The sequence below is a fragment of the Medicago truncatula genome, chromosome 1, assembly GCF_003473485.1.
Source record: "Medicago truncatula cultivar Jemalong A17 chromosome 1, MtrunA17r5.0-ANR, whole genome shotgun sequence".
NCBI classification, from domain to species: domain Eukaryota; kingdom Viridiplantae; phylum Streptophyta; class Magnoliopsida; order Fabales; family Fabaceae; genus Medicago; species Medicago truncatula.
The window spans coordinates 22,892,130-23,036,308 of record NC_053042.1 but is presented as its reverse complement, the minus strand read 5'-3'; the positions used below and the strand labels follow the sequence as shown (position 1 = coordinate 23,036,308).

The following is a 144,179-nucleotide window of genomic DNA, read 5'->3' as shown; positions in this document are numbered from 1 at the left end:
GCACGAAACAACATCTTAGAGGTGCATTCTCTTTCGTCACACTCATCTTATACAAGGTAATTCGATGTGAGAATTTATATAGTTGATTTTGCAAAATACATGTTGTGCTCTCTTCATTCTTTTGAGTTTTCAAACAGACTTGCAAACCTTTACCCTAAGTATACGACACTTCAATTCCAACATCTTTAGCAAACTAACAACAATTAAACTTAAATTCGCACAAGACAAAGACACTACATAATAATGATGCTACCTAATCTCGATCTTCTGGCGAAATCAAACTGTTGAGAATATCTTCAGGCGATCTCAACAACGTGACAAACATATTGATCCATGGGAACATGTTGTGCTGCCAAAAAATCGAGAACATGCTCCTCACATCGTCGTCGTTCTTTAACTCTAGCCGATTGAACGTTATTCTCCCGTTGTCCAACGTTAGACGTGCATACCAAATCTATTCAACCCTCCGCGTGTCTCCTAGGTTGAGTCCTTGGTTGATTTCATCCAGTTGATCCTTGAGACCTTTTAACATGACATTAATGTACCGAACCTTGAACATCTATGGATTTCTACCGTTGAAGCGTACGCAAACACTTAACAAATTGGTCATTGTTTCAAATCTACACCATAAAAAATTAAACAATAAATGGAAAACTCATTCAAACATTTCATTGAACACTTGGAGTGTTAATTATACATAAACCCTAAAACTCATTACTGCAACATAAACATACAAACATCTAAACAAATAAGCAATATAAGTCATTTACGTGTAACACTGTATCATTTCTTGCAGAAATAATCAAAATTTAAACAAAACCCTAAAACTAAAAAAATCTAATGTAAAAGAAAAAAATCTAATATAAACATGCAAATATCTAAACAATTAAACAATACACGTCATTTACATGTAACATTGTATCATTTCTTGCAAAAAAAATCAAAATTTAAACAAAACCCTAAAACTAAAAAAAATTTAATTTAAGAGAAAAAATCTAACATATCAAAAGGTTAATGGTGTTTGATTATGAAAACTTACTTGTTATTGGAGTGTTGTTGATTTGAAGTTGAAGGAATTTTGGATCTGGGTGATTTGAGAGAGATTTTTGAGATTTTAGATGGGAAATGAGGTTCTGCATGCCTTTAAAATAGGACGCAGTGTGACTTAACTCACGCAAATTTAACACCAGCGTTAGTTAACTCATGCAGGAGCATTTTGGTCTTTTCAGTTGGGAGCGAGTAAAAAGTGTTGGGTAAAGAGCAAAATCCTAAAGTTAATAGTCAAAGACCGTTTTGAATAACGGAGCAAAAGTTGAGGGAGCAAAATGTTGATTTTTCGAGTTATGAGAGCAAAATAAAAATTGTAAATTAGTTAGAAGACTATTGGATCAATTAAGCTTTTTTTGTCTAGTAGCCTAATGATCAAAACTCACACAATTAAATATGGAGAAGTGGGATGTATGAGGTTCGAACCACAGCCTCTACATAAATTATACAATATCTCTACCAACTGAGTTCAGCTAACGAGACAATTAAACCTAAACTTATTTCACAAAGAAAGGGATTCTCATCATTCATTGAATCGAAAAAAAAAAATAATGACTTGTTAACCACGCCCGTGAAAAGGTGGTTAGTACGTACCTTACCACACACCAAGTTTAACTGGCATCGCAAGTCATCTCTACTATGAAGCATTTGGACAATTCAGGTGTGAAGCTCACATCAAAACCCCCACAAATTAACACCATTTCAAACTTCCATCTCACCACCATTTGTTACATTATTCATTTTTATAAATACATTCGTTTTTTAAATAGAAAAATGATATTTATACAATCATTTTGTGATAATTTTTGAGATAATTTTCTCTCTCATATTTACATTGTATTTTTTATTTTCTCTATGTTTTGGTTTTTATGTTAATACTAACATTTCTTTTTATATATTTGATTGTCATCAAAATGGTTGATTGAATAATATAACTCTTTTAAATATAGGACCTAAAAAACACAAAAAATTAAAATTGGTTGTTGTATTAATTTTATTCACAACTGCAATTGTTTTACGAATTTAAGAAGAAAAAAAATAGTTAATATTCTTTTTTGAGAAAAAAATAATATTTTATTATAGATTATTTATTATATATTGTTGAAAAGGATATTCGTAAGTCCTTTTAAGCTTAGTTCAGTTGGTTGGGACAATGCATAAAATATGCAAAGGTCCGGGGTTCAAACCCCAACCACTACAAAAAAAAAAAGATATTCGTAAAGAAATAATTAATACACTTTAAAATTTAAAAAAAGATTTTATAAAAATGAAAAGAAAAAACAACTTAAAAGACTAGAAATAATTAATACACTTTAAAATTTAAAAAAAGATTTTATAAAAATGGAAAGAAAAAACAACTTAAAATGAGTTAAAATCATCTCAATTTTTAATATAAATAGAGGATTTTATTTAAGGATATATATAAAAAAAAAGTAAACACAAAAAATACGTAGCTGATCTTACAACTTAATAAATCTCACAATCATTAATTATTTTATAACCTTTCTAAATTTCATTTTGCATATCTAATAAATTACTCTCTCTTTCCTTAAATACTAGCATCCATATGAGTAAAATATTATCCGCAAATATAAACTCCTATTTAAGTGATTAGATATATTTATTACTTCTTTTTCAAATAATCTTCAATTAATAATATACAAAAAAGAAAATGAATGATATTAGAAATGGTTAAATATATTTTTGATCCCAACACTTTTTGTTTTAATCCCTCTAAAAAATTTCTTCAACTTTTAGTCCCTATAAAATTTTCAATCACTACCTTTGGTTCCTATTTTAAAGTAAATTTTTGTATTTTTCATGAAATTGTGCGGAAATGTGTAGAATATTGTAAAAATCTCTAAAAAAAAATTATAATTTTTAAACAAAATATAAATTAAATATGAATTTTTAACCATAAAAAATATAACAATTCATATTTAATTCATGTTTTGTTAAAAATTCTTTTTTTAAAGAGTTTCTTAGAATATTATAAAATTTTTTGTAAACTTTTATTCAAAAATATGAATTCTAAGTATGAGTTTATTTTAAAAGAGGGACCAAAAATGTAGTTTAAAATTTTTTAGGAACTAAAAGTTAGAGAATTTCTTTAGAAGGACTAAAACGAAAAATTAACATATTTATAGAAACCAAAAACATATTTAACCCTATTAAAAATACATTCACACCGATTCTCGTGAGCTTAGCTCAATTGTTAGGGATATCGCATTTTATATGCAGGGGTCGGGTTCGAACACCTGACACTCCACTTCTCCATAATTAAATTATGTGAGCTCTACCACTAGGTTACTTGACAAAAAAAAAAAAACATTTACACCGTCCTCATGAACTTAACTCAATTGATATAAACAATAAATAATATATGCAGGTTCAGAGTTCAAACTCCCATAACCCATAAAATACATTCATACATTACCTTAACAACAACAATTAATACAATAATGTGAAAGACCACCTAATAAGGTGTGAGATAACAAGTGGAAGATTCCACCACACCACACCAAACTAGTTGAAGTTGTATTGAAGCTTAAGGAACCGACACACCCAATCAAGTAACCTCAACCTTACACAAAACTACTTACACTGTTTCTGTCTCTCTGTCTGTGTGGTTTATGTTTTTTTTTCAACACTTGAACTGGTGTTTCAACTCAACTTAAGTCAATCTAATAATCTAAAGTATCAAAAACACACACCAATACTGTTTTTCTTCAATGTTGGTCCAAGAGCATTCTTCAGCTCAAAAACCATCAAATCCAAATCCAAATCCAAAACCTTATTTGAAAAAAAGTGATCTTCCTACAAACCGTTTTACTCATACAAAGAACCTCGACTTCTCCGTATGGGTATCCGAAAATCTTTACAAAATTGTTTCCGTCATTCTTCTCGTCGTAACCGTCGCAGCACTTTTCTTCTTACGTAACGTCGGCGACACCGCCGCTTTACTTTGTTTCGAGAACAAAGCGCGTGATCTCGAGAAGATCGAGTATCCACGCGTCGATTGGAACAAGATAACACCAATCGCCGATAGAAATTCGCGGTACGCGAATTTCTTATCGGAGAAATGGATCGTGGTTTCGGTTTCGGGTTACCCGAGTGATGAGTTGAAGAAATTGGTGAAGGTGAAGGGTTGGCAGGTTGTGGCGATTGGTGATTCAAGAACTCCGGCGGATTGGAGTTTGAAAGGTTGTATCTTTTTGTCTTTGGATGAACAAGCGAATTTGGGGTTTAGGGTTGTTGATTATTTGCCTTATGATTCTTATGTTAGGAAAATTGTTGGGTATTTGTTTGCAATTCAACATGGTGCTAAGAAGATTTTTGATGCTGATGATAGAGGGGAAGTGATTGATGGGGATTTGGGGAAACATTTTGATGTTGAATTGGTTGGTGAAGGTGCTAGGCAAGAGGTTTTGTTGCAGTATAGTCATGATAACCCTAATAGGACTGTTGTTAATCCGTATGTTCATTTTGGGCAAAGATCGGTTTGGCCGAGAGGTTTGCCGTTGGAAAATGTGGGTGAGATTGGGCATGAAGAGTTTTACACTCAGGTGTTTGGTGGGAAACAGTTTATTCAGCAGGGGATTTCGAATGGATTGCCTGATGTTGATTCTGTGTTTTATTTTACGAGGAAATCGGGTTTGGAACCGTTTGATATTCGATTTGATAAGCATGCGCCGAAGGTTGCATTGCCTCAAGGTGTGATGATGCCCGTTAATTCTTTTAATACGATGTATCATTCGCCTGCTTTTTGGGCTTTGATGCTTCCGGTTTCGGTTAGTAGGATGGCTTCTGATGTTTTGAGAGGTTATTGGGGACAGAGGCTTCTTTGGGAAGTTGGTGGTTATGTTGCGGTTTATCCACCTACTGTTCATAGATATGATAGGGTTGAGGCTTATCCCTTTTCGGAGGAGAAAGATCTTCATGTGAATGTTGGTCGTTTGATTAAGTATTTGGTTCTGTGGAGATCGGATAAGCATAGATTGTTTGAGAAGATCTTGGATTTGAGCTATGCAATGGCAGAGGAGGGTTTTTGGACTGACAAGGATGTGAAACTTACTGCCGCTTGGCTTCAGGATTTGTTAGCTGTTGGTTATCAGCAGCCAAGGTTAATGTCTTTGGAACTCGGTCGTCCGAGAGCAAACATTGGTGACGGTGACCAGAGGGAGTTTATCCCACAAAAGTTGCCTTCTGTTCATCTTGGGGTTGAAGAAACAGGAACTGTGAATTATGAGATTGCTAATTTAATCAGATGGAGAAAAACTTTCGGGAATGTTGTGCTCATCATGCATTGCAGCGGGCCTGTTGAACGCACGGCCCTTGAATGGAGGTTGCTTTATGGGAGAATATTCAGAAGTGTAGTTATTTTGTCGGAAAAGAAGGACGTAGATCTTGTTGTACAAGAGGTCCATTTGGACCAAGCATACAAGTAAGCCCTGTTTTATTTTGCATACAACTATGGCATATGACTGACTGTTATTTTATGACTAAGCTGTCTATTAGTGATGGTTGTCAATATGGTTTAAAAATTGCGGTCTATGGCGGTTACAATGCCATTGCAGAGACATAAAAATCCTTTATTTTGCAGCCAAAATTGCAGTTGTGGACCACAATTTAAAACCATGATTCCATCCACATGAATCTAAAACTGAACTTGGGCCCTTCACAATTTGGTATCAAATGTTTATAAATAGGCAATAGAAGACTGAGGTTTGAAGAATAAAATAAGAATTTGTCGAGTAACTGCTTTGTGCTGTTAGATGTCTTATTATGTAACATTCAGAATCTGATAAAATATTTGTGTTAAGCTGATGTGAAATGTGAATTGTGCTTAGACGCGAAAGAAATGCAACTGCCATCACTTTAACCATGCTAACATTAATATATGAGAATTGGATGACATACAGCATGACTCCACCAATGGAAACTTTGGAAGAGCAGTATTAGAAAGAAATGTTACCTATTTTTACCGTTAAGCATTTATTTCTAATCTTAATAAACTTTTTGATTGATCATGAAAGGATTTGGAATAGAGATGGATTACTAATTATACGATAAATATGAAAGTAGAGTTTAGATGGATCTTGATTAGAAATAAATCAGGAAAGGGGATTGTAGAGGGAAGGAAATAAGTCCTTATTGAAGTACTAGTGTATTGTGAATTGTGATGATTACTACTATTTTTTCCTACTGGATATAATTTTAATTTTTTTTTCATTTCCTGTTTCCAGGTACCTGCCAAAAATATTTGATCAATTTAGCAGTGCAGAAGGATTTTTATTCCTGCAGGATAATACAATTCTTAACTATTGGAACTTACTACAAGCGGATAAAACCAAACTGTGGATCACTAATAAGGTAGTTTTGAATATGTTATTGTGTTTCTGTTGACTCAAAGTAGTGGATACTTAGCTCCTGTTTGGTTTTTAAAAACGTTTTTTTTTCTTCCACTTTCTGTTTTAATTTGCAATCACAGAATTACCTTCTTACTTTCATTTTGTCTTTAATGAAAGCAATGTGAACACAGATAATGAAATCAGAAAATATTTTATCAACCCAAACAAGCCCAGTTCTTGTGTTTGCATGATAGATGCTCCCCCTCCTCCTCATACAAAATCCTCAACAGCACTGTCAAAAAAAGCCTCGGATACAAAATCATCATCATCCAATCATATGTTATGTAAAAAAGAGTTTGGCCTCTAAGTTGTTAATATAATGTTCAATTTTATTTTTATTTTTTTCACTAAATCATGTTTGCACTCAATAGATGATAGTGTAAAAACATTGTGCACCTGACCCTCATTATTTGATCAAAGTCAAACCCCTGTTTTTATGTTCTTCTTTTATACTACCTTTGTCCCTAAATGAGCACTATTTCAAATTACGCATGAGCACTATTTCAAATTACTAGACATGTTTGTTATATTTTTCCAAATAAGCCCCTAATGATTATTATTAAGTGTCTGGAAATATGAAAATCAGACCAGACTTAAATACATTCATATACGCAAGGGTATTTTAGGAACAACCATACATAAAATGAAAACATTAAATACACAAAATCTTCTTAAGATATGTGCAAATTATAAAGGGTCCTTAGAAAAAGGACGGAAGAAGTGTGTATAAAAAGGGATAGGGGTAGTACCATTTTTGAAAGACAGCATTAACTCTTAAAACTCCACTAGCTTTCATTTTCCCTCTCTGACGGATTCATTGGGATCCAGGTACCCGAGTCTTGGTCTTCTGTTTTAACTGGGGACAACAATGCCGACTGGTTATCTCAACAAGCAAGCATGGTACAAAAGGTTGTTAGCATGATGCCAGCTCACTTTCAAGTCAATTACAAAGACACAAGTAACAATGACAAGAACCTCTTGTTATGCAGTTCTGAGATATTCTATGTTCCTCAGCGCTTGATCAGCGATTTCGTTGAGCTTGTTAACCTAGTAGACAATCTAGAGATCCATCAGAAGGTTGCAATTCCTATGTTCTTTGTCTCAATGGATTCTACACAGAATTTTGATCCTGTTCTTGATAAAACAATCTACAAGCAAGCTCCTCCAACTAATTCATCGACTCTTTATTCGGCTAAAGTCCCTGCTGTTCATCCATGGAGTGTATCAAGTGAGCAAGAATTTATTAAGCTTATCAGAATAATGGCTGAAGGGGATCCACTCCTAATGGAATTGGTTTGAAAGGTAGAAACTGTTTCTTAATACTAGCTCAGGAAAGACAACCAAGAAACATGTAATACACTTGGATAAATCTTCTACACGGCCTCTTCTCAATCAAAAATAGTGTTGCAGTCTTTTTAATTTTTGTTTTTATCTTCTAAAATTTGTAGGGTGGTTTTTTAACCCCTTTTTTTTTTTTTACCCCTTTATTGTATATTTGGTCCACAGAGAAAATGAATTAATGTTTTTTCCTTTCGTTTTTGTGAAAATATGAAACAGAAATGTATTTGTAATGAATATTGCAATTCAAGCTCTCCATTGAGAGATTCTTTTTACGGTGCTTTCCCCTTTTATTCAGTTTATTTCTGCATGAAGAACATCTTATAGGGAAACATTGATTGTAGCAACAATCTTGTTACTTCAGTGAGTTCCAAGAATGTGAAGATTGATAGACCCATAAATTATTCCATCATTTTGTTACTCACCACCTTTTTTTTTTCTTCAATTATAGAAGTAGCATACACACAAATGCTTATACAATGAGCACTTATATTCAGTAAATGCTGATTAGGTTTCTATTGCTGTTTATATATATTATTATCAAATTTATTTTTGCACAATGTGATTGATTCAAGAGATTAAAGAGTTTCATTCAAGTTCAATTCGACCGGGATTATCCAAATTCAAAACCTATTGCATTATTAAGGTATTTTTTTGCCTAAATACCAGTGACAAGACAAAAACAAAATTCATTTGCACACTATTATATATAAGATGAAATCTATATATAATGGAACCATATCTTTATATTTAAAATTGGAAGATATATTGGCTAAGTTTGTTTGGCATTTGCAACTGCACATAAAGGAGCATAGTCCCTGAAAGTCAACAAAAATTACAACAGGGAAAAAGGGGAAAGGAGATACAAATTACATCAACAATGATGCCATTGGCAACATCCATCAATTCAAGGTGGTAACCAAGTTTCAGAGAAATAAGGTACAGTTAAGTTCTCTATATATTCATCTCAATTATGAGTGCATACTTCAACGATCAATGCCTTCAATTTTATCTTCCACTTCTGAGTACAACTGCCTCAACTTCTCAATGTTTTCTTCTTCAGTTTCCCAATATCCGCGTCCATTGGCTTCCAAGAATGTTTGCACCAGCTTCCTGAAGGAGTTAGGATTTGTGCTCATCAGCTTCTTCAACATTTCCTCGTCTTGAATGAATGTTGTGTTGGCTTCTTCATACACCCAATTGTCAACTTGTCCAGAAGTTGCACTCCATCCAACTGTGTTAGTAAGCCTCTTCTCGATCTCCCGAACACCCTCGTAACCACTTGATAACATGCCTTCATACCATTTGGGGTTCAACAGCTTGGTTCTTGCATCAAGTCGAACTGTCTCTGAAAGGGTGCGTACCTGAAAGGAATGATATCTCCATAAGGTCAAATGAAAAAACTACTAACAAGTGACAACCAGAACACAGAGTCTATGTAGGTGATTTTGATAGATAATATTGAGAAAGATCAAAATCCTAATAAGGATGTCACTTGTGTAGATTCATCTTTAGTTCATAAAGTGTCAGCTCATTAGTAAGAGTTTGACATTGCAAAACCTTAGGGGTGAAATTCAAATCTCCTCGGGGATGGTTATAAAATGACCATTAGTGTCACTTTAATTAATAATAATTTCTCTCTTCCCAATTTTTTTTCTAAGAAAACGAAGTTTGAAAATAGTACATTCATATAACAACTTTAACCTGGGCATTGGCAGTGGTGGTATCAGCAATATATGCACTTGGCTTCTTCCCATCTTTCCTTAAATTTTGAACAAGGTTAGTGGGGTCTGAATCAAAGTAATGACTGACATCAGTGAGGGAGATTTCCGATGAGTCAAGGTTTTGGAACGTGGCGTCTGCCGTGCTGAGAGCCATCTCAAAGACTTGTCTTTTTTCAGTCATGCCTGCACCAGGAGCATCACAATCAAAAGCAAAAGACTTTCTGCTAAGGTACATGTCTTGGAGCTGCTTCTCATCATTCCATGAAGAATTCTCCACAGCCAGGTTTATGTTTGAGGAGTAGGATCCTGAGGCATTGGAGAAGATCCTTGTTGCGGCTTCTCGAACTTCAACCCCTAGGGCTTCAGCTTGTTCCATTGCATGCTTCCTTACATAGTTCATCTCTGCTGGTTCGTCTAATTCGGCAACCATCTTCACTGCTCGATCCAGAAGATTCATCTGAAGAAGAAAAGAATAAAAATATGAGCAAAGCAACAGACAGATATGAAAATCCTGGAGTAATAAGGTAAAAGAGAGTTTTATGCAAAAAAATAACCTGAACAATCATTAGTTTCTCGCGAAGAAATCAACAATTTTTGTTTTTGTTAGAGGTTAAGTATGGACAGACTATTTGAGTTTATGTAACCTTTTTAAACAATAACAGAATAGTACTCCAAACAACGGTGTGATAACTGATACCTGATTGATGAAAAGGTCTCTGAATACTCCAGAGCAATTAACGACGACGTCAACCCTAGGCCTTCCAAGCTCTTCAAGGCTTACAGGTTCTACACGGTTGACCCTTCCGAGGTTATCAGCTATCGGATTTACACCAATCATCCACAGAACCTGAGCAAGGGATTCTCCATATGTCTTAATATTATCTGTTCCCCACAGTACAAGGGCAACTGTCTCAGGATACTTTCCTCCATTATCAATTTTTTGCCTTTCAAGCAATCTCTCTACCACTATTTTGGCACTCTCCATTGCTGCTGTAGTAGGAATAGATTGTGGATCCAGGGCATGAATATTCTTTCCTGTTGGTAAAACTTTAGGGTTTCTGATCGGGTCGCCTCCAGGTCCTGGCTCTACAAATTTACCTTCCAAGGCTTGTTTTAAACTTCCCACTTCATTATCAGCTACAATTAACCTCAAACATTCTCCCAAGTATTCAAACAAAATTCTGAGCTTTTCCCTATCACCTCGGTAAAATTTTGTGTCCGACAAGTACTGAATCCATGGTTCGTTTATGCCGAATCCAAGGATGGAGGTAAGTTTATTAGATACATCTACAACTTGACCCTTACTATTAGTAGTACGCTCCACAAAGGAAGTAATTGCTCCGCGTGATGCTTCGGTTATTTGCCGAAGAAGCTCTACATCCTTTAATACTCCTTTGTCACTGCTTCTATAAATTTCCTCTATGTTTCTTCCTACACTCTGAGCTAGTATAGAAGGGAGGGAGGAAATACCTTCTTCCACACGATCAAGTGCAGCTATGTTCACCAATGTAGCAACTGCTTCCATGGCTGTGGGTGGCTCACCAATGACATGGAGTCCACAAGGCAACAGGCGGGACTCAATCTCCATGATCTTAGCATACACCTTCCCAACAACAAGATCTCGCTCTTTAGTTGGAAGCTCCACACCCTCCTCTGGCAAATCCACATCCTTGTCGAGATTGCATTGTTTAGCCGTGCTAATGATTGAACTCACAATTTGTTGACCGCGGCCAGTGTCCTTGAGTGACTGATACGACGAGATGAGTTCACTTAACTGCTTAAGACCCTTGTACAGTCCTGCATTTTCGGCTGGAGGAGTAAGATAGCTTATGGTATTTGCGTAGCTCCTGCGTTTGGCTATGGTAGCCTCTGAAGGGTTGTTTGCAGCATAGTAATAGACATTTGGAATATTCCCGATCAGACTGTCAGGGTAACATACATCACTCATCCCTACCTGCTTTCCAGGCATGAATTCAAGGGAACCGTGTGTGCCGAAATGAAGAACAGCATCAGCTTTGAAAATTTTCTCGACAAAAGAGTAATATGCTGCAAAACCATGATGAGGGCTTGCAGATTTGGAGAAAAGTAACCGCATAGGATCACCTTCGTAGCCAAATGTAGGTTGAACACCTATGAATACATTACCATATTGCTTACCATATACCAACAGATTCTCTCCATCCGCATTCAGATTCCCAGGAGGCTTTCCCCAATTTTCTTCTAATGCTGTGGCATAGGGAGTGAGAGCTTGGTATTCACGGACGTTCATTTTGTAAGCAATGTTGAGATTTGGGCTGCTGAATTGCGCTTCTTTGTCATGTAATATATCTTCAATCAATGCTTCTGAAGTCTCGGGAAGACCTTCAACATTGTAACCATCACTTTGAAGTTCTTTTAGAACAGAGAAAATGGAGGAGAAAACGTTTAGGTACGCAGCGGTTCCTACATTTCCTTTGTCTGGCGGGAAACTGAAGACAGTGATTGCTAGTTTCTTGTCTTCCTGTATCAAGATAATTTCAACACATAAGTGAAACTTCTCAGAAAGCAGATGAGAATGTACAGTAAATTCACATGAAGACAACCCTAAGGTTTTACTACATTGGAAAAACATGTAGTACAGGTGAAGCTGTATAATGAGAAATAGAGAACAAGATGATTTTTAGACATTGGTGAGACAAACCTATGAATTTACATGAAAGATGAATAAAAGAGTAAGCATATAATGAATATTGATTTTGTCCCACAATATAAAATGTCAACAAAATATTTTGCTGTTCTTAATCTGGACAAAAGAAACGAGGTTATTCTTTTTGTTATGCAGGTGTGCATGAACAACTAAGACTTCTCACAAATATATGCTTCCATTCAGCTCAAAGTCAATATCAAATTATCACTTTTACTTTTAACTTTCATTTTGCTGCAAAGAAAAAAGATTATGAAATATAGTTCCAAAGAACAGAGTTCACCACCTAGAGATTACTTATAGTATCATTTGCAGTTTGAGTAAATATCACATAAGAAAACTTCGGAAATTGTTTCCTAATTCTACTTGAAATCGGCTTTTAATAAAAGAATAGGAACAAACAAAGAATTTCCAATATCAGATATCTGCTTCAATCTTTGTTAGATTATTTTCCTACAACCTTAAGAGATAATCTTGCAGGCTATGTTAAGATTTTACTTGAACCAAAATGTGACTTCAAAACGCGAAATATGGTAAGTACCTTTGTTTTTCTTTTCAACTCAGCCCATCTGATTGCCCTGGTGCAAAGCTGCTCCACTCTCTTGTGAAGAGCATGAGATTTTCCTTAATAAACATTAGTGAATTTTGTCAAACAAGCAAGCAAGAATGAATGAAGAGAAGAGAAAAAAGGACATATAAACTACTACCCTTGTTCACATAAACAACTTAATTAAGCACTTATCAAATAAGCATTTATTGATTTTTGAAAGAATAAAATAAGCATTAATCATTTCTATAACAAGATAAAATAAAGTCAAACTGTTTGCCTATAAGTTATAAGTTGCTTTTATAAGTTATTCAGGAGAGCTCATATGAGCTGAATATAGCTTATTAACATTTCATAAGCTGTTTCAATAAGCTCTCCAAAACAGTCTCAGAAGTGTTAATGTCAGTTGATAAACTCAATGTCAATCTAAACAGACCCTAAGAGTATTTGCAAGGACAATGCTTAATAGGGTATAAGGTAAAAGGATATTATAGAACTAACTTATCATCACAAAAGGTTAGAAAAAGAGTGATTGTTTTACCTGTTTTGGGATCCCGACCAGCGAAAACTATTGGCTCCATTCCTCCATCTAGCTCTGGCAATGCAACTTGAAGAGCAACTTGAATTGGATGCAAACCCAAAGTACTATTCAACCACTCTTCAGTTGTCTGGAAAACCAGTGGCAAAGCAACAATATAAGGAACATCAAGCTTCATCAAAGCTTCAATAGCCCTTGGATGATCCTGCCTAGCAGGCCCTCCAACAAGAGCAAATCCAGTGAGAGATATCACAGAATTCACAAATGGTTTCTTAGTAATAGGATCAATGAAGAACTTCTCAACCGGCCCCGAAAAATCTAACCCTCCGGCGAAAATTGGAATAACCTTAGCACCTTTAGCCTCAAGTTCCATAATCACAGCAACGTAATGACCATCATCACCAGTAACAATATGACTCCTTTGCAAAACCAAACCAACAACAGGTGCATTTGAACTCTTTAGTTTCTCATTAGCATCCCTTCTGGTTCCATACCAATTCAAATACTCTTTGACATCATCATACATACAAGGTGCTAAAGGGTGCCAAATTCCATTATCTAAAAACAAAACAGGATCAGAATACTCCATCTTTGTACCTTTCAATGCTGGAACATAAGAACCAGAAATCATCTTCAAAAAATTCTGCAAATTATCAGGTGACCCACCAAGCCAAAACTGTAGACTCAATATATAAAGCCTAGCATCTTGAGCTTTATCACTTGGTAAATACTTCAAAACCTTAGGCAAAGTCCTCACAAGCTTCAACATGCTATCAGCAAAACCAGCTGAAGAAGTATTCTTCTTCTTGAAAAGCTGAAAAAAAGGACTTTTAGATTGTCCAAGTTGTGACATACTAAAAGAGCCCAATTTGTTCAACCTCATCACCTCAGGCATTGATGGAAACACCAAAACTGCATCCATCCTGTCCCTTTCTTTCTCAACAGCAGCTTTCACTTTCAGTGCTAGCTCCTCAACAAAAATCAATGAACCAATGAAGATATTAGCATCTTCTAAATCCTTGCAGAATGTTTCGTACGTTGATTTGTCGCGAAGCTCCTCGACTAAATAACCGACAACCTCAAAAGAAGCATCATTCTGATTGCTGTTGAGTTCTCTAACAGCTGCTGAGACTGATGATTGGTACTGAGCTTCAAGAACAACATACACAATTTTCACTGTTGGTAAGTTTTGCTTGTTTTCTGGTACTATTCTACGAACTTCTTGAGTTGTTTGAGTGAACAAACCATTACCAATTGCATTGCATTTCAATCTAAAGGAAGCTTTTGAGTTACCATAGTAATTGGTTTTCTTAGGAAGGAATGAATGAAGAAAAAGATGCCTTTGAGCAACTGAAGAAAGTTGATCAACTTTAGAATTTGGTAGAGTAAATGGTGTTGATAAAAATGAAGCCATTGATCATCAACCCAAATTTTAGACTAAAAAAAAAGATTAAAAATCTTATCTTTTTACAATAAAGAGAAAGTTTTGGTTATGATGGAAAGATGGTATTTGAGGAATTTGTACACTTTTCCTTTGTTCTTTCAAATTTGTTTAACCAAAGTTGAGTTGTGTTTCTCAACTCAACTCAACTTAGTTGAAAGTGTGTGTTTTTTTTCTTCTTGTTCTTCTATGGAGTTGAGTTTTTATTTGGAGGGTATGAGAGAGAAAAATAGTTTCTTCCAATGAAAACGGTTTCTATGGTTAGTGGTGAAAGTTTGGCCCACGTGGCAAAATGTAGTCATTGGAATCAATTATGAATAGTTTTTTGAGGTTAAAGAGAGTGTGTCCTAGTGAATGTGTGTGTGTGTCACACTCTCTCCCTTTCACTCTATAGATTTGTTATGTATCTCTCTATCTATAGAGATGAAGTTTCTTGAATTTTGATTGGTGGGATTAGATTTCACAAATGTAGATGACGATGAGAGAGAAAGTGTATGATTTTAATGGTATATGGTGTGACATGGAGAGGTTTTTTATTTGCTTTTTGAATATGTGTATCAGATTGAAAAGGGGGGTGTGATATTTTATTTTGTACCAATTTTGTACTAGTGTTACGTTTTCAATTTACTTGCCACAAGTTACATTACCATATGGGAGGGACCCTTTAATGAGTGTTGTTGTTCACACATTTGGTTTGGCTGAGAAACACGAATAATTTATTCAAATATCCTTTGGCAGTTAACTGCCGAGGGGCATTTGAATAATTTAATCGTGTTTCTCGGCTAAATCAAATGTGTCAACAGCAATACTCCCTTTAAATTGCTTGTATTTTGTTTAACTTTGTCTTTTTTCCTTTTTGAAAAATGTTAAATTGTGAGTTTTATTTTATTAATTTCTAGAATAATCATGTATGGAAGAGTCTTTTGGTAGTGATACCGAAGGATTGAGAAAGTTTAATATAGTCATTACCCATCAAAAAGATTTAGGCATAAATTAGTCAAATTAATTAATATTATTTTATTTTATTTTTATTTAAATTTTTATTAATTAAGTTTAATATAGTCATTTAAGGTTGTGTTCAGCTAAGACTTTCTTCTGAAGGATCGTAGAATTTTTTAATTTTTAATTTTTTAAGGGAGAAGGATTATAGAATTAGATAGTTCTACTTCATAAAAAAAAAAAAAAAAAAATTATAGTTCTAAACTAGTTTATAATCTAAATCATCTTGTCACAGTCTATTAAGAAAACAATTTTTATCCACCCCTTCATTTCATATTGTTTGTTCTTAAAAAATAACTTATATCAAAAATAGTTTTATCTTTTTAATATAATAATAACTTTTTCCTGTCAAATAAATAGCGTGCATAACTATTAAATCAATATAATATGAGTTTTTATAATTACACCCTGTTTAATCTTGGTTGCACCCTAAAGTGACAAAATTACCCTTCCATAAAATTTAATTTTCAAAAAGCATTTTCCTTTTTTCTTGGTTACACTCTAAAATCCCTCTTCAGTTTAAGTAGGTCATGTAAACTGAGTTTAAGTGTACATACTTAAACTCAGTTTAAGTAGGTCATGTAAACCGAGCGTAAGTGTGCATTTAAAAGTTCAACCTTGTTCAATGATTCTACGTAATCTCACTTTAAGTATGTACATGTAAACTTATTTTAAGTAGGTCATGTAAACTAAGTTTAAGTGTACATACTTAAACTCAGTTTAAGTAGGTCATAAAAACACGTAATCTACTTAAGCTTAGTTTACATGACCTACTTAAACTGAGTTTACATGACCTACTTAAACTGAGTTTAAGTATACATCTAAAAGTTCAATCTTGTTCAATGATTATACGTAATATCAGTTTAAGTATGTACATGTAAACTTAGTTTAAGTAGGTCATGTAAACTGAGTTTAAGTGTAACGTCCTAGTCGTTATTTTAATTATTTTGGATTTATGTGGAGTCTTTTATGATTTTAAAATGATATTTGTGGATTTTATGGTGTGTTATATTTTATTATATAGTTTATTTTAATAATAATTAGAATTAGTGAGAATTAGTATTAAATTGGAGTTTTGGGGGTTATGTTAGAATTTATTAGAATTAAGGGGGAGTAAATAAAATAAAGAGAAGTTAAGAAAGGAGTTAAGAAAGAAAGAGTCAGAATACGTTTTACGTGAAAAACTGTCAGTTTTGGGAGAAAAGGAGAGAAGAGCAAGGAGAGCCAAGTTTGCCAATTGATGTGCATTTCTTTCTGCAATTCTAAGGTAAGGGTGAGGTTTACCGCAATTGTATAGATTCTGAATTCTGATTTTGATTTTAACAGGTTTGTGAAAGAGTTGGGAAAAATTAGGTTTTTGTTAAATTAATGGGTTTTGAGAGTAGGGATTGCTACATTGATGTTAGAAATGGGTTATGAATGCATATAACCTTTCATTGCATATCTGTAAACTGATTGGGGAGTGAAATTGAGAAAATTGGGATTTTGGGTAAAATTCTGGATTCTGGTCGTCTGATATTCATCAATCGCCTAGGCGAGTAGACCTTCCCGCCTCGCGAGTGATCAATCTTCATGGCTCGCCTCGCGAGCAAAACCACTCGCCACGGCGAGTAAGCACCTGAGAGATCATGATTTTGAAATGTTGTTATAAGCTGTAAAATGGATAGTTTTAAGTACCTAGATGATTTTAGAGAGGACTGGAGCAAGTTTTAGATTAAAAAGATGAATAGGGAGCTTAGAATTGATGATTTAGTGAGATAAATGTCAAAACTCCCGAGAGCACCATATTTTCGTTCGCCTCGAACTCGCCACGGCGAGAGCCCCTTTCCTTGAGTTCGCCATAGCGAGTAGGAGTACTCGCGAGGCGAGTTGCCCAGACTTTGAGTTGTTGGTTCTGTTTGTTGATGGTTGATTTATCTTGATGTTTAAGCATGGCTATTATAATGGTATATTTTTCTGGGATGTTTAAATTGATTATAATGAATTGATGTTGGCTGGAATGTATGCTTTCATTTCATTAAGTCATACATGAATGTTGTATTTTGGAGTGGTGAGTCATATACATATATATGCATAGGTTGAGTTGTATGTAGATATACACAAGTGGCTCAGTTGCATAAGCATAAAAGTGGGAGAGCTTCGGCTCTGGAACGCCTTGTCGTTCAAAGCAGTGGAGCACTAGTTGCTCAAAGCGGTGTTTAGCGGTGAGGACTTATGTCCTGAAAAATGAATGCTTTAACCATTCTACAGCGGTGAGGGTTTCATCCCTGATTATGGTACCACATGCATGGGTGTTGTTAGAGGAGTCGTAGTGGAGTGGTGGTGTGTTGCATGAGTCGTTGTGTTGGTTTTTAATTACCATTTGTTGTTGACATTGATAAATGATGATATTTATATATGATGATGAATTATTATGATAGGGTGTTAGATTCAAATTGATGCATTCTTTATCTATATCATTGTTGTGAATCTCACCCCTTCTGCTTGAAAATGTTGCCCTTTCTATGGGTAACTTGCAGGTGATCCTGAGTAGTTGGTGGTGGCTCAAGTGTCTAGGGCTCTGATACATTTGGGATGGGTTTACTTAATTATGTTTCATTCCTTATGTATCATATTCTGATTGTTGATGATGTAGCCTTTTGTTATGAGATTCTATGTTGTTAAGGCTTTTATGCCAAGAATTTATTATGGAGGTTTAAACAGTTGTCGATGTTGTTTTGATGAGAATATTCCGCTGCAGATTTAATGATAATTTTGAAGGATGTTTAATTAAATATATTTTTATATTCTATTTAAGAAAATTTTGAAAATGTGATGTGACATGCCCGTTTGGGTTTTACTCTGATGTTGAATTATTATTATTTAATTGATTTTGGGAAACGGGGTGTTACATTAAGTGTACATACTTAAACTCAGTTTAAGTAGGTTATGTAAACTAAGTTTAAATAGATTAGGTAAACTATGTTTACATGAACCTACTTAAACTGAATTTAAGTTAACCTCAACAATGTAAAACTGAAACTGTTGTATAGTGCACTTTAACAAGAAGAAGAAAATTGAAACCAGCGCTATTGAAAAAGAAGAAAAAATTCACTTATTTATATGCAATCGAGTATGAATGAAAGATGTTTTGATTCACTATTTAATCTTCCATAGAGATTAATTGAACATCAGGATTGTTTGATGGTTGGTAGGTGAGAGAGAGTGAAATTTTAGAGTGACAATGAATGAAATTAAGATTTTAAGAAAATTTATATAAAAGGACAATTTTGATATTATCAAAACTTTTTAAAAAAAACTAGATGTAACCAGAAATATATAGGGTGTGAATAGAAAAACTCTTATAATATTAACCTTTTCCCCATGTAGAATTGAAACATAAAGTAAACATTTGTTTCAGTTTTTTTTTTTAAGGGAAATTCAGATATTTTTCTTTTGTTAATGTGATATGTGTGGTGGTAGTATAACCATTAAATAAGCTCTAAACTTCTAAGCTTTATCAAGTATCAACTAAGGTTCTGTTTGGTAAAAATAACATTCATATTTAAAACATATGTATTTTACTTTATAATATAATAAATGATTAAGGGTAAAAAAATGAAATTTAGTTAGAATAACAAGGGTAAAACTGGAATTAAAAGTGAGAAGCTATAAGCTCAAACGCTACTTTGAATAACTTCTGAAAAATAGCTTATAAGCTCGTGAAATAAGTTATAAGCTCATGGTGAAAAAGTGTTACCAAACAGAACTTTTTTTGTCAAACGAACTTATAAGTTATAAGCTCATTTTCTGATCTTACCAAACAGACCCTAAGGCTCCATCTACCATGTGCGGCTTTATTAGGTCTCGCACCGTGCGAGAGGCATGAATAAGTTTTTTTTTTTTGTTTGAGGGAAGGCTTGAACGGTTTTAATGTAAAGGTGAAATGACTTGGTAGAATGATATTCTTTATTTATTATCATTGTTGAAAATCATGGTTTCGCATGGTTGCTAACTTACCCTAAAACTATAGTAATAGACATTGCAGTTTCTTTTAAAAAATGGAGAGATCTCTACTTTTGATCATTCAAGCTTTCTCCATGCTCTTGAATATATTAATGACTTTTGGAGCTCCCAAATTAAGGATATGGCTGTAACTGCCACTATTAATGTTACCTAAATCAATTGGACGTGCAAGAACTCTTAATTTTTAGAACAAATGATTTTGTTTGCCAAAGATAATGATTTACTCGACCATATCCCTGACGGTCTACTCACGTCTCTTTTTATGAAAAAATTCTTTGTTCTCGATGATTATAGTGGAATTTCGTGGAACATTTTTAGATGGGTGTTTTCGTAATTGAACCAAAATATTTGAAAAACCTAGGAAAATGTGAATACGATGGAAACAATAATAGATTGTTTGGTTAAATAAATAAATGGTTACTCTAAATATATCAACATTTGATTTTAGTCCTAAAATATTTCTTAGGTTTTTGGTCCCTCTAAAAAATTTCATCCATGGAATTAATCCTTACTTTTTAGTCAACTCATATCTAACATCATATTTTTTAATGAAATTTTTCATAACTGGATTGTATATTATGACAATCTCTTTTAAAAAAATTAGAATTTTTTGTGTTTTTTATTCTACAAAATTCATATTAAATTCATGTTTTGTTAAAAAATTCTAATATTTTTTGAAAAATATTGTCATAACTTTATACCCGTTTCAAGAAAATTTCATTAAATTTTTTTGTTATTGTTTGTTGGTATTGTTTAAAATATAAAAAAAAAAATAATAATAATAATAAGACGAGCAGCTAGCACGTTTACACCAGATATGCACTTGAGTAACAACAATTCACTTAAGAATCATTCTCCATTTTAAAGTGGAGTCGCTAGAGGGGTGTGCAAAAATGTGGTTAGCTGAATTGTATCCATAAACTGAATCAAAGTGGACCATAAGAAAACTGCACCATATTAAATGGTTTATGAACTGAACCATAAATTTAAGACTTAAATATTTATTTCATCCTTGCAATTAGGGGTCGTTTAAAAATTGGTCCCTGTATTCATTAATCCTTGCATTTTGCCCCTGCAAAATTTAATCATTTAAAATTCCGTCCCCCGGCCCAATTAATCACTGCCATGTCAGCTAATCAGTTTGACTCAACACATTTTGGCTTGAACAGACGAAAATACCCCTGAAGATCTTAGCCAAACGCAAAATGACACATTTACCCTTTGATCTTCATCTCTACCACAATCCAACAATTCATCTTTTAAACCCAGATTTTTTTTTTAAAACTTCAATGAATAAATATACAACAAAACTCAAACAAATCCAGCCTTAATAACAAACCACAACCATTAAACTATGAGAAACAAGCTAGCAATAGGACTACACATGATATCACAACAAAGAAACAACACTCCTAGAAAACAAAGTAAAACAAAGCTACCCTTTGGCCAACAATCTCTACAGGGACGAGACCCTACACAAAACCAACACACTGAATAAAACAGGAAAGACACAAGGAGGAGAAATGATGTTGTCTCACATGGTAAAGCAACAAAACATCGTCTTCATCTTTCAAACGTAAATTTCAATTTTGATTCCATCTTCATCTTCATTTTCAATTAAACGCAGATTTGATTTCATCAAAATCTCTCTCACACTGTCCATTCTTACCTTCAATCGTTCCAGATCCGCTTATGGGTTTTTCAAAATTTGTTCCCTCGCTTATGGGTTCATTTGTTTCTCCCTTCTTCCAATGTTTTGGATGTTTGAGCCATTGAAATCTTGAGCCAATGTTTCGGATGTTTGAGAAAATGAATGTTTAATGAGTTTAAATTAAAATGGGGGATTAGGGTCACAAAGAACATTGAATGCAATGATGAAGAAGAACGAAGAGAGCATGGAAAGAAACCATTTTTTCTCAATTTTTTTCCCACGACAATTTTCTCTCAATATTTCGGTAAAGAATATTGAAATAGAGAACGATTTTGATTTTTAAGATGTTAAATTTGCCGTTTATGTATTTTTAGATTTGAGTTTTGTTGAATTTGAGGGCTGGGTTTCACAGGTTGTTCATGATGGAGGGTTGGTTTCACGGTTTGTTCATGGTGGTGAAGAATCTCAGCTTCATGTGATATTCAAGCCTTAGAGATGAAGATTAAGGGTAAATGTTTCATTTTGCATTTGGCTAAGACCCTCAGGGGTATTTTCGTCTGTTCAAGCCAAAATCTGTTGAGTCAGACTGCCACGTCAGTTAATCTGTGACGTGTCGGTAATTAACTGGGCTCAGGGACCAATTTTTAAATGATTAAACTTTGAGAGGTTAGTTTGCAAGGATTAGTAAATACAGGGACCAATTTTAAAACGACCCCTAATTGCAAGGATGAAATACATATTTAGGGTCCGTTTGGATTAGCTTATTTTAGAGCTTATATAAAACAGCTTATGCAAATAAATAAGTTTTTATGTATTATTTATAATTTTTTAAAGTAGTTTATGAAAAAACAGTTTATGAAGATACAATTTTCGTTAGTGAGAGCTTATAAATTAAAATAAAAACTTATTTATTTACATAAGCTATTTTCCATAAGCTCAAAATAAGCCCAAACCAAACGGGGCCTTAAGCCTAAATTTAAAAACAATTTAGTTCAAGTTTAAAACCGGTTCAGAATCAGTTTAATATATTTTTTTAGTGCACTTTTTTTCTTCAGATTTTTATATTAATTTTTAATTAAATAATTTAATATGAAAATAATTTAAATGAATAATATAATAATTATAAAACAACTTATTACGATCTCTTTTTTAAAAAACAGCTTATTCGAAACAGCTTATTTATGGAAAACAACTTATTATGATCTCTTTTTCAAAAACAGTTTATTCAAAACAACTTATTTATGAAAAACAACTTATTAGGATCTCTTTTTCAAAAACAGCTTATTTGAAATAACTTATTTATGAAAAACAGTTTATTATGATATCTTTTTAAATAACAGCTTATTTGAAACAACTTATTTATGAAAAACAGCTTACTAGTAGAAACCCTTTGTATTCTCCTGAGAAAAATAAAACGGAGCTTAGATTTACTTTACCTACCTGCACCCGAAAACCAAAAAACACATTTTACCCTTTCAATTTAATGACACTATTTAGTATTTAATCAACATCTTTCAATAAAAAAAGATGGTAACTGGAACATGCACAAACACAATTAGTATAGATCACTATATGATATATATCCGAGAATAATTCCTCAAGTTGATTTTCCTTTATCACCACACCATGTTTCCGGTTAAACAATGCATCTTTGACAGAACAGGTGCTAACATCGACAATAGCATCTGAACTAAATATGTTAAAGTATTCATTTAGGTTGTGCACTGTTCCATCTGGAGAGATGAAGATACATTGACGGTAAAAGTTCAATAAAATCAAACGTATTGGCTCATCTAGTGAATGTTGCAATATGTTCCCTATCAAAATAATCAAATAATCACAACTTGATTCAATGTTTTTTATACTTGTACTCTTGTAGCAGTGCTAACTAAAATTACTTGATATCTCTCTCCAAATCACATCAGTAATTTCAATATGTCTATGTCCATTCACTACTTGAAACTTCACAAATTACACTCATTCTGCAACTCTGGCCGTTAATAATTAATAGTATTATTATTCAACTATTATATTTGCTCCGGTCTGATTTATAAGGTCCGATCCAAAAAAACGACCCAAATATAAATGCGACATGTGGCTCTATTTTGTCTTTTAGCAACGGCCAAAATTTCAACCTATTTCTTGTTTTTACCTCTTTGCCCTTCAGTAAAATGGCTAGCCAAAATACTCTCTCTATTGCCTATTACACAAACACCCCTAGATCAATTTCTCTCTCGTGGGTCGGTTTAAGAAAATTAAAAAATTTCTCTCTTGTGTCTATTACACAAACACCCCTAGATGAATTCATCCATTCCTTTCCCTCGAGTTCTACATTGTTCCACCTTCTCGTATCACTGTTCATCGTCGCTGCAATCTAGCAACTGTAACTGTTCATCGTAGTCTACACGAGTTCCACAACAGATTCTCCAAAACCATTCCACAGCTGTTTCTCAAAGACCACTGTCAACCATCATTCATTCAGCTTCTATCTTGATTTACATTATCCATCAGTGAGGTATGTATGTCCTCTTTCAAACTCATTATTGTTTCACGATTTAAGTTATACTATTTACTTAGAATAAGAAAGAAAGTTGTCGCAGATAAGTTTGCAGTGTTATTTATAAGTTAAATAATTTTTAGAATAAACCGTCGATTTAGTACCTTAACTATTAGGATCAGATAAAAGGAAGGACTTAATTGAGGAGTGAGTTGATAGTTGTTTTAGATAGTTAAATCATAGTTTATTTGATTGTCGTTTCAAAACCTAACGGCTATGTTCTGGTTTGGGATTTTATGCTTTGATTTATGGATTATAATGGTTAAGCTTAAGCAGCCTCTGGCGTTGGGTTTATTTACAAAATATTTTTTTCCAATAACTTATTGGGTATATGCTTAGTTTACTTCCAAATGGATGCAGAAAGTCGAACCGAACATAACTTGTTCGGGGGGAAACACATAACCGAATTGACTGATGATGATATAGCAAAAGGTGACTCGTGGTCTGCCATGCGTAAATTTCAAGATAGAGGAAACAAAGACCCTATGTTTTTCTCAAAGTTTATGTACAAATTTATATGAGATAAATGGTTTTGTCGTGAAATACGCCCCGTCCATTCATGGGACCCTGCCACAAGTGGTAAAATGTACATCAACTAGTTTATTAGAGAGATGGGCTAAACTGACGTTAAGTGGAATTGGAAAAAAGGGTATGGTTGGAGGATATAATTGATCGTCGTAGTTCCACCAAATTTGGGGTATACTTACACAAGTGCAATGATTTTGGTTTTATGCATAGGGGACTGGATAGAATGTTTGGCTGCGACGGTCAACCGGAAGGGATGTATGTCAAGTTCTATTACGTGGGCATCAACAGATTTATCAATTATCATATCCTATGTTGGTAACCCTTGTAATTTCATCAAGATGTTCTCTTAATTTGATTTTGTTGTTGGTGTAGAATCTTCCGGCAAAGTTTGTCCGTCAGGTCGGTTTCAAAGAAGATCAGACTCGTATTATAGTAGAAGGGAGCGAGGGAGACGTATTTGAATGCGGTCTAAGATTGTCAAAGGGCTCAAAGGAATTATTCATAGTAGGTAGATGGAATGAATTCTGCTTGATGAATAGGCGGAAACCTAGCACCGAGGCGAGGATGTCGGTTGATCCTGCCGATTGTTCTAGTATTTACATCCAAGTCTTAAGAACCCCTGAATGAATCGACGTTTTCGCATTATTATGTCAAGTGTATCATGTTTGAAGATTTAATATTTGAATTGTGTTTGTTGGTACGTTTGATTATAGTTTTGTTAATGATGTTATTTCAATTTCCTAAAGTCAAATGTTGAGACTTGTATGTCCATGACATAGCTTTTTCACATGACCCTCTCGCATGACCATTTTATGTTTTAAGTCCATATTCACAACATTGACTTGTAATGTTATGATTTAGTTTTTCTTAACAAGTTAAATAGAAGCAAACGTTTGCCTCCTTTGGATTACAGGAGTTATTTGACAACCAATTTTCAATATCATTTCATTACTTAAGTTGTAATCACAATTCATGACCTGTTGCATGGGATACAACATTGCCAAATTATGTAATCCTAAATGTTATGGTTTAATGAATAACACACTTAATAGGTTTGGTAAATGATTATGTTATGATTTACAAGTTTATGTACATATTTATATTTATGTGAGATGCAGGGTTTTGTTGTAAAATACGCGTCATCCATTCATGGGACCCTGCTGTAAAAGTGGTAAAATGTACATCAACTAGTTTATTAGAGAGAGGGGATAAACTGACAGTAAGTGGTAAAAATAAAAAATATACGGACTACTCTTATAGTAATCGGTGAAATATTTAAAGAAGTCACTAAAAATAAATTAAAATATGCAAAGGTTTCATCCCATAATGAACAAAGTGGCTTCATTTATAAAGGAACGCAAAAGCTATAAGAGCAAAATAAATTATAATGTATTAATAATCATGGAAATTACAAGATAATAATGTTATTGCCGGTAAATAATTGGTTCAAGATCCACCCTTTCATGTCTTTTGATATATCTGTATGATCCTTTCAAACCTTTTGATAAAGTCTTATGATCTTCACTACTTGCCTCTATTATTTCATTCCTTCTTTTAAGGGGTTATGTTACAAAATTACAACATGCTCGCCAAACCCCGCTGGATTACCATCTTCAACTTCATACTCCTCTTCGACACGTTTACGAAGTAACTTCCCATCCACTCCGACTGAGGTGGATATCTTCCTTAGCCGTGCAGCAGAAGCTCTTCTCCCCCTCCATTCAGCCATTAATGTCATCCTTACTATGATTCAAGAGAAATTAGGATGCCATGACTGGTACAAACTATGAACAACAAACACGAAATGTTGCAGACACATGCACGTTGAAGCAAACCAAAGCATGAAAAAGAAGGGAGTGTGAGGAAGAAAGAAGATAAATGGAGTGAGCCAAAATTTCTTAGGGACAACTATTTGTTAAACAAATTGTTCAACAAAATGCCACAGATCAGAAGTTTGAATTAGACGATCAAAGAGAGACGACTGGGGGTGTTGTTAAGTTGAGAAGAGTATTTGAAGCCTGAACCACGCCTGAAAAGCTATGACATAGATTGACAGGACGAATGCCTTCAGTTTAGCACCTCACTCTATTCAATAAATGTTTTGGAAAATACAAACTCCATAAATAATTGTCATGGTTATATTATGGAACAACAATTGTAAATGCTACCCTACTTCGTATGGATCAAAGTTTATGTATATATTTATGAGATAAATGGTTTTGTCGTGAAACACGCCCCTATAAATATTATCTTTATTTTGTATTTTGCTTTCCTATATTAATTGCCCGTAGAGGTCAGACAATTCTCCAATTCTCCAAGATGGGACGCCCATTATTCTAGGGAACTGGTAGGAGCATTCGACGATGTCGTCAACCTTCAAATCAGCCCCTAAAATGAGTATGAGCATTATGATATGTTGAATTTGATAAAACACCCCTTCAAGAAGCCGGTCATCCCGATGGGACACCCGTCATTCAAGGGAACAAAATTCAACGGACTACACACTTTGAGATCCAAAAAAAAAGAGTCAACTGTCAAATCAGCCCCTCAATCCGGTAGGAGCATTCAACGATGTTGAATTCGATAAAACTCCATTGAATTGCATTAACTAGCCGGTAGTCCCATCGTGATTACCAGTGTCATGGTTGACATCAATCGAATATTTTCATTAGCCAAAACGTGCTTGTCATAGTTTAACTCATTGTATATCAACATATTGCATGCCTGATGGATTGAAATGCATTGCAGCTTATGCGGGGTAACGGTCAATAAAGACCTTTGACATCAAAGAAAGACACAAAAATTTCATATCGACTTTGTCCGGATTTTAAAATTCAGAAAGCACTAATAATCTAGTTCGGAAAATAAAATCCAATCCAGAGTTATTTTTGAAATTTTTGCAGGACGCCTGAGAAGGCAGCAGGGTGGGAAAAATAATAGTCTAAATATTTTGCTATCACTTCTTTGAATGAACTTTTACAAAACCAATTTAGTTAAAATAGAGTTGGAAGTGTATTGAAGTGACTTGTTAATAAAAATGTTAAAATTGTAACTTAGTCTTGAAAAAAAATATTAAAATAAAGGAAAATATTAAGAAGCATTTTTAAAGGTATTGTTTCATCATCTAAAATTAGTACTTCCTATATCCCATATTAAGTGACATAGTTTACTTTGTTACACATAACAATGCATATGTTTTATCTTTAATATCTTCAATTGTCTATTATAAAAAATTATAAAAATTTAATATTTTAAAAATATTCATCGAGACGAATTTAAAATATCTTATATGATATTATTTATCTTTATATATTAGTAGAAAAATATGATCAAGATATGTTAAGTCCATAATGCGCATTGTCAAATATGTCATCTATTCGAGACGGAATAATATCTACATTAAAATTTGTGTAGTTTATACTCCCTCCGTCCCAAATTGTATGTCGCTTTAGTGAAAAAAATTGTCCCAAATTATATGTCGCTTTAAAATACCAATGCAACATTAATGTTACTTTTCCTATTATAACCTTAGTTATTTATTACTCTCTTTTCTTTCAATTCTTTCATTTATCTTTCCCATATTATTTACTAAGAACAATTTTATAAAACAACTCATAATATCTCTTTTCCACACAATATTAATTGCATTTCTTAATATGTGTGAAATGCCCAAAACGTCATACAATTTAAGACGGAGGGAGTAACTTTTACAAGTGTTTGACTTATACTTTTATGATAAAATTGTTTTTTAAGTTATTAAAACAATACTCTTAAAACACTTATTAAGAAGACCCAAATATTAACCGGAAAGCCCCTCTCTCATTATTCTGTATTTCTTCCTCGAGATCTTTCCTGTTTTTTAGACCCTCCCTTCAAAAGAGAAATGATATTTGTACATCTATTTTATGACAATTTTTGTACAACTTTATCTCTCATACTCACATTATGTTCTTATTCTCTTTCTTCATTTTTCTCTCTCTATTGTTTTTGACCAATTAAAAGAAAAAAAAAGTAGATTATAACAAAAGTTGTCATCAAATAATTGTTCAAATATCATTACTCCATTCAAAATTCCCAAACAAAAGAGTCTATTATTATTTTTGTTGAGAGAAATAATTTAAAAAAAGAAAAGGAAGAAACATAAGGGCGGTGGCATTATCTAACGTAATTTACTTTTTGACTTAATTTACAACAGAAACAATACAATTGCAATTACAACCTTCTCTCTCTCTCTGTTATCGGTTTCACATTTTTGATTTCTTCTCTCTGTTTCTCATCTCATCATCACCATTTTGATTCATTCTCTGGCTGCAACTCGTTTCTTTCTCTCTGAATTTGTTGCAACTCGAATATATATTGAGAGAAGAGAAAGGGACCACAACCAATTCAAACCTTCTTTCTTCGTCTTCTCTCTATCACAATCTCATCATCATCTCTGAGATCTCAGGTACACTTTCGTCAATTCAGTTATTACTTTCGTCAATGCAATGCAATGCAATTCAATTCAATTTCGTTTCATTTTTGTCATATGATGATGATGATAATGATTTGTAATAATGTTGTTGTAACTGATGTGTTTTTTATGCCTTTTCTTTTTGGTATGGGATCCGTTTTCATTTTCGCGCTTTTCTGCATTTATTGTCATATGATGATTTTCAGATTTTGTTATTTCAAGCTACATTATCAATTTCCGCGCAAAATATTTGAATGAAAGAAAACGGTTATTGTAGATTCATACATGGGGCTGGGGGGATTGAATTTCAAGTGTTAGTCTCTTGGTGGTCCTGGTCGTTAGCATGTTGTTGCTTCTGATGCTCCCTAGACTCGTCAACAAATATAATTTTTCTTTATTGGCAGTTGAGGGCTTGATATTTTAAGCATAATGAAAAGCTGAGGCTGATGAAATATTTTTCTGGCACCTCCCTTAACAGTTGCTAGAACACACCCACTAATTTTTATGTGGGAGTGTTTTAGCAAGCTACACCTTAAGGTGTATTTAACTACTTTTTAGTTATAACTTGCTAAAACACATCTTCCAAAAAAATAAGTGGGTGTATTCTAGCAAATGCCTATAGGAGTTGCTAACATACACCTAGGCATGGCATTGGGGCGGGGTGGGGACGGGTTTTACATTCCCCATCCCCATACCCGATTCTAATATACTTACCCGTTACCCTACCCATATCCAACGGGTATGAAAAATTGAACCCCATCCCCGTCCCCGACTAATCCCCATCCCTCCATTAAATAATTTTTATAATAAAAAATATAAGTTTTTTTGCAACCCCTAGAGAAATGTTGTAATGTATTATCCGACAATATGCTCACTTGAACATTTGTTAGACCAATTGATTTAGTTGCTCCTTTAAATATCAATGATAGTTTTTGTAACACGACAATTATCAAATAAAATAACATGACATATCAATATAAAATAATTTTCTACATTCCGGACGGGTTTGGGTATGAGTTCGGGATGGGTACCTATATACCCGTCCCAAACCCGTGTCTTGAAATCGGGGAAAACCCAAACCCAGTCAAAATGGGGAAAACCCGTCAAAATGGGTTTGGTTCAGGTGGGTAACCACGGATATGGGTTTTGTTGCCTACACCCACTTATTTTTTAAGGTGTGTTTTAGCGACATTCACCTTAAGGTGTATTTAACAACTTTTTAGTTATATCTTTGCTAAAACACACCTTAAAAAAAACTAGTGGGTGTATCGTATCCTAGCAAACCCGGATTTGCTAGAACACACCCACTAATTTTTATGTGGGAGTGTTTTAGCAAGCTATATATATATATATATATATATATATATTTTTATCTGACAAAGACTACTGAAAATGATTTTAATTAATTTACACAAGACATCTCGTGTTAATGAATAAAATGAGAGGCCATACCTTATAATGGAAGATACATTGGATTGAAAAACTTTGTTAGTTGGTTATGTCTAGTTGGGAGATTGAAATATTCATTGAATATGATTAGTACATAAGGGCCTGTTTGGGAGTTTAGGAGGGGATGGTTTTTAGAAAAAGGAGGTGGAAGGAATAGAGGACTAATTCATGTCTTATTTGAAGTTAGTGCAATTCAAGTTTTTAACTCATCCTATCATGTCAGAAAAACTATTTTTCTAGTTTTATTGCTTCCTTACCTGCATTTCTTGGTTTATTTCTGTTAAATATATGGTGATGAAAACTTGTGGATAAGTTAATTTGACTTCTTAGTTTTGACATATTATATTAAAACATGGTTTGAACCTGTGTTTAGATTCTTAAGCTAGCCTTTCCCATGATATACTTTCAAAATCCAGTGTGAATCATCAATAAATGTCTCCATATAAGTTCCCTTTTCTGTTTGTGGTAGCAAGAAGGATTTGTATAAGACCCCACCTAATAAACTGACATCCATCTAATGTGCGAATCTCTGGTGCTTATCCTTGGTGCTTATCCTTGTTGTTGAAGGCTTGACTACCGCCAGATTCCAGATTTAAGGCTATTTTCCTTCCTTCCAAATTATCTCCTAAAAGATCTAAGCATCGCCATATTAGTCCTTCAAAGACATTATCTGCAATTTATTCTTCCAATATACAGAAGTCTCACCAAATTTTGTGTCACCTATTTAGTCCTCTGAATGGGCAAATCTTTGGTAATGAATGTGCATCTTTGAGGGATCAATTTGATGAAAATTTCTTGGAAGTAATAATATGATGAAACTTCAATTTTTGTGTCAAAAACTTTTAGAGGATTAATGTGGCGACACCCTAATCGTTGGAGTGTCAAATTAATAGTTGACTCCTGTTTTAATATATGGTCCTCATACTGAACATAAGCTATTCTGTGCTCCTTTATCAATTCATTTTCCAAATTCATAAATAGGTCATATGTTTGCGGCTTGCACCTAGAACAATATACAAACTACTGGAAACCAATCTAAATTGTTAGTACCTGTAGGTGGAAAGCTAGCTTTTAAGCGATTGTATTCTCTAAAAAATGAGACAAGAAAAACAGTTAACCCGGCTCCTGGTCTTCTCATCCTTAACATGATAATGATAGATATAGAAAATATTTTATGTTTTGGGAAATACTTGCTGCTGGGGCTGTTCTCTACACCTAATTTGATAACTTAAATCATGTAGCCGTGCATTGCATGATATTACATTATTGGAGAGTTTCCTACTACTGCCTTTATCTGCATGATGTTGTATGATTATCTCATGATTTGTTTGTTCTTAAATTTGTATTTCTTAAGAAATGGATTTGGTGTTTGCAGACAGTGTTCGTCGAAAAAGGAGCATTTAGCTATGTCTAACACTTTGAAGGTTTTGGATCCTGCATTCCAGGGAGTGGGTCAGAGATTGTATCCTTTAAGTAATGGGTGATCTATAAAAAATAAGTTTTGGAAATTATATTATAAGTTATTTTTAAATTTTATTCATGAAAAATGTAAAATTTGAAATTAAAATAATTTTTTCTGTCAGAGAATAATCAAACCCATAATGTCATTATGTATAAGCATAATGTCATAACGTAAATGGTTTTATATCTAACTCACCCATTATGCAAGAACCATTTGGGCTTGAAATGTAGAGAGTTCATAGATCCACCTTACTTTTGGTGAAATTTAACTTTTATTTGGATTAATGGGAGACAGGATCAAATTTAGACCAAATAATCATAGATGCTCAAATAACATCTCACGAGCCAAATAACCCAGAAGAAAAGTTGTTGGGTGAATGAACATGAATGGTTAAATATTTGACATTCACATTTCTTATATATTGAATATGCTATATACTTTGAGAGGTTTTAAACTTAACTTGTTGTAGAGGAACTGAAATATGGAGAATTGAGAATTTTCAACCGGTTCCATTGCCCAAATCTGAATATGGGAAATTCTACATGGGGGATTCATATATCATCTTGCAGGTATGAGCTACATCCAATATTACCTTGTAGTACGCAAATCCTAGACTTTAAATGTTCTTATATTAATTATAATTTTTTTTTCTGGAATTAGTAGTCTTTTTCTGTTACTGGATCAGAGAATTCAGGTTCAACAGGGAAAAATAAAGGCGTCTTTATTGAATATCCCCCTCCAAAACCGGATCAAATGTTTGCAGGTCAGGAAGAGGAAGATACGACAGTGTCTTCCCTCACGAAATCCAGAGTCTTGCCTTGCCCATCCAAACATACTAACCAACTGAATTCTCTTACACTCTCTTCTTCTATTTACATTTTACCTCTGCTACAGTAGTTGGAGTGCTAGCAAACTCTTATTACTTCTCTAACCCCTTTTCCTACCAAGGACTCACTCACAGAGGCCAGGCCATTCGACTCTTAGGGTTACTTACAGACATTTCTTGGTGTTATAGAAATTTCATATAGTCTATTCACTATGGTCCAAAATATTTGACTGATTTCAATTTATAATTCTGGGGGATAGTTTCAGTTGGCATGGGGAAAGCTTTTATACAATTCCCTCTTTTGTAAGAATAGAAATATATTCAGAATGAACATAATTTCACTTTCTATGGAATATGTCTTTCACCTTATTTTATGAAAAATTTGATGTTCATTCTTGCAGACAACACAAGGCAAAGGAGCTGCTTATTTTTATGATTTACACTTTTGGATTGGAAAGGATACGAGTCAGGTAAGCTTGGACTTCACTTTCACCCTTGTAATCATATGCTTGAAAAACTGTTATTTTTTTGTCATTCACGTTTTTTCTCAAAGAACTTTGATACGTTAGTCCACCTTTTTATTTTCAAAGGGTTTTATGGTTCCTTGATGATTGGAAATACTTGCTTTAATCCCTTTTTGGCAAAAAGAATAGTCTTGGCTGACCTATTGAGCATTCTTGTAGGATGAGGCAGGAACAGCAGCCATTAAAGCTGTTGAACTTGATGCTGCTCTTGGAGGACGGGCGGTGCAGCACAGAGAGATTCAAGGACATGAATCTGACAATTTTTTGTCATATTTTAGGCCATGTATTATACCATTAGAGGGGGGTGTTGCATCTGGATTTAGAAAACCTGAAGAGGAGGAGTTTGAAACACGCTTGTATGTATGCAGAGGGAAAAGAGTTGTCAGGTTGAAACAGGTAATGTGTTGTCTATTCGTGAACTTCTTTGATTCTGCTTGCATGTAATTTAAAATTATGCTTTGGCAGGTCCCGTTTGCAAGGTCATCATTGAACCATGATGATGTGTTCATTCTTGACACCGACGATAAGATTTATCAATTCAATGGTGCAAATTCCAATATTCAGGAAAGAGCCAAGGCTTTGGAAGTGGTACAGTTTCTGAAAGAAGAATATCATGAAGGGAAATGTGACGTTGCAATTGTTGGTGAGGGCACTTTAGCTATTATATGATTCTGTTATCTTCTTTCAGAGGTGAGTTTGTTTGTTACTTGAAGAAAACTACCCCATATTGCAGATGATGGAAAGTTAGACACTGAGTCAGATTCAGGTGAATTTTGGCTACTCTTTGGTGGTTTTGCTCCCATTGCAAAGAAGGTAATCAGTGAGGATGATATCATTCCAGAGGCAATTCCTGCTCAATTGTATAGGTATGGTGATTTTGTTTCCACTTTTCCTCAGCCTTAAGCTTCCATCTTGTTGTTAATGGGTCTTATAGTTGCTTGATGAAAAGTTATATTGGGGTCCCACTCTCAGTATTGACTTGACAAGAAACCATCACTATATGTATGTTCATCTATGGTCAAATAAGAAACTCCATTCCTTCCTGCCGACACCCGTCAAACAAGAAACTCTTTTGTTGACGGCACCACCCATCAATATTTGTACTGCAATCAGATTTCTCTTCCACCATGGACATTTCATTTGATTACTTGAATAATTTAGAATTAATGACTTGAATGATTTACAACGATGTATGCAAGCTTATATACAAGAGAGAATATCTCAGGAAAGCAAAAAAGGAAACTAAATCAACTATAATAAATAGAGAATAATCAACACTCCCCCTCAAGCTGGACCATATATATCATATGCATCCAGCTTGTTACATATATAATCAATCCGAGGTCCCCGTAGTGGTTTGGTAAAGATATCGGCTAGCTGATCATTGGAGCTCAGAGCTCACTGAAGAGGTTTTAATGATGCCAGAAAGTATCTTCTCTCTGATAAAGTGACAATCAAACTTCTATGTGTTTTGTCCTCTCATGAAAAACTGGATTTGACGAAAGATACAATGCTAATTGATTATCACACTTAAGTTCCATAGGACCTAGTTCACAAAATTTCAACTCCAACAAGTGCTTCAACCATAAAAGTTCACAAGTAGCATATGCCATAGCACGATACTCCGCCTCAGTACTTGACCTTGCAACAACAGTTTGCTTTTTCCATGAAATTAAGTTTCCTCCCATTAGAACACAATAACTTGAAGTAGATCTTCTGTCATTCACATCACCTGCCCAATCTGCATCTGAATATCCAACAATATTGGTATGTCTCTTGAATATGAATATTTCTCATTAATCTTGAAAGGAATGAAAACCAACTATTTATATACATGAGATATGATCTAAATAGGAATGCAATCCTATCATAACTCCTACTGATACTAATAGATCATACTATATTAAATATAATAAATATCAATATCTCAACACTCCCCCTCAAGTTGGAGCATACATATCATATGCATCCATCTTGTCACATATGTAAGTTATCCAAGGACTTCGTAGAGATTTAGTAAAGATATCTGCAACTTGATCCTTAGAATTGACAAATGAGGTTTTGATGACTCCAGAGAGAATCTTTTCCCTAATGAAATGACAGTCAACTTCTATATGCTTTGTTCTCTCGTGAAAAACTGGATTGGAGACGTGTAAAGCTAATTGATTATCACATACGAGTTCCATCTGACCAACCTCACAAAAACTTAATTCTTGCAGTAAATGTTTTAACACATAATTCTACAGCTTGTCTTTCTCATTGCATCGGATCATGGATTTTAGATTCCGGTGCTTCCGATCATGTAGTTGGTAATCCCTCTCTAATCTCTAACTTGTCACCCCCAAATATACCTCACAGTATTACCCTTGCTAATGGTTCTAAGGCACAAGTTACTGGTATTGGTCAGGCTTCACCTCTACCAGTAACTTGTGCCTTAGAACCATTAGCAAGGGTAATACTGTGAGGTATATTTGGAGGTGACAAGTTAGAGATTAGAGAGGGATTACCAACTACATGATCGGAAGCACCGGAATCTAAAATCCATGATCCGATGCAGTGAGAAAGACAAGTTGTAGAATTACCAAAAAGAGCCAAAATGGCCGGAGATAAAATCGGTTGGACAACCATCATACCACTAAACCAAAAACCTTTGAATGACGTCCAAAGACAAATCTGCAGCAACCAAGATGAATCACAACAAAGTGGCAGACTAAAGTGACCAGAGAATGACCCACGAAGCCTCTAAAAAGTGGGACCCAAGTGTTGTTGATGGTCCCAAACAACACAGAACAACAAGGTGAGTCAGATGATGACAGTGGCGATTGAAAGCAGCGGGAAGGCAGCGTGTCGATTGGCGTTTGATGGCGGAAAGCAGATCAGCGCCGTCTGATTCTAATTCCAGAGCGCGTGTCTATGTCGGTGGCTCCGACAACTGTCAGCGGTGGTTGTGCTCTCACAGCTGACTTGAGACCAAATAGACTAAAAAACTAGGGTTAGCCTTGTCGGCAGAACCCAAAGAAAAACCTAGCTCTAGATACCATCTTGAATATGAATATTTCTCATTAATTTTGAAAGGAATGAAAACCAACTATTTATATACATGAGATATGATCTAAATAGGAATGCAATCCTATCATAACTCCTAATGATACTAACAGATCATACTATTTTAAATATAATAAATATCAATATCTCAACAATGTCCTCTGTCTGAATAAACAAGTCCTTTTCCAGGTGACCCTTTAATATACCTCAAGATCCGAACCACGACATTCCAATGGCTATCACAAGGTGAGTTCAAAAATTGACTCACAACACTAACAACAAACAGAATATCTGGTCTAGTCATAGTAAGATAATTCAGCTTCCCAACTAACCTTCTGTATCTGCCTTGGTCAGGATACAAATCTCCTTGATTCTGTAAAAGCTTCACATTGGGGTCCATAGGAGTATCAACTGGTTTACAATCAAGCATCCATGTCTCTTCCAAAATATCAAGAACGTATTTTCTCTAAATAGCACTGCCTTCTTGGGACTAAGCTACTTCAATCCCAAGAAAATAACTCAATAAATCCCAAGAACGTATTGAGGTGATTGTTTTAGACCATACAATGATTTTTGTAACTTGCAAACAAGGCCATACTCCCCCTGAGTAATAAAGCCAGGTGGTTGCTCCATATAAATCTCCTTTTCTAAGTCACCATGCAAGAAATCATTTTTAATATCAAGTTGATACAAAGGCCAATGGTTCATAGCAGCCATTGACAAGAAAAGACGAACAAAAGACGAACAGAGGCCATTTTTGCAACTGGAGAAAAAGTATCACTTTAGTCAAACCCATAAATTTGAATGTATCCTTTTGCTACTAATCGGGCTTTCAAACAATCCACCTGTTCATCAGGGCCTACTTTAATAGCAAAGACCCATCGACAACCAACTTTAGATTTTCCATGAGGAAGTGGAACAAGCTTCCATGTACTACTAGACTCCAAGGTATTCATTTCATCAATTATTGCTTGTCTCCATCCTGGATGAGATAATGCTTCCTTGACGATCTAAGGAATAGAGATAGTTGATGCAACAGACACAAAAGCACGATGCAATGGAGACAGACGATGATAACTCAAGAAATTATAAATAGGATGAGGATTAGAAGTAGACCGATTACCTTTACGAAGAGCAATAGGTAAGTCAGTTGAAGGATCAGGTGGGTCAACATTGGGAGAAAGGATTGGAATAGAACCTGCATCATCAGAAATAGTAGGGGTAGTCTCTTGAACAATAGTAGGGGTGGTCTCTTGAACAATATTGTCAAAATCCATAGAAGCACTTTCTGGAACTGTGGCATGTCGACGTTCATAAGTAGCTCCATAGCGACGAAACACAGGACGACTCTGTGACTGTGGAGGTCTCTGAGTAGGAAAAAACGGTTCAAATAGAGGAATTAGAAACACTTGAGAAGCAGAATCTGTTGTAGTTGGTGTGGCAAAGAAAGGTGTATCCTCAAAGAAAGTAACATCTGCAGACATATAAACGATGTGTAGATGGACAATAACACCGATACCCTTTTTGAACTTTGGAGTACCCCAAAAATACACACTTGACAGCTCGTGGAGACAACTTATCACGACCAGGAGAAAGATCATGAACAAAACAAGTAGAGCCAAAAACCCGAAGTGGGACAGAATACAAGGGGTCCTTAGGAAACGAGAGAATGTGGAATCTCATTATCCAAAACTGATGATGGCATGCGGTTGATCAAATAACAGGCTGTCAGAACCGCATCACCCCAAAATTTTAAAGGTGCATGAGCATTGATCAATAAGGTTCGAGCTGTATCAACTAGATGACGATGTTTCCGCTCAGTTACACCATTTTTTTGCCGTGTGTGCGGACAACTAGACTGATGTGTGATACCATGAGAAATAAAAGAAGAGTTGAATTGTGCAAAAAAGTATTCTTTGGCATTGTCACTTCTCAAAATTTTGATTGTTTTCCCAAATTGAGTCTTTATCTCTAAACAAAAAGTCTTAAATGCACCAAACAATTCTGAACGATCCTTCAATAAGGTTATCCAAGTACATCGCGAGAAATTATCGATAAATGTAACATAATACCTGTATCCTAAATTAGAGGGAACACGGCTAGGACCCCAAATATCAGAATGCACAATATCGAAGGCATGCTTGGATCTTTTATTGACACTATTGTGGAAAGATGTCCGGACATGTTTGCCAAGCTAACACGACTCACAATCAAGAGACTTTAAATCTGAGAGTTGTGGAACCAACACTTTCAACTTATCTAAACTTGGATGACCCAAACGATGATGAATGATATCTGGAGATGCAGAAACATTGCATACAGTTGGTGAAGGTGGTTCAAGGTAATAGAGACCTTGTCGTTTAGAGCCTGCTCCAATTTATAAAGAAAGAACCAGAAGTAAATGTTATGGAACAATCGAGAGAACTAGTAAGCTTACTGATTGAAATCAAATTGAAGGGGCAGCCAGGCACAAATAACACATAATCCAAAGGTAGAGATAGCAGGGGTGACACTTGACCAATACCGGTAACTTGTGCCTTAGAACCATTAGCAAGGGTAATGCTGTGAGGTATTTTAGGAGGTGACAAATTATAAATAAGAGACGGATTACCAACTACATGATCAGAAGCACCCAAATCTAAAATCCATGATCCCATAGAGTGAGATAAGCAAACCGTAGAATTACTGAAATGAGCCAATGTAACCGAAGTTGAAACCTTTTGGGAAGCCATCAAATACACACAACGGAATAAGCAAACTGTAAACAATAGTGATAAATGTGCAGATATGCACAATGGATGCAAAACGCAACAATAATTCACCAAAAAAGGAAGCCAACAACAAGGACACCTCAAAAAGACCTTCTCAACGGGTCAACAGTTGCAGCAACGTGTAAAGAACCTCAAGCACTGCCGCAAACAGGCGTTCAGAGGGCGGTGAGTGACACACACGCCCCGGTTCTTGTAAGGATCATGTATCATGGAAGACTGGAATCCGTGAATGACAGAGGCGGCGCGTGTGAAACTTGATGATGGAGAAACTTCAGACAAGGGCAGATCGGAGGGTCCCGATCACGGTGGTATGGCCGTATCACCGGTGGTGGTTCCGGTAGCAGTCACTCTGACTGCGTTTAAAAACAACAGTTGGTCACCGCTCGCGGCGGCTGAAACCCTAATTCAAAACAGCGGAAGGTACCTAATGATACCAACTTGAATAATTTAGAATTAATGACTTGAACGATTTACAATGATGTATGCAAGCTTATATACAAGAGAGAATATCTCAGGAAAACAAAAAAGGAAACTAAATCAACTATAATAAATAGAGAATAATCAACATCCCCGTGAGCTTAGCTTAGTTGGTAGGGATATTGCATATTATATGCAGGAGCCGGGGTTCGAACCCCGGACACTCCACTTCTCCACAATTAAATTGTGTGAGCTCTAACCACTAGACTACTTGACCCAAAAAAAAAAAAATAGAGAATAATCAACATGATTCTATATCCTTTTCTTTTGTTTCGATTTTTTGTTCTTGAATTCTCTCAATAGCCCTTCTCCAAACCAACAACATCAGAGGTCCTTGAGTCCATTTATTTGCATGTAGTGCCCTATTGCTTCATACACAAACAAGATTTTGTAAGGATCATGTATCATGGAAGACTGGAATCCGTGAATGACAACATTCCTAAACACCCTACAGTTTGAATTTGGAGTTTAAGATTCCAACCAGTAGTGCCGGACCTTTCTTGGAGGCCATTGGTTGACATTCAGTCCCCCTCTAGCACTCCTTACAGTAGAAAATACATCTCCATCCTAATAATTCAAGCACATGCATCCTCACTTGTAGACATGGAAAGTTGAACCTCGTGCCTCTTGTTCCCTCCAAATTTGATGCGTTTTAGTCAACATAGTTCTTCGTTCACGAACTTATCTGTCTTATTAAATATCTCTATCACTATTTCTTCAATGTTTCTGAAATAAGCATCCACCAATAATTGTTGTTCCGCTTCCTCTTCACATTGTTGGCTTAGTTCCTACAAGTTTCTCTATACTACTTGACTACCTCATGTGAACCTCAATTCTCATTCTAATCTTGAAATGCTCTCAAGAAGGAATTTTTATCAGTTGATAAGAACTGATTTATAACAAAATTGTGTTTATTGATTATATCAGTTGCATTCCTGATTTTTTGAGATACCTTGTTGTCTCCAACCCATTCTAAGTTGTTTTCCAAAGCAAAGATATCCCTTAATAATCTTCTTTTCTACTTATTTATATCTTTTTTTTTTTCTTGAAGTCCACTTATTTATATCTTATTATCTCACACACTAACTAACAAACACACTAAGGTGGTTCCCTAGAATTGTCTTACTTTTAATGAAAGATACGATCAACTTTTATTAGGTCAATGCGAGGAGAAGACCAATTGTGATCCACTGAAAAGAATAAAGCCAATGGAAGATAGTTCAATTATTAAAGAGGTTGATCTAATTATATTTCTTCGAGTTTTGCCTTTTGTTTGACCCATGTTGTGACCCCAACTTTTGGGATAAGAGTGGAGTGGTTGTTGTTCTATTATTCCCTTTCTTTATATCATTTGTATGAAAATCTTTTTACAATATGTAATTTGGAGTAGCATTCTTAGCTAATGTTTGTGGTTTGAAATATACATTGGTATATTTTGTGCCTTACAAGCCTGTTTTGTGGGGTCGTGTTACGCCCAAACAAATATTCTAAGATGCTATTAGGTTTCTGCTATCAGGCCACGGTCCAGATGTCCAGTCTAAGGTGCGAGGGGTGTGTGTTAAGAGTCCCACATTGGATGAGAGATGACTTGAACATATAGTTATAAGTGGGGGTAATCGTCACCTTCCAAACCGGTTTTATGGGGTTGTGCTGGCCTAACCTTAAATTCTAAGAATTTGATATGAGGAGATTTTATAATTATGGGCTTTTGTGTTTTTGTAATTTTGTCTGAAGCATGATGTCTTACCTTTGCTAACATAGAATTGGGACACGGTATTTTCTTCTTCAAATCATATTACCACCGCATTCTAATATTCTTTCTATTTTACTGGTTTACCGAAATGAACTCATTAGTAGTTTACGTTTCATAATTTTTTGGATGGGTGCCCTAGGCATTTAGGTTTATTCACGATTTGATCTTGCCATCATGTGTTGATTAGCATGAAGGATGGTTTTTGTTAGATTCAAAGTGGTTTGAATAATGTATTTATTTTTATTATTATTATTATTATTATTATTATTATTATTATTATTATTATTACTATTATTATTATTATTATTATTATTATTATTATTATTATTATTATTATTATTATATTATTGTTAATAATTTGTATTCGGTCTATTAGTCCATTAGTCAGGCCCACTAGGTTTGAATAGCTTATATAAACAAATTAGTGCTTTTACACTATTCATAACCTGAAATATATTATTGGGTTTTCACATGGTATCGAAGTCTATCCTAGATATTATGTTGGACTTCTTGCATCGTCCATACTTCAGGCTCATTGAGTCTGAGCGTGAGAGGGCGTGCTGAAAGTTCCGCCTTCATTGCGGTCCTCCCTTAGCCGTCTAATTGCGGCATTTGAGTTGCCTTCATTGCAGCCTCCAACACCTTCATTGTGTTGGGTGTGTATTTAGTCCCACATTGCCTAGAGATATGACTTGTATAGTGTTTAAAACAATGTAAAAAAACAAAGTGTGTTATCTAGATCTAGGGCTGAAGCTGAGTTCCAGGAAATGTCACAAGGGATAAATAAGTGAACTACTATGGTTGAATATCATCTTGGAAGACTTAGGATAAAGGGAGATGAACCAATGAGGCTATTGTGATGATAAATCTGCTCTTAGCATAGTCCATAATCTAGTGTACCAAGGTAGAAGGAAACATGTTAAAGTTGACAGGAACTTCGCCAAAGAAAAGTTAGATAGTGGTCTATTCTACATTCTCTTTATCTCTTCCCAAGGCAACCTTGTGATGATAAATCTGCTCTTAGCATAGTCCGTAATCTAGTGTACCAAGGTAGAAGGAACATGTTGTGTACCAAGGTCGAAGGAAACATGTTAAAGTTGACAGGAACTTCGTCAAAGAAAAGTTAGATAGTGGTCTAATCTACATTCTCTTTGTCTCTGCCCAAGCCAACCATGCAGATCTTCTAACTAAGGGGTTGAACAACAATAACTTTGAAATGATTGTTTTCAAATTAGTAATGATATATATTCATTTTCATCGACCAACTTGAGAGGAAGTGTTGTTATTAGTTGTAGTAATTTGTATTCGGGCCATTAGTCCATTACTTAGGCCCACTAGGTTAGAATAGCTTATATAAACAAATTTGTGCTTGTACAACATATATAATTTGAAATATATTATTAAGTTTTCACACAGAATTAAATCCTAATATTTATTAATAGGATTAGAATCAGCAAATCATATCAGGGGTCCAAATTAGGGACCTCTTTTTTAGAGGTCCATATTAGGGGCTCCCATCAAGTAGTCTTTCTTATATTAATTATATATATTATTACGAATAGTGGTGAGTGTGGTCTGTATTGGATACATAAATTACAAACATAACATAATATCAGAGCAGGTTCTGATTATGTGACCGATAGAATCTATGCAGCCGTTATTGTCTGCAAAGTGCCACCGCCAGCCATCATCCGAAAAGTTTTCATCAGGTTTTGGTTCAGAGATGCAAGATACCGCTACCCAGCTGCGCTACTTTATGGGGAGACCCACAACCAGCCACCACCACAAACAAGTGTGCCTTCATTTGGTGATCGCAACCTCCATCACCAGAAGCGTAGCTGCTGCTGGAGAATTATACAGTGGCCTATGCCAAACCACCAACACCAGTAGAGGAATCTCCCGATTTTTCCAACCCGAAAGTTTCAGCTTCATCAGACCTGTGATGCGGTCACACTCGCCCTGCCAAGTTGCTGATTTTCCATTGACACCACTGCAGTCAGTCGCGCTTGGATCTGCAACAGGGGACTTCTATGGACAGTTTTCCTGAGATAAGGTTGCCTCCCCCTACCGGTTCTGCATACAACTATGCTTTGGAGTTTCTGAATTGGTTTATATAGTTTACTGTGCAAACAGACATTTCTGGCGCGGAGCTCTTCATGAATCTTCTCGTTTGGTTCTGTTGTGATCTCTTAATAGCTCTTAGTTAGATGTTTCCATCCTGGTGTTCGTATACATTGTGCTTCTTTAGGTACTTCTCTTTCTCGCCAGTATGTTTCTTTTCACATCCATCCAGCTGTTATTCAACCACTGTTCCTTCTCCTGTGAGATCTATGCCCGACAATCACCACAGCCATCTTTGAAATCCTCTGGCTAGCCCAATTGCCTTTGCTACAATCATCTCTGGCCACGCTATTATTTTTGACCTGTTGTCTCTATTTTCTCTACATTACATCCACATGTTGGAAGTGTTAGAGGGGAGTGTTAGAATTGAAGAATCAAATTCTAATATTTATTGTTAGGATTAGAGTTAGAAAATCATATCAATTAGGATTTATTATGTTTATTCTATATGCTATTATAATTAGATATGATATGAGTGTGCATGTTTTAGTCACAGATTAGAAACATAACAGTTTCTAAATGGTCGTTGGCGATATTACATGTTGATAATTAAAACTAAAAATAACTTCATGTGACATATTCCTTGCAGTATCATTGATCGTGAAGTCAAGTCTGAGGAAGGTGAACTTTCTAAGTCCCTGTTGGAGAACAACAAGTGCTATTTGCTGGACTGTGGTGCTGAGGTATTTATCTGGTTTGGCCGGGGAACACAAGTGGAAGAACGGAAAGCAGCTTGCCAAGCTGCTGAGGTAAGTAATTGTAAAATCTAGTTCTTCATGTATTGTTAAAAGATGATTTATTGACTTAACTAATATAATATCTCCAGGAGTTTGTTTCTGGCCAAAATAGGCCAAAATCTACAAGGATAACAAGGATTACTCAAGGTTATGAGACACGTTCATTTAAGTCTAACTTTGATTCTTGGCCATCAGGATCTGCTAGTACTGTTGCCGAGGATGGAAAAGGGAAAGTTACAGGTGGACATTGTTTATTCTCAAGTGTACTTTGATTTGCCTGTGTCTAACAATTTGTACTGATAACTGTGCTACTGTCAGCATTGCTGAAGCAACAAGGGATGGGTGTAAAAGGAATGACAAAAAGTACCCCTGTAAATGAGGAAATTCCACATTTGCTTGAAGAGGGTGGAAAGATGGAGGTACCTTTATAATTTACGTCATAAACATTCCCATATTTAACTAAATTGTCACCAATGAACATGTATATAATTTAACAATTAAAGGCATGGAGAATCGATGGAAGTGACAAGACCTCATTACCGAACGAGGACATTGGTAAATTTCATAGTGGAGATTGTTACATTGTGCTGTACACATACCATTCTGGTGAGAGGAAAGAAGACTACTTCTTGTGCTGCTGGTTTGGCAAAGATAGTATTGAGGTAATATGTTTCCTGCTGATTTGAGCTAAAAATAAATTGTTAGTCTCTTACCACACATAAACCACTCACAGATTATAAACTAATCCTAGAAACTCTAAGATTATTCAAGAAACTATTATAAACTAATCCTAGAAGATAAACTAAGATACTCTAATATAATATGATAAGTATAGTATTTTGAGCTACTATCAATGTATCTCTATAAATCGGGGTTAATGTTTAGTCTTTTGTATCAAGCTACTATCAAATTATTATTAATAATATTCAAACTATTATTATTTAACTTTTCATTTTATCTTATAAAACTCATAACTTCAAGATGGTATTAATGACAGGTTCAATCTTCTGTGACCTGTTCTATAACTATTCCACTATTTGCTAGAATATCATAAAATATCTTATATACTATACTTATATTATATTAGAGTATCGTAGCTTATCTCCTAGGATTAATTTATAATCTTAGAGTTTCTTGAATATATATTAGGATTAGTTTTCATATTATATTATTATTATTTTATTATTATTATTATTATTATTATTATTATTATTTGTTTCATGATTTCCCTATTTATTTAGGATTACGAGTCTATGTATCCCGATAAATAGGATTAGTGCCTAGTATTTTGAATCACTCAATTATCAAGTTACTATCAATAATGTTCAAGCAGTTATTCTCTCCTTTTATCTAAAATCCGTAACTTCAACACAGTATTTAGATCCTGGTTCTATCCTCTGTGACCTGTCTTGTCACCATTCTGTTGTTCTAGTCTATCGCTGTTCACCATCTACACAGTTAAACCAATGTCAATGTTCACCGTCAATACAGTTTTTCTGCCACCATCAACACAACTGCTATGAATACAATTTCTGGTTTGGTTTTGTGCATACTTTTCCTCCAGGTTGTTCGCAGGCATCTTCTTTTTCAATGATTGCTGTTTTGGTTGATCATATGTCCAAGTCACTCTTATTTAGTGCGCTTTCTACCTTGTCCCATATCGGTGTCTAATGGAAGATTATTTAATAAATAGTCTTGGCAATATTAGATCATCTTTTAGGATTAGTTTCCATATTACTATTACAACTGCGACTTCTTTTTACTAATTTTAGGATTGAGTCTATATATCCCTATAAATAGATGTTAGTATTTAGTCTATTGTATCAAGCTACTATCGTTTTATTATCATCTAGATCTTATTTTTCTCTCTCCTCCTTTTATTTTAAACTCAACTTCAATTATATTATAAGCACCGTTGCATCAGGAATATTTGGTCACGTACTGATTTACACAGTTGAAGAAGTGGTTAATGGGTGTAACCATTTAATTATTCCTAAATTTAAAATATTTTTAGCAAAAATAATTTGGGTAATTTCCCGCAACGTAATTATTTACGGGCTAGATTTCACCTTTTAAAATGCGATTTATGATAATTATTACTTACAGTTCAATTTCTTTTTCATCACTATTATTATTATTTTTTTAATTGTTTCTCAGTGGTTGTTATTTTCAAATTGTATTTTTCTATTCATACTTTATGGAGTAGAATATGTTAGTTTTGAAAGCTTTTGACCTCGGTTAAGTTTCTTTTTTAGGAGGACCAAACAGTGGCTATTCGGCTGGCTAATACAATGTCCAACTCTTTGAAGGGTAGACCTGTTCAGGTATTGTAATCTGAAATTTTAGGTGGGGATTGTGCTAGCAAATTGTTTATAACTATTGTTGTTGTTTTCAGGGTCGCATATACGAGGGTAAAGAGTCACCACAATTTGTTGCTCTTTTCCATCCCATGGTAGTTCTTAAGGTATCATGGAGCAAATTTGCGCGTTTTCAGTTACATATCTAGTATAACTCAGTGAAGACACATTACTTGTCCCCATTTTAGGGAGGTTTGAGCACTGGATACAAAAAATTCATAGCTGACAAAGGTTCATCAGATGAGACATACACAGAAGAATCCGTTGCGCTTATCCGAATCACTGGAACTTCCATCCATAACAATAAGGCAGCACAAGTTGATGCAGTAAGTACCATGAGATTATTCATTTTTGATCCCATTAGCATGTTTCTAGGGCTTTATCTTATCTGTAATCCACCATAATTATGTTATTCTTATTCAGGTGCCAACGTCATTGAATTCTTCCGACTGTTTTGTCTTGCAATCGAGCTCTACAGTTTTCACTTGGCATGGGAATAAATGTTCCATCGAACAGCAGCAGCTAGCAGCAAAGGTCGCAGAATTTCTAAGGGTAAGTTCTGTTACCTCCATGTTGTGGACATTCTGCCAAATTATTTGAGCACTGCATTAGGAATTTAATGCAAAACCAAGCCTCAATTTTACTAATTCAAACTCTTTTGAGTGTTAACCGAAAAGAGCATCCTTATTAATTATCATATTATTTAAATTGTATTTATTTTTATTGGTATATTAATTTTATTATTTTCTACCTCAATTTCCAACACAGAAATGTACTTTTGGTAATATATTATTTTATGTACTTTTATGAGGACGTAGAAAATGCCGGACGAGTGGAGAAGAAGCACTTTAATTCCTTTCTATAAGAACAAGGGGGATATACAAAATTGCGCGAATTATAGGGGGGTTAAGCTAATAAGTCATACCATGAAGTTATGGGAAAGGGTGATTGAACGAAGACTAAGAAAGGAGGCTCGAGTTACGGATAACCAATTTGGTTTTATGCCCGCGAGGTTGACTATGGAAGCGACCTACTTACTTCGACGTGTGATGGAGAGATATCGGACGGATAAAAAAGACTTACACTTAGTTTTCATTGATTTGGAGAAAGCGTATGATAGAGTGCCTAGAGAGATTTTGTGGAAAGCCCTGGAGAAGAAAGGGGTTAGGATTGCCTATATTAGAGCTATCAAGGATATGTATGAGGGAGCTTCGACTAGTGTGAGGACGCAGGATGGGTCTACCACAGATTTTCCCATAACAATAGGATTGCACCAAGGGTCAACCTTAAGTCCTTATCTTTTTACTTTAGTTTTGGATGTACTGACGAAACACATTCAAGAGTTAGCACCGAGATGTATGCTTTTTGCAGATGATGTAGTCTTGCTTGGTGAGTCGAGGGAGGAATTGAATGGGAGGCTAGAGACCTGGAGGCAAGCCCTAGAAGCGCATGGTTTTCGCTCGAGTATAAGCAAGACAGAGTATATGGAATGTAACTTCAGCAAAAGGAGAAGTAGGTCTACCCTGGAGGTGAAAGTTGGAGATTATATCATACCCAAGTTACGCGGTTTAAATATCTTGGGTCCATAGTACAAAATGACGGAGAAATAGAAGCAGATGTAAGCCATCTTATTCAAGCAGATGTAAGCCATCTTACTCAAGCAGATGTAAGCCATCTTATTCAAGCTGGGTGGTTGAAATGGAGAAGAGCCTCAGGTGTTTTGCGCGATAAGAAAGTACCACTTAAGTTGAAAGGAAAGTTTTATCGGATAGCAGTCAGGTCGGCGATGTTGGATGGTACGAAATGTTGGGCGGTTAAGAGTCAACATGAGAATCAAGTAAGTGTAGCAGAGATGAGGATGTTGCGTTGGATGAGTGGTAAGACTAGACATAATAGGATTAGGAATGACACCATTAGAGAGAGAGTGGGGTAGCACCTATAGTAAAAAAGTTGGTAGAAAATAGGGTTAGATGGTTTGGGCATGTAGAGAGGAGACCCGTAGATGCCGTCATAAGAAGAGTAGATCAAATGGAGGAGAGTCATGTTAGAAGAGGTAGAGGAAGACCTAGGAAAACTATTAGAGAAACCATTAGAAAGGATTTAGAGGTCAATGAGTTGGATCCAAATTTCGTTTATGTTAGAACACTATGGCGTCATTTGATCCATGTAGTCGACCCACTTAGTGGGATAAGGCTTGGTTGTTGTTGTTTGAACTTTTATCTGTGCCAAATTGGTTACCACAAGATTGATTTGTTCAAACTGAATTGATATGACTATATCCTTCTGGTTAAGCCCAAGTGCCTAACTCGTGGTTTCCTGAGACTGCTTTTTTGAACTTGTGACCTCTGAGCATATTTTTTTAACAAGATAAAATAGTTTTAGTATTGCTGTATGCATTGTTGCTAATGTGATATTTTTCCATGTTCAGCCAGGAGTTGCTTTAAAGCATGCTAAAGAAGGTACAGAAAGCTCAGCTTTCTGGCTTGCATTAGGAGGAAAACAAAACTACACCAGCAAGAAAGTTACTAATGAGGTTGTTAGAGATCCACATCTGTTCACCTTATCATTTTATAAAGGTTATAATTTCTTATCGTGTTACTTCTATATAAAAAAATTAAATGTTATGCTATAGCATGCTTGTTTACTTTATATTTAAGTATACTGACCATTTTTTTTGTTTATTCTTTTGCTCTGTGAATCTATCAGGAAAGTTACATGTGAGTTTGTTGGTACAACTTTTTTATTAACATTTCCTCCTTCTTTAGGAATTTTGTCAGTAGAAGCATTTAGGGCTTCTTTATGTCTTCTAAATCTTTTTTTATATTTTATTCTGCAGGTAGAGGAGGTTTACAACTTCTCCCAAGATGATTTGTTAACAGAGGATATCCTCGTACTCGACACACACGCAGAAGTGTTTGTTTGGATTGGTCAGTGTGTTGACCCTAAAGAAAAGCAAAATGCTTTTGAAATTGGCCAGGTAAGTAAAATTCAATTCTTTTAATTCTCATATTCCTCTCCTACTTGGGTTACTTGATTTATCCTTGAAACTTTACTTCAGAAATACATAGATATGGCTGCATCTCTGGAAGGACTATCTCCACGTGTACCCTTATATAAAGTAACAGAAGGGAACGAACCTTTCTTTTTCACTACATACTTTTCATGGGATTGGGATTATACAAGAGCTAAGGTATGTCCAAAGGAATTAAAATGGCCCTTTTGGTTTGTTCGTTGTTTAAAAATATAATAATAAATCTTCTCGTACTTTTCCTTGTCTTCAACTGTATGTCACAATATTTTGCATTTCTGTGCTGGTTGGTTGTGAGCAGAACATAATTACCATGGCTGTTCAGAATCCCACTAGAATTTTGTCATCACATATAGGTTTCACAAATTCTTATTCTAAATGTTTTAAATGTTGGTCTAAAAAGATTGCTAGTGGTAAAATGATATGATTGTGAGGTTCATGCTTTTGGAACAGGTACTTTAATTTGTTGACTTTACATGGTTTATTTTTCTTATTACTTCAGGTTCATGGGAACTCATTCCAGAAACAGGTGTCTCTACTCTTTGGGATTGGCCATGCTGTGGAGGTATAGTCCTGATTTTTATTTTTGGGAAAACTGAAGCTGTTAAAAAACCTGAAACATGCTAAGTAATTCAGTTAACAGAGAATATAGTTTTATATTTCCAACAAAATCAGCAGTGAAATGTAAATTCTATCATGAGCAATGTCTTTATTTGCTTGATCCAACAACTGTTTCTACTTCATGCCAAGTTGCTTTAGATCCATTCATTTTTTTGTTAGAATTACGAGAGAAGATAAACTGATTGCATTGATCAAGAATCAATTCTACCTGTTACAAGCCACAACTGAATTAAGCCAAAACTTATATTTTGAGATCTATTGATCTGCCAGCTAATGTTACTAAATAACCGTAACTAACTGAATTTCAGTTAGTTACTGAACTAGAAAAGTCTAAAATCAGACTAAAGCTGCAAGTATCACTATACTCTGATACACTTTTTAACCTTGAGAGGTGTGTGTGTGTGTGTGAACCACAGAAGTAATGAGTCACATACTATGAGCTTATATCTGAAAACATCAAAATTAGGGCAAAATAAGCTCTTTTGTGAGGATGCCAGCACATTGCTCCTGTCACTTCACATTCAATCGCGGAGTAGCTAGATAAGAACCTACTTCTCATACGCGGATTTTACCGAGAAGCACCCTTCATCCTCCAACCTCCACCTCCAACCATCTTCCTCAACACCTAGCCGAACGCCCACCAAATCCTCTCTAAGATCATTTAACAATTGTTCCTCCCACACAAATAATCACCACCTCCAATCAAAAGTCCACTCCACCCCGGAAGCAATAGCTCCCCCCACCGCTTGAACACTATCTTCCTTTTGATTAGAGATAGAGAAAAGCCGCGGATATTTAACTCTTCAGGTTATGGCAATGCCAAAAATGAAGTAAACATGATCAGATATCCAGTGTAAATTTCTGTCTCGTTTAAGCACTGCAGTTGATATGGCTAAGCAGAAAAGTTTCAGAATATCATTATTTTAAATTACTTGTAGAAACCTTCCTTTTTCTGTTTATTTAGCTTTGAATTTTAGGTAATTAATTCTAAATAAACATGTAGTTGTGTATGTTACGTGCAATTTCTTTAATGTCTTTAACTGACGTTATCTAGTTTAAATATAACTCTTACCTTCATAGCCCTTCAAATATATACAAAAATGCTAATTTGACAGATACACTGTATGCACTGTTCATCCTTTATAATATTCTAAAGTTTTTACTTAATTAGTTTACACTTTTTAAGTTCAGCCAACAGTATTTCTAAATGTCCATCTTCCAATATTTATTTTCTTTCTCGATATTACATATTGAGTCGTATACGCTTGTGCAGATGCAATACTATCAGTATCAATATGATTTCTGAATTTATATTAGAATAATTGAAATGCTGTCTATGTCTCTACCTGCTAAACAAGGCTCAATTGATTCTGGTGACAGGAAAAATCAAACGGGTCAAGTGGAGGGGGGCCAAGACAAAGGGCAGAAGCTTTGGCTGCTTTAACTTCTGCTTTTAAATCATCGCTTGAGAAAACAACGAGTATGGTATGGTCTCTTCTGTTTTAACACTGAAGTTTTAACATTCCTTTTTGTATGTGAAAGGATCAAAGAGAACAAAGAGTTCATACTCAAGTGACGTTGTTTTATTTAAGAATATTATTGTTGCTGGTTCTGTCTGTGGGATTTGGATCCTCTCATGCCCATTCTGCCTTCTAAGCCATTCACAACCTCTCCTCTTTGTGGATCAATCAATCGTTGGATTGGATTAGGAAAAGGAGAGATGGTTGAACGAAAAGAGGATCCAAATCCTATTATGTGCCGTATTCTTAACTGCTTATTTTTTATTTATTTTTTTCATTTTGTTTTTTTGGTAGACTGGTTTATCTATTTTAACTCGTGATTCAATTATTTCTTTCCACTCTTGCAGTCACAAGAGAGATTGAATGGCTTAAACCATGGAGGACCAAGACAAAGAGCGGAAGCTTTAGCTGCCTTAAACTCTGCATTTAGTTCTTCATCAACGACAAAGAAAGTTACTCCTAGGCCATCTGTAAAAGGTCAAGGATCACAAAGAGCAGCAGCTGTAGCTGCTCTTTCGTCAGTTCTTACTGCTGAGAAGAAGAAACAATCACCTGATACCTCTCCTGTGGCCAGTGACAGTCCTGTTCCAGAGAGTAGCATTTCAGGTAATAACTGCAGTTTTTTTTATCGAAGTTGGATGCTGCATACTCAAATTTCAACCACCGGTCCATATTCTATTTGTTGCAAAAAAAATATACAATGGGTTTCTTATGTTTCTCTTTCTAACAGTCTGTGTAAATCTTTTTTGTGGAATATTATATATGTTAAGTGCTTTGTTGATATTTATTGATTAAATAAATAGTAAATATTATATTTACATTGTAAATATATTTTCCTTATTCTCTAAGTAAATTAGGATAGAATATTATGTAGAATATTTATTTTGTAAATATACATAGCTTAGCCTCCAAGCTACTTAACTCTATATAATAGACATTCCGTAGTGCTATTCAGTCACACGGTTATTTCAGCATATGTCTCTCTTTTCTCTCTCATTCAACATGCTTAATCATAATTACAAGTGTTTAATTATTTCAATGGCTAGTATTTTGTCCATGGTCAAATAAATTACATCAGAGTGGAAACGTGCTAATTTTTGTGGATACCTTTAAAAACCCTGGCCTATTGAGTGCCTTTTGAATTTGAAGAGAAGAAGCATCATGTAATAATCGAATAAACTATAGGCTTTTACTTCCACCTAGAGGAATCTTCATAGTCAATAGGCTGTGCTGCATTAAAAAATGCCTGACTCGTGTTTACACAACCATTTCTGGGTGTATCAGCTTATTTTACCAGTTGGTGTTTTTGCTGCAGAAGCTAAAAGTGAAAGTGAATATTCTGAAGTTGATGAAGCTACAGAAGCCAAGGAAGTGGAAGAAGTTTCTCCTGATTCCGATAGCAATGGGGGTCTGGAATCTGAACAAGAAAATGTGGAGGATGGAGATAATGACCAAAGTAGTCAGAGGACATTCAGTTATGATCAATTAAAGACTACAGCAGGAAAAAATGTGTCTAGAATTGATCTTAAACGGAGAGAGGTTAGTCTTGTTTTGAATTATTACTTACAAGCACCTCCCATAAATTTTCCTGCCCGACTTTATTAAATCTTTTTAACTCTGTTTTGAGGGCTTTCTGTAATTTGCAATCTTTCAAATTGTCATGGAATGCATATGATTTCTTGTCTGGTTTTATGTCAGTATCGTGTAACACTTTTGCATAATCTCCACTTCCTGTTGGTCAGGCCTATCTTTCAGACGAAGATTTTGAAACTGTGTTTGGAATGGTAAAAGAAGCATTTTATAAGTTGCCAAGATGGAAGCGAGATCTGCTGAAAAAGAAATATGAATTGTTCTAGACTTGACATATTGAGTTAACAAATCAGTTTCTTTAGCTTATTGATTACCTTTCCTCGGTAATCTTGAAATGCACTTATCTATTGGATAGTGTGTTTTATCGATAAACCGCTTGGATTCATATGAACAGTGATGCTGCATGGAGAGTGATTTTAGTTTCTCCTTTTAATTGCTGCTACTTCTTGGAATATTTACATCACGGCCGACCCAAGGTAAGGCTGCTAAAGCCCTTGCTTTAGGCCTACCAACATTAAATTATTTTTTATTAGATTTTATAAACAAAAAGGTCTCAAATGTATACAGAAAAAGCCCCATATATAAAAATTTACTTTAAGCCTCACTTGCTACTGAAAATTATTTGGGAACATTGGTTTACATATTGTGGCAATAAAGACACTAGAAACTGGATGGGTCAAAATTCTTTGATTGTAAGTTTGTATACTAAATACGTGGTTTTTCTTTCATTTGGTTAGAAAGGTGGGTGTATATGTATGTATAATATTGCATTTTATGTTATATACTGAATTAAAATATAATGGAAACCCAAAAACGTTGTTATTTATACTTGTGTGAATGTTATGTTATATTATATTATCGTGAACCTGGAATTTTCTATAAAACTTACCATGTACGTTGGATATAGTTGATATATCCAAATCGTTTTCTACAAACCGGTGGTTAATTGATATGTCCATATCAAACTTGTTCTCACTTTGGTAACAGAAAAGCGCATGAGTAAAATAAAAAATAAAAAATAAAACTTCCAATTCATAGTTTGTAGTGTGGTTGTTTACTTGAATGGCATGACACTGTCTACGGTGTGGAACTTTGTTGCTACAACTATTCTATTTTAGCGTTGACAGAGATCAAAATCAAGATCATCATAATCAATTTCGCGGAAGAAGTAGCGTGAGGATTTGATATCAGGATCTTTAGGATTGGGATTAGCTTCGGCTTCTTTGGTGGTGATGTCAGATTTATGGTATGTGTTGGAGAAGAATGTTTGGTGGTTGTTGCGGTGGTGCAGGGTTTTGCAGGGGAGTTTGTTGGCAGTGGGTTGGAGACGTGTGCTGTAAATTCATTTTGAAACAAAACATTCTTAATCTTTCCTCACTTCTAAACCAAATTTTTAAGGTTAAATAATCTCTTACTCATAAAAGCTTAACTGGTTTAGCAACATTTAACTTAGTTTTAACCTAACCTCTTTTGGCGGCAATGGATGTTGGCCGTTGGATGGATCAAAACTTAATCGCAGCCCTTGATCTCAGACCTAAGATTTCCCACCTTAAACTCTTTTACAATCTCTAATGACTTATTTACCCCTAAATTAATCTTTTAATTACCTTGAAATATTGGAATTCGAATTTCCCGTATAATTTCTCTTTTAATGACTATCAATGTGTAATTAATGGTGGATTCTAGGGTGAGGGTCCAATTAAATCCCTCACTGATGGACCACAAAGGAAATACCGTTAGATTAAATGAATGGATCCGATTTGTTAAAAATAATATTAAGAACATTTACATTTGTTCGCGCACAATCTTGTCCCATCTCTTCCCCTCTCCTTCCTTTTGTCAGGCTTCCATCAAATAAGTTTTGGTTCATTTTTCTTATATCGGCGAACCTCTCGCTGTCACCGGAGTGTAGTTCTTTCTCCTTGTTCCATTAATTCTTCTCTCTCTCTCTCTCTCTCTCTCTCTCTCTCTCTCTCTCTCCAATTAGTTATTCTCTTAATTGCTTAAATAAGTTTTGGCATGAAATAAAAAATGAAGACGAAGACTTAATTAATTAGTAGATGATGCACGGCAGTGGCGTGGAATGGAATTAAATTAGCAATATGTATATCTTGACCCTTCTAACAACACCAAACTACCTAATTGAATTCATCCTTTTCTGTACCAAGCAATATTCAACACAAAATTGGAATGCAATATACTACAATTTTCATGAATCAATGGAGTAGGAGGAAAAATTATGCTCAAGTTATGGTGAGAGGTTATCTGATTTGATCAAAATGAAGGGTAGGGTGATGGAAGATCACCGAGTGATAGGAGAAGGACAAGGAGAAGGGATGTGGGACAAACTTGTGTGTGAACAAATATAAGGTTTCAAAGGATGGAAGTTTAATCATTTGGTTGTAGATTATAGGGTTGATTTTCTTTTTTATTTGTATCTAATTGTTAATTGTTGATGCTACTTTCTCAGAGTCCCATTGGAGACTGGAGAGCATGTGTCAACATTCTACGATTTCAAGACGTTCAACATCAACAATATAATTTTTAGTCAAGACAATGTTTTGTATTTGATATAGAATCAAGATGTTAGAGTTTAGATACCTTAGGTTCATTGAATATTTTTAATGAAATGATATGTTAAAAATTAATCTCAATAAATTGATTTAGTCTTTATCTATATTTATTTTATGAACTTTTGTCTTGCACAAATGAAATATCACACATGAGCTCTTATTTGATAAATCCTAATTGATGCTTTTAAACACATCTTCGGACATGTTAAACATCATCCTAAAGGTTGCGTACGATTGCTTCACATCATCTAATTTGGACAAAAAAAAAATTAATTTGGACAAACCTTTTCTTATAAGAAAACATCTTAACTTCATGTTTTACTATGACGGATTTTCACTTAACATAGTTTCTTCAACAGAATGTATCAAAAACTTCGATTAACCATTGATCAATAATCATGGTTTATTTTTTATTTTTTTGACAATATAGGACATAATCTTTTAAGTGTCATTTCATCTCATTTATTTGACAATCAATATATGACTTTTTTTCTCCTTTGATGTGTCAATTAGATAGTTACTATTAAATAATTTTTTTAGGGACTATTAAAAATATTGTTAATTTTGCTATCTACACTGTATTATAAATAACATCCATTTGCAAGCAATTCCACGCACAATTTCAATAAAAAATTGTATTATTTTCAATCTTTTGTCTCAATGTCGTGTGTTTTTTCTTTTTGTTTTCTTTTTTTCTTTCTAAGTTTCACGTATTTGATATAATTAACAAGCCAAAATGAATCATATTAACACGAAAGTTTCATATATTTGTATACTTAATAATTTTATATAGTTCACAAATATTCTTTTTTTCCTTTTATTAAGGATAATAATGATAAAGCAATTTAAGAGTAATTAATATGTCATTTAATTTAAATTAGAATGATTTCATAAAGGTTAAAATATCTCATTTAATTATTTTAGAATGAAAAGACCTCATTGATGGATGAGAAGGAAAAAGAAAACAAATTAAATAATAGTGTTAATTATAACCCTTAATTAAAGGAAACAACTAAACCAAAAAAAGATGGAAACAAATAAATATTGAAGTATATTATATCAAATAAATGAAAGATATTTAAAATTCAAAAAGTTCAATCTTTCTATCCGTATAAAAAAACTAAATTATTTGAATCTTTTAACTTTTTTTTATTAATGTTTTACCTTCATTTCTTTTGAGGTACTATTTAATTTACAAACAAAAAAATTTGTCATTAATTTTGAAATATTATATTTTTATAATTTATAATAATTATATTTTATGCGTCATTTTAATTGGGTTGATCCTATAAATATTAAATTGTGTTGTTTAATAGGCCAGATATTTTTTTTAAAGAGGTCAACCAAAAAATTAAAATGTTCTTTAAATAATATCCTTAATTGTAGCCATTAATTAAACGAAATAAAAATTTAAATTATATTGCAAAGAAAGAATGATGTGCTATCGAAATTCAAATAATTGAGATTACTTTGAAAAAGTTATTGAATCTTTTAAGTTTTTTTAAATAAAAAAAAAACAATAATATTTTTTGTTTTTTGGGAATATTTCATGTATTTGAAAAAATTATCGTTAAATTTTCAAAAAAAAAATCTCTATTTCAAATACTTTAATTTGAATAATTTAACATATTTAATATTTTCTTTTTTTATGATTTTTCTTTTCATTTTAAATTAATGTGGTCATTTAAATTAAAATGATTCTATTAAATATCTCATTTATTGGGTTAGATGAAAAGAAATGTTATTTAAATGATATCATTATATGGTAACATCTTTTGATTAACTATTTTTGCTATTAAAACTAATAATAGCATTCCTAATCAAGGTTAGCTCAACTAATAATGAGTTGACTCAATCTTATGGGCGTGGATTCAATCCCTGCTACTTGCGTGATAATCTCTTTACATGGGATCTCTAGGTAAGTGTTCATTGAGTCATATGACATATCCTGACCTTGACGTGTTCTCCAGAGTGTAACTCACCAAAATATTTTATAATAAAAAAAAAACATAAGTTTGTTCGGCCTATTCTAAATGATTTTTTTTTTAAAGAAATCTTTAAAAACCATAAAACAATATTATAATGAATATGGTTCCTTAATTCAGGTAGGTAATTGAATATGGTTCTTTAAAACCATAAAACAATAATGAATGACTACTTTTTTAAAAATATAAAATAATGAATGATTACTTAAGAAGACATTAGATGCACCTATTTTCAAAAATTTAAAACCATTTAGTAAATGATTATTATATTGTCCGGTGAACATAACTCAGTTGGTAGGACAATGCATTATTATATGCAGAGGTCGGGGTTCGAATCCCGGACACCCTACTTATTCATAAGGTGAATTCTAGCCACTAGGCTACCCGACAAAAAAAAAGATTATAATATTGTCTCGAGTTGGTAGAGACATTGCATAATGTACCCTAAACATTCCACTTATTCTCTAGAAAATATTCTAGAGATAAAAGAGTGATGATTTTGCGAAATGTAGGGAAGACCTTAGAGATAAAAGAGCTCTCACAAATATATTTATATTTACATATCTTTAAGATACTAGCAGAGCTTGAAACTCGGAATCTCTATATTCAAGGTTTGTTCTTTTACTACTAGACTAAACCCTTAGAGTTGGAAAATTGCAATGAACCAAAAAATGGATTTTTATTTCAAATTAATCATGGAAAACGAAATATCCCTTATACCTAAAACATCTTTCATCTTGATTTTTGACTTAAAAAAATGAATGGTTTAATTATTCTTGCTGATTGTCATCACTCCGTAAAACTTATTTTCAAAAAGTTGTTGGTAACTTTATGGTTTTTTTTAAGGAATGGAAAAAATGACACTACATGTTGAACCAAAACCTTAAGTCGTCAGATATATCAGTCATCTCATTTATATTTTGTTCAACAAATACTTTTACATTCAACGTAGAACTTTAACTCACATTTGACATATTAAAATCTCTCCCTTAAGTGTGAGACTCTCTGCGGCTATGATATAGAGACATAGTCAAATAAGGCCAGAATGAAGCACAACATAGCCAAATAACCATATTAGACTAAGAGAAACTGGACAAGTGAGATTAACATCACAACTTCATCCAAATTCTAAAGGCATTTGATATAAAGGTCGCCTCACTTGTATATTTTCCACTCTCTAATATTGCATCAAATCTAGATTTCATAGTAAAAAAGGCCGGTTGACGGTGATTTAATGGATGGAGGTTTATGTTCTTTTAGTTCATGAGAAGTTAGAAAATAAATTAGAAAAGGAAAGAAGATAAAAAATAATTTGAACATAAGAGAAACAATAAGAGGAAAATTTGTACTATTTTTTATCGGTGAGAATATATAATAGTTTGAGTTATCGGTAATTATATAGTTTTGTTGAATAAGTTGAATATTTTTGGGTTATTATTACCAAAAAGTATGACTTCATTAAAAAAAAACATCGCATCATTTTAAAATATCTAATAAACATGTATTTTGTAAAGTCATCATAACTCATTTGTATTTTCCATTGTCACACCCCCCAAAGACTACACGTAAAGGAATTGGAAATAGTAGAGGCTGAATACAAAAATACAATGAAAGGTAATGACATCCAACAACAAAGTTTTTACAGAAAAAAGGTTAATTAAATAAATATTCCATATAAATATGGTTTTTTTTAGTATCTAGAAATAAATCACATTTTTAATTGTTGTAACATTTTACTTTGAACTTTTTATGGACCAAAATTGTTGACGGAAAATTTTATAGTGACTAAAAATGATGACGGAAAAAATTTACAAGGACCAAAATGTGCGACTTATTTTGGTAGGAATTAAAAATGAAATTCTTGATATTTATGGAGACATTTTAGTTAATTAACTCTACAAAAAATAGCAAATGACATCCAAACACCAACAAAATAGTTCATCATAATGTTGAGTCTACAAAGGAAGCCTACAATTGGTTCAAATATTATATTATGTTAATAGCAATCACACAAGTGAGACTGACACCACATCTGCACTTAAAATGTCTAATAGAGTAGTGCTATCAACACTCTCTTTTGAATACTCTCTCCAATACTCACTCTCTTATTGATTTAAATCATTGCAGATCTACACTTTGAAAATAGAACTCTCATAAAGTGGTGAGACATACATTGATTTCATCCAATAAAATAATGAGTGCTAAAGAGAGTGTGCAAAAGTGAGTGTTACTGATGATTCCAATATTCCAAAAATGGTTATTTTTCCTCCAAACTCACGAAATTGCTTTGATAGTTTGAACTTTAAAATTCTTGTGATTCAGAATGCAATAAAACAGAATGAAAAATGGATATTTTGGCTTAAAATGGATAAATGGCAGAATTTTGATCCAAACAGATTTTGTGGATAAAATGGAGAAATGGAATGGAAAGAAAGGGACGCCACACTTTCTAATCCAAGAAAGTGATAAGTCTATGCGATTGAGGATCACCACAAGAAAGGATTCTTGATATTATCAAAATTGGTCCAATCCAGAACCAAAGAGCAATTGCTCAAAAACACACATAGTGTAGTTTTTTTTTTTTCACTCAAAAATAGTCTTGTTTTATTCATAATTTTCTCCCCTTATATATATATATATATATATGAAAGAGGTCACATGCTGCAATACACAGAATATCAAAGAAAATAACTCATGAAAACTGTTAGAATTCAGCCATTATTCTAACATCAATGCCTAGTGCTGAATAATTGCAAAAGTGGTTACAAATTGATTTAGAATGAAATTGTGCAGCCATAATTGATGTTGGGGCGGCTCTCAAGATGCTCAAAACGTGTCCATCTGATTTCCTCAATGAGTGGGCTGAAAGAAAACAATTCATTGTGCTTTAATGTGGCAGCACCACTTCCTTCTTTCCTTTCATGTCATGTGCTATTTTTCTCCCTCCCATTAATGTTCTTGATTTCTTTTCACTATACTTGATTCAGCATATTATTTTCTTTCTAAAATAAAGCAAGCACGCCATTTTAAAGCTTTATTTAAAGCTGTTGAAAGCTTTAAAATGGATAAAACACACTAGAAATTCAAACTTAGTGTTTTTGGCCAGAATTGGTCCCTTACACTTTTATTACAACATAAAAGTAAAAAACATCAAAATGGGCAGCAAGCAAGCCCTCCCTCCATTCCATCGTGGCCCTCATCAGTTACTAACATTCAACATTTATTTTGTCAACTCAGCATAACGCGTCTACAATTTTATAATCTATAAAATAATAAAGATTGACTAAAAAATAGCATAAAACCGAATGTCATCCAAAAACAAAAATTTTAGATAAAAAAAATTAAACAAAGGACATCTAAAAGACTAAAACTAACAAAATAGTTTATCATAATGTTGTTACTTTCAGGTGAGTATAAACTGAGTTGAACAACCACATTACATTAAGAGAACCCATAAAAGAGAAAAGAACACCACATGTTCATTTAAAACCTTAAAACATTATGTATATGAGTCATCTCACTTATATTTTTCTTACCACCTACTCACTCATATATGACAAATTAACTTATCTCTTAAATTTGAGACTCCCTACATCTGTAATGTAATCTGGTAACATAACCAAATAAAGTCATATTGAGTCACAACATGATAAAAAAAGATAGATCGACAGTGATTTTATGAAGTGATGTTTCTATTCCTCTCATTCATGAGTATAATTAAAGAAATTAAAACAGAAAAAAAAGAAGATGAAAATGATATTTTAACTTGAGAGAAATGGTTAGGAAAAAACTAAGGAGTGGGTGCTTTGACCGTGAGAGTATATGAAATATTGTTTGTTGCGGGTAATTTTGAGAGTTTGTTGAAGAATTTGGAATAATTAATATACCACAAATTAGACTCAATTAAAAAATTGCAACACCAATTTAAAATTTCAAATAAGCATGTATTTTGTCAACTTAGCAAAACACATGCATTTTTCCACTGTGAAATTCTACCAAAGACTAAAAGTAAAGGAATTTGAAATAAGGGAGGTTGAATAAAAAAATAGCATGAAAACGAATGATATGCTACCTTGAGCTCTAAGGGATCCTACCTTGAGCTTTATCGCCACATTAGACTAAGAGACGATAGACAAGTGAAATTGATATGCTTTCATCTCGCTTATATGTTCTCCAAAACCTACCCTTCCATCCAAAATAATTTTTTAACTCGCACTTGACACATTTATACCTCTTATTCAAATTTGCAACTCTCTGTGTCCATAATTATATGATATAGTCAAATAAGATCAAAGGAAGATACAATATGTTTAAAAAAGTTCGTTTGTGGTTGTTTCATTGCAAGAGGTGTATGTTCCTTTCTTACATTAGAAGGGGGAAAGGAAATTAGAAGGAAAAACAAGGATACCAAAAAAGAATTTGAATATGAGAGAAGCTAAAGGAAAAAAAAAAGTATTGTGTGTTTTGTTTGTGAGATTATAGGAAATAGTGAGTTGTTGATAAATCTACGAGTTTGTTGAACAAGTTGGAGATTTTTGGGTAATTATTTTACCAAAAAAATTAGATTCAATTAAAAAACGCCACATAATTTTAAATATGTAATAAACATGTATTTATCAACCCAGCATAACACATCTTCAATTTTTCATTATCATTTGTCACCATTAACCAAAAGAAAATAGCATCCAAAAATCACAAGAAAGAGAATAACTTCCAAAAACTAAAATTTAAAATTGAAAAATTAAAGACTTAATTGCAGTTTTAGTCCCCTATTTTCAGTAACTCTTGAAATTGGTTCGTTTGTTTTTAAATTATTCAATTTTGGTCTCTTTCTCCTATTTTAAGACTAAAAAATAGTGATGGACATATTTAAAATGACATGACATACAATCCAATGATGTAAAATGATCAATACCAATGTAATTATCTGAAAACTGTCTATAAGTTTCAATTTTAACATGACATATCACCATCTTTAAATTTAAAATCTAAAAGAGAGACCAAAACTAGGTGATTTTGAAATGGAGGGACAAATTATTTGAGTGAGTGAAAATGAGATGACCAAAGCTACAATTAAGCCAAAATTAAACAAATGACTTCCAAAAACTTAAAAAACAGTACATCTTAATGTTGTGAGTTTTGGTGGATCCTATATTGAGTTTGATCATCACGTTAGATTAAAAGAAACCACACAAATGAGTTTGACACCACATCTTCACCCTAAACCTTAAGTCATTAATATATGGGTTATATCACTTATATGTTGTTCAACATCTATTATTGCATCCAATATGGAACTTTAAATCACACTTGACATGTTAACCTCTTTTTCTTAAGTATGAGACTCTCTGCATCTCTATAATCTACCACCAAGAACTACTATTGTTTCCCCCACAAAGTTGAACCGGGCTATGGTATTGTCGTTGGACCGTACGGAAGAGACAAAGTTGAACCGGGCTATGGTATTAAAGTTTAGATACCTTAGGTTGATTGAATATTTTTAATGAATTGATATGTCAAAAAACTAATCTCAATAAATTGATTTAGTCTTTATCTATATTTATTTTATGAACTTTTGTCTTGCAGAAATGATATATTACACATGAACTCTTATTTGATGAATCATAATTGATGCTTTTAAACACATCTCCGGACATGTTAAACATCATCTTAAAGGTTGCATACAATTGGTTCACATCATCTAATTTGGACAAACCTTTTCTTATAAGAAGACATCTTAACTTCATCATGTTTTACTATGACGGATTTTCACTTAACATAGTTTCTTCAATAGAATGTATCAAAAGCTTCAATCAACCATTGATCATCAATAAGCATGGTTTATTTTTTATTTTTTTTGACAATATAGGACATAATCCTTTAAGTGTCATTTCATCTCATTTATTTGACGATCAATATATGACTTTTTTTCTCCTTTGATTTGTCAATTAGATAGTTACTATTAAATAAATTTTTCAGGGACTATTAAAAATATTGTTAATTTTTCTATTTACACTGTATTATAAATAACATCCATCTGCAAGCAATTTCACTCACAATTTCAATAAAGAGTTGTATTCTTTTCAATCTTTTCTCTCAATGTCATGTCTTTTTTCTTTTTGTTTTCTTTTTTTCCTTCTAAATTTTATGTATTTGGTATTATTAACAAGGCAAAATGAATTATATTAACACGAAAGTTTCATATATTTGTATACTTAATAATTTTATATAGTTCACAAATATTCTTTTTTTCCTTTTATTAAGGATAATAATCATAAAGCAATTTAAGAGTAATTAATATGTCATTTAATTTAAATTAAAATGATTTCATAAAGGTTAACATGTCTCATTTAATTATTTAGAATGAAAAGACCTCATTTGATGGATGAGAAGGAAAAAGAAAACAAATTAAATGATTTTGGAAATTCGGCCCCCAATTTTGTCAGCCCAACTTAACAAATAAAAACTGTTTTTTTTTTAACCATTTTTCATTTTGAACTGGGTTTTGGTGTATGCACGAAAGTTGTAGGTATGTATGTTAGCTTTCTAATGGCTTTGGTCTCACCTCAATAAGACATCCATGATGAAATAAAACCGCAAGTGCACGGTCTTACCGAAGTAGTATTAAAAGAGTATCGTTCCGACAGGGAGTAGTTTAATTCAATTAACCTTTAGAGATGATTAGAAGAGAAGAGAATTGTAAGTTGGGGTTTTTCAAACGGTTGAAAATTAATATAATAAAAAGAGCCTTGGGATCGTTGGTTTCATCTAAATAACAAGTCCTTCTCAAACCAAAACTATAAGCTTATAATGTTATGTTAGACCTAATTTCTCAAGACAGTTTCTCTTATGTTCCTCTAGCAACCAAGCCTATTTCGCTGACTTGATTACTATCAGATTTTGGTTCCTCTAACAACCAAGCCTATTTCACTGACTTGATTGTTATTAGTTCCCTTGAAGATCGAAACTATATGTCTCAAAGATTGCAAAGCCTATTTCGCTGACTTTGCAATCCTTGTCTGAATTCACTTGTTCGAATATCAAAGCTCCACTTTCGTTTTATGAATTGATATTTGGAATAATGGATAAACAATTATCAAACCCTCCACTTTCGTTTCCACAGTTTGATAATGGTTGATCCATGTTAAGACGGTGAATTCAGATAAGAAATTAGGGTTACATAAGATTAAGGCTTAGAGCTTGGTTTGGTTAGGATTATGTCATTTAGACTTATCCAACAATCCCAAGACAAGGAGAAGTCTACTCACTCATGTTCATCGTAGACATGGGGGAGAAAAGAGAAAGCATAAAAGTAAATGACAAGAAAATAAAGGAAAAGAAAAGAACTTTAATTAGAAAAGCAATTGTCACTTATTGAATTCCAAGTAAAGATGAATATTTGTGATGGATGGCTACTCTATTTATAGCATTTGTTCGACTTAAAATCTAAGCTATTACATTCGGGCTAAAAATAGAGTAGCTTAAAATCTAAGCAAAAGTAGCAAAAGTGACTCTGGAGGGTGGCACGGCCGTGCCAAGGCTAGCACGGGCCGTGCCAAGGCTAGCACGGGCCGTGCCAAGCTTCTGACATGGGGGAGACATATTTTTGTCTCTCAATCTTCATATTTTTGCATCCAATCGGCTCCAAGTCCCTTTCTTTTGCTCCAAGACTCAATCCATCCAATATTCATTCCTGAAATAAAATAAAATGCAATTTAAAGTAAACTATCCTAAAAAGGAAATAATACTAACATAAAATAAAATAAAATCTAAATAAAACTAAACTAAAAAGCATATTAAAATAGTCAATAAATGACTCATCAAACTCCCCCACACTTGAATCTTTGCTTGTCCTCAAGCAAAAGGCATAGACATGGCAGCAACAAAAGGATTAATATATGACACTTTAAATAAAAACTTATGTCTCCCTCGAGGTTTCATTTCAACGTACACTAATCACAACTTCAAGTATTCTTTGTAAACTTATTCAACCCAACAACAAATCTTAAGCGAGTGTATGTGTGTGTAGTCCAACCCTTTTCTTGCTCCTGTATAAGATAGATATTTTGAGGAACAGGTTCTAACCTTAACACTAAAATGACCGAGAAAAATCTTTTCTTCATTTCATATAAGAGAAGTGGGAGAGTTAAGATAGACTTGATGAATTTATACATTTGGGGGCTTGTAGATGCCTAGGGGCTATCATTTCACATTGGAAGTCCGTGAGGGGGTATCCTTTCCTCCAAGTTTCTATGATCACCCTAAGTAGTGCTACAACTTGTTTACTTCACTTAGGAAGTTCCTCTTTTTAGAGGGTTTAATTCAAGCACAATTTGTTTGAGAAGTCATCACCACATTTAGGAAGTTAGTGAGAGGGTATCCTTTCCTCCACGTGTGGTGATATCCTTCCGCCCCATTTCGGTTTACACATTTCATCACATTAGAATTATTCCCACACAAACTTATACTACTTTTACTCTGAAGATTTTTGAGGGTCCAGGTTACCATTAAAGCTAGAACGTGTTCCTTAAAATACCTACTCATACACTTACTCAAGGATTGCAACTAGGTGTTTTTCTCATTGGAGAATTTATTTCACAATAAAACTTGATGTGGGTATAGCAAGAATACTTATAACATAAGAAATCACTTTCATGTACAAGAAACGACCATTGAAGAGACAACAAAAAATTATGCCATAATAAAACAATAAAAACGAGCTGCTTATTCATGCCTTTTACAATAAAACACAACAAAAGAATAAAGTTCAAGGGAGTTTGGAAACACTACGACTAAAGACACTTTATTAGGCTCCCCCCACACTTAGGTGAAGCATTGTCCTCAATGATTCAAGATAGAAAAATAAAAGAGAAGGAGAGGAAGAAGAAGAAGAAGAAAAAGAAGGAGGAGGAGAAAGAAGGGAAGAGAGGAAGAGGAAAGCTCACATTTGTATCATTGGGGTCCATATGGAGGACCTTGGAGGTGAAAGTGGTGCATCATGTTCCGAAGCATTTGGTTGTTTTCTTCGGATATGCGGTTGCCCCGTTGGACATCATTCCTTATTCCCATTAATTCAACACCTTGCCTTTGTTGCTCGGTGCTTATCCTTTCGACCTCGGTATTCATCCATGCCCATCTTGCATTTTCATTTGTTTCACCTTCATCATGGTCATGGTGCATTTGTGCAACTTCCTCTTCTTCATTATGCTGTTCTATGTGCACCTGTGGGTCATCATTAACATACAACAAATTTTCTTCCACCTCGGTGTTAGTCCGAGATGGGTTAGGCAATAAAATCAAAGTGGGCACATTGAGCTTGAGTGTATAAACAAAGGGGATTCGAGTTTTTATGAAATTCATAGAGATAAGGGTTTCTATGTTCAGCCTATTGTTACCCTCGATCTTGTTTATCCCTTGGTCTTCACTCACGCCTAACCGCCTAGCTATATATGTTATGATACCACCAACTGAAGGTAAATCGACATGTACAGAATAAGCAGCGGAATAAAATTTTCGATTTACTTTCCTTGGATCATTACGAATTGGAACTTGAACCAGTGATTCGATTGTTACCTTAGAACGATTGGTCTGAAAACGATCGGTGGAATCTGCGAACCGGAATCACGATCACAGCCAAGCAAATAGCAGAGCCTCTATCAAGTCCACACGAACAGTGCTCCTCCAAAACCTCGGTGCTAGCCAAGAAGACGGAAGTCAGAGAACTAGGGTTTCTACAAAAGAACGTAACCGCAAACTATTGCACTAGGGTTCTATTTATAGAACTCCTTATGTGCTTTGCAAGTCAAACTCGTTTTTGACTTCATTAAGCCCAATATGAGTTTAGTAAACTTTGCTAAATCATTAGCATTATTTACTAAGCGCACCCTTTATATAAGTCGTACTTATACATATCTCTTTTGACTGTTCTTTGTGTGTGACCCTTTAGGTTCTAGTCACGTTGGCAATAATATTAAATCTAATATTTAATATTATAAACAATGAGCGGTATCTAGCAACACATCATTGCTACCCAAGTGACAAGAATGTCAAGTGATCTGACGAAACCTTTCATGATAATACATATGTGTATAATCACTCCTTTGTCTCAATATCTTCATTGATCCCAAGGCATAGATAGTGTCACCCTTGTATAGATCAATGTTCATTTATCTTGATTCCGAAATATACTATTTAACGAATAAGTCCAATATCTTATATTGACTTAGTTCGGCATGGCCATGCATATTTATAGCCATATTTCATCAAGAGGCCTAAAGATATATCTCCTGTTTATGAGGAGGGACAAATCCCATCTAGGACACTCATGACCCTCAGCATGATTCATCAAGTGCCCATCAACCAACGTTATTGTTATCCTTTTACAGACAACGTTAGAATGACAACAAAGCACTTGAGTCCACATCTAGAGATCATAGTGGTTTCAGGTCTAAGAGCGATATACATTATTATCATTGTGAGAATATCTTATGACAATTTCATAACTTACTATGTAGTATTCTCACAGTGGGTCAATCCAATATAAATATTACTCCTAATATTTATATCTATGTATAGACTTGATATCTCATATCTATGACCCATGAGATGTGGTCATCAGTCTACATACATAATAGTCTCGACGCTTTATTATTATCCTTTATTCATATTAAAGCTTTGGCTACGGATACATTTAAGAATAGCGTTCTATAAGATAATGTAATCTCATGATTAAGTCACACTTAATATATTATTACACGAACTATCTATTCTAAGGACTTTATTAACATTATCTAAATATAATAAAGAGTGCCATATATTATTCAATAATAAAAGTCATGATACATAAGATAGGTTTAACATAAACTATTAGCCTCTAGGGCTTACACCAACACCAACTACGATTTCTCCCCTACTATCGGACCTATTTCCTATAAGGGAAAGGTAGTCAAGCAAGTAAAAACAAGTGTTAACGGGGTGGTTGTGCAGCATAGCCCAAAGCATGAAGAGTTCATCACTCCTAGTGTTCCCTAATTCACTCCTTCCCCAAATAGTGCAAGCCATAACCCTTTGAAGGTACCTAAGTACGGGGTTGTGAATGTTGCTAGCTTTGTTGGCACGTGTGTTAAACTGGTCAAGACCTGTAATTCGCTCCCAAAAGGCGGCGGGTTGATAGTCAACCGGTTTTAAATTTTGATCCCAAGAGTCGTGGATGAACCCCGCATTTGCGAAGCCCATCTCATCACAGAAGTGTTGAAGAGACATCTCATAATCAATATTCATAAGCCAGAAATAAACTCTATGGTTAGGGTTATCAAAATTCAACCTATCTTTCGTAAAAACAATAGAACTTAAAAATTCATAGGTGAAATTCTCATACCCTCTCATAGGTCTCAACATATCAACCCATCCTAACCTTTCTAGCAGATTAAACACATTATCTTTAATTCCTAGCTTATTCAAGTCATGGTTATCAGGGTACCTGCAAGGATGTAAAGGTTTAGAGATTAGAATTTTGTACCTATCCCTTTGCTTGTTGTCCCTGAAGGTGATGCCATGATTCTTGACTTGCGCTTTCTTCTTTGGGGGAGGTCCCCCTGATGAGCTTCCAACTTCTTTTCCACTTCTCTTTGAAGCCATTACCTTGACCTTGGTGTGATGGCGGTGAGGGTTTGTGTATGGGTTGTGTTGGTGGAAAAAGGTTGGTTTAGTGGTTTAGTGAGGGTTTAAGTGAGTTTTAGGGGTTGGGTTATGGAGATTGGTGAAGAATTTCTGGTTTTTGGGTTAGGTTTATGAGGGTTACGAATTTGGGTGATGTTGTTTGGATGGATGAAATTGGTTTTTGAATGGTGGGTTATGATTGGAATGGTGTTTGTGATTGATTGGGTGGAGAAATTTTGGGAATTGGTGAGATTTGGAGGGGGGGTGTGGAGGTTTGAGGTTGTATGGTTATGGAGGTTTTAGAGAGAAGGGTGAAGGTAGAGAGATGTTTGTGTTGGAGAGTGAAGGAAGAAGAGGGCCAAAAGGTAAGATTAAACTTACCTGATATCGGGCACGGCCGTGCCAACATTCTGGAACAAAGGCTGGTTTTGGTTTGTCAAGGTCTGGCACGGCCGTGCCAATGTGAGCACGGGCTGTGCCAAGGTTCTGGAGGACGAGGCTTCAAAATTTTCTGTTTTCTTGAATTCTACTCGGACAATTACCTACAAAATAACTTAAAATAACAAAAACAAAACAAAACAAAAGCAGTTAAATGTGTGGGTTGCCTCCCACAAAGCGCTTCTTTATAGTCATTAGCTTGACGTTTAAAGAAAGTGTCCATTAGAAAGGATCAAAGATGTTGTATTGTGTAGATGACGCTAAAAAGCGTTCTTTCACATCATGTTCTTTGACCATATTGCAATAATAAAGGACGGGACCTTCCTTGATGTTCTCAAACTCAAATCCTACCATGTCTTCACTCACTTGAAAAACTATCCTACCACTCTTAACATCAACTATAGCACCCGCAGTGGCGAGGAAGGGTCTTCCTAGTATCATAGGGCAATCGTGGTCTTCCTCGATGTCAACAACCACAAAGTCAGTTGGGATGTATATCCTTTCTATCTTAACGGGGATGTCTTCAACGTATCCGGCTATCGGGATGACCGAACGGTCAGCCAATTTTAATATCATCTCGGTAGGTTTCAACTCTCCTATTCCCATCTTTTTAAAGAGGGATAGAGGCAACAAACTAACACTGGCTCCTAAGTCACACAAGGCTTTGTCAACGGTCTCTTTCCCTATCACACAAGGGATGGAAAAACTACCTGGATCTCTAAGCTTTTAGGGTTGCTTCTTGACGATTGCACTACTTTCCCTAGTTAAAGCTATTGTCTCTTTATGATCTACAACCCTTTTCTTTGAAAAAATTTCTTTTAAAAACTTGGCGTATAGAGGCATACGAGACAAAGCTTCAGCAAAGGGAATCTTAATGCAAATCTTTTTAAGTATGTTTAACAATTTAGCGAATTGAGCCTCCAAGTTGAGCTTAGTAAGCCTTAATGGGTTAAGGTTTTTGTTCTTATCAAGCGGTTTCTTTATCGTATCCCTTTCACCTAGAAGCTTAACATTCTCTCCCTTGACACTTTTGGCTTTAGTAACGGTCTCTTCTAACTTACTGCCCCCGAGAGAAATAGCATTGACATGGGCTTTGGGGTTTGTTTCAGGTTGACCAGGAAAGACTCCTGGTGTTTGAGAAGAGGTGGCCACTTGTTGGGCTACTTGGGAGATTTGGGTCTCAAGCATTTTGGTGTGTGTGGCGATAGAATCAACCTTGGTAGTGAGCTTGGAGAGAGAGTCGTTCAGAAATCCCGTTTGGTTTTTCAGTTCTTGAAGATTTTTATTTTGATTGGCTATGCAATTTTCCAACAAAATCTCCAAACTTGATTTCGGAGCCACTCTCTGGTTGTTTGTATAGCCAGGTGGTGCTGCTTGTCCATAGGAACCTTGAGGATTTTTGTAAAATTTTTGATTAGGCCTCATTCCTTGGTTATATTGAGCGTAATTCAGTTGCTCAATATTGGCAGCACTACCTAACTGACAATCAACACCGATATGACCGGATATACCACATATTTCACAAGGAGGGGGTGCAGAAGAAGGTGTGACAGCATTAACATTAAGTTTTTCAAATTTTTGGGTTAATGCCTCAACCTTAGCAGCAAGGTGATTATATTCAGAGACTTCGTGTATACCTGCCTCTTTCTTAGAGGGAGTAGGAGTGGTGACGGCTCTCTCGTTGGTCCATTGGTAATGATTCTAAGCCATGTCTTCAATCAAGGCATAAGCCTCCGTATAATTTTTGTTCATTAGAGCTCCCCCTGCAGCTGCATCAACAGACATCTCAGTGGTATATAACAAGCCATTATAAAACGTGTGGACTATAAGCCACTTTTCTAAGCCATGGTGGGGACAAAGTCTAAGCATTTCCTTGAAACGCTCCCACGCTTCATAGAGAGACTCCCCATCTTTTTGATTGAACCGCATGATTTGATCTCTAAGTTTAGCGGTTTTTGATGGGGGGAAAAATCGGGCAAGGAATGCTCGCCTCATATCGTCCCATGAAGTGAAGGAACCGACTTCTAGGGAATGGAACCAAGCGCTAGCTCTATCCCTTAAGGAAAAGGGAAAGAGATGAAGTCTTACGGCTTCTTGGTTCTCTTTTATGGTGCCACTGAGTCTAAGGAAGGAAGAAATATGGAGATTTGGATCCTCAGTGGGTGATCCAGAAAACTGATTTTGCTGCACCAAATTGAGTAGTGCAGGCTTAATCTCGAAGTTATTACCCTCAACCGTTGGGTACACGATAATAGCTTGTGGCTCTTCCGTTGAAGGAGTAGCATACTCTTTGAGAGTGCGTTCAGCCATAGCGGTATTATTTTGTGCCTCTCTCTCTTTCTTATGCAAAAATCCTTCGATCTCAGGAATAAATTCTCCGAGACTTTTAATTCTTCGCATAAGAAATCGAGAACCCAAGAAGTTAATTGGTAATATAAAGAAAGAAGTAGAAGAAAAGAGGAAGAGAAGAGGGTTCTAATCACAAAGAAAGAGTTAATCAAATTACTTTACTCCCCGGCAGCGGCGCCAAAAACTTGATGAGATAAAACCGCAAGTGCACGGTCTTACCGAAGTAGTATTAAAAGAGTATCGTTCCGACAGGGAGTAGTTTAATTCAATTAACCTTTAGAGATGATTAGAAGAGAAGAGAATTGTAAGTTGGGGTTTTTCAAATGGTTGAAATTTAATATAATAAAAAGAGCCTTGGGATCGTTGGTTTCATCTAAATAACAAGTCCTTCTCAAACCAAAACTATAAGCTTATAATGTTATGTTAGACCTAATTTCTCAAGACAGTTTCTCTTATGTTCCTCTAGCAACCAAGCCTATTTCGCTGACTTGATTACTATCAGATTTTGGTTCCTCTAACAACCAAGCCTATTTCACTGACTTGATTGTTATTAGTTCCCTTGAAGATCGAAACTATATGTCTCAAAGATTGCAAAGCCTATTTCGCTGACTTTGCAATCCTTGTCTGAATTCACTTGTTCGAATATCAAAGCTCCACTTTCGTTTTATGAATTGATATTTGGAATAATGGATAAACAATTATCAAACCCTCCACTTTCGTTTCCACAGTTTGATAATGGTTGATCCATGTTAAGACGGTGAATTCAGATAAGAAATTAGGGTTACATAAGATTAAGGCTTAGAGCTTGGTTTGGTTAGGATTATGTCATTTAGACTTATCCAACAATCCCAAGACAAGGAGAAGTCTACTCACTCATGTTCATCGTAGACATGGGGGAGAAGAGAGAAAGCATAAAAGTAAATGACAAGAAAATAAAGGAAAAGAAAAGAACTTTAATTAGAAAAGCAATTGTCACTTATTGAATTCCAAGTAAAGATGAATATTTGTGATGGATGGCTACTCTATTTATAGCATTTGTTCGACTTAAAATCTAAGCTATTACATTCGGGCTAAAAATAGAGTAGCTTAAAATCTAAGCAAAAGCAGCAAAAGTGACTCTGGAGGGTGGCACGGCCGTGCCAAGGCTAGCACGGGCCGTGCCAAGCTTCTGACATGGGGGAGACATATTTTTGTCTCTAAATCTTCATATTTTTGCATCCAATCGGCTCCAAGTCCCTTTCTTTTGCTCCAAGACTCAATCCATCCAATATTCATTCCTGAAATAAAATAAAATGCAATTTAAAGTAAACTATCCTAAAAAGGAAATAATACTAACATAAAATAAAATAAAATCTAAATAAAACGAAACTAAAAAGCATATTAAAATAGTCAATAAATGACTCATCAATCCACAACGTAAGTTATGATTGAAATACCACACAGGGGTCAGCATGGTCATGCGATCTGCCGATGTTCAGGAAAATCAATCTTTCCACTCTTCTCTGTACCTAATTGGATTTAGTTTTATTCATGAAAGATGTAGATAAAGGTGTTATCCTTCATTTCCCATTGGATGGAATCCATTAGTCCCTCTAGAACTTGAGTTATGATTTGGCTAAAATATGGTTTTAGTCCCTGTCAAAAAAAAAATTTGTTTTTGGTCCCTGCAAAATTTTTTGTTTTTGAAAATAGTCCCTGGAGGGACTATTTTCAAAAACAAATTTTTTTACAGGGACGTTTTTAAAAAACAAAATATTTTGCAGGGACCAAAAACTACAAATTGGGTCCAGTCATCTTGTGCCACGTATACAAATCATCACAAAAATGGGGTCAAGGACTATTTTGAAAAACAAAAAATTTTGCAGGGACCAAAAACAATTTTTTTTTACAGGGACTAAAACCAAAACGAGGCATATTTGCAGGGACTAAAACCATATTTTAGCCTTATGATTTAAACACTGCACCTGGGTCATGATGCGTTATTAAAGAAATTTCAGTACAATCCTTTTAGTGGACTCTTCAACATCTATAAAAGTAGTAGTGTGTAAAGTAAATGTAATGACCTCTAAATTACATATAGAGATGAGGGAGTGTGTTCGAGCATAGGTAGAAGTGATTACCTCAAGATAATAACAAGCTTAAATATGAACCAAAGATAATAGCCTATGAGAAATTAATAATGTCAAGATGACTTGGAAATAGGAAGTGAAAGATGATATGGAGGACACTACGAGGAATATTAGTAGAAAGGTAAACACCTAAATTAGAATAGAGAATAGGGTATACTATTAGAATGAAAGAGGTAGTAATGGAGAGAATGAATGACGAGAGTAGATTCTAAATTTAGTAATGAATAACAAAGGAATGTGATGTGTACTTATGTTCGTGTAATATGTTGTTTAATGATGAGAGGTTACTATTGTATGATGAAGATCTATGTTGAGCTGATAATTTTTGAATGGTGATGGTGAATGATGTAATAAATGATGTTTGTGAATGACAAGTAATACCGATGACGTATCTTGTTTAGGGTGACGAATAAATGATGAAGTGGGTTATGTTGCGAGTAGGAGTTAAAACATTGGGTAAGTTCATTGGTGAAAATAAGAGCGAGAAAATATATTCAGTTAACTAAGGTTTACAAGATGAGACTTCAATAGAGCAAATAATGTGGTTACGTGGTGAGTCTAAAAACACACGATTTAGTAAAAGGGGTATAAGATGATCACAAAAGGGGTGCTTTTCTGAATTACTGATGAAGTTAGACATATTCTCCTTAAGCCAATAATGAGTTTAGGAATACCGTTAAGTGAAAGAGTAAAAGAGCCAAGGTAGTTAAAGAACTTAAGATGAATGTTAGATAGTAATGTATAAGGTGTAAAAGTGAATAGAGAATATAGAGATCTAATTTAGATGATTGTAAACGATGAGAGGGTCGTTAAGACGAAATGTAAGGGAAGATAAGGAGTTGTATATTAAGTAATGAAAGATAATAGGAGTGATGATAACGATGAATAAAATGGGGATCGATTAGAAAAGAGTAAGATGAATAGGAAAGAGAATAAGAGGTAATAGTTATAATGGTTGACGATAATAATAACGACTAGTATCGAGAGATTGAAACCTTGAATTATAATGTAGTCTTGGTGAGGAAAGTTGTTGAAGTCGAAATTAATGATAATGTGATGACATATGCGGATGATATAGAGTATTTATGAGGAGTCCTATAACCGTGAAAGAGAGTGATGACTATTAATATTTATATGTGGAAATAAATTACAACAATGGAAAATGATGAGGTTATATTATAATAATGATGAGAATGACGATGTCTATGTTGTTGTGATGATGATAGTGTAGATGGTTAACCTATGACGATGATGAGAGCGATGATATTTATCTATGATGATGATGAGAGTGGTGATGTTGTTTTGTGTGCTTGCATTATAGTCATGCATTTTAGGGGAAATCTTGTATTAGTCTGTGGATTATGTGATGAGTGTATACTTGTAATACTTGTTGATTTTATTTCTATGCGTCCATGTAGAGTCTAGAGCATGATGTCTTGCATTGTTATGTAGTGAAAGTCCAGTAAAATACCTCTGGCAAATTATGCAGTGAAAGTCCAGTAACATACATCTGGCAAAATATGCAGTGAAAGTCCAGGAATATAACTCTGACAAAATGACGAGTAGGTGTGGTACCACATTCATATAGGTCGATAGGAGAGTCCATATGCATATATATGATGTTGTTTTGTGTATGGTGGTTGTAAGTGTGAAAATGATGTGCTTTAGTGATTTGTGAAAAGAAGAGATTATGAATAATAACTATTGAGAGTGAAGATATTGTTGGGTATTTGAGTATTGTCTTCATTGTTGCTAAAACAAATATTCATGTTTGTGTTGTTGGAACTAATGTTCCAGGATGGTTCAGGCATGTCTGTAAGATGTTGGATACGATGTTCCAACATCTTGGCACGGTTCAGTGTGCCTGGTTCATGCCTACACTTACGCGCGCCTTGTATTATTTAAGGAAACCATATTTCCTTATCTTATTGACCAAGTAACATGCATATCTGTATAGAATCAGTTGTTTTATTATTCCTATAAGATTGGCAATATTTTAGGAGTCATTTGGATCTGTTTGGAAGTTCCTAAAGATGTTCCTATTTTTTAGGACTTTCCTTTTTGGTACTGATTCGTATTTTGCAGATCAGCTGGATGATCTGATTTGTTCTGAAGCCCAAACCGTTTATTTGACCCGTATTGCTTCAGTATATATTCAAGACTTCAAGACCTAATTCATTCACCGAAGCTGTCAAACTAAAAAGGTTTAGTTTTTAGGGTTTTGAGTCTTTGTGTCTTCTACTCTTGTATCGTGTTGATGCAATTTTAGTTTCGTTTTATTGTGAGCCTTACTTGTATCATCTTGAAGGTTTAGTTTTTAGTTTTGTTTGCAAGAGGCTTTAGGTTCTAAGTTGAGGTTGAGTTCGGCGTATCATCCGCAGACAGATGGTCAGTCGGATAGGACGATTCAGTCGTTAGAAGATTTGTTGAGAGTTTGTGTTCTTGAGCAAGGAGGAACTTGGGATAGTCATCTTCCATTGATAGAGTTCACGTATAATAATAGTTATCATTCTAGTATTGGAATGACACCTTATGAGGCTTTGTATGGTCGGAGATGCAAAACTCCGTTGTGTTGGTTTGAATCAGGTGAAACAGTGGTCTTAGGACCAGAGATTGTTCAGCAAACTACTGAGAAAGTTAAGATGATTCAAGAGAAGATGAAAGCGTCGCAGAGTCGACAAAAGAGTTACCATGATAAGCGTAGGAAATAGCTTGAGTTTCAAGAAGGAGACCACGTGTTTTTGAGAGTCACTCATGTGACTGGTGTTGGACGAGCTTTGAAATCAAAGAAGTTGACTTTGAAATTTATTGGTCCGTATCAGATATCAAAAAGAGTTGGAACGGTGGCGTATCGAGTAGGATTACCACCGCATCTTTCAAATTTGCACGATGTGTTTCATGTGTCGCAACTTCGGAAGTATGTACCGGATCCATCCCATGTGATCCAAAGTGATGATGTGCAAGTTAGAGATAACCTTACGGTTGAGACTTTACCGGTAAGGATTGAGGATCAAAAAGTGAAGACGTTGAGAGGCAAGGAGATACCTCTTGTGAGAGTCGTTTGGGACGGAGCGACTGGTGAGAGCTTAACGTGGGAGCTAGAGAGTAAGATATTGGAGTCTTATCCAGAGTTGTTTGCTTGAGGTAAATTTTCGAGGACGAAAATCTTATAAGTTGGGGAGAGTTGTAACGCCCGTTTCGAATTATTTAATTATTTAATTGAGTCTAGAAATTATTTAGATGAGTTTATATTATATTTATATGATATATGTGTGATTTAAGAGGTTTATATGATTGAGGTGGTTTTATATGATTTTATGAGGAGTTGTGACTTATTTTATTGTTTAATAAAATAAGATTTGAAAATAAAATAAATATTGAGTTTAGGGGTTGTTTTGAGATTTTAGAGAGTTTTGGGGGAGAAAGAGAAATAAGATAAGATAATTGGAGGAGGTATAAATAGGGAAAACCTAGTTTAGAAAAAGAAACAGTACGTACGATCAGTTTTTGGAGAAAAGGGAGAAAAAACCAAGAGAAGAGGGAGAAGACCTAGAGGCTGCGATTTTCATTCTTTAAGGTAAGGGTGAGACTAACTTTGCAATTTTATTAAGTCTATGAATCAACGGTTGAATTTAACATGAATTAGGATGAGTTTAAGAAGAATCGGAAATTCGGTCAAATTGATAGAATTGATGATTAAACGGTGAAAAGTTGTTAGATTGATGTAGAAACTGTTCTTAGACCTTAGATAATGTGTAGGATGAATTCTGGAATCAATGTTAGGCTTAAAACCATGAGAAAAGATGAATTTTCGTGAAAACTGCACTTCTACCTGAATGCCTTTTAGGGTTGAATGCGATCTTTGTCGTTCGAGTTGATGTGAGTTGATCTTAGAGGTTAGAAACTAAGTTGTTTACCTTGCTGTTAATGTTCCAGTAAGACTGATGCTTATGAATTAATGTTGCTTATAATGTTATATAATTGTATATACATTACATGACTTAAGTTTGATAATTGAGTTGTTGATTTACATTCGATATTATTATATCATGATGGTTTGCATACTGCCTATGTTGCTGTTTGTTATTTAACTAAGTTGCATGAGTCGGTCTAAGTTGTTGAAGATGATGATGTTCCAAATTATTGGATTGATATAAGAGGTTGTTGAATTAAGTTGTTTAAGAGGTCGAGTCCATGCATTAGCATTCATTGTTGGGGGCTTGATGCCCTGGAGCTTTGTACTCACCACGTTGGAGCATTAGCTCAAAATTAACGATGGGGGCTTGATGCCCTGGAAGTATATTAATACTCAAATAGAGATGGGAGCTTGATGCCCTGTATTGGTACCACATGCATATAAGAGGTCTAAGTCGCATAGTTGCATTTGTCGAGTCGATGATGATAAAATGATTAAGTTGTGATTATTATGAATGAAGTGAATTATGATATATTATTATCAATGTTGTATGATAAGATGTTTTATGTTGTTAAATATAATTGTTGAATTATATGCTTAATATTATTGTTTTGTGAAATCTCACCCCTTCTGCTTGGAAATGTTGCTCTTCGTATGAGTAACTTGCAGGTGATCCAGAGTAGGTTGTTGTTTGTGCTGTCGTGAGTGGCCTTTTGATGTTATCTTAAAATTCTCTCTCCTGACAAGAATAATAAATTCATTGTGGAATAAAAGAACCAAATTAATTTTGGGTTCAAAGTTTTATTTTCGTAGGTCATGATAGTCTGTCTTGTTTTGGCTATATCTGGAGCTCTGGATGTCCGTTTGAGGTGATCTTTAACTCGTTGGAAAGCTTACAAACTTCTCTACATTTGATCTGTTTGACTCAAGTGCAAATTCGGAATATTTCATGGTTTAAAATGAGTTGTAAGTTGAAGACGTGGTTAAAGTGTGTAATGTAACGCCCACTTTCGTTTAATTGTTTAATTAATTGAGTTTAGGCGATTATATTATATTTATATAATATATGCATGATTTTGGTGTGTTTTGATGATTTGCGATGATTTGATTGATAATGTGATAAGTTATGAGTTGAAAGGCTTTTGATAAGGATATGAGACTTATTTTATTGTTAAATAAAATAAAGATTTGAAAATAATATAAAATATTTAGTTAAGGGTTGTTTTGAGATTTTAGATAGTTTTGGGGGAGAAAGTGAGATAAGATAAGTTATTAAGAGGAGATATAAATAGGAGAAGACCTAATTGTTAGAAAAACTATTGTACGTGAAAACTTTTGAAAAAGGGAGAAAAAGCTTAGGAGGGAGAAGAGCATAGAGAGGGCTGCGATTTCTTCATAACCAGGTAAGGGTGAGACTAATAACTCAGTAATGTTAATTGATTGTAATTCTGATGATTAGTTAGCAAGTTTTAGGATTGAATTGGAGAAAACGAAAACTAGGTCAAATCCCTAGAATTGATAATCGAACGGTAGGAATCGGTTAAATTGATGTAGAAAGTGCTCCTAGACCTTAGATTATGTTTAGGACGAACTCTGGAATCAATATCAGGCTTAGAACCATGTGAATCGTTGAGTTTTTGTGGAAACAGCAGGTCTGGCCGTAGCGACATTCATCGCTCGCCACGGCGAGCTATGAGTCTCGCCTCGCGAGTGATGAACATTCATCGCTCGCCTCGCGAATCCTTTTCCCTCGCCTCGCGAGTTGTGCAATGCAGCTCGCCACGACGAGCAACCTTACTCGCCATAGCGAGCTAAGGCAGAGAGCATGTTAGATTTTGCAATTTCGACTTTTTAGCTGGACCTTGAGTGCCTTTGAGTGCCTGAACATACCTAGTAATGATTAGGAATGAATGTAGGACAAGATGGAACCCAGAACAACATTAGTTGGGGAGTTGGCTTGTACTCGCCATGGCGAGTAGATACTCTCGCCTCGCGAGCACTTCCAGATTAGAGTGCATTGAGTGCTTGTGCGATCTGTGTCGCACGTTTTGATCAAGAGTGAATCCCTTTATGGTAATGAGACCTAATGATGACGTTTAATGCAATATGTAAAGCCGTTTAAGATATGTTGATATTAATTGAGCATGAATTAATGTATTATACATTATGTAAGATATGAATGAAGTATTATGATGCTATTGAATTGCAATTGATATAATGATATCATCCTGTTGTTGTGTGACTTGACTATGCTGCTGCTGTTGTTTAACTAAGTGCATAATGTCTATATATGATGAATAAGATGACGTTTAGCTCCAAATTATTGGATGCATATTGATATGATGATTACGATGTTTTGTTTATAAGAGTCCATGCATTAGCATTCATTGAGCTTAGTCCTCACCACGATTATTAGGAGCTTTGTCCTCCGCACGATTTATTAGGAGCTTTGTCCTCCGCACGTTTAAAGTATATTAATAATTATGATGACGATTGGTACCACATGCATATTGTACTTGCAGAAAAAGTACAATAAGGATTCTAGGGTTAAGAATCGTCTATTAGGGTTTAGGCTGAATATTGGATACTTGAGAGTGTTCTCAAGGGTGGTATTTATAGCCTTCTATGGGCTTGGGTTTTGGTTGCTTAGTCTCCAAGTAATAGGGGTATTTATGTATTTAGGGCGGTTTCTAGAAGATTCTAGAGATTATTAAGGCGGCGCTATGGTTAATGCGCGCCTAGGGCCCTTGGGCTCTTTTTAAGGGTGCTAAGGCCTTCTTGAGGGGTCTAAGAAGCCCTTTTGGAGGTCTTTTAGGTCCTTAGGAATATTATGACGGTCCACAGCCCCCAAGCACAAGTCTTGGTACAAGGCGTGGTGCTTTAAAGCTGAAGAATAGATTTTAGGCAAGTTCTGAGGGTCCAGAAGGGCGACGTTTTTTAGAAGAGCGCGCCTAAACCCAACAGGCCTTTTGGAGAACCTTTTTATGTCTTTACAAAGGGCGTTTAAGACCCTTCCGAGGGTCTCTAAACTTTGAGGAATATTATGACGGTCCACAGCCTCCAAGCACAAGTCTTGGTACAAGGCGTGGTGCTTTTAAAGCTTATGAGGTCATTTGAACATTCAATTTTTATAACAATTTCTTGGAAACTGTCTAATTTTGTTTTATTATTTTCAAACGTTGTTCTACGAACAAGAATGTTTATTCAAAAGGTCTTTGGCATGCGCTTATTGTCTTTACGACTGTTAGCTTTTATCGGGCCGCCGAGTTTAGAGCCTATAAAAGGTTGACCCCATTTGGGCGGTCTCTCGATAATCTTCATTTTATCGGGCCGCCGAGTTCAGAGCCTTTAAAAAGTTTGACCCAGTTTGGGCGGTCACTCGATACTTCTTCTTTATCGGGCCGCCGAGTCACAGCCTAATGGGATAAAACCGCAAGTACACGGTTCTATCGAAGTAGTAAAATTAGAGTATCGTTCCGACAGGGAGTTATGAATTCAATTAACTTTAGATAATGATTAGACTAAAGTTTTATAAGATAGAAAGTTTTGGATTTTTAATTGAAAATAAATAATAAAAGAAAAGATAAAAGCCTTGGGATTATTGGTTCATCTAATTGACAAGTTCTTCACAAACCAAACTATTAAACTTATAACCTTATGTTAGACCTAACTTCTAAAGACAGTTTCTCTTTTGTTCCTCTAGCAACCAAGCCTATTTCGCTGACTTGATTACTATTAGATTTTGGTCCTAAGTTGCAACCAAGCCTATTTCGCTGACTTGATCACAATTTAGAATCCTTGAAGTTTGAAACTATATGTCTCAAAGATTGTAAAGACTATTTCGCTGCCTTTACAATCTTTGTCTAAATTCACTTGTTCGAATATCAAAACTCCACTTTCGTTTTATGAATTGATATTTGAGATGATGGACGAACAATTATCAAACCCTCCACTTTCGTTTCCACAGTTTGATAATGGTTAATCCATGTTAAAGCGGTGAATTTAGATTAGAAATTAGGGTTACATAAGATTAAGGTTTAAAGCTTGGTTTGATTAGGATTATGTCATTAGACTTATCCAACAATCCCAAGACAAGAGAAATCTACTCACTAATGTTCATCGTAGACAAGGAGAAGAAGAGAGAAAGCATAAAAGTAAATAACAAGAAAGTAAATGAACTTTTATTAGAAAGACAATTGTCACATATTGTATTCCAAGAAAAGATGAATATTTGTGATGGATGGCTACTCTATTTATAGCATACATTTGACTTAAAATCTAAGCAATTACATTCGGGCTAAAAATAGAGTAGCTTAAAATCTAAGCAAAAGCAGCAAAAGACACTCTCGAGGGTGGCACGGCCGTGCCAATGCTAGCACGGGCCGTGCCAAGCTTCTGACTTTAGGGGATACATATTTTGTCTTCTAATCTTTGTATTTTCGTACCGAATCAGCTCCAAGTCCCTTTCTTTTGCTCCAAGACTCAATCCATCCAATATTCATTCCTGAAATATAATAAAATGCAATTTGTAGTAAACTATCTTAAAAAGGAAATAATATTAATATAAAATATACTAAAATCTAATTAAAACTAAACTAAATAATATCTAGAAATAGGTAATAAATGACTCATCAAACTCCCCCACACTTGAATCTTTGCTTGTCCTCAAGCAAAAGGCATAGACATGGCAGCAGCAAAAGGATTAATATATGACAATTTAAATAAAAGCTTATGTCTCCCTCGAGGTCTCATTTCAATGTACACTAATCACAACTTCAAGTATTCCTTGTAAACGTATTCAACCCAACAACAAATCTCAAGTGAGTGTGTGTGTGTAGTCCAACCTTTTTCTTGCTCCTGTATAAGATAGATATTATGAGGAACAGGTTCTAACCTTAACACTAAAATGACCGAGAAAAATATTTTCTTCATTTCATATAAGAGAGGTGGGAGAGTTAAGATAGATTTGATGAATTTATACATTTGGGGACTTGTAGATGCCTAGGGGCTATCATTTCACACTGGAAGTCCGTGAGGGGGTATCCTTTCCTCCAAGTTTCTATGATCACCCTAAGTAGTGCTACAACTTGTTTACTTCACTTAGGAAGTTCCTCTTTTTAGAGGGTTTAATTTAAGCACAATTTGTTTGAGAAGTCATCACCACATTTAGGAAGTCAATGAGAGGGTATCCTTTCCTCCACGTGCTGGTGATATCCTTCTGCCCCATTTCGGTTTACACATTTCATCACATTAGAATTATTCCCACACAAACTTATACTACTTTTACTCTGAAGATTTTTAAGGGTCCAGGTTACCATTAAAGCTAGAACGTGTTCCTTAAAATACCTATTCATACACTTACTCAAGGATTGCAACTAGGTGCTTTTCTCATTGGAGAATTTTCACAATAAAACTTGATGTGGGTATAGCAAGAACACTTACAACACAAGAAATCACTTTCATGTACAAGAAACGACCATTGAAGAGACAACAAAAAATTTATGTCATAATAAAACATTAAAAACAAGCTGCTTATTCATGCCTTTTACAATAAAACAAAACAAAAGAATAAAGTTCAAGGGAGTTTGGAAACACTACGACTAAAGACACTTTATTAGGCTCCCCCCACACTTAGGAGAAGCATTGTCCTCAATGATTTAAAAGAAGAAGAAGAAAAAGAAGAAGAAGAAGAAGAAGAAGATGATGAAGAAAGAAGAGAAGTAGAGAAGAGTAGAGGAAGGGGAGAGCTCACAATTTTATTGTAGTCCATAAGGTGGACCTTGGAGGTGAAGGTGTTGCATCATGTATCGGAACATTGGATTGTTGGATTCATTCATTTGATTGCCCCTTAGGACATCGTTTCTTAGCCCGATCATTTCAACACCTTGTCTTTGTTGTTCGGTGCATGTTCTTTGAACTTTGGTTTGCATCCATGCCCACCGTTCATCATTATAGTTTCCACCGGCTTTTTGTTCATGGTGTTGTGCACCTACCTCCTCTTCATCACCACCATCATCATCACCATCATCTTGTACCTGTGGGTTAGTACCAACATAAAGCAAATTTTCCACCACCTTCGGATTAGTAATGTCCGAATTAGGTAGAATAATCAAACAATTAGCTCTAATGATTCTCCATTCATATTGGTAATTGTGAGTAGGGTCATGGGTTTTAAGGAATGACAAAGTAGTGAGAGTATAAAAGTTTAGATAATAGTTCTCATCTATCCTCTTGATCCCTTGATTCACACTCACCCCAAACTTCTTAGCAATAAAAGTGATGATTCCATCTACCATTATATTACCCTTATCATCCGGTTTTCTTTCTATCAATTGAAACAAGATAATCAAGCAAGTAATAGCAAATGTTAACATGGTGGTTATAAAGCATGTCTCATAAATAGCTCATCATTCCTCATCAGTCCCTACCTCTTTCCTAGTCTATCCATAGCATTATTATCAGTGTATCGACAAGCATAAATAAATTGAGAGATAAGAGCTTTAGACCTACTCCTTTGCTTTTCATCTTTAAAATTGATGCCATGGTTCTTGAATGTTGCTTTCTCTTTCTTTGCACCACTTCTAGAGCTTTCAATCTCCTTGCCTTTTTGATGCCATTGACCTAGTTAACTTGGTTTGGGTTTTAGGGAAGGTTAGGGTTTGGTAAGGTTTTGGTTTGGAAAGGTTGGTTTAGTGATGGGTTGGGGTTTAAGTGAGGTTGATGAGTTTAATGATGGAGATTGGTGAAGAATTTTTTTTTTGGTTTTTGGGTTAGGGTTAAATGGTGTAGAATTTGGTGTTTGAATGGATGAATGTTGGTTTTGATTGGTGGTAAATGTTTGGAATGATGAATGGAGATAGATATGGAGGTTTAAATGTTGATGTTATGGAGGTTTAGAGAGGGAAGTTGAAGGATGAGGGAAGTTTGTGTTTGAGAATGAAGGAAGAAGAAGAAAAGTGAAAAAAATGGTAAAAGAGGGTCTGGGACCATGGCACGGCCGTGCCAGTACAGGCACGGGCCGTGCCAACTCTCTGGAAGTTGGTGAAGTATGGCTAGGTTACAGGCACGGCCGTGCCATCACTGGCACTGGCCGTGCCAAGCTTCTGGACATGCAAGGCTCAATTTTCTTCATTTTTCGCATCATATTTGGACAAATACCTACAAAACAAATTAAAACAACACAAAACAAACAAAATAAAAGCAATTAAACCCGTGGGTTGCCTCCCACGAAGCGCTCGTTTAAAGTCATTAGCTTGACAATCGAGAGGTTTCTCTACCCTATACCCAATCTTTCCCAAAGGGATAGTGGCATCAACCTGAGATTCTCTCCCAATTCACACATAGCTTTCTCAATCGTTTCACTCTCAATCACACAAGGGGTGGAAAAACTCTCAATCACTATGAGGTTAGGCTTAGCAAGCCTTTGTGGGACATGAATTTTGAGTTTATAAGGTGGTGAAATGATTGGCTTATCACTCTCTCCTATGACTTTCTCACCTTGTTGCTTTTCACTCTCTATCTCACCCTCAATTGTCTTAGTTTTCATAATGGGGTCCTCTAACTGCTTACCGTCCCTAAGTTGAATAGCATTTATAAGGCCTTTGGGGTTGGCTTCAGTTTGACTTTGAAAGACATTGGGGGCTCAAGAGGAAGTAGCTACTTTTTGGGCTACTTGAGAGATTTGAGTTTCTAGCATTCTAGTGTGAGTAGCAATGGAGTCCACTTTAGATGTAAGCTTGACAAGAGAGTCATTCAAAAATCCAGTTTGATTTTTAAGTTCTTGAAATTGCTTGGATTGCTCCATAGCATTTTTTTCTAGCAAAATTTCCAAGCTGGATTTCTGAGGGACTCTTTCGTTGTTTACATAAACGGGTGGTGTTGTTTGTTGTCCAAAGGTATAAAATTTTTGCTTGGGACTTTTAGCAACACTACCTAGCTGGCATTCAACACCAGTATGGTCAAGTATTCCACAAAATTCACAAGGTGGTGAAACAAGAGCAGGTGTGACGACACTTACAGTTAATTTATCAAATTTTTGAAGAAGTGTGTCCACCTTAGCAGATAGATGATCAAGGGTAGAAACCTGGCACATACCTGCCTCTTTTTTAGAGGGTGGAGGAGTACCTTCAGTGATAACTCTCTCACTTGTCCACTGATAGTGGTTGTGTGCCATGTTCTCGATCAAATCATAGGCTCCTATGTAAGTCTTATTCATCAAAGCTCCACCTGCAGCTGCATCAACATTCATTTTTGTGGAAAACAAAAGACCATTATAAAAAGTGTGGATAATAAGCCAATTCGCAAAACCATGATGGGGGCAAAGACTAAGCATTTCTTTGAAACGCTCCCACGCATTGTAAAGAGATTCACCATCTTTTTGAGTGAATTGTGTGATTTGACTCCTTAATTGAGCAGTTTTACTATGGGGAAAGAATTGGGAAAGGAATGCCTTCCTCATTTGGTCCCATGAAATTATAGAACCAATTTTCAATGAATGAAACCAAGCACTAGCTCCATCCCTCAAAGAGAAAGGAAAGAGGTGCAGCCTTACGGCCTCTTGGTTTGCCTTCAAAGTTCCACTGAGTCTTAAAAAAATTGAAACATGAAGATTCGGATCCTCAGTGGGTGATCCGAAAAATTGATTTTGCTGCACTAGGTAAATAAGTGCAGGTTTTATTTCAAAATTATTACCCTCAACCGTTGGGTACACAATAGCATCGTACGGCTCATCTGAAGATGTGATTGCATACTCTTTGAGAACACGTTTCTCAGCCATATCGTTATTATTGTGTGTTTTTCATCTTAGCATAAGAACCCAAGAAGTTAACGGTAAAAACAAAGAAATAAAGAAAGAAATAAAAAATAAAAATAATTTTTTTTTTTTCAATCTAATCGTTAAAAAAAAATTAATCAAATTGCAATAACTCCCCGGCAGCGGCGCCAAAAACTTGATGGGATAAAACCGCAAGTGCACGGTTCTATCGAAGTAGTAAAATTAGAGTATCGTTCCGACAGGGAGTTATGAATTCAATTAACTTTAGATAATGATTAGACTAAAGTTTTATAAGATAGAAAGTTTTGGATTTTTAATTGAAAATAAATAATAAAAGAAAAGATAAAAGCCTTGGGATTATTGGTTCATCTAATTGACAAGTTCTTCACAAACCAAACTATTAAACTTATAACCTTATGTTAGACCTAACTTCTAAAGACAGTTTCTCTTTTGTTCCTCTAGCAACCAAGCCTATTTCGCTGACTTGATTACTATTAGATTTTGGTCCTAAGTTGCAACCAAGCCTATTTCGCTGACTTGATCACAATTTAGAATCCTTGAAGTTTGAAACTATATGTCTCAAAGATTGTAAAGACTATTTCGCTGCCTTTACAATCTTTGTCTAAATTCACTTGTTCGAATATCAAAACTCCACTTTCGTTTTATGAATTGATATTTGAGATGATGGACGAACAATTATCAAACCCTCCACTTTCGTTTCCACAGTTTGATAATGGTTAATCCATGTTAAAGCGGTGAATTTAGATTAGAAATTAGGGTTACATAAGATTAAGGTTTAAAGCTTGATTTGATTAGGATTATGTCATTAGACTTATCCAACAATCCCAAGACAAGAGAAGTCTACTCACTAATGTTCATCGTAGACAAGGAGAAGAAGAGAAAAAGCATAAAAGTAAATAACAAGAAAGTAAATGAACTTTTATTAGAAAGACAATTGTCACATATTGTATTCCAAGAAAAGATGAATATTTGTGATGGATGGCTACTCTATTTATAGCATACATTTGACTTAAAATCTAAGCAATTACATTCGGGCTAAAAATAGAGTAGCTTAAAATCTAAGCAAAAGCAGCAAAAGACACTCTCGAGGGTGGCACGGCCGTGCCAATGCTAGCACGGGCCGTGCCAAGCTTCTGACTTTAGGGGAGACATATTTTGTCTTCTAATCTTTGTATTTTCGTACCGAATCAGCTCCAAGTCCCTTTCTTTTGCTCCAAGACTCAATCCATCCAATATTCATTCCTGAAATATAATAAAATGCAATTTGTAGTAAACTATCTTAAAAAGGAAATAATATTAATATAAAATAAACTAAAATCTAATTAAAACTAAACTAAATAATATCTAGAAATAGGTAATAAATGACTCATCAGAGCCTTAAAAAGGTTGGCCCAGTTTGGGCGGTCACTCGATACTTCTTCTTTATCGGGCCGCCGAGTCAGAGCCTTAAAAAGGTTGACCCAGTTTGGGCGGTCACTCGATACTTCTTCTTTATCGGGCCGCCGAGTCAGAGCCTTAAAAAGGTTGACCCAGTTTGGGCGGTCACTCGATACTTCTTCATTAAAAACCTGCAAAACAAATCTTAAAAGTCGAAAAAGTTTTTTTAGAATATCATTCCGCGTTTCATCTTTATGTTTTTCATGGCGGGACTGTTGCTTCCATGCTCGTTTAATTATGGTGTGTTGATTGGCGAGTTCTCTCCTTTCATTCATCTAACCCTTGGCGGGCTTGTTAGTATCCCAACCTTGATTTATCTGAAATATAACAATTCTTCCAAACTTCCAAAGTAATCAGTATCATAAATAAACGAGTCCTTTAATCATATGCAATCATATTTAATGGAAACTAACTATTCTTAGTCTTCTTTTATTTAGCTCACCTTCGACAATAAATTTTCTTCAATTTAAACCGATATTTTCTCAAAATATATTCGACAATAAATTCTCTTCAAATCAAACAGTATATTTTCTCAAAATATATTCGACAATAAATTTTTTTCAAATCAAACAGTATATTTTCTCAAAATATATTCGACAATAAATTTTCTTCAAATTAAACCGATATTTTCTCAAAATATATTCGACAATAAATTCTCTTCAAATCAAACAGTATATTTTCTCAAAATATATTCGACAATAAATTCTCTTCAAATCAAACAGTATATTTTCTCAAACCATACTCTGAATCCTTTAATTATTAAAAACCAGAAGTATAAAAAACAAGATAACCATAACTTTGAAACCTGGCATGTGCTTCTTTTTTTTTTTATTTAAACAAACATATTCATGTCGCCTATCAATTGAATAATAGAGAAGTGCATATGAATCTAACATGATAATTCAATTGAGGATGACAGATATGGTATAAAAAATACACTCAATACTCAAGAAAATCCATAATTAATATTCAATTCTAAATACAGCGGCTCTCTCTGAGGAAACTTGAGTTGAATTATAAATATATCATCTCGATTAAATTGACCATTACGTTTTGAAGAATAATAAGAATTTATAATTTCTTATTCTTATTTTTATACTTTAGAATAACGATACAACAAGGCCATAAAACAAGAAATTGGTTTACAAAATCAAACAATCGCTAGTATGCACAGACACTAGTGATATACAAAAGAAAGATTAAACCTGACAATTGCTGAGAGATTTAATAATTTGGGAAAAAACTTCCATCACGTCTTTGTTTTGAGCTTTTGTTGCGGTTTCGTGGGAACAAAAAACCATACAAACCGGATTAAACAGTTTTTCCAAGAGGACCAGTATCATGACAAGAGATTTGAAGGAAGGCGTTGGGACAACATGGCGGCGCGGAAGCAGTGATCCATCGGCAAGATGAATCAATCGATCTCTGGCTATGGTATTGAAGTTTCATCACCTCGACGACGTCATGATTGAAGGATTCGGTCATCACGGTGATGAGGTAGTGAGAAAGGGTTTACGAATCATGATTTGCGATTCGGAAACGTGGTCAAGGTTAGTTTTACCTCTTCCCACAGACGGCGCCAACTGTACTTGCAGAAAAAGTACACTAAGGATTCTAGGGTTAAGAATCGTCTATTAGGGTTTAGACTGAATATTGGATACTTGAGAGTGTTCTCAAGGGTGGTATTTATAGCCTTCTATGGGCTTGGGTTTTGGTTGCTTAGTCTCCAAGTAATAGGGGTATTTATGTATTTAGGGCGGTTTCTAGAAGATCCTAGAGATTATTAAGAAGAGAGTCTCATTGTAAAGGAAACTCACAAAGAAGAATGTGAAAAGGAAAGAGAAGAGACAAAAGAAAGTGATGAAAAAGAAGTAGAGGAGAAAGGAGAAGAAAAGGAGAATGAGATGGAAAAGGAAGAGAAAAATGTTGAGAAGTTTTGGCCTACTATTACATTAGTACCTTCTTCTAAATTGGTTTGTGTTTTCAAATGTTGGGATTCTTCTTCTAATATTATTCAATTGCCTAACATTTCTTTATGTCATGAAGGAAACAAAGAGAATGAAGAAACTTTTTCTCAATAGGTGGAAGGAAATTATGAGATTTGGAACGATGATCATGTCCATAAATCAAAAGTGGATGAAAAGAAAACAAATATTCTTCCAATAAAAGTGATGAGCTCTCTAAAGTTAAAGTTACATGTGATGGATTCCATAGATTTGTTTTTGACCCAGGAGGTATTCAAGCTATAAATTCGAGGTCGAATTCTCTTGAAGAGGGAGAGTATGATGTGATCCTAAAATTCTCTCTCCTGACAAGAATAATAAATTCATTGTGGAATAATAGAACCAAATTAATTTTGGGTTCAAAGTTTTATTTTCGTAGGTCATGATATATCTGTCTTGTTTTGGCTATATCTGGAGCTCCGGATGTCCATTTGAGGTGATCTTTAACTCGTTGGAAAGCTTACAAAATTCTCTACATTTCATCTGTTTGACTCAAGTGCAAATTCGGAATATTTCATGGTTTAAAATGAGTTGTAAGTTGAAGACGTGGTTAAAGTGTGTAAGCTGAAGAATTAAAGGTGTTTGTGGAATTGTAACGTCTAGAAATAATAAGCCTTCACAAATCAATGTGCAAATGAATACGTAACCTCCTCATGCATTGATTAGCCACCAACTTAGAGAGTCATTTTGTAACCTTTTATTTGCATTAATGAGCCACCAAAACATTATTGTAATTAGTGGCTGCATTTCCTTTCATTTTCTAAGAGTTTTAGAGTCAAAATCATCATGTAATAAGCTCATATAAATGGAGCACGAAAATAATATGTAAGAAAGTTGAATTTTATAGAATTTTACACATATGTGTATTGAGAGCTTTGTCTCTTGTGGTTCTGGATTGAACCATCCTTGATCTTATCAAGAAATCATATTTCTTGTGGCGATCCTCGCATCCATAGACTTATCACTTTCTTGGATTAGAAAGTGTGGCGTCCCTGTCTATCCATTCCATTTCTTCATTTTTTAGTCTTTTCATCATTTCCATCAACATTATTCTTAATTTTCTTCCGACGGCTCCGTGACACTCATCATTTGGTATCAGAGCACGGTTTTGTTTGGGAAAAAAATTGTTTCCATTTGGAAATCCCTTTTCATTGTTACCATTTTTTTTTTCATTTTAATCTCTCTATGATTCTAGGAAAAAATGGAAAGATATAGTGACAAAAAAATCAAATTTCCATTTTTTTCGAGGGCAAAGAGACCCGGATGCATATTTAGAGTGGGAAACAAAGATTGAACAATTTTTTCAATGTAAAACTAGTTACAAACCCGTGCTTCGCACGGGTTGAAATACCTTTTTCCGAAAATTATTAGCTAAGCATATTCTACAAAAGTATGTAGTATTTTATTTGAAACTAATGTCAATATAATCTTTTATCATAAATTATGAGTTGAAGTATATAACTTGATGTCAATTACCAGCTATACTTCTTTCAAAAAAAAATTACCAGCTATACTATTATGTCTTCAGAAGGAGCATTGTTGTCATTGACCACATCTATCTTGAACCTATTGAATTTACCGGTATATTCGAGCTTAACTCTGTATGGTTTGTTCCATTGGAATGCTGCTGCAACATCTCTACCAGACGTGATAAAATTTTGTTTTTTTGATTGTCCAAACCTTACTCTTTTTTTTCATTTTGGTCTATGAGCCATGCATAAGGATGTTTCTTTAGCTTGTCGAAGTAACGTTCAAAGAATTCATGGCAGACACGAATCTTCGTCTGAAATTGTTCACAGATATATAGATATTTTAGAATATAATCATTAGAAGGAAGTAGAATGTATAAAGGAGTTTATTTCTAAAGATCAAGTTTATTTCCAGCAATATTAACCAATAAATTATTGTTCATTTTAATTTCTATTATGTATAGTCGAACTATAAATAGCAGAACCAGAAATCATCAAATTTGATCTACCAAATCATAATATGTATATGTATTTTGCATAGCAAGATATTAAAGGAATAATGTAGTTAGTCATTTGTGTAAAAAAGTAGTTAGTTATAATCATATACTACACAAAATCAAATGGCAAGATCAATTGTAAATAGAATAGCAGGACAAGTAAGCATAACTAACCCCATTGGCTTGTTGCTCCTGTGGTTGGACTTCGCGAGGGTGAAGGTGAGACCTAATTCTTCGGATGACAGCAGGGTCAAGTGAAAAACCTAGAACAGAGAATTGATGATAGTAAGGCTGATATTTAACACGCAGCGCAAGCTCAATGCCAAGCATTTTGTCTAGATGTCCTGGATATATCTTTGGATCATCTTCACCAAAAAAGAAGAGCACAAAGGCTATAACTCCCATAAACAATATTTAAAATAAAATGAAAACTAAACACTTGAACTAAAGATACCTCTTGCATGATCTTCCTAAGAGCTTGGGTAGTGATACCAATAATTTGAAGACATTTCTTATCCCCAAACACAAATTCAGACTTGTCACCATCGCAAACTACTTGCACAACCACTTTATATCTGATAAAATGGACACATTAAATTAAAAAATATAACAGAAATGTGTCAAACCAGAAACGATCAATTAAACACATGAAAGTTTAGCTAAGCAACCTTTTCAATGGAACTTAAACATCCTCTCCACACAGTAGTACACCTCAGATTTGAGAGAAAACTAAAAAATTGCAGATGCAGAATAAGCTATACTTTGGCATATTTCTTAGCAATTACCATAAGGATGTGTGAACATTCATATCTTAATAAACTTAATGACATCAGAAAACATACCTACCACATTAAGCTATAATTTTCCTTTCCAACTTTTCAATAATAGTATTATAGTAAAGTATAGTGTAGTGTAATATTCAATACACACAAACATCAAATATGCAATAATATTAAGACATTTTGGTAGAAGAATTCGTAACCCTGTGTCAAGTGTAGATCAATACATATTGAAAAGATAAAGGAAAAGCCAAGCACGAGAAACTATTAATGAAGAGTTAAACATCATATATTTATATAGCTAGAATTAAGATATTAGATTAATTAGCAAAGAATTGTGTTTAATATCAATGAATTAAATGCACAAGAATGTTTGGATTGTAGAGTATTGACTTACCCACTCTAGCATAGCACCCTTTTGATTCAAGGTTTTTCCAAACTCAAGGGTTGTCATTCCAGTTATAAGCTCTAATAAGAGAATGCCGAATCCAAACACATCAGTTTTCTCAGATGATTGGCCAGTCGAGAGGTACTTCGGTGCAATGTGTCCAACAGTGCCACGTACAGCAGTGGTGACATGGGAATCAACATGATCAAGGAGCTTTGCAAGGCCAAAATCACCAACTATAGCCTCATAATCATTATCCAGAAGCACATTAGCAGCTTTTACATCTCTGTGTATGTTTTTTGGATCACATTACTCATGAAGATACAGAAGGCCCCGAGCAGCTCCAATTGCTATCCTCTTTCTTGTGTTCCAATCTAAAGCGGGGTTTCCTATTACATCACAAACATGATATGAAAAATCAGGAAAGTGAAGGTAAAAAATCAACTGGCTTTATCACTTCTCTTTACAGTAGCCACAGAGACAAGTAGTAAATAATAACAAATCAACAACCATTATCGGAATACTCAGACCAATTCTAGCCCATCACTTGAATTCTTAGCGATTAGTCAAATTATTTCCAGAAGGTAATGCTTCAAACTTCCAGTAAGATCATTTAAGGGTTTGTTGTTGGGTACAATAGTTAACTTTGTAGAGCACATGATGGTAAATGTCTTAGAGAATCATAATACTAACTGTCTTTAAACCATTAGTAATTTGTGGAATCTTTCACAATGGCACTTTGATAGCATTCACACATTGATGAATCAAGGAATACAACAACCTAAAGTCAATTCCTTTAAGCTAAATTAATCTAATTGATTGAAAGAATTCACATTTCAATAATTATAAGCAAATTTTATAACAGATTTGAATGGTCTAAATACTCGAAAGTTCCTGAAAACCTGCACATAATATATCAGTAAGTAATTCAGCCTGAATCTTAAATTTCTAACAGTTTTCTCAATCTTTCTATTTAAATTTCAAGTATAGGAACATAACAATGCACCAAACCAGTTCACTAATGTTGCTATGCTTCATGCCTGCCCTTTAATATTGACAGGAAATATCTGCAACATAAGGTAATTTTTTAGCAAACTTTATGCCGTCGTTTTACTAAGAGGACACATTTTGCAACTGGCGAATTCGAAGTGCAACTCTTGTTTTCGGAAAAGAAACTATTTAATTTACCAATATGCCGGTTACGGCAAGTGCTGGGACTGCTCCCACAGCCACATCATGAACCTGTTACTCACACAAGGATATCAATTTTACATATATATTAGGAATAATAACTTGAAGTTGTAATGTTCTTAGTTGGGATGTACCTTGAGATAGAATGCAACTGCAGTAAATATACATCCTGCAACCAATCTTGATCCAGATACCTAATTGAAACCAAGAAATAACAATAAGAGTATCATACATGTTTTCATAAAAAGAATAAGAGTATCATACATGAAACGGAGATAAAAAAAAATGAAAATTTGAAGATAAGTTGTTTGTGCTTTGAATTTACCAAAAGTAGGGGCTTCCGGCCTGCTTTATTTATGAGGGCTGCTCCAACACCTGTGATCACAATCTGTAAAAATAAAATCATGATTGAGCTGGATTCGGGGGGAAACACAAATCAGATCTTCCAAGAATTATTGGTTAATTTAAAAATAAGAACCTGAAGGATAGCGTATATTATACTCCCCGTCGCAGAAGGAAATCCTACGACAAAAATACACCAATAAACCAAAACAAAATAAAAATCTGAGTGCTTCATGAAGGTTATCCAAGTTTCAAAACATGCTTTAATTTTGAGCTATAGTTTACATGCAAAAAGTGATATGCAAGAAAGTATGATGGTGCTAAACATGGAATGAAGAGATACAATTACAGAATTAAGTACATGCTAGATAAAAAATACTGCTAGTATAAAAGCAAACACCATTGATTCCCCCTAATTGCTGGCAGACCATAAGCCCTACTCCAATCTACTCATGAAGAAAAATAGGAAGATGAAAATTTTGAATGGAAATCACTTCAGATTTGCTTAATAAATAATAACATGAGAACTGGAAAATAAACTATCATATTCAACCACTACTTTATTTTCCACCTCTCAACCTAGTAGTCCACCACACACATTCTTCAAGATAATGAACTACTATCTAGAGTGAGTGAGCGCAAATATCTTCTTTGAAATAAATCCAGCACCTTTGGTTTTTCATCAAATAAGAAAAGCAACAAATTGCCTATATCATTGCCAGAATTTTGTTTGCAAAGGTTAGAGGAGTTGGTTAAGCTGTTAAATTTATTATAAGTGACAGTATGTCTGATTAATCTATTGATCAATAGAACTTGTAGTATTGCAAAATAACACATTAAAAAGATCTCAAAAATAGTATTTGATTAGCAAAACCATGTGTCAGTAGGATTCAAGAATAGGACAACATGTAGTGTAATAAACTTCACTGTAATACCACTCCAATAAGCAATTCAAGTAGCACCACTCCAAAACCATACACATCGCTTCGAGCAGTCAAATGCCTTATTCATATTGACAAATAAGTTACATAACAGATATGATCACAACTGATCAATGATAACAGACACACATGTTAAAGCTTACATACATTCTTATTTTTAAACATCGGCAGAAGTCACCGGAAGATAAAGCTTACCTACATCAACTCAATTTCAAGCCGGTCATGACGAATGAAAGGAAGGCGACATTGAGGATGATCATCACCGGAAGTTTACGGCGGCTAGCGAATCCTGTTTCAGAGATTCGAGTTCAACGACTGATTGAGCATCAGATTGCAAGAAATATTTGATTCAAAGATTTCAAATTCAATGAAGAAGATGGAGAGAAAGATTGAGGGTGATTCACTTCCTTGCACGTTTTTGTCTCTCTTCCTTGCAACGCTGCTGAACCAATTTATAACAACCCTTCTAATGGTCAGAACCCAAATCGTTATTCTGTCTTGCCGCTTGTTCGCCATCTTGCAAAGCCATCTCACCGCGTCGCCATTATGCAGCCCACTGTTGGAACAAAATGTGTTTCACAATGAACCTTAATGAGTTTTGATGATAACAAGGTATTAAAAATTGTCAATTGGTTATTGCTAATAATTGTTCAAGTGTACAGGACCAAAAGCTAGTCAAATAATTTCAATAGGTCTTGGAAGAACAATGGAGAGCAAATGAATTCGAAGCATCTGAAGAAAACTGCGTCTGAAGCTAAAGTGCTTCTGAAGCTGGAGTGCTTCTGAAGTGATGACGTCATCAGAAGTAGAAGGTCATCAGAAGCAAGGTTTTCATCAGAAGCGAAATCATCACCAGAAGCTACAATTGATCCGTAAATTTAAACTGGAGATTCAAAGTAGCTGTTTAACATTTCAACCTTGTCTAAGAATAACGAAGAATTGAAAGGGAGACATCAACGGTCATGTGGAGAAAACTAAGTACTTTTCCTTCGTTAACAGAGTTGACAAAGTACAAGTGTACAACCACTACCTCCACTACTCTGTTTTTGTCCACGCTACAAGACAAGAAAAACAGCCATGCCTGCAGAAATGTTCCTTCAAGATGGGAATGAATTTGAAGCTAATTCTTCAAAGGACTACACCCAAATCAGGCAAAGGATTATTGGTGGATGATCAAAGGAACTCAACGACTCTTTAGACATGCTAATCATCTCAACGTCTCTTTCACGCCTCTATATAAAGGAGTGAAGACTTGAAGAATGTAGATAGAGATATATAAGTTAAAAAGCGCCAAAACTCTATCAATTTGATTCTACAAAGCACACTGAATTTCTGCACTGATTTGATATATCTTAGAAATTCAAAAGTCTAGAGTCTGTATCGTATTGTATTGTGAACACCACTGATTGTATATCAAGTGTTCAAGTCAAACTTATTTCATTGTATTTTTTGTTTGATCAGAAGACTCTTGCCTGCATGCTTGAGCATTAGAAGACTCTTGCTTAGTGCTTGAGCATTGGAAGACTCTTGCCTGTGTGCTTGAGCATTTTGAGAAGTCTCATACTTAGAGAGTATTGAGCATTTGTAATCTTTGTGATTATAGTGAAATCTCCTTGGAAGTGCAAGGGGGACTGGACTACTTCCGTGTTGTGGAAGGAACCAGGATAACTGCTTGTGTCTTATTCTTCTTTTCTCTGCTTTGATCTTTTCCGCTGCATATCTGATTCTGATCATTACATCAGAAGCATTTCCAAACTGCTTCTGAAGTACTATCAGAAGAAGTATTTTTTGAGAGAAAAAAAAACACAATTCAACCCCCCCTTCTTGTGTTTTTCTCACCTTCAATTGGTATCAGAGCTTGCTCTGTTATCATAGCACTTAACCGTGTGACAGATCAAGATCCAAGAAAAACATGTCTGATGGAGAGGAATCAACTACTTCTATAAAATACAATAGTGTCAAACATGACTATGATACTGCTGAAAGAAAATCAGATTCTGGAAAAGCTCCAAAGTTCAATGGAGATCCAGAAGAGTTTTCATGGTGGAAAATCAATATGTACAGCTATATCATGGGATTGGATGAAGAACTATGGGATATACTTGAAGATGGAGTTGATGATCTGGATTTGGATGAAGAAGGAGCTGCTATTGACAGAAAGATACACTCTCCTGCTCAGAAGAAAACTTACAAAAAGCATCACAAGATCAGAGGGATTATTGTTGCTTCTATTCCTCGTACTGAATACATGAAGATGAGTGATAAATCCACTGCTAAGGCAATGTTTGCATCACTTTGTGCCAACTACGAAGGAAGCAAAAAGGTCAGAGAAGCAAAGGCCCTAATGCTAGTTCATCAGTATGAGCTGTTCAAAATGAAGGATGATGAGAGTATAGAGGAGATGTACTCAAGATTTCAAACTTTAGTATCTGGACTGCAAATACTTAAGAAGAGCTATGTCACTTCTGATCATGTTAGTAAGATTCTGAGAAGCTTGCCTTCTAGATGGAGACCCAAAGTAACTGCTATTGAGGAAGCTAAGGATCTAAACACTTTGAGTGTTGAAGATCTTGTCAGTTCCCTCAAAGTACATGAAATGAGTCTGAATGAGCATGAGTCCTCTAAAAGGAGTAAATCTATTGCTCTACCATCTAAAGGAAAGTCTTCTAAATCTTCCAAAGCTTACAAAGCCAGTGAATCTGAAGAAGAATCACCTGATGGAGATTCTGATGAAGATCATTCTGTGAAGATGGCTATGCTGTCCAACAAGCTTGAGTATCTGGCAAGGAAGCAGAAGAAGTTTTTGAGCAAGAGGGGTGGCTATAAAAACTCCAGGAAAGAAGATCAGAAGGGGTGCTTCAACTGTAAGAAGCCATGTCATTTCATCGCTGATTGCCCTGATCTTCAGAAGGAGAAGTCTAAAAGCAGACCCAAGAAACCAAGCTTCAGCTCTAGCAAATTCAGAAAGCAAATCAAAAAGAGTTTGATGGCAACCTGGGAAGATCTGGACAGTGAATCTGGTTCTGATAAAGAAGAAGCAGATGATGATGCAAAAGCAGCCATGGGGTTAGTGGCAACAGTGTCATCAGAAGCAGTATCAGAAGCTGAATCAGATTCAGAAGATGAAAATGAGGTATATTCCAAGATCCCCAGACAAGAACTTGTTGATTCTCTAAAAGAACTCTTATCACTATTTGAACACAGAACCAATGAGTTGTCTGATTTAAAAGAAAAATATGTTGATTTAATGAAACAACAAAAAACAACTCTATTGGAACTGAAAGCTTCTGAAGAAGAACTCAAAGGGTTTAACTTAATATCAACAACATATGAAGATAGACTCAAGATTCTTTGTCACAAGCTACAAGAAAAGTGTGATAAAGGTTCAGGCAATAAACATGAAATTGCCTTGGATGATTTTATTATGGCTGGCATAGACAGAAGCAAAGTTGCTTCTATGATCTACAGCACATACAAAAACAATGGCAAAGGGATTGGATATTCTGAGGAGAAATCCAAAGAGTACAGTCTCAAGAGCTACTGTGATTGTATCAAGGATGGATTGAAATCCACCTTTGTGCCTGAAGGTACTGATGCTGTAACTGTTGTTGTAACGCCCTAATTATTATTTAATTATTTTTAGTTGATTTAAAGTCATTTATATGATTTTAAATGATTTATGTTGATTTTGTGGTGTGTAGTATTTATTTATATAATTTATTTAATATAAATAGAATAATATGAGTAATGGAATTATTTAGGAGGTTGGGGAATAATTAGAAATTAATAGTAATAAGGGAGGTTTTTATGAAAATAGAGAGGTTATAGTTTTAGGGAGTTAAGGAAAGAAAAGGTCAGAAAACTGTTTAACGTGAAAACAAGTTGGGAAGGAGAAAAGCTAAGGCAAGGAGAGAAGACCAAGAGAGAAGAACTAGAGAATCGATTGCTGTGTTTTCTTTGTCTTCGCAATTCTAAGGTAAGGGTGAGACTATCTCTCAATAATCATAATCTATAATTTCTAAAAATTGACCTAATTGCATAGTTTTGGAAAATAAATTGAGGGTTAGGGTTTGATGATGATTCTGAGGGGAATGGGTATTGATCATGTTAATTCTGTTGTAATGTAATGTTTAGAATGAAAACTTAATCTATACTGTTGTTGTGATCATAAATTGATTGAAATTATGATTGATTGGATGAATTGATGAAGATTTGTATGATGGTGGAATGATCTGTATTTGTTGTTGTTGATGCATGTTTTATGTTCCTTTAGATGTCCAATTGTATAATGAACCTATAAACAATCTTTGGAAACATGTTTGGGCATTGGGAGATCAAAATTGGGAGTTTTGGGGTGAAAAATGGTTTAAACCGTGAAAAATTATGCAGAAACGATGACTGTTCGCTTAAGCGAGCCGGAAGCGAGCTGTAAGCGAACAGCTACTGTAAGTAGTTCGCTTAAGCAAAGACTCGTTCGCTTAAGCGAAGTACCTTTTGACAGCATTTCTTATTTCGCGTTCTTGTGTCTTTCTCACACGTTTCTGTTTTGAATTGGCCTTTGGTGTAAACATCAAAGTTGTAGATAATTTTGTTAGTTATCCAATGGCTTTGGTTTGACTCTAAAATGATTTTTGGTTTAGGAGTTATGATGAAAATACTCCAAGTAGGTCTTAGGAAAATTTTATGAAAATTCAGCAAAACATTTTCCAAGTTAATCCAAAACTTATGGGATAATTCCAAGGCTCAAATTAGAAGTAATATGACTGCAATTAAGGTGTTTAAGAGTATTTTACCCATGTTGTGAGTTGACCCTTGGGGTAGGAATGGAGGTTGATTATAATACTATTGATGTTGAGTGAGTCAGATATAATATGATTTGATGTTGTTAGTAATGAGATATATTTGTATATGCATTATGTGGATTATATAAGATGTTTAAGTTGATATTGATTATCATTTGATATTGTTATATCTTGAGATGTTTATGTGCTGCTTATGTTGCCGTTGTTGAGCTTAGTGAATTTGGAGATGATTGAGTATGAAACCAAGTGAACATATACTATGTTGAATGAACTTTATGCATTAGTTTGATTATGATTAATTGTGTATTTTCTGGAATCGTTGGATCAATTATGATGAATTATTGTTGACTGTGATGTATATTTATATTTAAATAAATTATACATGTTGTTGAATTCTTTTCAAAGGTTGAAGTATTATTAATTGGATTGTCGAGGTGAAGTCATATTTACATATATGCATAGATGAGTAGTGGTTGTCGTTGATGTTGTTGAGTTATATGTAGAGATACACAGGTTGGGTAGTTGCATAAACATCAAAGTGGGAGAGCTTCGGCTCTGGAACGCCTTGTCGTTCAAAGCGGTGGAACACTAGTTGTTCAAAGCGGTGTGGAGCGGTGAGGACTTAGGTCCTGTTGAGAATGCTTTAACCATTCGACAGCGGTGTGGGTCACGGCCCTGAATTATGGTACCACATGCATAGTTGCATTTATTGAGGAGTATTAGGGGGGAGGTCATGTCTTACATGAGTCTTAGCGGTGGTGTCAAGTTGTTGCATGAGTCGTTGTTGTTGGTTTTAATTACCATTTGTTGTTGATGTTGTTAATGATAATATAATTATATATTGATGAATTATTATTATGACAGGGTGTTAGATTTAATTGATGAATTTGATATCTATTATTGATGATATTGATTACGATGTTATGATGACTGTTTATGGTGTTGAATATGAGTTGTTAAATGTTACATGATGATGATTATGAATGTTGTGATGATGATTATGTGATGTTATCTATGAGTCGTTAAATGTACTTGATGATGGTTATGTTAAGTTGATAAGTTGTCCTCTATTCATGAGTTGTTAATAAGGTGCTTGGTGGAGAATGTTAATACGAATTAATGATGTTGTTATGTGTATATGAACTATGAATATGATGTTGTTACGTTGTTTATGTCATTGATTATGAAGTTGTCATGTTGTATATGAATTATGAGTATGATGTTATATGATTATGATTAAGATGTTGATTATGAAGTTAAATGATGCTGTTATGATGATTGTTTATGATATTGAGTTATGACTGTTGATATGATGAGTACATGATATGGTTTAGGAGTCGTTAAAGGAATTATTATTACTAATTGATGGAGTTTAAGTTATTAGATGCATTTGATGAATTATATATTATTATTATTGATTGTGAATCTCACCCCTTCTGCTTGAAAATGTTGTCCTTCGTGTGGGTAACTTGCAGGTATTAAAGTTTAGTAGGAGTGGTGGCTCAAGTGTCTTAGGGCTCTGATACGTAACAGGATGGGAAATTGTTGCTAAGTTTATCATTCCTTTATGTATCAATTTTGGAACATGTTGTTGAAGCTTTTATTGTCGTTAAATTAATTCCGCTGCAAAGTTTTAATTATTACGTTGTTGAAATTTGAAGGATAATTATCTAATTATTCCATTTGTGATTTTTAAGAAAAGAAGTGTAACATTCCGTTTAAGGTGTTTTACTCTGATTAATTTATGAAATTTTTATGTTGGGAAAACGGGGTGTTACAATTGGTATCAGAGCAGGTTGGTCCGTCCGGCCAAGTAGTTGAGTCGTGTCAAGTCGTGTGACAGTTGAAATACTGTCTTATGTTGTCTTGATTGTTGTTGTGTTTTCTGACTAATTGTTATGTTTATTATGTGATCATGTTTGATTGATTGAGGTTTCTATTTGGCTATATATAGTTTAATATATTTAACCAATAATTTAATTCATTTTCTTGGGTGCTTTGAATTTCGAGGACGAAATTCTTTTAAGGGGGGTAGAGTTGTAACGCCCTAATTATTATTTAATTATTTTTAGTTGATTTAAAGTCATTTATATGATTTTAAATGATTTATGTTGATTTTGTGGTGTGTAGTATTTATTTATATAATTTATTTAATATAAATAGAATAATATGAGTAATGGAATTATTTAGGAGGTTGGGGAATAATTAGAAATTAATAGTAATAAGGGAGGTTTTTATGAAAATAGAGAGGTTATAGTTTTAGGGAGTTAAGGAAAGAAAAGGTCAGAAAACTGTTTAACGTGAAAACAAGTTGGGAAGGAGAAAAGCTAAGGCAAGGAGAGAAGACCAAGAGAGAAGAACTAGAGAATCGATTGCTGTGTTTTCTTTGTCTTCGCAATTCTAAGGTAAGGGTGAGACTATCTCTCAATAATCATAATCTATAATTTCTGAAAATTGACCTAATTGCATAGTTTTGGAAAATAAATTGAGGGTTAGGGTTTGATGATGATTCTGAGGGGAATGGGTATTGATCATGTTAATTCTGTTGTAATGTAATGTTTAGAATGAAAACTTAATCTATACTGTTGTTGTGATCATAAATTGATTGAAATTATGATTGATTGGATGAATTGATGAAGATTTGTATGATGGTGGAATGATCTGAATTTGTTGTTGTTGATGCATGTTTTATGTTCCTTTAGATGTCCAATTGTATAATGAACCTATAAACAATCTTTGGAAACATGTTTGGGCATTGGGAGATCAAAATTGGGAGTTTTGGGGTGAAAAATGGTTTAAACCGTGAAAAATTATGCAGAAACGATGACTGTTCGCTTAAGCGAGCCGGAAGCGAGCTGTAAGCGAACAGCTACTGTAAGTAGTTCGCTTAAGCAAAGACTCGTTCGCTTAAGCGAAGTACCTTTTGACAGCATTTCTTATTTCACGTTCTTGTGTCTTTCTCACACGTTTCTGTTTTGAATTGGCCTTTGGTGTAAACATCAAAGTTGTAGATAATTTTGTTAGTTATCCAATGGCTTTGGTTTGACTCTAAAATGATTTTTGGTTTAGGAGTTATGATGAAAATACTCCAAGTAGGTCTTAGGAAAATTTTATGAAAATTCAGCAAAACATTTTCCAAGTTAATCCAAAACTTATGGGATAATTCCAAGGCTCAAATTAGAAGTAATATGACTGCAATTAAGGTGTTTAAGAGTATTTTACCCATGTTGTGAGTTGACCCTTGGGGTAGGAATGGAGGTTGATTATAATACTATTGATGTTGAGTGAGTCAGATATAATATGATTTGATGTTGTTAGTAATGAGATATATTTGTATATGCATTATGTGGATTATATAAGATGTTTAAGTTGATATTGATTATCATTTGATATTGTTATATCTTGAGATGTTTATGTGCTGCTTATGTTGCCGTTGTTGAGCTTAGTGAATTTGGAGATGATTGAGTATGAAACCAAGTGAACATATACTATGTTGAATGAACTTTATGCATTAGTTTGATTATGATTAATTGTGTATTTTCTGGAATCGTTGGATCAATTATGATGAATTATTGTTGACTGTGATGTATATTTATATTTAAATAAATTATACATGTTGTTGAATTCTTTTCAAAGGTTGAAGTATTATTAATTGGATTGTCGAGGTGAAGTCATATTTACATATATGCATAGATGAGTAGTGGTTGTCGTTGATGTTGTTGAGTTATATGTAGAGATACACAGGTTGGGTAGTTGCATAAACATCAAAGTGGGAGAGCTTCGGCTCTGGAACGCCTTGTCGTTCAAAGCGGTGGAACACTAGTTGTTCAAAGCGGTGTGGAGCGGTGAGGACTTAGGTCCTGTTGAGAATGCTTTAACCATTCGACAGCGGTGTGGGTCACGGCCCTGAATTATGGTACCACATGCATAGTTGCATTTATTGAGGAGTATTAGGGGGGAGGTCATGTCTTACATGAGTCTTAGCGGTGGTGTCAAGTTGTTGCATGAGTCGTTGTTGTTGGTTTTAATTACCATTTGTTGTTGATGTTGTTAATGATAATATAATTATATATTGATGAATTATTATTATGACAGGGTGTTAGATTTAATTGATGAATTTGATATCTATTATTGATGATATTGATTACGATGTTATGATGACTGTTTATGGTGTTGAATATGAGTTGTTAAATGTTACATGATGATTATGAATGTTGTGATGATGATTATGTGATGTTATCTATGAGTCGTTAAATGTACTTGATGATGGTTATGTTAAGTTGATAAGTTGTCCTCTATTCATGAGTTGTTAATAAGGTGCTTGGTGGAGAATGTTAATACGAATTAATGATGTTGTTATGTGTATATGAACTATGAATATGATGTTGTTACGTTGTTTATGTCATTGATTATGAAGTTGTCATGTTGTATATGAATTATGAGTATGATGTTATATGATTATGATTAAGATGTTGATTATGAAGTTAAATGATGCTGTTATGATGATTGTTTATGATATTGAGTTATGACTGTTGATATGATGAGTACATGATATGGTTTAGGAGTCGTTAAAAGAATTATTATTACTAATTGATGGAGTTTAAGTTGTTAGATGCATTTGATGAATTATATATTATTTATTGATTGTGAATCTCACCCCTTCTGCTTGAAAATGTTGTCCTTCGTATGGGTAACTTGCAGGTATTAAAGTTTAGTAGGAGTGGTGGCTCAAGTGTCTTAGGGCTCTGATACGTAACAGGATGGGAAATTGTTGCTAAGTTTATCATTCCTTTATGTATCAATTTTGGAACATGTTGTTGAAGCTTTTATTGTCGTTAAATTAATTCCGCTGCAAAGTTTTAATTATTACGTTGTTGAAATTTGAAGGATAATTATCTAATTATTCCATTTGTGATTTTTAAGAAAAGAAGTGTAACATTCCGTTTAAGGTGTTTTACTCTGATTAATTTATGAAATTTTTATGTTGGGAAAACGGGGTGTTACAATTGGTATCAGAGCAGGTTGGTCCGTCCGGCCAAGTAGTTGAGTCATGTCAAGTCGTGTGACAGTTGAAATACTGTCTTATGTTGTCTTGATTGTTGTTGTGTTTTCTGACTAATTGTTATGTTTATTATGTGATCATGTTTGATTGATTGACTTTAATGTGGTTTATATGTATTGTTTGAGGTTTCTATTTGGCTATATATAGTTTAATATATTTAACCAATAATTTAATTCATTTTCTTGGGTGCTTTGAATTTCGAGGACGAAATTCTTTTAAGGGGGGTAGAGTTGTAACGCCCTAATTATTATTTAATTATTTTTAGTTGATTTAAAGTCATTTATATGATTTTAAATGATTTATGTTGATTTTGTGGTGTGTAGTATTTATTTATATAATTTATTTAATATAAATAGAATAATATGAGTAATGGAATTATTTAGGAGGTTGGGGAATAATTAGAAATTAATAGTAATAAGGGAGGTTTTTATGAAAATAGAGAGGTTATAGTTTTAGGGAGTTAAGGAAAGAAAAGGTCAGAAAACTGTTTAACGTGAAAACAAGTTGGGAAGGAGAAAAGCTAAGGCAAGGAGAGAAGACCAAGAGAGAAGAACTAGAGAATCGATTGCTGTGTTTTCTTTGTCTTCGCAATTCTAAGGTAAGGGTGAGACTATCTCTCAATAATCATAATCTATAATTTCTGAAAATTGACCTAATTGCATAGTTTTGGAAAATAAATTGAGGGTTAGGGTTTGATGATGATTCTGAGGGGAATGGGTATTGATCATGTTAATTCTGTTGTAATGTAATGTTTAGAATGAAAACTTAATCTATACTGTTGTTGTGATCATAAATTGATTGAAATTATGATTGATTGGATGAATTGATGAAGATTTGTATGATGGTGGAATGATCTGTATTTGTTGTTGTTGATGCATGTTTTATGTTCCTTTAGATGTCCAATTGTATAATGAACCTATAAACAATCTTTGGAAACATGTTTGGGCATTGGGAGATCAAAATTGGGAGTTTTGGGGTGAAAAATGGTTTAAACCGTGAAAAATTATGCAGAAACGATGACTGTTCGCTTAAGCGAGCCGGAAGCGAGCTGTAAGCGAACAGCTACTGTAAGTAGTTCGCTTAAGCAAAGACTCGTTCGCTTAAGCGAAGTACCTTTTGACAGCATTTCTTATTTCGCGTTCTTGTGTCTTTCTCACACGTTTCTGTTTTGAATTGGCCTTTGGTGTAAACATCAAAGTTGTAGATAATTTTGTTAGTTATCCAATGGCTTTGGTTTGACTCTAAAATGATTTTTGGTTTAGGAGTTATGATGAAAATACTCCAAGTAGGTCTTAGGAAAATTTTATGAAAATTCAGCAAAACATTTTCCAAGTTAATCCAAAACTTATGGGATAATTCCAAGGCTCAAATTAGAAGTAATATGACTGCAATTAAGGTGTTTAAGAGTATTTTACCCATGTTGTGAGTTGACCCTTGGGGTAGGAATGGAGGTTGATTATAATACTATTGATGTTGAGTGAGTCAGATATAATATGATTTGATGTTGTTAGTAATGAGATATATTTGTATATGCATTATGTGGATTATATAAGATGTTTAAGTTGATATTGATTATCATTTGATATTGTTATATCTTGAGATGTTTATGTGCTGCTTATGTTGCCGTTGTTGAGCTTAGTGAATTTGGAGATGATTGAGTATGAAACCAAGTGAACATATACTATGTTGAATGAACTTTATGCATTAGTTTGATTATGATTAATTGTGTATTTTCTGGAATCGTTGGATCAATTATGATGAATTATTGTTGACTGTGATGTATATTTATATTTAAATAAATTATACATGTTGTTGAATTCTTTTCAAAGGTTGAAGTATTATTAATTGGATTGTCGAGGTGAAGTCATATTTACATATATGCATAGATGAGTAGTGGTTGTCGTTGATGTTGTTGAGTTATATGTAGAGATACACAGGTTGGGTAGTTGCATAAACATCAAAGTGGGAGAGCTTCGGCTCTGGAACGCCTTGTCGTTCAAAGCGGTGGAACACTAGTTGTTCAAAGCGGTGTGGAGCGGTGAGGACTTAGGTCCTGTTGAGAATGCTTTAACCATTCGACAGCGGTGTGGGTCACGGCCCTGAATTATGGTACCACATGCATAGTTGCATTTATTGAGGAGTATTAGGGGGGAGGTCATGTCTTACATGAGTCTTAGCGGTGGTGTCAAGTTGTTGCATGAGTCGTTGTTGTTGGTTTTAATTACCATTTGTTGTTGATGTTGTTAATGATAATATAATTATATATTGATGAATTATTATTATGACAGGGTGTTAGATTTAATTGATGAATTTGATATCTATTATTGATGATATTGATTACGATGTTATGATGACTGTTTATGGTGTTGAATATGAGTTGTTAAATGTTACATGATGATTATGAATGTTGTGATGATGATTATGTGATGTTATCTATGAGTCGTTAAATGTACTTGATGATGGTTATGTTAAGTTGATAAGTTGTCCTCTATTCATGAGTTGTTAATAAGGTGCTTGGTGGAGAATGTTAATACGAATTAATGATGTTGTTATGTGTATATGAACTATGAATATGATGTTGTTACGTTGTTTATGTCATTGATTATGAAGTTGTCATGTTGTATATGAATTATGAGTATGATGTTATATGATTATGATTAAGATGTTGATTATGAAGTTAAATGATGCTGTTATGATGATTGTTTATGATATTGAGTTATGACTGTTGATATGATGAGTACATGATATGGTTTAGGAGTCGTTAAAAGAATTATTATTACTAATTGATGGAGTTTAAGTTGTTAGATGCATTTGATGAATTATATATTATTTATTGATTGTGAATCTCACCCCTTCTGCTTGAAAATGTTGTCCTTCGTATGGGTAACTTGCAGGTATTAAAGTTTAGTAGGAGTGGTGGCTCAAGTGTCTTAGGGCTCTGATACGTAACAGGATGGGAAATTGTTGCTAAGTTTATCATTCCTTTATGTATCAATTTTGGAACATGTTGTTGAAGCTTTTATTGTCGTTAAATTAATTCCGCTGCAAAGTTTTAATTATTACGTTGTTGAAATTTGAAGGATAATTATCTAATTATTCCATTTGTGATTTTTAAGAAAAGAAGTGTAACATTCCGTTTAAGGTGTTTTACTCTGATTAATTTATGAAATTTTTATGTTGGGAAAACGGGGTGTTACAATTGGTATCAGAGCAGGTTGGTCCGTCCGGCCAAGTAGTTGAGTCGTGTCAAGTCGTGTGACAGTTGAAATACTGTCTTATGTTGTCTTGATTGTTGTTGTGTTTTCTGACTAATTGTTATGTTTATTATGTGATCATGTTTGATTGATTGACTTTAATGTGGTTTATATGTATTGTTTGAGGTTTCTATTTGGCTATATATAGTTTAATATATTTAACCAATAATTTAATTCATTTTCTTGGGTGCTTTGAATTTCGAGGACGAAATTCTTTTAAGGGGGGTAGAGTTGTAACGCCCTAATTATTATTTAATTATTTTTAGTTGATTTAAAGTCATTTATATGATTTTAAATGATTTATGTTGATTTTGTGGTGTGTAGTATTTATTTATATAATTTATTTAATATAAATAGAATAATATGAGTAATGGAATTATTTAGGAGGTTGGGGAATAATTAGAAATTAATAGTAATAAGGGAGGTTTTTATGAAAATAGAGAGGTTATAGTTTTAGGGAGTTAAGGAAAGAAAAGGTCAGAAAACTGTTTAACGTGAAAACAAGTTGGGAAGGAGAAAAGCTAAGGCAAGGAGAGAAGACCAAGAGAGAAGAACTAGAGAATCGATTGCTGTGTTTTCTTTGTCTTCGCAATTCTAAGGTAAGGGTGAGACTATCTCTCAATAATCATAATCTATAATTTCTGAAAATTGACCTAATTGCATAGTTTTGGAAAATAAATTGAGGGTTAGGGTTTGATGATGATTCTGAGGGGAATGGGTATTGATCATGTTAATTCTGTTGTAATGTAATGTTTAGAATGAAAACTTAATCTATACTGTTGTTGTGATCATAAATTGATTGAAATTATGATTGATTGGATGAATTGATGAAGATTTGTATGATGGTGGAATGATCTGTATTTGTTGTTGTTGATGCATGTTTTATGTTCCTTTAGATGTCCAATTGTATAATGAACCTATAAACAATCTTTGGAAACATGTTTGGGCATTGGGAGATCAAAATTGGGAGTTTTGGGGTGAAAAATGGTTTAAACCGTGAAAAATTATGCAGAAACGATGACTGTTCGCTTAAGCGAGCCGGAAGCGAGCTGTAAGCGAACAGCTACTGTAAGTAGTTCGCTTAAGCAAAGACTCGTTCGCTTAAGCGAAGTACCTTTTGACAGCATTTCTTATTTCGCGTTCTTGTGTCTTTCTCACACGTTTCTGTTTTGAATTGGCCTTTGGTGTAAACATCAAAGTTGTAGATAATTTTGTTAGTTATCCAATGGCTTTGGTTTGACTCTAAAATGATTTTTGGTTTAGGAGTTATGATGAAAATACTCCAAGTAGGTCTTAGGAAAATTTTATGAAAATTCAGCAAAACATTTTCCAAGTTAATCCAAAACTTATGGGATAATTCCAAGGCTCAAATTAGAAGTAATATGACTGCAATTAAGGTGTTTAAGAGTATTTTACCCATGTTGTGAGTTGACCCTTGGGGTAGGAATGGAGGTTGATTATAATACTATTGATGTTGAGTGAGTCAGATATAATATGATTTGATGTTGTTAGTAATGAGATATATTTGTATATGCATTATGTGGATTATATAAGATGTTTAAGTTGATATTGATTATCATTTGATATTGTTATATCTTGAGATGTTTATGTGCTGCTTATGTTGCCGTTGTTGAGCTTAGTGAATTTGGAGATGATTGAGTATGAAACCAAGTGAACATATACTATGTTGAATGAACTTTATGCATTAGTTTGATTATGATTAATTGTGTATTTTCTGGAATCGTTGGATCAATTATGATGAATTATTGTTGACTGTGATGTATATTTATATTTAAATAAATTATACATGTTGTTGAATTCTTTTCAAAGGTTGAAGTATTATTAATTGGATTGTCGAGGTGAAGTCATATTTACATATATGCATAGATGAGTAGTGGTTGTCGTTGATGTTGTTGAGTTATATGTAGAGATACACAGGTTGGGTAGTTGCATAAACATCAAAGTGGGAGAGCTTCGGCTCTGGAACGCCTTGTCGTTCAAAGCGGTGGAACACTAGTTGTTCAAAGCGGTGTGGAGCGGTGAGGACTTAGGTCCTGTTGAGAATGCTTTAACCATTCGACAGCGGTGTGGGTCACGGCCCTGAATTATGGTACCACATGCATAGTTGCATTTATTGAGGAGTATTAGGGGGGAGGTCATGTCTTACATGAGTCTTAGCGGTGGTGTCAAGTTGTTGCATGAGTCGTTGTTGTTGGTTTTAATTACCATTTGTTGTTGATGTTGTTAATGATAATATAATTATATATTGATGAATTATTATTATGACAGGGTGTTAGATTTAATTGATGAATTTGATATCTATTATTGATGATATTGATTACGATGTTATGATGACTGTTTATGGTGTTGAATATGAGTTGTTAAATGTTACATGATGATGATTATGAATGTTGTGATGATGATTATGTGATGTTATCTATGAGTCGTTAAATGTACTTGATGATGGTTATGTTAAGTTGATAAGTTGTCCTCTATTCATGAGTTGTTAATAAGGTGCTTGGTGGAGAATGTTAATACGAATTAATGATGTTGTTATGTGTATATGAACTATGAATATGATGTTGTTACGTTGTTTATGTCATTGATTATGAAGTTGTCATGTTGTATATGAATTATGAGTATGATGTTATATGATTATGATTAAGATGTTGATTATGAAGTTAAATGATGCTGTTATGATGATTGTTTATGATATTGAGTTATGACTGTTGATATGATGAGTACATGATATGGTTTAGGAGTCGTTAAAAGAATTATTATTACTAATTGATGGAGTTTAAGTTGTTAGATGCATTTGATGAATTATATATTATTATTATTGATTGTGAATCTCACCCCTTCTGCTTGAAAATGTTGTCCTTCGTATGGGTAACTTGCAGGTATTAAAGTTTAGTAGGAGTGGTGGCTCAAGTGTCTTAGGGCTCTGATACGTAACAGGATGGGAAATTGTTGCTAAGTTTATCATTCCTTTATGTATCAATTTTGGAACATGTTGTTGAAGCTTTTATTGTCGTTAAATTAATTCCGCTGCAAAGTTTTAATTATTACGTTGTTGAAATTTGAAGGATAATTATCTAATTATTCCATTTGTGATTTTTAAGAAAAGAAGTGTAACATTCCGTTTAAGGTGTTTTACTCTGATTAATTTATGAAATTTTTATGTTGGGAAAACGGGGTGTTACAGTTGTTCAGTCAGAACCTGAAGCTTCTGGTTCTAAGGCTAAGATTATATCAAAGCCAGAAAACCTTAAGTCTAAGGTTATGACAAAACCTGATCCTAAGACTCCAAAGATTAAAATTCTGAAAAGATCAGAACCTGTTCCTCAGATTCTGATTGAACCAGAATCTAAAATCCTAAAGCCAAAGGATCAGAAGAACAAAGCAGTTATTGCTTCTGAGAAAACAATACCCAAAGGTGTTAAACCTAAAGTATTGAATGATCAGAAGCTACTCAGCACTCACTCCAAGGTACAAGGGAGGAAAAGTAAAACCTCCAGAACTAATCCAAAAGGACCCATGAAGATATGGGTACCTAAATCTGAATTGATTAAAACTGCAGGTGTGCCTAAGGGCAAGAGAGAAACAAAGGTCATGGTACCTAGACAGTGGGTGTTCAAGGCACATGACAGGAGAAAAAGCTTTGTTCCTTACCCTTACCATGAAAGATGGAGGAGAAGTGAAGTTTGGTGGCAACCAAACTGGAAAAATCATTGGTACAGGTACTATTGGTAATTCCTCCATCTCAATAAATAATGTGTGGCTTGTAGATGGTCTGAAGCATAACCTATTGAGCATTAGTCAATTTTGTGACAATGGGTATGATGTCATGTTCAGTAAGACCAACTGCACACTAGTCAACAAGGATGACAAATCCATTACATTTAAGGGAAAGAGAGTTGAGAATGTCTATAAGATTAATTTCTCTGATTTGGCTGATCAGAAGGTAGTTTGCCTTCTGTCAATGAATGATAAAAATGGGTATGGCATAGAAGGTTGGGACATGCTAATTGGAGATTAATTTCTAAAATTAGCAAGTTACAACTTGTCAAAGGATTGCCTAACATTGATTATCATTCAGATGCACTTTGTGGTGCATGTCAGAAAGGGAAAATTGTGAAAAGTACTTTCAAATCCAAAGACATTGTATCAACCTCCAGACCCTTAGAATTACTCCATATTGATCTTTTTGGACCAGTTAACACTGCATCCTTATATGGAAGTAAATATGGATTAGTCATTGTTGATGATTACAGCAGATGGACTTGGGTAAAATTCATTAAAAGTAAAGATTATGCATGTGAAGTGTTTAGCAGCTTCTGCACTCAAATACAATCTGAAAAAGAATTGAAAATTTTGAAAGTCAGAAGTGATCATGGTGGAGAATTTGAAAATGAGCCATTTGAATCCTTTTGTGAAAAACATGGGATTCTCCATGAATTTTCTTCTCCTAGAACTCCACAACAAAATGGGGTTGTAGAGAGAAAGAATAGAACTTTACAAGAAATGGCCAGAACCATGATCCATGAAAACAATTTAGCTAAACATTTCTAGGCAGAAGCAGTTAATACTTCATGTTATATTCAAAATAGGATCTATATCAGACCTATGTTGGAGAAAACTGCATATGAACTCTTTAAAGGAAGAAGACCCAATATCTCTTACTTTCATCAGTTTGGATGTACTTGTTACATTCTAAACACTAAAGACTATCTGAAGAAATTTGATGCCAAGGCTCAAAGAGGAATCTTTTTAGGTTACTCTGAAAGGTCAAAGGCGTACAGAGTGTATAATTCAGAAACACATTGTGTTGAAGAATCTATGCACGTTAAATTTGATGATAGAGAGCGTGGGAGTAAAACTCCAGAGCATAGTGAAAGTAATGCAGGTACAACTGATTCTGAAGATGCATCAGAATCTGATCAACCTTCTGATACTGAAAAGAATTCAGAAGCTGAATCAAGTCCAGAAGCTAAACCTAATCTAGAAGCTGAGTCAATATCAGAAGCAGAACCTAGTCCAGTAGTACAGAATGAAAATGCTTCTGAGGACATTCAAGATAACACTCAGCATGTAGTTCAACCAAAATTCAAACACAAATCTTCACATCCTGAGGAGCTAATCATTGGAAGCAAAGACAGTCCTAGGAGAACAAGATCTCACTTAAGACAAGAAGAATCTTTGATAGGATTGCTTTCAATAATTGAGCCAAAAATTGTTGAAGAAGCTCTCTCAGATGATGGATGCATACTAGCTATGCAAGAAGAACTAAATCAGTTTCAAAGAAATAATGTGTGGGATCTGGTACCCAAACCCAATCAGATATTGGAACAAAATGGGTATTCGGAAACAAGCTGAATGAACAAGGAGAGGTAACCAGAAACAAAGCTAGACTTGTTGCACAAGGATATAGTCAACAAGAAGGCATTGATTATACTGAAACATTTGCTCCAGTTGCAAGATTGGAAGCAATCAGGTTACTTCTATCCTATGCAGTTAATCATGACATAATATTATATCAAATGGATGTCAAGAGTGCTTTTCTTAATGGTGTCATTGAAGAAGAAGTGTATGTCAAACAACCACCTGGATTTGAGGATCTTAAGCATCCTGATCATGTTTATAAACTTAAGAAATCACTATATGGCTTGAAACAAGCTCCCAGAGCTTGGTATGATAGACTAAGTAATTTCTTAATTAAAAATGATTATAAAAGAGGACAAGTTGACACAACACTCTTCAGAAGAACTCTTAAGAAAGACATTCTGATTGTACAAATATATGTTGATGATATAATATTTGGTTCTACTAATGCATCTCTTTGCAAGGAATTTTCTAAGTTAATGCAGGATGAATTTGAAATGAGCATGATGGGAGAATTGAAGTTCTTTCTTGGAATTCAAATCAACCAAAGCAAAGAAGGAGTATATGTTCATCAAACAAAATATACAAAGGAGCTTCTGAAGAAGTTCAAGCTAGAAGATTGTAAAGTGATGAACACTCCAATGCATCCAACCTGCACCTTAAGCAAAGAAGATACCGGAACTGTAGTAGACCAGAAGCTATACAGAGGTATGATTGGTTCTCTGTTATACCTCACTGCATCTAGACCTGATATTTTATTCAGTGTATGCTTGTGTGCAAGATTTCAATCAGATCCTAGAGAATCTCATTTAACTGCAGTTAAAAGAATCTTCAGATATCTGAAAGGAACAACTAATCTTGGACTCCTGTATAGGAAATCCCTAGATTACAAGTTGATTGGATTCTGTGATGCTGATTATGCTGGTGACATGATTGAAAGAAAATCAACCAGTGGAAATTGTCAATTCTTGGGAGAGAATCTGATATCCTGGGCAAGCAAAAGACAAGCAACTATTGATATGTCTACAGCAGAAGCAGAATACATTTCAGCTGCAAGTTGTTGTACACAACTACTTTGGATGAAACATCAGTTGGAAGATTATCAGATTAATGCTAACAGTATTCCCATCTTTTGTGATAATACAGCTGCTATTTGTTTGTCAAAGAATACAATTCTACATTCTAGAGCCAAGCATATTGAGATCAAACATTGTTATACCCTGATTTTGGACCTAAAAATACTCGTTCAAATTTCCTTTTTAACACTGATATTTGTCAATTCTCTGAATCTTTATTCTCTTTTTAAAACATATTTTACTGCCTCTGTCTGTCTTTTCTTGCATTACAAGTCATTTAAGAACTCTCTGAAACGTCGTGTTACTTTTCTCGCATTTTATTTCAAAAAATCATACAAAAGGGTATTTTGGTCATTTCCTGCAGTGGAACCCATTTTAGTCCCTGTGTTTGCCTCTGAGCCTTTTCAATTTGTCTGTACAAATCATTGTTGAGTCTTTGTTTAAAAATCATTTCAAAATTGCATCTGAGTCAGTTTAGTCCCTAGGGGCATTTTGGTCTTTTCCTGTCAAAATTTCGGCAGAGAGGTATTTTAAAATACCTCATTTTTGTAGCTGGTTCATTTTAGTCCTTTTGTTGATTTTACTTTTGGTTTCACTTTACGTTTTTTTCAAATTACCAATTTTAGTCCAATTTTATTTTTTAATTGCATTTTAGTCCCTAAACAGTTTATAAATTGCATTTTAGTCCGCTTTTTCTTATTTGCTGTTTGGTCCTTCAAATTTTCCTATTTTACAGATAAGTCCTTAAGGTCAAAAGTCCAAGGCAGAGCCAAGCAAGGTCCAATTCCAGGTGGCATTATCCCATTGGTCCAGGAATACACATGTCAGCTATAAATACAAACACAGTGTCAGAAATTTCCAGAACCCACACAATCAGTGACACATCAACACAAACAGATCCAGATTTTCTCTCTCTTTTCTGTTAGATCAAAACAGAAAAAATCACCAAGAACAAAAAACCCTAAAAAATTATCCAGAACTCAAATTCATCACAGTTCTCAGTGATTCATCAAAGAATCATCATCATCGAACCGAATCCTTCACAATTCCAGTGCGGATCCGTCACCTTTAGCAACGAATCCAAGCACGATCACGAAGGATCCGAAAGTTTGAGAAGAAGAGGGAAAGAAGCGGATTCGGACCGATAAAGAAGAAGAAGAGAAGAACCGATTTATTTTCGGATCCAAGCCAGAAAATCAAAACCGCACCAATATTCAAGTTTTCCGAAGATCTCGTTCGAAATCTCCAACCAAAAATCACAGGTAAAACTCAAACTTCATCTTCTTGTTCAAGAACGTCAACAAAGACGAATCCAATGTAGATCTATGAAGTTCCAAAAGCTTTCATTCAAAAAGAACTAAAAAAAAAACTAAAAAAATTTCGAAAACCGCAAGGAAAGATCTCAAGATCTACGTTGATTCGTGCTTTGCATGCAAAATCTAGTGCCATATTCGTGTTCAGGACAAAAAAGGATATCTAAAAATGTAAGAATTTTCGAAAACGGAGAAGTTTGCTCAACTCCGGCGGCGGCGCCGCCACCCTTGGGTGGCCGGCCACCGCGCCGGAGGAACAAACCTCACCGGAGAAGATGAAGATCTTCCTCCATTTCCAGAAACCGGCGCGGATGAGGGAAGAGAGAAGTGAGAGCTTCTCTCACTAGAGTGAGAGAAGAGAGAGAAGGAGAGGAAGAAAATAAAAAAAAAACCGGAGTTCCCCCCTTTAAAGCCAGTGAACCGGACCGGTTCAAGACCGGTCCAACCCCCTTTGTTCCTGGCCGTTGGATCTAGGGTTTCCCTCCCTGGATCAACCCAACGCCTCCTGTGTAATCTGGTTTTTTGTGTGTTTGGGCTTAATTTTCTGCACGTTTCTTGCTTTTTCTTGCTACCTACACCCTATTTTTCTGCTAATTGAACCCCTGTTTGCTCATTTTTTTTCTCTAAAAATTCCAAAAAAATGTTATATGTTTCTTAATACATTTTAACACTTTTGTGATATTTTCCAGTGGTTTAAAAAATGATAAAAATGTGTGTGTTATTTTTTCTTGATTAATTTTGTGTGTGATCTAAGTTTGCGTATTTTTGTGGTATATTTTCTCATAAAATGTTGGCATGTAATGTGGATGATTGGTGTGTAATTTCATGATGAATATGTTGCTGATCATGTGTATATCTTGCTGATTGTGGATGTAGATCTTCATGTCTTTCTTGTTTTGCAAGCAATGTGTGGTTTTATCAAGAAATAAAGTGCAAAATATCTTTGAAAATGTGTCATGATTCTTGGCTTGAATATGTCCTATTTGTTCCCACATTATGGCTCAAAATCAAACCCTTTTAACATTGCTACAATGAGGGTATTATAGGTCATGTGTATTGTCTAAGTGTCATAACCAATTTTAGGTATATTTTACCACTTTATTTCATTTCATTACTTTTTTTTCTCTCTTGCTATTCTATTCAATTTTGTTTACCTTTCTACTATTTTTATGCCTTATGATACTAACCATTTCATCTCACATTTCATTCATCCCATAGTTTTGGCATCATTTTTCTATTCATTTCTATATCATTTGGGTTTGTAATAATTTTAGATGGATTAGTTCATTTTAAATTCCTTGCAAGACCATAGCATGTATTTAGGATTCAATGTAAAGGACTATGGACACTATAAGTGATGTACACCGACACGAGCACCGACACATGCACACACCCCACATGGATGTTCTAGATGCATGATTAGGGAATGTATGTTTAGATGTATGCCTAGGTTTTATAACGCTTAGACAAAAAAAATCATTTTTTCAAAAAAATGTGAATAACCTCACTTGAAAACTTTTTTCTAAAATAGGAGTCAAAACTCCTCATTTTCCTTTTGTTTTCTTAAGTAAAAAAATTTAATAAATTTTAATCATGCTTAGACTTTATTTTGCAAAATAACTACTTCCACCTCACTTTTTCCAAATCTCATGCCCTTGAGGCCTCTCATCTCCATTCTTCAAAATTCCTCTTTTCTTTTCAAACTTAAAATCAACCAACAAAAACAAAAACAATTTTCGAGAACGAACTACGTTTGGTTTTGATCCCTTAAAAGGGTACGTAGGCAATGAGTTAAAACTCCTCCAAGCCAAATAAAAATAAAATCTCAATCATCTTCTCTCCCCCATTCTTCACTCAAATAAAACTTCTTTTTTTAAATAAGTAGGCAATAAAACATAAAGCGTAGAAATAGACTTAGGAGAACGGTTCTTATGGAATACCATAATCGTTCCGGGTGCCTAACACCTTCCCGTAGCGAAAACGACCCCCGAACTTAGAAACTCTAAGGGTTTTCTCCATTTTGCCCTTCCCAAGAAAAAACAGAGAATATCAAAGATTGAAAGGTTCAAGCCTAATTAATGACTTGAAACAGTCGGATTTTTAACCTAACATCTCCCGGGCCAATATTAGCAGTTTCTTGAATTTTGGGGCAGTCGAACTTTTAGCATACATTTCGCCAGAGGATGAAAATATTAGTTTCATTAGGTCCTCAACCAAAAATATCATATTCATGAAATCTGATACTATCGGAATGTTAACCTACTCTCAGTCGGGGTCAATATTAGCAGTTTCTTGAAATTTGGGCCAGTTTTGGTGCATTCGAATTTTTCGCGCAAGTTTTCCCGGGCGACGAAAAAGAGCAGTTTCATGAGATCCTGGGCCAAAAAAAGCAGTTTCACAAAATCTGATGCAGTCGGATTTTTAACCTAATATCTCCCGGGCCATTATTAGCCGTTTCTTGAATTTTAGGCAGTCGAACTTTTAGCATACATTTCTCCAGAGGATGAAAATATTAGTTTCATTAGGTCCTCGACCAAAAATAACATATTCATGAAATCTGATACTGTCGGAATTTTAACCTACTCTCAGTCGGGGTCAATATTAGCAGTTTCTTGAAATTTGGGCCAGTTTTGGTGCATTCAATTTCTCGCGCAAGTTTTCCCGGGCGACGAAAAAGAGCAGTTTCATGAGATCCTGGGCCAAAAAAAGCAGTTTCACAAAATCTGATGCAGTCGGATTTTTAACCTAATATCTCCAGGGGCAATTTCAGCAGTTTCTTTAATTTTGGGGCAGTCGAACTTTTAGCATACATTTCGCCAGAGGATGAAAATATTAGTTTCATTAGGTCCTCGACCAAAAATAACATATTCATGAAATCTGATACTGTCGGAATTTTAACCTACTCTCAGTCGGGGTCAATATTAGCAGTTTCTTGAAATTTGGGCCAGTTTTGGTGCATTCAATTTCTCGCGCAAGTTTTCCCGGGCGACGAAAAAGAGCAGTTTCATGAGATCCTGGGCCAAAAAAAGCAGTTTCACAAAATCTGATGCAGTCGGATTTTTAACCTAATATCTCCAGGGGCAATTTCAACTGTTTCTTTAATTTTGGGGCAGTTTTGGTGCATTTCAATTTTTAGCCAAGTTTTCCCGGACGAGGAAAAATAGCAGTTTCATGAGATCCTGGGCCAAAAAAAGCAGTTTCACAAAATCTGATGCAGTCGGATTTTTAACCTAATATCTTCCGGGCCAATATTAGCAGTTTCTTGAATTTTGGGGCAGTCGAACTTTTAGCATACATTTCGCCAGAGGATGAAAATATTAGTTTCATTAGGTCCTCAACCAAAAATATCATATTCATGAAATCTGATACTATCGGAATGTTAACCTACTCTCAGTCGGGGTCAATATTAGCAGTTTCTTGAAATTTGGGCCAGTTTTGGTGCATTCGAATTTTTCGCGCAAGTTTTCCCGGGCGACGAAAAAGAGCAGTTTCATGAGATCCTGGGCCAAAAAAAGCAGTTTCACAAAATCTGATGCAGTCGGATTTTTAACCTAATATCTCCCGGGCCAATATTAGCCGTTTCTTAAATTTTAGGCAGTCGAACTTTTAGCATACATTTCTCCAAAGGATGAAAATATTAGTTTCATTAGGTCCTCGACCAAAAATAACATATTCATGAAATCTGATACTGTCGGAATTTTAACCTACTCTCAGTCGGGGTCAATATTAGCAGTTTCTTGAAATTTGGGCCAGTTTTGGTGCATTCGAATTTTTCGCGCAAGTTTTCCCGGGCGACGAAAAAGAGCAGTTTCATGAGATCCTGGGCCAAAAAAAGCAGTTTCACAAAATCTGATGCAGTCGGATTTTTAACCTAATATCTTCCGGGCCAATATTAGCCGTTTCTTGAATTTTAGGCAGTCGAACTTTTAGCATACATTTCTCCAGAGGATGAAAATATTAGTTTCATTAGGTCCTCGACCAAAAATAACATATTCATGAAATCTGATACTGTCGGAATTTTAACCTACTCTCAGTCGGGGTCAATATTAGCAGTTTCTTGAAATTTGGGCCAGTTTTGGTGCATTCGAATTTTTCGCGCAAGTTTTCCCGGGCGACGAAAAAGAGCAGTTTCATGAGATCCTGGGCCAAAAAAAGCAGTTTCACAAAATCTGATGCAGTCGGATTTTTAACCTAATATCTCCAGGGGCAATTTCAGCAGTTTCTTTAATTTTGGGGCAGTCGAACTTTTAGCATACATTTCGCCAGAGGATGAAAATATTAGTTTCATTAGGTCCTCGACCAAAAATAACATATTCATGAAATCTGATACTGTCGGAATTTTAACCTACTCTCAGTCGGGGTCAATATTAGCAGTTTCTTGAAATTTGGGCCAGTTTTGGTGCATTCAATTTCTCGCGCAAGTTTTCCCGGGCGACGAAAAAGAGCAGTTTCATGAGATCCTGGGCCAAAAAAAGCAGTTTCACAAAATCTGATGCAGTCGGATTTTTAACCTAATATCTCCAGGGGCAATTTCAGCAGTTTCTTTAATTTTGGGGCAGTCGAACTTTTAGCATACATTTCGCCAGAGGATGAAAATATTAGTTTCATTAGGTCCTCGACCAAAAATATCATATTCATGAAATCTGATACTATCGGAATTTTAACCTACTCTCAGTCGGGGTCAATATTAGCAGTTTCTTGAAATTTGGGCCAGTTTTGGTGCATTCGAATTTTTCGCGCAAGTTTTCCCAGGCGACGAAAAAGAGTAGTTTCATGAGATCCTGGGCCAAAAAAAGCAGTTTCACAAAATCTGATGCAGTCGGATTTTTAACCTAATATCTTCCGGGCCAATATTAACAGTTTCTTGAATTTTAGGCAGTCGAACTTTTAGCATACATTTCTCCAGAGGATGAAAATATTAGTTTCATTAGGTCCTCGACCAAAAATAACATATTCATGAAATCTGATACTGTCGGAATTTTAACCTACTCTCAGTCGGGGTCAATATTAGCAGTTTCTTGAAATTTGGGCCAGTTTTGGTGCATTCAATTTCTCGCGCAAGTTTTCCCGGGCGACGAAAAAGAGCAGTTTCATGAGATCCTGGGCCAAAAAAAGCAGTTTCACAAAATCTGATGCAGTCGGATTTTTAACCTAATATCTCCAGGGGCAATTTCAGCAGTTTCTTTAATTTTGGGGCAGTCGAACTTTTAGCATACATTTCGCCAGAGGATGAAAATATTAGTTTCATTAGGTCCTCGACCAAAAATAACATATTCATGAAATCTGATACTGTCGGAATTTTAACCTACTCTCAGTCGGGGTCAATATTAGCAGTTTCTTGAAATTTGGGCCAGTTTTGGTGCATTCAATTTCTCGCGCAAGTTTTCCCGGGCGACGAAAAAGAGCAGTTTCATGAGATCCTGGGCCAAAAAAAGCAGTTTCACAAAATCTGATGCAGTCGGATTTTTAACCTAATATCTCCAGGGGCAATTTCAGCAGTTTCTTTAATTTTGGGGCAGTTTTGGTGCATTTCAATTTTTAGCCAAGTTTTCCCGGGCGACGAAAAAGAGCAGTTTCATGAGATCCTGGGCCAAAAAAAGCAGTTTCACAAAATCTGATGCAGTCGGATTTTTAACCTAATATCTCCAGGGGCAATTTCAGCAGTTTCTTTAATTTTGGGGCAGTCGAACTTTTAGCATACATTTCGCCAGAGGATGAAAATATTAGTTTCATTAGGTCCTCGACCAAAAATAACATATTCATGAAATCTGATACTGTCGGAATTTTAACCTACTCTCAGTCGGGGTCAATATTAGCAGTTTCTTGAAATTTGGGCCAGTTTTGGTGCATTCAATTTCTCGCGCAAGTTTTCCCGGGCGACGAAAAAGAGCAGTTTCATGAGATCCTGGGCCAAAAAAAGCAGTTTCACAAAATCTGATGCAGTCGGATTTTTAACCTAATATCTCCAGGGGCAATTTCAGCAGTTTCTTTAATTTTGGGGCAGTCGAACTTTTAGCATACATTTCGCCAGAGGATGAAAATATTAGTTTCATTAGGTCCTCGACCAAAAATAACATATTCATGAAATCTGATACTGTCGGAATTTTAACCTACTCTCAGTCGGGGTCAATATTAGCAGTTTCTTGAAATTTGGGCCAGTTTTGGTGCATTCGAATTTTTCGCGCAAGTTTTCCCGGGCGACGAAAAAGAGCAGTTTCATGAGATCCTGGGCCAAAAAAAGCAGTTTCACAAAATCTGATGCAGTCGGATTTTTAACCTAATATCTCCAGGGGCAATTTCAGCAGTTTCTTTAATTTTGGGGCAGTCGAACTTTTAGCATACATTTCGCCAGAGGATGAAAATATTAGTTTCATTAGGTCCTCGACCAAAAATAACATATTCATGAAATCTGATACTGTCGGAATTTTAACCTACTCTCAGTCGGGGTCAATATTAGCAGTTTCTTGAAATTTGGGCCAGTTTTGGTGCATTCAATTTCTCGCGCAAGTTTTCCCGGGCGACGAAAAAGAGCAGTTTCATGAGATCCTGGGCCAAAAAAAGCAGTTTCACAAAATCTGATGCAGTCGGATTTTTAACCTAATATCTCCAGGGGCAATTTCAGCAGTTTCTTTAATTTTGGGGCAGTCGAACTTTTAGCATACATTTCGCCAGAGGATGAAAATATTAGTTTCATTAGGTCCTCGACCAAAAATAACATATTCATGAAATCTGATACTGTCGGAATTTTAACCTACTCTCAGTCGGGGTCAATATTAGCAGTTTCTTGAAATTTGGGCCAGTTTTGGTGCATTCAATTTCTCGCGCAAGTTTTCCCGGGCGACGAAAAAGAGCAGTTTCATGAGATCCTGGGCCAAAAAAAGCAGTTTCACAAAATCTGATGCAGTCGGATTTTTAACCTAATATCTCCAGGGGCAATTTCAGCAGTTTCTTTAATTTTGGGGCAGTCGAACTTTTAGCATACATTTCGCCAGAGGATGAAAATATTAGTTTCATTAGGTCCTCGACCAAAAATATCATATTCATGAAATCTGATACTATCGGAATTTTAACCTACTCTCAGTCGGGGTCAATATTAGCAGTTTCTTGAAATTTGGGCCAGTTTTGGTGCATTCGAATTTTTCGCGCAAGTTTTCCCAGGCGACGAAAAAGAGTAGTTTCATGAGATCCTGGGCCAAAAAAAGCAGTTTCACAAAATCTGATGCAGTCGGATTTTTAACCTAATATCTTCCGGGCCAATATTAACAGTTTCTTGAATTTTAGGCAGTCGAACTTTTAGCATACATTTCTCCAGAGGATGAAAATATTAGTTTCATTAGGTCCTCGACCAAAAATAACATATTCATGAAATCTGATACTGTCGGAATTTTAACCTACTCTCAGTCGGGGTCAATATTAGCAGTTTCTTGAAATTTGGGCCAGTTTTGGTGCATTCAATTTCTCGCGCAAGTTTTCCCGGGCGACGAAAAAGAGCAGTTTCATGAGATCCTGGGCCAAAAAAAGCAGTTTCACAAAATCTGATGCAGTCGGATTTTTAACCTAATATCTCCAGGGGCAATTTCAGCAGTTTCTTTAATTTTGGGGCAGTCGAAGTTTTAGCATACATTTCGCCAGAGGATGAAAATATTAGTTTCATTAGGTCCTCGACCAAAAATAACATATTCATGAAATCTGATACTGTCGGAATTTTAACCTACTCTCAGTCGGGGTCAATATTAGCAGTTTCTTGAAATTTGGGCCAGTTTTGGTGCATTCAATTTCTCGCGCAAGTTTTCCCGGGCGACGAAAAAGAGCAGTTTCATGAGATCCTGGGCCAAAAAAAGCAGTTTCACAAAATCTGATGCAGTCGGATTTTTAACCTAATATCTCCAGGGGCAATTTCAGCAGTTTCTTTAATTTTGGGGCAGTTTTGGTGCATTTCAATTTTTAGCCAAGTTTTCCCGGGCGACGAAAAAGAGCAGTTTCATGAGATCCTGGGCCAAAAAAAGCAGTTTCACAAAATCTGATGCAGTCGGATTTTTAACCTAATATCTTCCGGGCCAATATTAGCAGTTTCTTGAATTTTAGGCAGTCGAACTTTTAGCATACATTTCTCCAGAGGATGAAAATATTAGTTTCATTAGGTCCTCGACCAAAAATAACATATTCATAAAAAAGCAGTTTCACAAAATCTGATGCAGTCGGATTTTTAACCTAATATCTCCAGGGGCAATATTAACAGTTTCTTGAATTTTAGGCAGTCGAACTTTTAGCATACATTTCTCCAGAGGATGAAAATATTAGTTTCATTAGGTCCTCGACCAAAAATAACATATTCATGAAATCTGATACTGTCGGAATTTTAACCTACTCTCAGTCGGGGTCAATATTAGCAGTTTCTTGAAATTTGGGCCAGTTTTGGTGCATTCAATTTCTCGCGCAAGTTTTCCCGGGCGACGAAAAAGAGCAGTTTCATGAGATCCTGGGCCAAAAAAAGCAGTTTCACAAAATCTGATGCAGTCGGATTTTTAACCTAATATCTCCAGGGGCAATTTCAGCAGTTTCTTTAATTTTGGGGCAGTCGAACTTTTAGCATACATTTCGCCAGAGGATGAAAATATTAGTTTCATTAGGTCCTCGACCAAAAATAACATATTCATGAAATCTGATACTGTCGGAATTTTAACCTACTCTCAGTCGGGGTCAATATTAGCAGTTTCTTGAAATTTGGGCCAGTTTTGGTGCATTCAATTTCTCGCGCAAGTTTTCCCGGGCGACGAAAAAGAGCAGTTTCATGAGATCCTGGGCCAAAAAAAGCAGTTTCACAAAATCTGATGCAGTCGGATTTTTAACCTAATATCTCCAGGGGCAATTTCAGCAGTTTCTTTAATTTTGGGGCAGTTTTGGTGCATTTCAATTTTTAGCCAAGTTTTCCCGGGCGACGAAAAAGAGCAGTTTCATGAGATCCTGGGCCAAAAAAAGCAGTTTCACAAAATCTGATGCAGTCGGATTTTTAACCTAATATCTCCAGGGGCAATTTCAGCAGTTTCTTTAATTTTGGGGCAGTCGAACTTTTAGCATACATTTCGCCAGAGGATGAAAATATTAGTTTCATTAGGTCCTCGACCAAAAATAACATATTCATGAAATCTGATACTGTCGGAATTTTAACCTACTCTCAGTCGGGGTCAATATTAGCAGTTTCTTGAAATTTGGGCCAGTTTTGGTGCATTCAATTTCTCGCGCAAGTTTTCCCGGGCGACGAAAAAGAGCAGTTTCATGAGATCCTGGGCCAAAAAAAGCAGTTTCACAAAATCTGATGCAGTCGGATTTTTAACCTAATATCTCCAGGGGCAATTTCAGCAGTTTCTTTAATTTTGGGGCAGTCGAACTTTTAGCATACATTTCGCCAGAGGATGAAAATATTAGTTTCATTAGGTCCTCGACCAAAAATAACATATTCATGAAATCTGATACTGTCGGAATTTTAACCTACTCTCAGTCGGGGTCAATATTAGCAGTTTCTTGAAATTTGGGCCAGTTTTGGTGCATTCGAATTTTTCGCGCAAGTTTTCCCGGGCGACGAAAAAGAGCAGTTTCATGAGATCCTGGGCCAAAAAAAGCAGTTTCACAAAATCTGATGCAGTCGGATTTTTAACCTAATATCTCCAGGGGCAATTTCAGCAGTTTCTTTAATTTTGGGGCAGTCGAACTTTTAGCATACATTTCGCCAGAGGATGAAAATATTAGTTTCATTAGGTCCTCGACCAAAAATAACATATTCATGAAATCTGATACTGTCGGAATTTTAACCTACTCTCAGTCGGGGTCAATATTAGCAGTTTCTTGAAATTTGGGCCAGTTTTGGTGCATTCAATTTCTCGCGCAAGTTTTCCCGGGCGACGAAAAAGAGCAGTTTCATGAGATCCTGGGCCAAAAAAAGCAGTTTCACAAAATCTGATGCAGTCGGATTTTTAACCTAATATCTCCAGGGGCAATTTCAGCAGTTTCTTTAATTTTGGGGCAGTCGAACTTTTAGCATACATTTCGCCAGAGGATGAAAATATTAGTTTCATTAGGTCCTCGACCAAAAATAACATATTCATGAAATCTGATACTGTCGGAATTTTAACCTACTCTCAGTCGGGGTCAATATTAGCAGTTTCTTGAAATTTGGGCCAGTTTTGGTGCATTCAATTTCTCGCGCAAGTTTTCCCGGGCGACGAAAAAGAGCAGTTTCATGAGATCCTGGGCCAAAAAAAGCAGTTTCACAAAATCTGATGCAGTCGGATTTTTAACCTAATATCTCCAGGGGCAATTTCAGCAGTTTCTTTAATTTTGGGGCAGTCGAACTTTTAGCATACATTTCGCCAGAGGATGAAAATATTAGTTTCATTAGGTCCTCGACCAAAAATATCATATTCATGAAATCTGATACTATCGGAATTTTAACCTACTCTCAGTCGGGGTCAATATTAGCAGTTTCTTGAAATTTGGGCCAGTTTTGGTGCATTCGAATTTTTCGCGCAAGTTTTCCCAGGCGACGAAAAAGAGTAGTTTCATGAGATCCTGGGCCAAAAAAAGCAGTTTCACAAAATCTGATGCAGTCGGATTTTTAACCTAATATCTTCCGGGCCAATATTAACAGTTTCTTGAATTTTAGGCAGTCGAACTTTTAGCATACATTTCTCCAGAGGATGAAAATATTAGTTTCATTAGGTCCTCGACCAAAAATAACATATTCATGAAATCTGATACTGTCGGAATTTTAACCTACTCTCAGTCGGGGTCAATATTAGCAGTTTCTTGAAATTTGGGCCAGTTTTGGTGCATTCAATTTCTCGCGCAAGTTTTCCCGGGCGACGAAAAAGAGCAGTTTCATGAGATCCTGGGCCAAAAAAAGCAGTTTCACAAAATCTGATGCAGTCGGATTTTTAACCTAATATCTCCAGGGGCAATTTCAGCAGTTTCTTTAATTTTGGGGCAGTCGAACTTTTAGCATACATTTCGCCAGAGGATGAAAATATTAGTTTCATTAGGTCCTCGACCAAAAATAACATATTCATGAAATCTGATACTGTCGGAATTTTAACCTACTCTCAGTCGGGGTCAATATTAGCAGTTTCTTGAAATTTGGGCCAGTTTTGGTGCATTCAATTTCTCGCGCAAGTTTTCCCGGGCGACGAAAAAGAGCAGTTTCATGAGATCCTGGGCCAAAAAAAGCAGTTTCACAAAATCTGATGCAGTCGGATTTTTAACCTAATATCTCCAGGGGCAATTTCAGCAGTTTCTTTAATTTTGGGGCAGTCGAACTTTTAGCATACATTTCGCCAGAGGATGAAAATATTAGTTTCATTAGGTCCTCGACCAAAAATAACATATTCATGAAATCTGATACTGTCGGAATTTTAACCTACTCTCAGTCGGGGTCAATATTAGCAGTTTCTTGAAATTTGGGCCAGTTTTGGTGCATTCAATTTCTCGCGCAAGTTTTCCCGGGCGACGAAAAAGAGCAGTTTCATGAGATCCTGGGCCAAAAAAAGCAGTTTCACAAAATCTGATGCAGTCGGATTTTTAACCTAATATCTCCAGGGGCAATTTCAGCAGTTTCTTTAATTTTGGGGCAGTCGAACTTTTAGCATACATTTCGCCAGAGGATGAAAATATTAGTTTCATTAGGTCCTCGACCAAAAATATCATATTCATGAAATCTGATACTATCGGAATTTTAACCTACTCTCAGTCGGGGTCAATATTAGCAGTTTCTTGAAATTTGGGCCAGTTTTGGTGCATTCGAATTTTTCGCGCAAGTTTTCCCAGGCGACGAAAAAGAGTAGTTTCATGAGATCCTGGGCCAAAAAAAGCAGTTTCACAAAATCTGATGCAGTCGGATTTTTAACCTAATATCTTCCGGGCCAATATTAACAGTTTCTTGAATTTTAGGCAGTCGAACTTTTAGCATACATTTCTCCAGAGGATGAAAATATTAGTTTCATTAGGTCCTCGACCAAAAATAACATATTCATGAAATCTGATACTGTCGGAATTTTAACCTACTCTCAGTCGGGGTCAATATTAGCAGTTTCTTGAAATTTGGGCCAGTTTTGGTGCATTCAATTTCTCGCGCAAGTTTTCCCGGGCGACGAAAAAGAGCAGTTTCATGAGATCCTGGGCCAAAAAAAGCAGTTTCACAAAATCTGATGCAGTCGGATTTTTAACCTAATATCTCCAGGGGCAATTTCAGCAGTTTCTTTAATTTTGGGGCAGTCGAACTTTTAGCATACATTTCGCCAGAGGATGAAAATATTAGTTTCATTAGGTCCTCGACCAAAAATAACATATTCATGAAATCTGATACTGTCGGAATTTTAACCTACTCTCAGTCGGGGTCAATATTAGCAGTTTCTTGAAATTTGGGCCAGTTTTGGTGCATTCAATTTCTCGCGCAAGTTTTCCCGGGCGACGAAAAAGAGCAGTTTCATGAGATCCTGGGCCAAAAAAAGCAGTTTCACAAAATCTGATGCAGTCGGATTTTTAACCTAATATCTCCAGGGGCAATTTCAGCAGTTTCTTTAATTTTGGGGCAGTTTTGGTGCATTTCAATTTTTAGCCAAGTTTTCCCGGGCGACGAAAAAGAGCAGTTTCATGAGATCCTGGGCCAAAAAAAGCAGTTTCACAAAATCTGATGCAGTCGGATTTTTAACCTAATATCTTCCGGGCCAATATTAGCAGTTTCTTGAATTTTAGGCAGTCGAACTTTTAGCATACATTTCTCCAGAGGATGAAAATATTAGTTTCATTAGGTCCTCGACCAAAAATAACATATTCATAAAAAAGCAGTTTCACAAAATCTGATGCAGTCGGATTTTTAACCTAATATCTCCAGGGGCAATATTAACAGTTTCTTGAATTTTAGGCAGTCGAACTTTTAGCATACATTTCTCCAGAGGATGAAAATATTAGTTTCATTAGGTCCTCGACCAAAAATAACATATTCATGAAATCTGATACTGTCGGAATTTTAACCTACTCTCAGTCGGGGTCAATATTAGCAGTTTCTTGAAATTTGGGCCAGTTTTGGTGCATTCAATTTCTCGCGCAAGTTTTCCCGGGCGACGAAAAAGAGCAGTTTCATGAGATCCTGGGCCAAAAAAAGCAGTTTCACAAAATCTGATGCAGTCGGATTTTTAACCTAATATCTCCAGGGGCAATTTCAGCAGTTTCTTTAATTTTGGGGCAGTCGAACTTTTAGCATACATTTCGCCAGAGGATGAAAATATTAGTTTCATTAGGTCCTCGACCAAAAATAACATATTCATGAAATCTGATACTGTCGGAATTTTAACCTACTCTCAGTCGGGGTCAATATTAGCAGTTTCTTGAAATTTGGGCCAGTTTTGGTGCATTCAATTTCTCGCGCAAGTTTTCCCGGGCGACGAAAAAGAGCAGTTTCATGAGATCCTGGGCCAAAAAAAGCAGTTTCACAAAATCTGATGCAGTCGGATTTTTAACCTAATATCTCCAGGGGCAATTTCAGCAGTTTCTTTAATTTTGGGGCAGTCGAACTTTTAGCATACATTTCGCCAGAGGATGAAAATATTAGTTTCATTAGGTCCTCGACCAAAAATATCATATTCATGAAATCTGATACTGTCGGAATTTTAACCTACTCTCAGTCGGGGTCAATATTAGCAGTTTCTTGAAATTTGGGCCAGTTTTGGTGCATTCGAATTTTTCGCGCAAGTTTTCCCAGGCGACGAAAAAGAGTAGTTTCATGAGATCCTGGGCCAAAAAAAGCAGTTTCACAAAATCTGATGCAGTCGGATTTTTAACCTAATATCTTCCGGGCCAATATTAACAGTTTCTTGAATTTTAGGCAGTCGAACTTTTAGCATACATTTCTCCAGAGGATGAAAATATTAGTTTCATTAGGTCCTCGACCAAAAATAACATATTCATGAAATCTGATACTGTCGGAATTTTAACCTACTCTCAGTCGGGGTCAATATTAGCAGTTTCTTGAAATTTGGGCCAGTTTTGGTGCATTCAATTTCTCGCGCAAGTTTTCCCGGGCGACGAAAAAGAGCAGTTTCATGAGATCCTGGGCCAAAAAAAGCAGTTTCACAAAATCTGATGCAGTCGGATTTTTAACCTAATATCTCCAGGGGCAATTTCAGCAGTTTCTTTAATTTTGGGGCAGTCGAACTTTTAGCATACATTTCGCCAGAGGATGAAAATATTAGTTTCATTAGGTCCTCGACCAAAAATAACATATTCATGAAATCTGATACTGTCGGAATTTTAACCTACTCTCAGTCGGGGTCAATATTAGCAGTTTCTTGAAATTTGGGCCAGTTTTGGTGCATTCAATTTCTCGCGCAAGTTTTCCCGGGCGACGAAAAAGAGCAGTTTCATGAGATCCTGGGCCAAAAAAAGCAGTTTCACAAAATCTGATGCAGTCGGATTTTTAACCTAATATCTCCAGGGGCAATTTCAGCAGTTTCTTTAATTTTGGGGCAGTTTTGGTGCATTTCAATTTTTAGCCAAGTTTTCCCGGGCGACGAAAAAGAGCAGTTTCATGAGATCCTGGGCCAAAAAAAGCAGTTTCACAAAATCTGATGCAGTCGGATTTTTAACCTAATATCTTCCGGGCCAATATTAGCAGTTTCTTGAATTTTAGGCAGTCGAACTTTTAGCATACATTTCTCCAGAGGATGAAAATATTAGTTTCATTAGGTCCTCGACCAAAAATAACATATTCATAAAAAAGCAGTTTCACAAAATCTGATGCAGTCGGATTTTTAACCTAATATCTCCAGGGGCAATATTAACAGTTTCTTGAATTTTAGGCAGTCGAACTTTTAGCATACATTTCTCCAGAGGATGAAAATATTAGTTTCATTAGGTGTTTGACCAAAAATAACATATTCATGAAATCTGATACTGTCGGAATTTTAACCTACTCTCAGTCGGGGTCAATATTAGCAGTTTCTTGAAATTTGGGCCAGTTTTGGTGCATTCAATTTCTCGCGCAAGTTTTCCCGAGCGACGAAAAAGAGCAGTTTCATGAGATCCTGGGCCAAAAAAAGCAGTTTCACAAAATCTGATGCAGTCGGATTTTTAACCTAATATCTCCAGGGGCAATTTCAGCAGTTTCTTTAATTTTGGGGCAGTCGAACTTTTAGCATACATTTCGCCAGAGGATGAAAATATTAGTTTCATTAGGTCCTCGACCAAAAATAACATATTCATGAAATCTGATACTGTCGGAATTTTAACCTACTCTCAGTCGGGGTCAATATTAGCAGTTTCTTGAAATTTGGGCCAGTTTTGGTGCATTCAATTTCTCGCGCAAGTTTTCCCGGGCGACGAAAAAGAGCAGTTTCATGAGATCCTGGGCCAAAAAAAGCAGTTTCACAAAATCTGATGCAGTCGGATTTTTAACCTAATATCTCCAGGGGCAATTTCAGCAGTTTCTTTAATTTTGGGGCAGTTTTGGTGCATTTCAATTTTTAGCCAAGTTTTCCCGGGCGACGAAAAAGAGCAGTTTCATGAGATCCTGGGCCAAAAAAAGCAGTTTCACAAAATCTGATGCAGTCGGATTTTTAACCTAATATCTCCAGGGGCAATTTCAGCAGTTTCTTTAATTTTGGGGCAGTCGAACTTTTAGCATACATTTCGCCAGAGGATGAAAATATTAGTTTCATTAGGTCCTCGACCAAAAATATCATATTCATGAAATCTGATACTATCGGAATTTTAACCTACTCTCAGTCGGGGTCAATATTAGCAGTTTCTTGAAATTTGGGCCAGTTTTGGTGCATTCGAATTTTTCGGGCAAGTTTTCCCAGGCGACGAAAAAGAGCAGTTTCATGAGATCCTGGGCCAAAAAAAGCAGTTTCACAAAATCTGATGCAGTCGGATTTTTAACCTAATATCTTCCGGGCCAATATTAACAGTTTCTTGAATTTTAGGCAGTCGAACTTTTAGCATACATTTCTCCAGAGGATGAAAATATTAGTTTCATTAGGTCCTCGACCAAAAATAACATATTCATGAAATCTGATACTGTCGGAATTTTAACCTACTCTCAGTCGGGGTCAATATTAGCAGTTTCTTGAAATTTGGGCCAGTTTTGGTGCATTCAATTTCTCGCGCAAGTTTTCCCGGGCGACGAAAAAGAGCAGTTTCATGAGATCCTGGGCCAAAAAAAGCAGTTTCACAAAATCTGATGCAGTCGGATTTTTAACCTAATATCTCCAGGGGCAATTTCAGCAGTTTCTTTAATTTTGGGGCAGTCGAACTTTTAGCATACATTTCGCCAGAGGATGAAAATATTAGTTTCATTAGGTCCTCGACCAAAAATAACATATTCATGAAATCTGATACTGTCGGAATTTTAACCTACTCTCAGTCGGGGTCAATATTAGCAGTTTCTTGAAATTTGGGCCAGTTTTGGTGCATTCAATTTCTCGCGCAAGTTTTCCCGGGCGACGAAAAAGAGCAGTTTCATGAGATCCTGGGCCAAAAAAAGCAGTTTCACAAAATCTGATGCAGTCGGATTTTTAACCTAATATCTCCAGGGGCAATTTCAGCAGTTTCTTTAATTTTGGGGCAGTTATGGTGCATTTCAATTTTTAGCCAAGTTTTCCCGGGCGACGAAAAAGAGCAGTTTCATGAGATCCTGGGCCAAAAAAAGCAGTTTCACAAAATCTGATGCAGTCGGATTTTTAACCTAATATCTTCCGGGCCAATATTAAGAGTTTCTTGAATTTTAGGCAGTCGAACTTTTAGCATACATTTCTCCAGAGGATGAAAATATTAGTTTCATTAGGTCCTCGACCAAAAATAACATATTCATAAAAAAGCAGTTTCACAAAATCTGATGCAGTCGGATTTTTAACCTAATATCTCCAGGGGCAATATTAACAGTTTCTTGAATTTTAGGCAGTCGAACTTTTAGCATACATTTCTCCAGAGGATGAAAATATTAGTTTCATTAGGTCCTCGACCAAAAATAACATATTCATGAAATCTGATACTGTCGGAATTTTAACCTACTCTCAGTCGGGGTCAATATTAGCAGTTTCTTGAAATTTGGGCCAGTTTTGGTGCATTCAATTTCTCGCGCAAGTTTTCCCGGGCGACGAAAAAGAGCAGTTTCATGAGATCCTGGGCCAAAAAAAGCAGTTTCACAAAATCTGATGCAGTCGGATTTTTAACCTAATATCTCCAGGGGCAATTTCAGCAGTTTCTTTAATTTTGGGGCAGTCGAACTTTTAGCATACATTTCGCCAGAGGATGAAAATATTAGTTTCATTAGGTCCTCGACCAAAAATATCATATTCATGAAATCTGATACTGTCGGAATTTTAACCTACTCTCAGTCGGGGTCAATATTAGCAGTTTCTTGAAATTTGGGCCAGTTTTGGTGCATTCGAATTTTTCGCGCAAGTTTTCCCAGGCGACGAAAAAGAGTAGTTTCATGAGATCCTGGGCCAAAAAAAGCAGTTTCACAAAATCTGATGCAGTCGGATTTTTAACCTAATATCTTCCGGGCCAATATTAACAGTTTCTTGAATTTTAGGCAGTCGAACTTTTAGCATACATTTCTCCAGAGGATGAAAATATTAGTTTCATTAGGTCCTCGACCAAAAATAACATATTCATGAAATCTGATACTGTCGGAATTTTAACCTACTCTCAGTCGGGGTCAATATTAGCAGTTTCTTGAAATTTGGGCCAGTTTTGGTGCATTCAATTTCTCGCGCAAGTTTTCCCGGGCGACGAAAAAGAGCAGTTTCATGAGATCCTGGGCCAAAAAAAGCAGTTTCACAAAATCTGATGCAGTCGGATTTTTAACCTAATATCTCCAGGGGCAATTTCAGCAGTTTCTTTAATTTTGGGGCAGTCGAACTTTTAGCATACATTTCGCCAGAGGATGAAAATATTAGTTTCATTAGGTCCTCGACCAAAAATAACATATTCATGAAATCTGATACTGTCGGAATTTTAACCTACTCTCAGTCGGGGTCAATATTAGCAGTTTCTTGAAATTTGGGCCAGTTTTGGTGCATTCAATTTCTCGCGCAAGTTTTCCCGGGCGACGAAAAGAGCAGTTTCATGAGATCCTGGGCCAAAAAAAGCAGTTTCACAAAATCTGATGCAGTCGGATTTTTAACCTAATATCTCCAGGGGCAATTTCAGCAGTTTCTTTAATTTTGGGGCAGTTTTGGTGCATTTCAATTTTTAGCCAAGTTTTCCCGGGCGACGAAAAAGAGCAGTTTCATGAGATCCTGGGCCAAAAAAAGCAGTTTCACAAAATCTGATGCAGTCGGATTTTTAACCTAATATCTTCCGGGCCAATATTAGCAGTTTCTTGAATTTTAGGCAGTCGAACTTTTAGCATACATTTCTCCAGAGGATGAAAATATTAGTTTCATTAGGTCCTCGACCAAAAATAACATATTCATAAAAAAGCAGTTTCACAAAATCTGATGCAGTCGGATTTTTAACCTAATATCTCCAGGGGCAATATTAACAGTTTCTTGAATTTTAGGCAGTCGAACTTTTAGCATACATTTCTCCAGAGGATGAAAATATTAGTTTCATTAGGTGTTTGACCAAAAATAACATATTCATGAAATCTGATACTGTCGGAATTTTAACCTACTCTCAGTCGGGGTCAATATTAGCAGTTTCTTGAAATTTGGGCCTGTTTTGGTGCATTCAATTTCTCGCGCAAGTTTTCCCGAGCGACGAAAAAGAGCAGTTTCATGAGATCCTGGGCCAAAAAAAGCAGTTTCACAAAATCTGATGCAGTCGGATTTTTAACCTAATATCTCCAGGGGCAATTTCAGCAGTTTCTTTAATTTTGGGGCAGTCGAACTTTTAGCATACATTTCGCCAGAGGATGAAAATATTAGTTTCATTAGGTCCTCGACCAAAAATAACATATTCATGAAATCTGATACTGTCGGAATTTTAACCTACTCTCAGTCGGGGTCAATATTAGCAGTTTCTTGAAATTTGGGCCAGTTTTGGTGCATTCAATTTCTCGCGCAAGTTTTCCCGGGCGACGAAAAAGAGCAGTTTCATGAGATCCTGGGCCAAAAAAAGCAGTTTCACAAAATCTGATGCAGTCGGATTTTTAACCTAATATCTCCAGGGGCAATTTCAGCAGTTTCTTTAATTTTGGGGCAGTTTTGGTGCATTTCAATTTTTAGCCAAGTTTTCCCGGGCGACGAAAAAGAGCAGTTTCATGAGATCCTGGGCCAAAAAAAGCAGTTTCACAAAATCTGATGCAGTCGGATTTTTAACCTAATATCTCCAGGGGCAATTTCAGCAGTTTCTTTAATTTTGGGGCAGTCGAACTTTTAGCATACATTTCGCCAGAGGATGAAAATATTAGTTTCATTAGGTCCTCGACCAAAAATATCATATTCATGAAATCTGATACTATCGGAATTTTAACCTACTCTCAGTCGGGGTCAATATTAGCAGTTTCTTGAAATTTGGGCCAGTTTTGGTGCATTCGAATTTTTCGCGCAAGTTTTCCCAGGCGACGAAAAAGAGCAGTTTCATGAGATCCTGGGCCAAAAAAAGCAGTTTCACAAAATCTGATGCAGTCGGATTTTTAACCTAATATCTCCCGGGCCAATATTAACAGTTTCTTGAATTTTAGGCAGTCGAACTTTTAGCATACATTTCTCCAGAGGATGAAAATATTAGTTTCATTAGGTCCTCGACCAAAAATAACATATTCATGAAATCTGATACTGTCGGAATTTTAACCTACTCTCAGTCGGGGTCAATATTAGCAGTTTCTTGAAATTTGGGCCAGTTTTGGTGCATTCAATTTCTCGCGCAAGTTTTCCCGGGCGACGAAAAAGAGCAGTTTCATGAGATCCTGGGCCAAAAAAAGCAGTTTCACAAAATCTGATGCAGTCGGATTTTTAACCTAATATCTCCAGGGGCAATTTCAGCAGTTTCTTTAATTTTGGGGCAGTCGAACTTTTAGCATACATTTCGCCAGAGGATGAAAATATTAGTTTCATTAGGTCCTCGACCAAAAATATCATATTCATGAAATCTGATACTGTCGGAATTTTAACCTACTCTCAGTCGGGGTCAATATTAGCAGTTTCTTGAAATTTGGGCCAGTTTTGGTGCATTCGAATTTTTCGCGCAAGTTTTCCCAGGCGACGAAAAAGAGTAGTTTCATGAGATCCTGGGCCAAAAAAAGCAGTTTCACAAAATCTGATGCAGTCGGATTTTTAACGTAATATCTTCCGGGCCAATATTAACAGTTTCTTGAATTTTAGGCAGTCGAACTTTTAGCATACATTTCTCCAGAGGATGAAAATATTAGTTTCATTAGGTCCTCGACCAAAAATAACATATTCATGAAATCTGATACTGTCGGAATTTTAACCTACTCTCAGTCGGGGTCAATATTAGCAGTTTCTTGAAATTTGGGCCAGTTTTGGTGCATTCAATTTCTCGCGCAAGTTTTCCCGGGCGACGAAAAAGAGCAGTTTCATGAGATCCTGGGCCAAAAAAAGCAGTTTCACAAAATCTGATGCAGTCGGATTTTTAACCTAATATCTCCAGGGGCAATTTCAGCAGTTTCTTTAATTTTGGGGCAGTCGAACTTTTAGCATACATTTCGCCAGAGGATGAAAATATTAGTTTCATTAGGTCCTCGACCAAAAATAACATATTCATGAAATCTGATACTGTCGGAATTTTAACCTACTCTCAATCGGGGTCAATATTAGCAGTTTCTTGAAATTTGGGCCAGTTTTGGTGCATTCAATTTCTCGCGCAAGTTTTCCCGGGCGACGAAAAAGAGCAGTTTCATGAGATCCTGGGCCAAAAAAAGCAGTTTCACAAAATCTGATGCAGTCGGATTTTTAACCTAATATCTCCAGGGGCAATTTCAGCAGTTTCTTTAATTTTGGGGCAGTTTTGGTGCATTTCAATTTTTAGCCAAGTTTTCCCGGGCGACGAAAAAGAGCAGTTTCATGAGATCCTGGGCCAAAAAAAGCAGTTTCACAAAATCTGATGCAGTCGGATTTTTAACCTAATATCTCCAGGGGCAATTTCAGCAGTTTCTTTAATTTTGGGGCAGTCGAACTTTTAGCATACATTTCGCCAGAGGATGAAAATATTAGTTTCATTAGGTCCTCGACCAAAAATAACATATTCATGAAATCTGATACTGTCGGAATTTTAACCTACTCTCAGTCGGGGTCAATATTAGCAGTTTCTTGAAATTTGGGCCAGTTTTGGTGCATTCAATTTCTCGCGCAAGTTTTCCCGGGCGACGAAAAAGAGCAGTTTCATGAGATCCTGGGCCAAAAAAAGCAGTTTCACAAAATCTGATGCAGTCGGATTTTTAACCTAATATCTCCAGGGGCAATTTCAGCAGTTTCTTTAATTTTGGGGCAGTTTTGGTGCATTTCAATTTTTAGCCAAGTTTTCCCGGGCGACGAAAAAGAGCAGTTTCATGAGATCCTGGGCCAAAAAAAGCAGTTTCACAAAATCTGATGCAGTCGGATTTTTAACCTAATATCTCCAGGGGCAATTTCAGCAGTTTCTTTAATTTTGGGGCAGTCGAACTTTTAGCATACATTTCGCCAGAGGATGAAAATATTAGTTTCATTAGGTCCTCGACCAAAAATAACATATTCATGAAATCTGATACTGTCGGAATTTTAACCTACTCTCAGTCGGGGTCAATATTAGCAGTTTCTTGAAATTTGGGCCAGTTTTGGTGCATTCAATTTCTCGCGCAAGTTTTCCCGGGCGACGAAAAAGAGCAGTTTCATGAGATCCTGGGCCAAAAAAAGCAGTTTCACAAAATCTGATGCAGTCGGATTTTTAACCTAATATCTCCAGGGGCAATTTCAGCAGTTTCTTTAATTTTGGGGCAGTTTTGGTGCATTTCAATTTTTAGCCAAGTTTTCCCGGGCAAGGAAAAAGAGCAGTTTCATGAGATCCTGGGCCAAAAAAAGCAGTTTCACAAAATCTGATGCAGTCGGATTTTTAACCTAATATCTCCAGGGGCAATTTCAGCAGTTTCTTTAATTTTGGGGCAGTCGAACTTTTAGCATACATTTCGCCAGAGGATGAAAATATTAGTTTCATTAGGTCCTCGACCAAAAATATCATATTCATGAAATCTGATACTATCGGAATTTTAACCTACTCTCAGTCGGGGTCAATATTAGCAGTTTCTTGAAATTTGGGCCAGTTTTGGTGCATTCGAATTTTTCGCGCAAGTTTTCCCAGGCGACGAAAAAGAGCAGTTTCATGAGATCCTGGGCCAAAAAAAGCAGTTTCACAAAATCTGATGCAGTCGGATTTTTAACCTAATATCTTCCGGGCCAATATTAGCAGTTTCTTGAATTTTGGGGCAGTCGAACTTTTAGCATACATTTCGCCCGAGGACGAAAATATTAGTTACATTAGGTCCTCGACCAAAAATAACATATTCATGAAATCTGATACTGTCGGAATTTTAACCTACTCTCAGTCGGGGTCAATATTAGCAGTTTCTTGAATTTTGGGGCAGTTTTGGTGCATTTGAATTATTAGCACAAGTTTTCCCGGACGACGAAAAAGAGCAGTTTCATGAGATCCTTGGCCAAAAAAAGCAGTTTCACAAAATCTGATGCAGTCGGATTTTTAACCTAATATCTTCCGGGCCAATATTAGCAGTTTCTTGAATTTTGGGGCAGTCGAACTTTTAGCATACATTTCGCCCGAGGACGAAAATATTAGTTACATTAGGTCCTCGACCAAAAATAGCATATTCATGAAATCTGATACTGTCGGAATTTTAACCTACTCTCACCCGGGGTCAATATTAGCAGTTTCTTGAATTTTAGGGCAGTTTTGGTGCATTCGAATTTTTCGCGCAAGTTTTCCCGGACGACGAAAAAGAGCAGTTTCATGAGATCCTGGGCCAAAAAAAGCAGTTTCACAAAATCTGATGCAGTCGGATTTTTAACCTAATATCTCCCGGGCCAATATTAGCAATCTCTTGAATTTTAGGGCAGTTTTGGTGCATTTGAATTATTAGCGCAAGTTTTCCCAGACGACGAAAAAAAGCAGTTTCATGATATCCTGGGCCAAAAGAAGCAGTTTCCCAAAATCTGATGCAATCGGATTTTAAACCTAATATCTCACGGGGCAATATCAGCAGTTTCTTGAATTTTGGGGCAGTTTTGGTGCATTTAAATTTTTAGCACAAGTTTTCCCGGAAGACGAAAAATAGCAGTTTCATGAGATCCTGGGCCAAAAAAAGCAGTTTCACAAAATCTGATGCAGTCGGATTTTTAACCTAATATCTCCAGGGGCAATTTCAGCAGTTTCTTTAATTTTGGGGCAGTCGAACTTTTAGCATACATTTCGCCAGAGGATGAAAATATTAGTTTCATTAGGTCCTCGACCAAAAATAACATATTCATGAAATCTGATACTGTCGGAATTTTAACCTACTCTCAATCGGGGTCAATATTAGCAGTTTCTTGAAATTTGGGCCAGTTTTGGTGCATTCAATTTCTCGCGCAAGTTTTCCCGGGCGACGAAAAAGAGCAGTTTCATGAGATCCTGGGCCAAAAAAAGCAGTTTCACAAAATCTGATGCAGTCGGATTTTTAACCTAATATCTCCAGGGGCAATTTCAGCAGTTTCTTTAATTTTGGGGCAGTTTTGGTGCATTTCAATTTTTAGCCAAGTTTTCCCGGGCGACGAAAAAGAGCAGTTTCATGAGATCCTGGGCCAAAAAAAGCAGTTTCACAAAATCTGATGCAGTCGGATTTTTAACCTAATATCTCCAGGGGCAATTTCAGCAGTTTCTTTAATTTTGGGGCAGTCGAACTTTTAGCATACATTTCGCCAGAGGATGAAAATATTAGTTTCATTAGGTCCTCGACCAAAAATAACATATTCATGAAATCTGATACTGTCGGAATTTTAACCTACTCTCAGTCGGGGTCAATATTAGCAGTTTCTTGAAATTTGGGCCAGTTTTGGTGCATTCAATTTCTCGCGCAAGTTTTCCCGGGCGACGAAAAAGAGCAGTTTCATGAGATCCTGGGCCAAAAAAGCAGTTTCACAAAATCTGATGCAGTCGGATTTTTAACCTAATATCTCCAGGGGCAATTTCAGCAGTTTCTTTAATTTTGGGGCCGTTTTGGTGCATTTCAATTTTTAGCCAAGTTTTCCCGGGCGACGAAAAAGAGCAGTTTCATGAGATCCTGGGCCAAAAAAAGCAGTTTCACAAAATCTGATGCAGTCGGATTTTTAACCTAATATCTCCAGGGGCAATTTCAGCAGTTTCTTTAATTTTGGGGCAGTCGAACTTTTAGCATACATTTCGCCAGAGGATGAAAATATTAGTTTCATTAGGTCCTCGACCAAAAATAACATATTCATGAAATCTGATACTGTCGGAATTTTAACCTACTCTCAGTCGGGGTCAATATTAGCAGTTTCTTGAAATTTGGGCCAGTTTTGGTGCATTCAATTTCTCGCGCAAGTTTTCCCGGGCGACGAAAAAGAGCAGTTTCATGAGATCCTGGGCCAAAAAAAGCAGTTTCACAAAATCTGATGCAGTCGGATTTTTAACCTAATATCTCCAGGGGCAATTTCAGCAGTTTCTTTAATTTTGGGGCAGTTTTGGTGCATTTCAATTTTTAGCCAAGTTTTCCCGGGCAAGGAAAAAGAGCAGTTTCATGAGATCCTGGGCCAAAAAAAGCAGTTTCACAAAATCTGATGCAGTCGGATTTTTAACCTAATATCTCCAGGGGCAATTTCAGCAGTTTCTTTAATTTTGGGGCAGTCGAACTTTTAGCATACATTTCGCCAGAGGATGAAAATATTAGTTTCATTAGGTCCTCGACCAAAAATATCATATTCATGAAATCTGATACTATCGGAATTTTAACCTACTCTCAGTCGGGGTCAATATTAGCAGTTTCTTGAAATTTGGGCCAGTTTTGGTGCATTCGAATTTTTCGCGCAAGTTTTCCCAGGCGACGAAAAAGAGCAGTTTCATGAGATCCTGGGCCAAAAAAAGCAGTTTCACAAAATCTGATGCAGTCGGATTTTTAACCTAATATCTTCCGGGCCAATATTAGCAGTTTCTTGAATTTTGGGGCAGTCGAACTTTTAGCATACATTTCGCCCGAGGACGAAAATATTAGTTACATTAGGTCCTCGACCAAAAATAACATATTCATGAAATCTGATACTGTCGGAATTTTAACCTACTCTCAGTCGGGGTCAATATTAGCAGTTTCTTGAATTTTGGGGCAGTTTTGGTGCATTTGAATTATTAGCACAATTTTCCCGGACGACGAAAAAGAGCAGTTTCATGAGATCCTTGGCCAAAAAAAGCAGTTTCCCAAAATCTGATGCAGTCAGATTTTTAACCTAATATCTTCCGGGCCAATATTAGCAGTTTCTTGAATTTTGGGGCAGTCGAACTTTTAGCATACATTTCGCCCGAGGACGAAAATATTAGTTACATTAGGTCCTCGACCAAAAATAGCATATTCATGAAATCTGATACTGTCGGAATTTTAACCTACTCTCACCCGGGGTCAATATTAGCAGTTTCTTGAATTTTAGGGCAGTTTTGGTGCATTTGAATTTTTCGCGCAAGTTTTCCCGGACGACGAAAAAGAGCAGTTTCATGAGATCCTGGGCCAAAAAAAGCAGTTTCACAAAATCTGATGCAGTCGGATTTTTAACCTAATATCTCCCGGGCCAATATTAGCACTCTCTTGAATTTTAGGGCAGTTTTGGTGCATTTGAATTATTAGCGCAAGTTTTCCCAGACGACGAAAAAAAGCAGTTTCATGATATCCTGGGCCAAAAGAAGCAGTTTCCCAAAATCTGATGCAATCGGATTTTAAACCTAATATCTCACGGGGCAATATCAGCAGTTTCTTGAATTTTGGGGCAGTTTTGGTGCATTTAAATTTTTAGCACAAGTTTTCCCGGAAGACGAAAAATAGCAGTTTCATGAGATCCTGGGCCAAAAAAAGCAGTTTCACAAAATCTGATGCAGTCGGATTTTTAACCTAATATCTTCCGGGCCAATATTAGCAGTTTCTTGAATTTTGGGGCAGTTTTGGTGCATTTGAATTATTAGCACAAGTTTTCCCGGACGACGAAAAAGAGCAGTTTCATGAGATCCTGGGCCAAAAAAAGCAGTTTCACAAAATCTGATGCAGTCGGATTTTTAACCTAATATCTTTCGGGCCAATATTAGCAGTTTCTTGAATTTTGGGGCAGTTTTGGTGCATTTGAATTATTAGCACAAGTTTTCCCGGACGACGAAAAAGAGCAGTTTCATGAGATCCTGGGACAAAAAAAGCAGTTTCACAAAATCTGATGCAGTCAGATTTTTAACCTAATATCTTCCGGGCCAATATTAGCAGTTTCTTGAATTTTGGGGCAGTTTTGGTGCATTTGAATTATTAGCACAAGTTTTCCCGGACGACGAAAAAGAGCAGTTTCATGAGATCATGGGCCAAAAAAAGCAGTTTCACAAAATCTGATGCAGTCGGATTTTTAACCTAATATCTTCCGGGCCAATATTAGCAATTTCTTGAATTTTGGGGCAGTCGAACTTTTAGCATACATTTCGCCCGAGGACGAAAATATTAGTTACATTAGGTCCTCGACCAAAAATAGCATATTCATGAAATCTGATACTGTCGGAATTTTAACCTACTCTCACCCGGGGTCAATATTAGCAGTTTCTTGAATTTTAGGGCAGTTTTGGTGCATTTGAATTTTTCGCGCAAGTTTTCCCGGACGACGAAAAAGAGCAGTTTCATGAGATCCTGGGCCAAAAAAAGCAGTTTCACAAAATCTGATGCAGTCGGATTTTTAACCTAATATCTTCCGGGCCAATATTAACAGTTTCTTGAATTTTAGGCAGTCGAACTTTTAGCATACATTTCTCCAGAGGATGAAAATATTAGTTTCATTAGGTCCTCGACCAAAAATAACATATTCATGAAATCTGATACTGTCGGAATTTTAACCTACTCTCAGTCGGGGTCAATATTAGCAGTTTCTTGAAATTTGGGCCAGTTTTGGTGCATTCAATTTCTCGTGCAAGTTTTCCCGGGCGACGAAAAAGAGCAGTTTCATGAGATCCTGGGCCAAAAAAAGC

The 144,179-nt window shown here is 35.3% G+C and overlaps 3 protein-coding genes, 1 long non-coding RNA gene and 2 other non-coding genes across 10 annotated transcripts; 4 read left to right on the top strand and 2 right to left on the bottom strand.

Annotated features, from left to right (window-relative positions):
- Nucleotides 1–3,499: 3,499 nt before the first annotated feature.
- On the top strand, nt 3,500–8,071 carry LOC25480361 (probable glycosyltransferase STELLO1). Its single transcript, XM_039835287.1, has 3 exons — nt 3,500–5,491; nt 6,294–6,420; nt 7,287–8,071. Exons 1-3 carry the CDS (start codon nt 3,780–3,782, stop codon nt 7,755–7,757), a joined length of 2,310 nt encoding a protein of 769 aa, XP_039691221.1. The 5' UTR covers nt 3,500–3,779; the 3' UTR covers nt 7,758–8,071.
- Nucleotides 8,072–8,518: 447 nt separating this feature from the next.
- On the bottom strand, nt 8,519–15,062 carry LOC120580941 (magnesium-chelatase subunit ChlH, chloroplastic). The gene is made up of 5 exons (XM_039835286.1): nt 13,292–15,062; nt 12,745–12,827; nt 10,218–12,020; nt 9,501–9,977; nt 8,519–9,160 (listed from the first exon to the last, which is right to left on the bottom strand). The coding sequence occupies exons 1-5, from the start codon at nt 14,700–14,702 to the stop codon at nt 8,783–8,785; spliced, it is 4,152 nt and encodes a 1,383-aa protein (XP_039691220.1). The 5' UTR covers nt 14,703–15,062; the 3' UTR covers nt 8,519–8,782.
- A 13,597-nt stretch (nt 15,063–28,659) lies between these two features.
- On the top strand, nt 28,660–53,821 carry LOC120580940 (villin-3). Of its 3 annotated transcripts, none has more exons than XM_039835284.1 (24): nt 28,660–28,916; nt 31,747–31,833; nt 32,303–32,402; nt 33,061–33,129; nt 33,343–33,579; nt 33,649–33,826; nt 33,917–34,049; nt 43,940–44,099; nt 44,177–44,327; nt 44,406–44,506; nt 44,591–44,749; nt 46,343–46,411; nt 46,483–46,551; nt 46,633–46,770; nt 46,868–46,996; nt 48,873–49,020; nt 49,151–49,173; nt 49,281–49,421; nt 49,503–49,634; nt 49,975–50,037; nt 51,474–51,578; nt 51,961–52,219; nt 52,932–53,152; nt 53,356–53,821. In XM_039835284.1, exons 2-24 carry the CDS (start codon nt 31,778–31,780, stop codon nt 53,467–53,469), a joined length of 2,955 nt encoding a protein of 984 aa, XP_039691218.1. In that variant the 5' UTR covers nt 28,660–28,916; nt 31,747–31,777; the 3' UTR covers nt 53,470–53,821. The 3 variants fall into 3 exon arrangements, with proteins under 3 accessions (XP_039691218.1, XP_039691219.1, XP_039691216.1); XM_039835285.1 differs by having other exon boundaries at nt 28,661–28,916; nt 49,151–49,161; nt 52,929–53,152; XM_039835282.1 differs by having other exon boundaries at nt 28,661–28,916; nt 52,929–53,152.
- A 17,876-nt stretch (nt 53,822–71,697) lies between these two features.
- On the top strand, nt 71,698–71,804 carry LOC120577967 (small nucleolar RNA R71). Its single transcript, XR_005643943.1, has one exon. It is a non-coding gene; the product is annotated as a small nucleolar RNA R71 (small nucleolar RNA).
- A 14,750-nt stretch (nt 71,805–86,554) lies between these two features.
- Nucleotides 86,555–86,661, top strand: LOC120577982 (small nucleolar RNA R71). The gene has a single exon (XR_005643958.1). It is a non-coding gene; the product is annotated as a small nucleolar RNA R71 (small nucleolar RNA).
- A 6,990-nt stretch (nt 86,662–93,651) lies between these two features.
- LOC120580938 (uncharacterized) lies at nt 93,652–96,490 on the bottom strand. 3 transcript variants are annotated; one of them, XR_005646733.1, is made up of 7 exons: nt 96,288–96,490; nt 95,288–95,331; nt 95,135–95,197; nt 94,944–95,003; nt 94,807–94,860; nt 94,630–94,685; nt 93,652–94,520 (listed from the first exon to the last, which is right to left on the bottom strand). It is a non-coding gene; the product is annotated as an uncharacterized lncRNA (long non-coding RNA). The 3 variants fall into 3 exon arrangements; XR_005646730.1 differs by having other exon boundaries at nt 94,807–95,003; XR_005646731.1 differs by lacking the exons at nt 93,652–94,520; nt 94,630–94,685 and having other exon boundaries at nt 94,701–94,860.
- Nucleotides 96,491–144,179: the final 47,689 nt, after the last annotated feature.

Excerpts from the sequence above, each read along its gene's own strand:
- LOC25480361 (XM_039835287.1), top strand. The coding sequence starts at position 3,780 with ATGTTGGTCCAAGAGCATTCTTCAGCTCAAAAACCATCAAATCCAAAT. Across the intron at positions 5,492-6,293 it reads CATTTGGACCAAGCATACAA|GTACCTGCCAAAAATATTTG; the intron begins GTAAGCCCTGTT and ends TCCTGTTTCCAG. Across the intron at positions 6,421-7,286 it reads AACTGTGGATCACTAATAAG|GTACCCGAGTCTTGGTCTTC; the intron begins GTAGTTTTGAAT and ends ATTGGGATCCAG.
- LOC120580941 (XM_039835286.1), bottom strand. The coding sequence starts at position 14,702 with ATGGCTTCATTTTTATCAACACCATTTACTCTACCAAATTCTAAAGTT. Across the intron at positions 12,021-12,744 it reads AGTTGAAAAGAAAAACAAAG|GAAGACAAGAAACTAGCAAT; the intron begins GTACTTACCATA and ends ATCTTGATACAG. Across the intron at positions 9,978-10,217 it reads GAGACCTTTTCATCAATCAG|ATGAATCTTCTGGATCGAGC; the intron begins GTATCAGTTATC and ends TTTCTTCTTCAG.
- LOC120580940 (XM_039835282.1), top strand. The coding sequence starts at position 31,778 with ATGTCTAACACTTTGAAGGTTTTGGATCCTGCATTCCAGGGAGTGGGT. Across the intron at positions 32,403-33,060 it reads ATTCATATATCATCTTGCAG|ACAACACAAGGCAAAGGAGC; the intron begins GTATGAGCTACA and ends TCATTCTTGCAG. Across the intron at positions 34,050-43,939 it reads ATTCCTGCTCAATTGTATAG|TATCATTGATCGTGAAGTCA; the intron begins GTATGGTGATTT and ends TATTCCTTGCAG.